At 39.7% G+C, this 141,711-nt stretch overlaps 13 protein-coding genes and 1 non-coding gene across 16 annotated transcripts in view; 4 read left to right on the forward strand and 10 right to left on the reverse strand.

The window, feature by feature from the left end:
• Positions 1-1,081, reverse strand: part of LOC115819199 (forkhead box protein O3-like) — a 25,282-nt gene extending 24,201 nt beyond the window's left edge. Inside the window, exon 1 of the mRNA XM_030782758.1 lies at positions 587-1,081. Coding sequence (XP_030638618.1) covers positions 587-1,081 — 495 coding nt within the window. The remainder of the gene's footprint in view (positions 1-586) is intronic.
• Positions 1,082-9,709: 8,628 nt separating this feature from the next.
• med18 (mediator of RNA polymerase II transcription, subunit 18 homolog (yeast)) lies at positions 9,710-10,474 on the reverse strand. Its single transcript, XM_030783218.1, has 2 exons — positions 10,402-10,474; positions 9,710-10,286 (listed from the first exon to the last, which is right to left on the reverse strand). The coding sequence occupies exons 1-2, from the start codon at positions 10,472-10,474 to the stop codon at positions 9,736-9,738; spliced, it is 624 nt and encodes a 207-aa protein (XP_030639078.1). The 3' UTR covers positions 9,710-9,735.
• Positions 10,475-29,369: 18,895 nt separating this feature from the next.
• Positions 29,370-35,156, forward strand: cyp4t8 (cytochrome P450, family 4, subfamily T, polypeptide 8). The gene is made up of 12 exons (XM_030781330.1): positions 29,370-29,607; positions 29,832-29,976; positions 30,118-30,162; positions 30,321-30,448; positions 30,582-30,706; positions 30,802-30,956; positions 31,923-32,029; positions 32,198-32,388; positions 32,745-32,878; positions 33,482-33,546; positions 33,853-33,935; positions 34,514-35,156. The coding sequence occupies exons 1-12, from the start codon at positions 29,407-29,409 to the stop codon at positions 34,692-34,694; spliced, it is 1,560 nt and encodes a 519-aa protein (XP_030637190.1). The 5' UTR covers positions 29,370-29,406; the 3' UTR covers positions 34,695-35,156.
• Positions 35,157-36,657: 1,501 nt separating this feature from the next.
• ppp1r8b (protein phosphatase 1, regulatory subunit 8b) lies at positions 36,658-40,921 on the reverse strand. Its single transcript, XM_030782201.1, has 7 exons — positions 40,871-40,921; positions 40,239-40,299; positions 39,053-39,206; positions 38,746-38,963; positions 38,468-38,612; positions 37,996-38,060; positions 36,658-37,509 (listed from the first exon to the last, which is right to left on the reverse strand). The coding sequence occupies exons 1-7, from the start codon at positions 40,918-40,920 to the stop codon at positions 37,156-37,158; spliced, it is 1,047 nt and encodes a 348-aa protein (XP_030638061.1). The 5' UTR covers position 40,921; the 3' UTR covers positions 36,658-37,155.
• LOC115819889 (small Cajal body-specific RNA 1) lies at positions 39,795-39,965 on the reverse strand. Its single transcript, XR_004025560.1, has one exon.
• Positions 40,922-44,262: 3,341 nt separating the features above from the next.
• Positions 44,263-50,403, forward strand: themis2 (thymocyte selection associated family member 2). Its single transcript, XM_030783354.1, has 6 exons — positions 44,263-44,371; positions 47,329-47,469; positions 47,961-48,386; positions 48,492-49,693; positions 49,972-50,086; positions 50,309-50,403. The coding sequence occupies exons 1-6, from the start codon at positions 44,266-44,268 to the stop codon at positions 50,401-50,403; spliced, it is 2,085 nt and encodes a 694-aa protein (XP_030639214.1). The 5' UTR covers positions 44,263-44,265.
• A 403-nt stretch (positions 50,404-50,806) lies between these two features.
• On the reverse strand, positions 50,807-56,093 carry rpa2 (replication protein A2). Its single transcript, XM_030782390.1, has 9 exons — positions 56,081-56,093; positions 55,391-55,485; positions 55,119-55,220; positions 54,240-54,353; positions 53,970-54,044; positions 53,701-53,817; positions 53,230-53,367; positions 52,694-52,788; positions 50,807-51,448 (listed from the first exon to the last, which is right to left on the reverse strand). Exons 1-9 carry the CDS (start codon positions 56,091-56,093, stop codon positions 51,361-51,363), a joined length of 837 nt encoding a protein of 278 aa, XP_030638250.1. The 3' UTR covers positions 50,807-51,360.
• Positions 56,094-57,452: 1,359 nt separating this feature from the next.
• On the forward strand, positions 57,453-59,786 carry smpdl3b (sphingomyelin phosphodiesterase acid like 3B). The gene is made up of 7 exons (XM_030782812.1): positions 57,453-57,520; positions 57,779-57,876; positions 57,983-58,126; positions 58,457-58,626; positions 58,732-58,912; positions 59,104-59,237; positions 59,424-59,786. The coding sequence occupies exons 1-7, from the start codon at positions 57,468-57,470 to the stop codon at positions 59,784-59,786; spliced, it is 1,143 nt and encodes a 380-aa protein (XP_030638672.1). The 5' UTR covers positions 57,453-57,467.
• Positions 59,787-65,172: 5,386 nt separating this feature from the next.
• Positions 65,173-67,951, reverse strand: mecr (mitochondrial trans-2-enoyl-CoA reductase). 2 transcript variants are annotated; one of them, XM_030781977.1, is made up of 10 exons: positions 67,606-67,951; positions 67,414-67,511; positions 67,106-67,237; positions 66,858-67,001; positions 66,583-66,685; positions 66,251-66,353; positions 65,961-66,034; positions 65,700-65,760; positions 65,504-65,570; positions 65,173-65,372 (listed from the first exon to the last, which is right to left on the reverse strand). In XM_030781977.1, the coding sequence occupies exons 1-10, from the start codon at positions 67,848-67,850 to the stop codon at positions 65,209-65,211; spliced, it is 1,191 nt and encodes a 396-aa protein (XP_030637837.1). In that variant the 5' UTR covers positions 67,851-67,951; the 3' UTR covers positions 65,173-65,208. The 2 variants fall into 2 exon arrangements, with proteins under 2 accessions (XP_030637837.1, XP_030637836.1); XM_030781976.1 differs by having other exon boundaries at positions 65,498-65,570.
• Positions 67,952-71,978: 4,027 nt separating this feature from the next.
• lin28aa (lin-28 homolog Aa) lies at positions 71,979-80,092 on the reverse strand. The gene is made up of 4 exons (XM_030782730.1): positions 80,083-80,092; positions 78,919-79,094; positions 74,925-75,109; positions 71,979-72,198 (listed from the first exon to the last, which is right to left on the reverse strand). The coding sequence occupies exons 1-4, from the start codon at positions 80,090-80,092 to the stop codon at positions 71,979-71,981; spliced, it is 591 nt and encodes a 196-aa protein (XP_030638590.1).
• A 9,705-nt stretch (positions 80,093-89,797) lies between these two features.
• On the forward strand, positions 89,798-96,870 carry LOC115819215 (glycoprotein endo-alpha-1,2-mannosidase-like protein). The gene is made up of 4 exons (XM_030782773.1): positions 89,798-90,305; positions 91,396-91,505; positions 95,906-95,982; positions 96,234-96,870. Exons 1-4 carry the CDS (start codon positions 89,798-89,800, stop codon positions 96,868-96,870), a joined length of 1,332 nt encoding a protein of 443 aa, XP_030638633.1.
• Positions 96,871-99,090: 2,220 nt separating this feature from the next.
• yrdc (yrdC N(6)-threonylcarbamoyltransferase domain containing) lies at positions 99,091-101,122 on the reverse strand. Its single transcript, XM_030782614.1, has 6 exons — positions 100,937-101,122; positions 100,259-100,454; positions 100,038-100,152; positions 99,792-99,911; positions 99,555-99,685; positions 99,091-99,188 (listed from the first exon to the last, which is right to left on the reverse strand). Exons 1-6 carry the CDS (start codon positions 101,106-101,108, stop codon positions 99,119-99,121), a joined length of 804 nt encoding a protein of 267 aa, XP_030638474.1. The 5' UTR covers positions 101,109-101,122; the 3' UTR covers positions 99,091-99,118.
• Positions 101,123-106,336: 5,214 nt separating this feature from the next.
• On the reverse strand, positions 106,337-116,291 carry mtf1 (metal-regulatory transcription factor 1). The gene is made up of 11 exons (XM_030781814.1): positions 116,170-116,291; positions 114,016-114,535; positions 111,185-111,423; positions 110,011-110,142; positions 109,709-109,782; positions 108,992-109,125; positions 108,633-108,710; positions 108,414-108,516; positions 107,693-108,309; positions 107,312-107,369; positions 106,337-107,199 (listed from the first exon to the last, which is right to left on the reverse strand). The coding sequence occupies exons 2-11, from the start codon at positions 114,481-114,483 to the stop codon at positions 106,712-106,714; spliced, it is 2,391 nt and encodes a 796-aa protein (XP_030637674.1). The 5' UTR covers positions 114,484-114,535; positions 116,170-116,291; the 3' UTR covers positions 106,337-106,711.
• Positions 116,292-116,843: 552 nt separating this feature from the next.
• On the reverse strand, positions 116,844-137,067 carry inpp5b (inositol polyphosphate-5-phosphatase B). 2 transcript variants are annotated; one of them, XM_030781934.1, is made up of 23 exons: positions 136,696-137,067; positions 135,967-136,058; positions 135,562-135,659; positions 135,099-135,128; positions 134,750-134,860; positions 132,627-132,770; positions 127,801-127,897; positions 127,045-127,215; positions 125,959-126,060; positions 125,643-125,757; positions 124,620-124,736; positions 123,100-123,287; positions 122,774-122,885; positions 122,481-122,590; positions 121,965-122,100; positions 121,761-121,871; positions 121,446-121,611; positions 120,680-120,915; positions 119,603-119,710; positions 118,934-119,018; positions 118,696-118,823; positions 118,332-118,443; positions 116,844-117,330 (listed from the first exon to the last, which is right to left on the reverse strand). In XM_030781934.1, the coding sequence occupies exons 1-23, from the start codon at positions 136,750-136,752 to the stop codon at positions 117,221-117,223; spliced, it is 2,736 nt and encodes a 911-aa protein (XP_030637794.1). In that variant the 5' UTR covers positions 136,753-137,067; the 3' UTR covers positions 116,844-117,220. The 2 variants fall into 2 exon arrangements, with proteins under 2 accessions (XP_030637794.1, XP_030637795.1); XM_030781935.1 differs by lacking the exons at positions 132,627-132,770; positions 134,750-134,860; positions 135,099-135,128; ... (1 more) ...; positions 135,967-136,058; positions 136,696-137,067 and adding an exon at positions 131,160-131,224.
• Positions 137,068-141,711: the final 4,644 nt, after the last annotated feature.

The raw sequence follows: 141,711 nt of genomic DNA on the forward strand, positions 1-141,711 counted from the left end.
GATAGTATTCTTTTAAAAGAGATCATATTGACTGAGATGAAAATGAGATTTTGGCAATCATCCAAAAGGGGTTAAACTAGGCAAGTAAGAGGTGGGTGCTGGAGTGTGGTTTAGGGAAGAACATCCTACCCAGATATTGATACAGAGGACCGGGATCTACTGATCCTTTTTCTGATATATTTCTAGGTAAAGAGGGATACAGCAAGAAGAACGGAATTCCACAAAAAAGTCTGCACACATTAAATTCCAGTGATTACAACTCACTTGCTCTTCCCCTCTTTCTTAAGACTCTCTCTCTCTCTCTCTCCCTCCCTCACACACACACGCGCACACACATACAATAATTCATTCATCACCACTGTTAGCAAGGTGAAAAAAATGGGAGAATATCTACAGATTTATCAAGTATTATTGGTAATATTTATGATTGCTCCTTTAACTAATTTAAATTTGAAATTCATCCTCAGGGCCTCACATGAACCTTTTGTAATGACAGGACAAAGGACATAGGTGATAATTTAATAATCTCAGTGATTACGATATGAAATATTTCCTCGAGTGGCTTGGAAATCTACATGTGCATTACCTTCCATCCAGCCGAGCTGTTACTGTCTCCTTTATCCTTGAAATAAGGAACATAGCGCACCATCCAGTCGTATATCTGTGACAACGTGAGTCTTTTTTCAGGGGTGCTCTCGATTGCACGAGTAATGAGGTCTGCGTATGACTGGTTTCCCCATGCGTTCCGCCGGGAAGACTTGGCTTTGCGTAGCTGACCGGCGACGTCGAGCGCAGCCCCAGCCAAACAAGGGAGCGTCGGTGCAGTAGGAGCCGGTGCTCCCGCTGGATGCTTAAGCTCTGTAGGTGCGACCCCCCTTCTACCCGCTCTACAAGACGGGACATTATCCGGTTCCACCTTTATGCTGGACAGCGGCAGACCTCCATTCATCTCCGGCCCCACCGGAAAATCTTCTGGACACGGTAGTGGCCAGGTACAAGAGCGAGGCCGGCTTTGTGGCTCGAAATCCGGGTCGATTTCAACCTGATGCGTCTCCAGTTCGTCGTCCTCCATCATCATCATTATCCTCAAAAACTGAGTGATTAGACCGAGAAAAAAAATCCCCCTGGTGTATTTTCAAAAAAATACCTGATTTTTTTAAAGTCTATTTTTAAAAGGAAGGAATGATATCGTCTGGAAGTCGGTGAGCGTGGAAACAGGTCATTTTGAACGCGAAGCGTACAGTTTCAGAATCCAATGAGTAAAAATAATCGCAGCATCAATAGTAACAACAATCTGTCTTCCATTTCCTCTGAAATTAACAATCCTGAAAATTACACAAATCTCACAAGTAGCCTGTTATTCCACAGTCACTCTGCATTAAAGACAGTGACAGTGATTGGAGGGGCTTTTCAACGTGGAGCCGATATCGCTTTTAATTAAGCCGGCTGCAGCAACAGATGATATCTCAGACATCCAAGAAGCAGTGGATTGAGCACTCAGAAAAGTCTCCTGTAATAGGCTATTAAAAACGTCAGCGGAGATAAATCAAGAAAACCTCAACAAAGAGCTTCTTATTCGGGGAATAACGTGATTTCTCTGAGTGAGAAATTGTTCAGTCCTCGGCAGTAGACATGCGCAATTTCTCATCCGTTCACTCAAAGGTTTTTAACTGATTATATCCAGCGTTTATGATTGGACCTCAACATCTTGTAGCCTGAATCAGTTCTAAAGACAGTGGATCCCCAAACAGGCTTATGTATCGGTATAGTCTTTAGTGCAACATCCAACCATCCACACTCCTGTAGTCACAGATCACCTACGGTATGCCTCTATTACGATTATCCGTTCATTTTGGTCGTTGTAATCCTTTTCATTCGTTGGCTCCCACAGTCTTCGTATCGTAGTCGTGAGAGGATGACGCGCCCGGCGTTGTACAGTTTAATAAATTATTATCACAGACCGGTCAAAGCATGGGAATCGCTCTCCTCGCAGGTTGACCAGGGGCACGAGGATGATGCGCTGGCCAAGTCAGTTAAAGCGTACGTTTGTTGATCTAGGTAGTTCTGTCCGAACCCAAACGACGTCCGATTTCTGATGTTCATCCCTTCAAACAAATCACAGCCTTGTCACAATCACGGGGTGACGACCAAAAGTTTCCGTAAAACTGGTCTTGACAGAAATTTTACTAGATTGCCCCGTCTTTGACGAAACCGACTTCAGTTTCTGTAATAAAAAATAGTTATTTATTCATTTAAAGCCTGCTCGGAATAAATGCGTGCCTTTAAGCAAAATTTCTGTTGGCGTATTAAAACAAGCTTCTCGAAGCTTTCAGAACTGTTCCGTCCGTACACAGCGTGTGGCTGGAAATACCGAAACATTCGGGATGCCTCCAATTCTTGAGTCAAACCCAGGACCATCCCACACATTGACATCTGTAGTCCTCACATTAGTGCGCGCAAACCCCGGCTTGTCGCTTCACCTCTGTTTTTAACACTCTGGAAATGCAGTTTTCAACCACGATTACATAGATTTAGTTGAGATTACCAGAGATTAGATATCCGAATAATCTAATCCGATAGAGGGGATTTTAAAGACGTGAAATATGGTGAATTATTCCAGGCCATGATAGGTGAGAGATCCAGCACATTTTACCTCTAAAATGGACTTTGATCCTCAAAACGTTCTCCAAGTTTAAGACAAACGCTCCAGATACAGAGAATACTGTACAGAATATAAACTCACAATGACAATTCGCATGTGACCCATGTGTAATTCCCCCGAGTCTGTATGTTGACTGAGGGGGATTCCGCCCACGCCATGAACCATGGCGCCGCCTCCTGATTAACTAAAACGTGACAGCGAAATAACGCCTTCCATCGACCTTCAGACGACTGTCCGGCTTTAACTCTCATTCTTGTGTGATTATCAGTCTTAAGTACGGTTCGTTTTCCATGTGTTTTACAGTGAAACGTCGCTTTGTTAATCTAAGGTTTAGCTTTGACTTCAGGTTGCTTTGACCGCTCATCTGAGCGATTTCCCCTGTAGGATTCATCTGTGTCTTGGTGTTTTGATATTTAAGAACAGCAGTAGACTCTGAAAAGGAGGTTTGAACGAGACTAACTTTGGAATAATGCAAAACACATGGGTCGGTGGTTTCTGAGGGGGGAAATGGCACTTAAAAACAATTGAAGGGAGGAGATGCATCCCAAGGAATGAAAACAGAGTTGCTAGTTTGTTTGTTTTTTAATAGGGTGAATATTCTACTCATCTCTTTATGCCGAGATTACAAACTAGTGACCCTCCAACACTGGGTATGACTGTTTGCGGATAACATGTTAGCTACCCACAGACATTTCTTGCATGGCACTAAATTTGCTAAAAGTTAGCCAAGCAGATGCTAGGTGGGTGAACCAGCAATTAGTGGTCTAGCGTGGTGTATTTTTAAGCAACTTGTTCAAGTAAGCCAGAAATAGGCGGTCATGTACATCTACACCTGTGTAGGTCATGTGACACGTTTAACTTTTATCAGTTTTTCGAAGTATTCATCTCAAGTCATCAAGCTTTTAATATTAGCACTTAATCTTTTTTATCTAAATAAAAATTCAGTATCTTCTATCCTGCATTAAACACTTTACTGTTTAGATTTAAAGTCAGACGTTCTTGAATTCACTGATATGGAGAAAGGTTTTTTGTTCCTCAAAATAAGCAGTAAAATTCATGTATGATTATGCATATACAGTACATTTATTGTTGTTTATTCATACCAGTCAGTAAAATATGAGAACCACACTTCTATGTATTGATATGTATGACATTGTTTGCTTAACGTATCATTCAATGCTACTAATCATTGAAAACTGTCTTCCAAGCAAGCAGAACTTTGCCCCAGAGCCATGCATCCAACATTAGAAGTATAACATTCTTTTCACCATAGATATTTTCAAAATATTGTGTTGAGTGTCTTTTCTACGAATGTATTATCAGCAATACTATCCGAACTAAGTGTACAGTAATAAAGTGCTGACACTGTCAAACCTCTAAGTAATGTGCTTTAAATACTGATTAAATGTGCAGTAATACGGCAAAAGCATATAAAAATCGTATTACAAAAATCATTTGAGGCAACATGTGCAAGGCTTACTGTTAAAATTAGGAACTGAAAAAAGAGGAAAGACATAAACGTCAGCTCTGTTACCTATCAACAATATTGTTAGTAATTTCACCCAGCGACACAAACGGAACTGAGAATAACTTCATTGACCGTGATCACTGCTTATTTTCATAGTTCACATTAGTGTTAAGTCCTTTGCCTTTTCCATTTCATCCAGGATTATTACCGATTATGACTTCATAATAAATGCATTAGAACATTCTTGTTCGCACAGTACTTTTAATGGTGAAAAGCTCATACTGATCAAAGCTTTTATCATTGGTTTGTATCTAGTTCAAGTTCAAGTTCAAGTTTATTTGTACAGTGCTTTTTACAATCAAAACTGTCTCAAAGCAGCTTTACAGCGATCAGTAGCTAAACCCCCAGTGAGCAAGCCCAAGGTGACAGTGGCAAGGAGAAACTCTCTAAAAGAATGAATAGGAGGAAGAAACCTTGGGAGGAACCAAGACTCAACAGGGGGAGCCCATCCTCCTCTGGCCGGCACATAAAATAGACATTCACAATGTATAATGAGTCCATAGTAAACACACCTGTCTCTTGCCTGTGTTTGTCTAATTGTAATAAAATGATTATTACATAATACTTAATGGGAGGTTCCCCTGTATTTCAACATAATGTTTAATTCGGTCAATTCAAGATAGGAGAAAAGCAGCTTTTTCAAGTTGCCTGTGTACCATACGATAGCTAAATAATCTTTTTAGGAGGTGGACTGTTGGTATATTCAAAAGGCCTCTTTTGTAGATTCCTTATTGAAAAAAACAGGTATCACATGTATCAAACTCGTACGCTGATAGCATGACATACTATTATAAAGAAGAATTCGCTTGTATGTAGACGGACAAGTTTATCTGAGAGGCAGCGCAGGAACAGGACTGAGTGCAATGCGGATCCTTCTAGAATGGAGGCATATTTACAGAGACAGCAAGAGACATTGCAGGAGAGAAAAGTGAGTGAGAAAAAAACAGGAGGAGAGGCCAGTGCCAGAGAAGAGAAGTACAGCGAGTGGTAGAAACCCTGGTTAATCTACCGCAGAATCCTTAGGCCGACCCACAGCAAAAGATATTAAAGATTTACAACTGAATAAGATGCAAGAAATTGGTTTAGCAATAGGTTTTGACGTACACTGGGAGGAAAAGCAATTAATGGCTTTCATCAACATTATTCTGTTCAGTGAGAAAAAAAAAGAAATCAAGAGCGTGATATCAACAAAGCCAATTTTTACATGGGATTTTGTGTGTGTGTGTGTGTGTGTGTGTGTGCTAGAATGAGGAAAATCAAGAGACAGGACCCCAAGCACAGAGAGAATGAATATCTAAAAGACCTGCTCAACTGGCTGAAGGGAAGATACAGACAGATTCTCTTAGTGTTTGAATAAAAAAAGTTCTTATCTTGTAAAGACTCTGCTATTCTTTTCAGTTTTGTCAGTTCATCTGTCAAATCTGTGACATTTCACTTTTCACATAACAGACAACTTCAATGTTGCCTATATTGCCATAAAAGTACGCTACTATGTTATTAATGTTCACCTATGTGAAAGTTATTATGAAGGATATTAGGAGAGAAAACTAATTGTTCTAGCTAAAAAAAAAAAAAAAATACTCTTTCCCCCATTTTGGTTGGTGGGACACACACCCCTCAATCATAAAATGACCTGTTTGCCTTTTATCTTTGTGTTTACTAGCTAAGCATTTTCGTCCTAGAAAATGAAATTCGTGTGTTGCTTATCAAACAAAGATCGGTGTATAATGTGCTATATTATCCTGAGCAAATTCTTTAGCTTATCTTGTGAAAACTTTAAGATGCAAACAGTCATAACTAAAGTTAGTTCTGTCACCAGTTGTCACTTTCTGACTCTTTGCAAAAAAACAAACAAAAAAAAACCCTTCTATTGTCCAGTGAAAGTGACTTGTGTTGTCTCCAGTATGGGATAAGACCAGTGTTAGGTACAATGCACTGAGACATTCCAAGAGTGACATAAGTTACCACAGTCCAAATCCACAAAACACATCCACATACAGGCAAGAATTCTTTCCCCTGTCTCCACCCAGTACGCCCACTATATGGGCACTCTTAAATGTTACACAATACACCCACAGTTTCTATGACATGTGCCATGTTAAGTCATACACTTCCGAAAATACACATAGTAAACATAAAACATTTACGAGGTATAAAGATGAGTCATGTGTAAGTGTAACCTGACTTTTGACATAGTCCCAAAACAGGTTTCTCCAAAGTCCTGCAAATACTATTTTACAAACAAAACAAAAAATGTGTGTCCCGTTAACTCTGTAAGGTTTTCTTCTGTAACAGTGTACAAGTAACCACAAGAGGCTTACTTCATACCACAGGCTTTACTGAGCCATACATGCAAGGCAACAGCTGGATCATGACTTGGCTCCAAAGACTCTAAATTAGTCATTAAATTAGTCAGGTTCGGTTAGTCAAGTGTGGCTGGACGGACCTCCTTTCCTAGTCTTCTGTGTAAAATACTATGCATTGAAGCTATTCTAAAGTCTGAGGCTGAACAAATAATTAGGATTCCCATCATATGAGCAGAAGCCTTTCTGCCAAAATCTCGAGACAGGGACGGAAAGGAAGTGAATGAGAACAGAGGGAGGTGTCTAGGATGCTCTGGCAGGAGATGCAATGATGGGGGTGTTTAGAGTAAGAGTCCCTAAAGGCAAGGAGCTTCTCTTGCTCCCCATTCCAGACATTCCAGAGGTAGGAGGGCTGGTTTGGGGCTTTCTGCGGCTGATCTCAGAACAGGGCTCAGTACGTATGCCACTTGAGAAACCATCTGACCCACACGGGCTGTGTCTCAAACTTGCTGGTTTGTACAAAAACATACAGAAGAGAGAAGAAGGTAGGGAGAGGAATTATGTTCATGACCGATGAGGAATCTGTCCTCTCTCTCTTCTGTCTACTGCCACAGAAATGAGACCTCCCCCTTCAAAACATGACTGTTCCCCGAGTCATTTGGGAAACTGCTGTGAGCACTTTGCATGAGTAACGAGGCTATCCAGACGTCATTAAGAATCACACAGAGGCCTTGAAGGGTTTCTGCTTTATTGTATGTTGTGGTCGTGTACAAGCGTTCCAAAAAGTTTCTCGTAACGATGAAAGAGAAGTCATCTTTCCAAGTATCGAGAACGAGCAGGTGAGACCGGATTTCACCCCTGCGTGGCAACGGTCCAGATGGGGCTGTCTTAATACTTCCTGCCCCTGGCTAGAGTCAGCTTATCATGCCAGAGATCTTGGCACCAAACTCTACCTAGTATGCACAAAATGTTCCGATACGAGATGTCAGATGCTGCCCAGAGGGCTCGATGGAGTCAGTGAAGTACGCCCGAGACTGGCGAAGGTGTACAGGTAACAGTCTTCTCCAACACACTGACAGAGTCACTGACAGAGAGTTTTAACTAATGTGATCTGACACACCTATTTAATCCTATTTACCAACGACACACTAGCATAACAAGAAAACCCGTTAGCAGGAAGAATTTGGCCTGACACCAGCTTCCATTTGCCCAGTGGTGCGGACCATGAAAACTGTTTTGTCTTGGAGTTCTGTCTTCACTTCTACAGACCAGAAACACAAAGCAGAGATGTGATTATGACTCACAGCACCCTCATATGTAGTCTGAAGGATGAGAGAGAAAGTTGAATAAGTACAGCCAGGTAACCTGTGACACCCCCCACCACACCAAGGCAATCAAACAACCTACACAGCACATGTAGGATAACAGTACATTTCATTCAGGTGGGATAAGACAAGGTAGAGAAGAAAGGAGAAGGTATGGACTCCACATTTGTCTATAGAAATGCATCTTTTGATCAGGGCAAGGTAAGAGAATCCGAGAACTCATAAAGGGAGAGAAAGCAAAAAAAAAAAAAAAGAAAAGAAAAAGCAAAAAAAAAAAGCCGCAGCATGGTCTCTTTCAACCTTTCAACCAAAGAACCTTTCTTGTCCCACTTCAAGGCCACCTTTGGGCAAACAGCTTTTTTTTTCTTCCCTCTAAGAACATAATTCACTTTCAATAAATATTCTGGAGAACTGTCTGTCAGGGTATCATCTACGGGGTTCAGTACTTACCGGCAAGTAATTGTGCTTTGACAAGTGAATTGAATAGTACCTTTAAAAATGAATGCACAACAAAAACAGAATGTACTTTGGGGTTCCACAGGGTTGAAGGACTAGAGCATCATAAAAAAAAACTGACAGTTCATCAATGGACGCTAGCGCAACGCTGATCTACACGTTTGATATGTTTCGGTTACGAGAGCAAACTTAAGAGAGGCAGGAAAAAAACAGTGCTTCTACATCTGTCAAATCATACATGATCCTGTAGAACAATTCTGACACGCAGGCAGAGGCACGGTGAGCGATAGCAAATCTCCTCCCGTCCTGAGACCCAGTCACGAGCACAGACAGACATACATACACATGCTATACCGCCGACATGCAAATTAATCAGATTGCCTGTCTCACTCCATCCCTGCTGCAGCGGATGGCACGACTAAGACCTAAAAATTCTCAGAGAGAGAGAGAGAAAGAGTGAGAGAGCGAGAGGGGCTACTGCAAATTAATGATTTCCATCTCTATTCAAATGAGTGGCTGTGTCTCTCAGAGACCTGGGTGGGAAAATCGTCTTATACATTATGAATAGCTGGATCTCCGTCAGAGCACCTGAGGAGTAATAGCCTCATCTCCAGTCGCCGTCTCTATCGTCAGCACAAATGGGTTAACAGTGAAAATGAAAAGGGATGGGAGAGGAGGGGGAGGGGGTAAAAAAAAATATATATCAGTGCTTTTGTGAGAGAGAAGAAAGGAAAGCTTTCACAGGTCTACGTATCATTAAGCAATTGAGAAAGCTAATTAGGGATGGGGGGGGTATAGATCTCCTGCCTAATTATTGCCATGGTAACCACAGCTCACACATGTGGAGATGACATGAGAAACCACACTGCTCAACAGCAAAGACTGAAAATGGAGTATGGTTGACCCCTAGTGAACATTAGTGGAAACGCAGTTTGCTTAACTACGATGATAATACTGCATACTATCAAGACTTCAGAAGCTCCACAAAGTCCACACTCTCTATGCAACTCCAGATATACAATTAAAAACACAGACAGAAGAATAAGAGAATCTAAGCACTATTCTGAAAGAAAGTGTAGTTGAGAGAGGCCACATAACAGGGGAAGTGATTGCTGAAATGCACTTAAGTGAAAATGGGAACATATTAACTTTCATAAAAAAATATTAATTACAGAATGCTGAAAAATATAACAAATATTTATTCAAATATTAGCAGACTTCAATGTTGGCAATGTTTTATCAATTACGTCAATACAGCTGTTACCAGTCAAAAATACAACCCCCCAATAAGAAACAAGGACAGTAGTGTAACAAGATTACAACCTTCAATAACAGTGCCTCCATAACAGTGGAGTAAAACATCATTTGACAAGAGTCTTATTAAAAAAAAGGAGTCAGCTCAAGTGAGTGTAAGTCCTGAGCACTGACAGGGGCTTAGAAACAGCGCTGATCTTCCACCTCTCACACTCTCTTGGGGTCTATTTTCTCCAGGTGTACAAGGGGCTTTAGCTGTTCTGCAAAGCTACGCATGTCCTCAGAAACCGTGTCCTGTCCAGCTGGCGCCAGTACGCTGAGCTCCACCAGGTAAGACAGAGACAGAGGCTCGATGTTGTCCGTGTTTCCCGGGACCAGCACCCGAGACACTTTGCTCACGACGACCTTAAGCGCCCCCTTCCGGAAAACGTGACCCTTGGCGACAAATTCGTGGTCCATGCGGAAACCCATCTCGTTGAGAAAGTCGGGCAGGCTGTGCGAAGCGGCGACGTCCACGCAGTTGCGCACCAGAGCATGGCGACTCTTGTCGCCCACCTCGGGTTGGCCGAGGTAACGGAGGTGCCAGGGGGCGGTGGGGTGAGCCAGAGAGCGTCGGGCCCGGAGCATGAAGGGGTTTCCCTGTTGACCTTTCAGCAGATAGACCAGCTCGTGGTCAGCAAAACTCTCTGGTTCCATGTTATCGCATAAGCCTCGCAGTCGATGCAGGAGACTGTCAAGAGCCTGGTCCAAAACACTGCCTTTAAAAAAAAACAGCCAAATATAAGAAACTCACTTAGGGTCATATTCATAACACATGGTCTTAAACGAATAAAACCTAGTACTCTGGATTTTGCCAATAAAATGTGTATTTACCTTGCAGTAAATATTCCATCATATTAATTGTCCCCCCCGTGACAGGCATGACTGTGACCGGCGGTGCTTCCATCTTTATTCAAAAAAGCTAGAAAACAGTCGGAGCCGTAATCTGAAATTAAAACAAGCTGTTGCAATTTGTTGCAAAATGATCCGAAAAGACTTCGTAAATCTGACAAAATTACTGCGTATGAATATCGAGTACAGTTTGTTAAGGGGGTTACAACTTACAGGTGACGTCGATGAATGAATGGATAAAGCTCTCTGCAAATGGAGACAAATGGATGCTGCAGAGAAGCCGATTCTCTCAGCTACCGCCTGCGTTGCGTCTCTCGCGGGTCTGTACTCAAACACAGGCCGGGGATAAGGAGGGCCAGTGCCCTTTTAAATTGCAGCGGACTGGATACACGTTAGGATATTCCTATGCATTTACTTCTGACCTATATGAGATGCGAGTATGAAAAGAACAATATATATCAGAATGGCGAAACTAAAGAGAAAGTTTTAAAGCATAACTTGGGCGCTAACAATCTTTGGCGGCATTTGTTGTCTCGGAAGTTCAACCAGCAAGCGGTGTGACCGATAATTCACTGCGCATGCTCATTAAAGATGCATTCACGAACTTAAAACGTTTAGAAGCTTGTTTGAGGGTGCGTTCAATACAAAAGGAAGACTTAAAGTATTCCTTAAACGAGCAATTAAAGTTCATTATTTCTTATGCTGGGGTATTTTGAAGAAATTTGTTATTCAGCAATCTAATAATTTTATTAAATTTATACATTCCCCAAAATAAAAAGCCCATGTAAATCATTTTATCAAATATTTCTATTGACATGGTTTCATACAACACAGTGCCACTGATAAGGTTCTTAAGTTGGTGTCAACTGTTAGAGACAGTATCACTGAAGAAGATTCAAAAGTGAGTTTCGAGTCATCGGAGACACTGGAAAAATAATCACATTACACCCTTTAATAAAGTTCAAATTGTGAAGTTAGACATGCAAGAAAAACATGTTCAGCCCGAGTCTCATAGTTTACAAAATTTAACCAAAGCAAAGACATTGTGAACCACAGAAGAGACAAAGACTTCCAAAACTTACAGCTTTATTCTCAGCAAAAGAAACAAGACTACATGCAAACAGTACAATATGTGTTTTCTCTGCTCTCTTAAGCATTTAACAACAACTGGTCAAACAGATTGGAAATAACTACTGTATAATTATAATTTACGGTGACTACACCGTTGAATATTATCCTTTTAAATTTAAATTCTAACTTGGCTGTACACACATACAGTTTCAGGAATGTCTGCTACATTATTTCTCTGTTGATCTCTTCTGATGTCCAGAGTAGAATAAATAACTTCAGGCTGATTTACATCCTAAAAGGATCAAGGAAAAAACATGAATAAATGCATAGGCCTTTGATAATAAGAATTGTATGAAGGAGAAGTATTTGTTGTTGCTTAGATTCAGAGCCACAACAAGGTCAGACACAATTATGGAAATGTCACATGAGAAGGAATGCAAAGTTTATGTGACTTAATCACAGCTACAAAGGCAGCTATAAGGCCAGTCATACTAGAGGGAATATTGACTACGAGCATATGTCATCTAGAAATAAGGAGTGTTAATCAGCACTTCATTCAGTGAGTTTTCTTTAGTCTAACTATTGAATCTTTATGGAATTTCTGGACCTATGTCTGTACGGTAGCATTCTATTCCTCTATTCTTTAGAAGAACTTGAGAATCTCCCTCTTAAGGATTAGACCAACATCTCACACACACTGTTTAGACTTTGTATGACAGACATCCAAGAAAATACTGAGGCTGCCCTTAAGGCAAAGGTGGACTCAAACTACTGGATACATTTGTTGGTTCTATTATTTTGTTTGTTCTGTTTGAAGACTGATCATAGCAGTCTATGAACAAGCTGTGGACTCATTGCAGACAAAAGCAATGCTGAAATTAAGGAGTCAGTGTTACATTGCATGATTACCTCTGACCTGCCACCCACTCTCACATACACACAGCCTTGCTGAGAATCATTTCCTGAATGAAAAAAAAAAAGTTATTACAGTGATGCATCAAGCAACTTTCTATTATTAAGAAAGCGATGCTTAAATTAAATGGCCAGAGAATTTTTTTTTTCTTACCAGCACCCTGCTTGCACCGTAAAACGATCCCAAGCAGAACAATGATCAGTGTGCAAACACAAAGCGCAGATGTACTCAGTGCAACTATCAGTGCTGTTTGAGTCTCTCCATTGTATGCAGGGTCATCTGAAAAACACACAATGAAAAACTGTCAGAAATGAGATAGACTAAACTAATCACAGTTGAATGTTTTTCACGCTGATGACGACTTATTGTAACGAAAGAGCATTATCTAAATTAATGTTAAAATTTGGTGTGGTCTACCTTTCACTGCAGCTAAATTCCACAATATGTACAACAAGCAGTAAAGAGTACACTGAGATACTAGTACAGTGTTAGTATTAGACTAAGGTAATCAGCACAGGTCCTATATAAATAGATGATAGGTTTAGTGTGATTTACTTTCCTCTTATATCTATTGACAAATACTACATCACCTGAGTCCACTGATTGTGTAACGTTATGTTTTCTGATGAGTCTCTCTGTCTCATTCCTAACATTCACTCTGCACATCACAGACCCTTTTGGTTCTTTTAAACCAGTCACTGAGATATTCCATCTCTCTGTTGACAAAATGAGTGGATTTGTATCTTCTGCACTGATATCCATATCACACAACAGTGAGCAGTTCAGTCGAGAATCATTATCAGCAGCAGCAGCATTGACTGTAAGACACAGCAAGACACTGTTATTTAGTTATTTAGGATGAGGACATACATACAAAATGATAAACTATATTACTGTTACTACTATTCCTACTACTGCTTCTCATGAAAATATGAATGTTACAACCAGTTATGGCAATGACATTAAAAATCATAACAGCAAAAATAAAACAAAGTAAGTAAAAGTAAGGCAAATACTTTTCAAATACTTTTTTGTTCAGCAACTGATGTGACCATCAGTACTACTCAATTTTTAAGTAGTTATCATTTAACAACAAGAATGAGAATAAGAATAAGAATATATATTCTAAAAACGTTATGAATGTTTTAATAGTATTTTTTTTACTAGTTGTTCTTTGATTTTTGATTACATGAGTCAAATTGAAAGACACTCACCAATAACAACACACAGACTGAGAGAGAGACGTCTGTGACACCCAGTCTGTGTCTGTATCCAACAACTGTAGTTCCCTGCATTAGCTCCATGGATATCCCGCAGGAAAATTGACTCGTGTGCTGACAGGGAATTATGAACTGACTTTCCAAATTCCTTAAACGTCCAAGACACTTTCCACCTTCCATTAGTGGGACAACTGTAGTTAAGAACACCACCTCCAACTATAAATTGTCTTCTCATTAAAGGAGAAAAGGATTCTGGGAATGAAAGGTTTGTTTTTAGTCTTGTGTTAAAGAATCTAAAGAAGTCTGTAGTTTCTATCAGTCTGGTTGAAGTCACAGATCTTAGCACATGTCTGCAAATTTTTCATCAAAAACACAATTTAAAACACAAAACTTAAGAAGAATGCACAGTCTTTTCTGTATCATGGAATAAAATACACTTGTACAAATACTGAAAAAATTATATGTTATGATCCCTGAGTAAAATAAATTTGTATAAGTCATAGAATTATGACATTGATATTACACTGGGGAAACTGAAATTGTAGATACCGGATTGAATCAGCAGAGATGTAGGTTCTCCAGAGATGGTCTTCTCTTTTTCATCCACTTCACAGTGGTACGAACCTTGGTCCATGTCAGTAAAAGGGTCAATAATAAGAGAAAAGTTTGCAGTGTTTTTCCTCATCTTCAACTCAGAACTGTATGAACGAATCCCTTGTGCAGACATAGTGACAAGTTTCTTACATTTGCCATCATTCTTAGAGCAGTAAATCCACTTGGCAGGTTTGTTGGTGTCAAAGACAGGACAGGGGATTTCCACTCTGCTTCCAAATGGTCTGTACTGGTCACCTGTTAAACAACCCCCCAAAAAAGCTTTGGTTTGTTTTTCATTTTGTTTCATTTTCTTTAACACAATGTAAAATGTGTTCAAAGAATATAAAGATTAACAATAAACAAAACAGACTTGCTGAAACAAAAGAGAAGCAAAAGTTCAATCATCTCACTGAGTTCATTGTCATAAATAAAATCTGATTTCACTTCAATATACAACATATAGTCATTCTCATATATACATGCTCTATGCTTTACAAAAAACAACAATAAACATGATAAATATTGATATTTAAGCAGGAGAATCAGTGTGTTTCAATAGTCTCCAAACACATGGATAAAAACGGAATACAGCAAAATTCAATTTTATCAGATCAGGATTCTCTCAGAGGAAATGTGTACAACTGTATGGATCTCACAGTGGTTTCAGATAATTTCAGAGTGTGTTAAATCTGGGCATAGTGTGCACAAATTTAAGACTCTCTTAATCTATAGGCACATTCTGTGAAAATTATGAAGAATGACATTCATTTAGTCTTTACTCTGTGAACTATTTGTATAGAGAACCTTGTGGTTAGAGTTACATACCATTGTACATTATTAATGAGAAATGTGTTTAAAATTGAGTTAAGTGTTCTCAGATGAGTTGAAGTTTTTTTGGGGTTTTTTTAAAATTATTTTTGCTTTGTTGTCTCTGAAACCTTGGCACCACATAACATCTCTTGCAGAGGTGTCAATATAGCTGAATAAACTGTTATAACCACACAGTTTGCAAGAGAGAAATGTGAACTGCAGTGAGCAAGCAGACGCTTGCTCAACCATTTTTAGTCTCACTTTTTAAAACACTTTCCACTCCAATTTCCATAAAACACGTCGTGGTACCATACTGTACATAGAGCATATCGTGATTCAGACAAACCAGAATAACAGCACTATTATGATTATGATTGACTTCACTTTTGGAATAAAAAATGTGATGCAGATGACCTGTCCCCATGGCACAATCATACATACATGTTTGACTGAAAATGCCACCGTCAGAGCAAATGTTCATTATCAATAAAAAAGGGAACAATTATGTTAAAAAATAAATGGCAAGTAAAACTTAAAAAAAAGAAGAAAATGGGGCCAATACTGAAGAAATCAAGTAATTTATCTATAAGTTTTAAAAAAAAATGATCACATCTGATTTTAGAATCTTCGATATGGAAATCTTATTCCTCTGAAATATGGGTGATACAATTTACTTTTTTAAGGGCCCTCACAGTTTTTAGAAAATACTGATGTTTAGACTAGTTTTTTGTTTACTTCTGTTTGTTTACTTTTTTATTAAACAGTTTTGTGGCACTCTGTAATATTACTCATTTATTTTACTGAGCAATAAAATCAAATATTAAGAGTTAAGAGTTATCTCATTCCGAATCCATCCAATTTGTCCTATCATCATCTTTTTAAAATGTCATAGGTTTTTGTTCAATACTGATATCATGTTCTGTCAATGCAAAAGTGTCACACATAGCACTTACCGTTTCTCGAGTGAGATAAACAGGCTTGAAGTACAGATGGAAGAATAATTATGCTGAATAACCGTCTCATGGCAAATCACTCTGTGTCATTTGGCCGTTTTAAGAATGTCCATCACCTTTGAAATGATGAACAATAACTTGTCTGTCAAAAGTTTAACACAGTATGACATTTACATTGTTGTCTGGTGTTGTTTTGTTGCTTTGCGGTTCTGCTCACTTCACGCTGTGATGTGGTGTGGCTTTGAATTTCCTCTTCAGTCCATCATTTCATATGTATGGCAGCCTTTGTGAAGTTACTCATATAAGGCCAAGCAAAGCACCACACAGCTGAAAAGAGTCAAAACTTTCAGCTCTATCCAAAAAAAAAAAACCTTTGTGTGACACTTGTAGTGTTGACTTGACACTGGATTTTGGTGTAAGACTTTAAAAGTGAGACTATTTTAACAAGGTTATTCACAACTACAAAATCTGATAATTACGGTCTGAGTCAGCTCTTACACCGTAATAAGATATGAAATACTTTGGATCAGTGTATTTGGTCTTTAGCATTAGGGGGGCATTTAGCCAATGTAAAAAAAAAAAAAAAAAAGCACGCCTTTGTGACATGCTTGTTGTCTTGTTTCCGTTTGTGGCCCATGTTGAAAACAGATAAGACGGCACCACATGTGTCAACAGGAACCAAGACACACAGCATTAGCTTTCCCTCTAAGAAGAAGAAAACTTTGATTCTGTTGAATCAGACAGCTTCATGCATGAAATGAAACTGTAAGCAAAAGTGCATTACTTACAATATAATTGCAAAATATGATTAAAATTTGTGTATTAGAAAATATGGTATGATATGAATAGATAACAAAACAAATAGAAAGAGAGAGCGAACTTGAAGGTTACTGTTAGCTCTGCAATGGAAATATTTAGACACTGTCAAAGGCAACAGTTCTTCATGCTGTTAAAATATAAATGCATAACATATCAGAATGGAAACATGAAAGAATAGAAATGGAGGACATGAACAGTGTTACTTTTACTTACATTACAACATCAGAGCAGTTACATGCATTATGAGTTGACTGGCTGACTTTGGTTTGAGCATTAGATGAATGGAAAAGATGATGACAGATTGAAGCAGCAAATTGAGGGTAGGGTTGGCGGGGGTGGGTAGCACATCAGACACAATGTTTTCCGGAATTAGACGAGCCCCATGTTCTGTGTGGGCCAGTGAGGGACATCATCTACTCATGTAACAAAAGTGAATTTCTGTTCTTCAGCAAATTTCAGCTAATTCGTTTTTTAGGATTCTCCTATAGTTTATGACATCCATTTCCTCAGTCCACCTTATGAAGACTCTAGATACCACCCAATGAAAGGTCTTCAATTAGCATTACATTACTGTGAACAATCACTCTCTGCATTCATATGACTGAGTGCAAGGTAATGTGTTGACTGTACATCTTTTTAATGATTCAAAAAGGGAAGAATTTAGCAGAGGACTTCAGTAATTTCAGTCATTTCCATTTTTTTTTGTTCTTTTTGCGCTGCCATTTACTCTAGTTTGTACACTGCTATAAAAGACAGTAAAACTGTAGCTTTTTATAAGTAACCTTGAGTCCAGATAGCTAAGAACTGTGGTTCTGAAACCTTTTACCAAGAAACCCAGGAAGTTGTTATTTAAAACACAACTAACATTCATAAACAGAAAATGAGTAACCCCCCCCAGAGGCGTAACACTGCGTGCTACCTAGTTTTAACTCAGTGACACTTTTGATAAGGGGATTTTGAATGATGATGCAGTTTTGCATTTGTGAGTTATTGATGCGTGGTTGTATTAGGGGTCCAAGGGGTTTAACTACCGTTGGCCCATTTTCACACCTCGAGCATGCACAAGTGAAAATCTGACAGAACAATACGGTGAGCATCAGATACTGGCAATGGCTTAATCAAGACTCCCGTGAAAAATAGTGGAACTACAACAGCAGTGCTGAAAATATTTTGTAGTAACAATATAGATGGAGAGTACATTATGATTCGAGAAGAGATACTTGTAAAAATGAAGAGATGAGCACAGAGGCCACATTCTGACATGGACAGAATTGGGGACTGCTGTGATGAACCAGTTGTGGAAATGGGAATATATTAATGTGCCTAAACAAATCCACCCAGTTCCAAATCATTCAATGTCTGACAATGAAGAGTTTGAGAGTTTGAAGACAGTTCAGTCCTGTCAATATTAAATCAGTTTGTCAGTAAAACATTTGTAAAAATATAAAAGCTTATACGATACTGCGATGGAAAGAAAACACTGCATCACCCACCAACCAAGTGTCTCCATGTGTGTGAAGCTTAATGATATACAGTAGTGTAAGTCTCACTAGAAATGAAAGGTCTCCCTAAGCTGAGTTTAGATTTAGATTTAGATTTAGAAGTTATGGGGATTGTTAGAGGAGCTAAACCAGCATCTCCCCCCTCCTCTCACACCCTTTTGGGGTCCACCTTTTCCAGTTGCATGAGGGGTTCAAGCCACTCCACAAAGAAGTGCATGTTCCCAAGCACAATTTGCCAGTAAAATGAACTCCAACAGTTAGGATGGAGAAAAAGGATCGTGGCATTCTTCATGCTGCTCAGTACCAGCACTCACTTCACTTTATCTGCCCCCCCCCCCCAACACACCACACCCCCACCTTCCTCAAATCAAACACATGCACATATGTCAATGCAAATCAAGCCTTGTCAGCTCTCATCCTCCACTCCAGGTTGGACAAAGCAACTGATGGTCAATAAAAGTGTCTTAATTGAATTGCATTGAATCAAATTGAATTGAATTGAATTGAATTGAACTGAACTGAAGTGAACTGCATTGATTTGAACTGAATTGAACTGAACCAAACTGAACTGATTTGAACAGTAGAGTATACACATGAGAGTATGTACATAAAATCATTTTTTGGCTGTGCTTTCAGGTAAGGCCTTCCTCATGTTGATCATGTCTCTGATGACGTGTACAAAATGAGACTCCACTGTTTCGTCAACAAACTGACAACCCAAGTTCAGCTACACAGCTTTGATACATTATTGTTAACATATATCTGACACATTTCTCTGAAGGCATGACAAACATATTTGAAATCATGCAGTTTCACCAATTCAGAAGTGTCTCATCTTACTCACTAAACATCTGTTCATGCAATGATTAGCCTACATTTTAGCAACTAGCATTTTTCAAAACCAACAGCTGTGATTATTTATTCATGCTTAACCTCAGATGTGAACAGGAACACTCTGTGCACTCCTTCATGCATGTTCACCAGGGACACACGCAAGACGACTGACATTTCAAACCATTATTTCAATGGTGCATTTGTGATCATATTAACATTGTGACACTTCTGTAATGATGATCATCCAAAATCATGGAGTGATGAGTACAACATGTTTATTAAAGGTGATATACCGCTCATGAGTGGCACTGAAAAACTGACGTGTCGCACATTTCACTGATGTGTGAATTGTGCAGAGAGACATGCAATCAACATCTGGTGCTTAGCCTTACACGTTGTATGTTACGTTTAACCACAGCAAACACATTATCACCCGGAGAGGTGGCAGAGACTAAAAGATCTCACTTTATTCTCAACAACAACAGTGGTGACAAAAGCAACAACAGAAACAACAACAACAATAACAACGACCAAATAGTAGTAACATAAATGGTTTATGTATTATACAACATCTATGAGCATTCACCCATTTATTAGACACATACGGAATTGGATTGTCTACTACAGTTAGAATTTTACATTTTAAATTGCTTGTAAGAACACTCGCTTTCAAACATGACGTTTTTTCTCTGTTCATCTCTCACAACCTCGAATCTGATATAAACCACTTCAGACCAGCCTTCGTGCTAAAATGAAAGAAAAAACATGTGAATTGTTGTGTTGCAATGAGAAATAGGAAAGTAAGAAGAACAGTCATTATGGCTGTGGTAGAGAGTGTATTTGCTCTTATCAGATCAGTCAGTCATGATGTTATCTGATTATAAATATTAAAATTTCCCTTACCTCTGATTCTGCTTTTGCTCTCAGCCATAAAGAGCGTCTGTCAGTCATTTTCTGAATTAAAAAACAAAATATTGAAATGACACACCCAGTTAAGTCACTTTAAATTCACAGCAAATCGAATTAAAACAAGTCTAAAAGGGATTTGGTTTAGTTTTCTTACCAGTATCAGCTCTCCAGTGTAGAGAAATCCAAAATACTGCAGTAACTATAATGCAAACACAAACTGCAGATGCAATAATTACCACTGGCACCACAGAATGAGAGTCTCTGCTGTCTATAATTACAATGTGGGAAAAAAGATCAGTGAAAAAAGAGTAAGAATCAAGTCAACAATCAAGTGAACAGAGATAAAGGTTTCTTCGCTGGTAGATTTAGTTGTACTAGATCCAAAATGCTATGAACCATTCATCCAACAATTCAAAATTTGAAATTTAATATACTGGAAAAATTACATTGGAAAAAAAAATATTTACCTTCGACTAGATTTAGACTAAACAATTTAGCCTATTTAATATAGAATATTCAATGATTTCAGCAAACAACCAAATGAAATTTGAACTTGGAAGCCTATTTACATATTATCATACATAGTGCAGACACAATACTTAACCTGAGTCCACTGATTGTGTGACATTATGTTGCCTGTCTCTGTCTCATTCCTAACACTCACTCTGCACATCACAGACCCTTTTGGTTCTTTTAAACCAGTCACTGAGATATTCCATCTCTCTGTTGACAAAATGAGTGGATTTGTATCTTCTGCACTGATATCCATATCACACAGCAGTGAGCAGTTCAGTAGAGAATCATTATCAGCAGCAGCATTGACTGTAAGACACAGCAAGACACTGTTATTTAATGTATGAGGACATACATATAAAATAATAAACTATATTACTGTTACTACTATTCCTACTACTGCTATTAATGAAAATATGTTATGGCAATAACATTAAAAATCATAATAGCAAAAGTAAAACCGAAAAACAAATATTTTTCAAATACTTTTTTGTTCAGCAATTGATGTGACCATCAATACTACTACAATTTTATCATTATACAATAAGAATAAGAACAAGAATATATGTTCTAAAAATGTTATGAATGTTTTAATATGTTTTTTTTATAGTTGTTCTTTGATTACATGAGTCAACTTCAGAGACACTCACCAATAACAACACACAGACTGAGAGAGAGACGTCTGTGACACCCAGTCTGTGTCTGTATCCAACAACTGTAGTTCCCTGCATAAGCTCCACGGATATCCCGCAGGAAAAGAAACTCATGTGCTGACAAGGAATTATGAACCGACTTTCCAAATTCCTTAAACGTCCAAGTCACTCTCCACCTTCCATTAGTGGGACAACTGTAGTTAAGAACACCACCTCCAACTACAAATTGTCTTCTCATTAAAGGAGAAAAGGATTCTGGGAATAAAAGGTTTGTTTTTAGTCTTGTATTATAGAATCTAAAGAAGTCTGTAGTTTCTATCAGTCTGGTTGAAATCACAGATCTTACCACATGTCTGCAAACTTTTCAGCAAAAACACAATTTAAAACACACAACTTAAAAAGAATATACAGTTTTTTTCTTTATCCAGGTGTAAAATACACTTGTACAAATACTGAAAAAAGTATATGTTTTCTGTTGATCCCTGAGTGACATAAACTTGTATAAGTCAAAGAATTTTGACACTGATATTACACTGGGGAAACTGAAATTGTAGATACCAGATTGAATCAGCAGAGATGTAGGTTTTCCAGAGATGGTCTTCTCTTTTACAACCACTTCACAGTGGTACGTACCTTGGTCCATGTCAGTAAAAGGCTCAATAATAAGAGAAAAATTCTCAAGAGTTTTTTTCCTCATTCTCAACTCAGAACTGTATGAACGAATCCCTTGTGCAGACACAGTGACAAGTTTCTTACATTTGCCATCATTCCTAGAGCAGTAAATCCACTTGGCAGGTTTGTTTGTGTCAAAGACAGGACAGGGGATTTCCACTCTGCTTCCAAACGGTCTGTACTGGTCACCTGTTAAACAACCATAAAATAAATTTTTAAAAAAGTTTATAGTCTGCTTTGGTTTGTTTTTTTCTTGTTTCATTTGCTTTGACACAATGTAGAATATGCTCCAAGTCTAGAAAGCTTAACTGACACGCTGAAACAAGCAAAGAAAAGCAAAGAGTTTCATTCTCATGTATACATGACCTAAACTTTACAAACAACAACAACAATGATTATTGTTAATAAATATTGATACTTCAGCATTTCAATGGTCTCCAAACACACGGATAAATATGGAAATCAATCCAGCAGAATTAAATCGTTATCAGACTCGGATTCTCACGGAGGAAATGTGTATAATTGTACGGATCTCACACTGGTTTCACATCGTTTGTGTTAGGATTTGAGCATAAAATTCTCTGTGTTAAGCCTTACAACTCTACAGGCTCATTCTGTGAAAGTCATATAGAATGACATTCATTTAGTCTTTACTCTGTCAACTATTTGAATAGAGAAGCATGTGGTTATAGTTAGGTGCTATTGTACACTGATAATGAGAATGCGTTTAAAACTGAAAAAGTGGTCTAGGATGAGTTGGAGTTAAAATGAAAAAAAAAATGTAGTTTTGTTGTCTCTGAAACTGTGAAACTACATAGTATCTTTTGCAGAGGCGTCAGTATAGCTGAGTAAACCATTACAACCACACAGCCTGCACGTGAAGACTTGCAAGAGAGAAATGTGAACTGCAGTGAGCAAGCAGACGCCTACTCAATGATTTTTAGTCTCAGCTTTTAAAACACTTTCCACACCACTTTCCATAAAACATGTTGTGGTACCATAATGTACACAGAGCATATTATAACTCAGATAAACCAGAATAACAGCACTATTATGACTGTAATTTAATTCACTTTTGGAATAAAAAAAAAGGATGATAGAGATGACCTGTCCCTGTAGCACAACTATACATACATGTTTGACTGAAAATGCCACTGTCAGAACAAATGTTCATTGCCAAGAAAAGAAAAAGATTATACTAAAAAAATAAAAGCAGGTGAATTAAAAATCTGAAAAAGAAAAAAAATTGAAATAATATTAAAAAAAACATAAATGTATATTTGACATGGTAAAAATGATACTACATCTGAATGTTCTTGGTGGAAAATTGTACTTTTCTGAAAAATGACGAATGTATTTTGTCTTAGCAATGAGGTCAAAGTTTTGAAACAATAAATCAGTGATGTCAGTGATATGGTTCAGCTATCATACTGATTTTTGGTTTGTTTATTTGTTTGCTTGCTTTTTTTATTAAACAGTGTGGTATTTAATATTATTAATATTATATTTAATATTACTGCTCATTTATTTACTGCTCATTTATTTAAAGAGTCAAAACAAGTGTTAAAGCAAGAAGTGCAATGTATACCAGATGGGCAGAAGTTTTACCTACAATTTAAAAAAAAAAAATCAGAAAATGATTTCTTCTAAGTTATACCACCCTGGTAGACTTTCAGTCAAGTTTCAATAAACATTAATCGGTTATATCACTCAAACACTGTACCTAACTCAATTAATTTATTTTTAGCAGCGAATGTAATTCCAAATCATTCGAATTCCTGTCATCATCTTTTTAACATTTCGCAGATTTTCTTTTCATACTGATATCAAGCTCTATCGACGCAAAACCACCATATGTAGCTACCCTGCGCTTACCGTTTCTTGAGTGGGATAAACAGGCTTGAAGTACAGATGGAAGAATAATTATGCTGAGTAACAGTCTCATGACAACTCAGTCTGTTTTCAATTAAAAGACAAAGCATATAGAGCAAATTAATATCTGATACATGAGACACTTGGCAGTTTTAAGAACGTCCATTACCTCTGAATTGATGAACAATACCTTGTTTGTCAAAGTTTAACACAGTATGACATTTAAGTTGTTTTCTGGTGTTGTTTTGTTGCTTTGCGGTTCTGCTCACTTCACGCTGTGATGTGGTGTGGCTTTGAATTTCCTCTTTGGTCCATCACCTTATATGTACACAACCTTTGTGAAGGTTGTCATATAAGGCCAAGTAAAGCACCACACAGAACAAAACGTGCAAAACTTTCAGCTCTTTGACACTCTTTAAGTATTAAAGAAAAATAGTGCCAAAAACATAACTTTGTGTGACACAGTTTCAAAAATTTTCTTCCAGTGTTGAGATTAAACTGGCTTTGGCTGTAAGGGGGTAAGGGGGTAAAGCAACAGGCCATCACAGCAACAGGCCATCACATTATAATATGATAATTGCAATTTGAGTCATATCTTACACTCTGATCAGATATAATATTAAGATATAAAAATATTTGCTGAAGGTATTTTGGATCAGTATATGGGCTTTGTCTTTACTGTTGGGGGGCATTTAGCTCTAAAATATAAAAAGTAGGCTCTGGTGACATGAAAGTTGTTTTGTTTCTGTTTGTGGACTATATCAAAGTAGACACGATGGAATAACAAATTTCAATTTTTATTCTGTTGAATCGAAAGGCTTCTTTCATGAGCTGAATGCGTAAGTGGATGTGCATTATTTACAAAATAATTACAAAATATGATTGAAATATGTGTGTATTATAGGACGTGGTATGCTATACGAATACGTAACGAAACAAATGGAGAGACAGAACTTAAAGTTTATTGTTAGTAGAACAATGGAAATTGCAATCAGGGGCACCGTGACGAATTGAGCGATGGGCCTTGTGGTTTGAGCAATAGATGAATGGAAAAGATGATGACAGATTGAAGCAACATACTGATGGTGGGGGTTTGCGGGGGTGGGTGGCACATCAGACACGGTGTTTTCCAGAATTAGAATCCCCCATGTTCAGTCTGGGCCAGTCATCTACTCACTTAAGAAAAAAAAAAATCTTCTTCATTGTCAGATCTTTAGCAAGCTTCAGCTAATTCATCTTTTAAGATTTTTGCATGAGAACATTCACTTTCTGCGCAGCTTTGCCTGAGCGAGGGGTAACGTGTAGACTCTACATCTCGTAAATTATTCTCCATTTCAAAAAAGTCAAATATTTACTGTGGGACTCAAAGTGTAAGCTGTCTCCATTTTTAGCCTACTTTTTGCTTTAGTTTTTACTCTGCTGTAAAAGTGAGTAATTGTAGCTTTTTAGAAGCAACCACAAGTTGTTCCTCAGACAGTTAAGAACCGCGGTTCTGAAACTTTTTTATTAAGACCACAGTTACTATTTAAAACATGACTAACATTCATCAACAAAAAAATGACTAATTTGCTTCTTGTCCAGAGGGGGAGCACTGCATATTAACCATTTTAACTCAGTGTCACTTCTGATGAGGATGTGTTGACTCAGGACTATTCAACATTAGCAAGCAAGTGGGCCAATACTTGAGTCGAATATTTTGTCAGCTAAAGGCCGCAAAAGGTAATATACAGCATAACAGATCTGTTATTACATGTAGAAAACAGCATCTTTACCCCTTTCCATTTATCATCTTAAAAACAATTCTAAATAGTTGCCAATCCATGAACAAAACACAGAGCATGACAAATATTTACTAAACCAACCAAACACAGTGCTTTCAAAACAGGTCCATATCCATAAATGTGTGCTGGAGAGAAAATAACAAAATAACAAAATGGCCATCAGACTGTCAGCAAATAGGTCTGTTTATCATCAGAAACAGAGGGAAGCAGATTGGGGGTACTTTAGAGAAGAAGGACCATACCCAGAATTGTGTGGGCAAATACAAGATGAATATCAAAATTTTAGCGTTGTAAAGATGCTAACAGTCTGAATAACTGCCGGAAAAGCGAGTCATGCTGTGATTTGTAGTGCCTTGCAGTAGTAAGACTGTACTAAGACAGGTCCTGAGGAGCCAACTGAACGGTGAGAACAAGATCAAAGGTATCAAGACATATGCCCTGCCAGTCATCAGATACCCGGCGGGATGGAATGGAATGGAAGCTGCCTACATCTATGCTGACTACTTTGTGAGCACTCTACCGAAAATCTAACATCCAAAGGCTGGACACCAGTCCAAAGGAAGGGTCTACTATCCTGAATGAGACATGACCGCCTTTACTGACACAGACATGAAACATCCACAAGCACATCCAAGCAACGACCCCCAAGGATAAGCTGTTAAGAGAATGCCTGAAACAGACAGGGGATGTGGATAACGTGGAAGCAGAACAGGTGTCTTGGCAAGATACGCCCCTCCACAGAATGTACTACCGACTTATCACTTACAGCACAGCTGGCAAACATGGTGAAATCCTACAACTAGCTGGGAGAGGACTGAGGGATAGGACAGAGACTCTCATCATAGCAGCACAAGGACAAGCATTCAGCACCAGATCAATGGAAACAAGGGTGTAACACATCAGGCAAGACCCAAGGCGCAGACTGTCCAGAGAGGTTCCTGAGACAATCCAGCCCATAAGACTGGGCTGCAAGATACAGGCAGGACAGAATACACTGAAAGCCACGACCAAGTGGCAGGGATCGCACACAGGAACATCTGCCAGGAATATGGGTAGGACACACTCCAAAGTCCAGTTGGGAAGAACCAGAGAGAGTGGTAGAAAACAACAGAGCTAAGGTTTAGCGGAACTTCCACAGACCGATAAAAAAAGTAATGTCTAACCAACCAGATAAAGTGATCGTAGATAAGGAGCTGAAAACAGAAGTGGTGATATATGCGGCAATCCCATGGAATTTATATATAATTATTACATATTATTATGTTATATATTATATATAACTATATATAAATATGTGTGTGTGTGTGTGTGTGTATGTGTGTGTTTATAGAAATTATAATTACATATGTATTATATATGAGACTTTATATGTGATTATATGGATTTATCAAAATGCACAGCTGTCATTACAGCTGACAAGGTTTCGTCAAAATTTTGGTTTCATATCTTCACAATATTCAGCCACCACTGATATATTGTTTAAACAGATAAAACAAAACACAGTCCTCATGTTTCAGAAAAAAATATTTACTCAGTGGAGATGTGCAGCTTCCAACATCAATGTAAAACTACTTTTCATCATTGCTCATCATTGCTACTGTGAGTTGAGTGAAATGAACCAGTTTGAAGTATAGACGGAAGGATAATTATACTGATTATGATTATCCTCTGCTTTCAATAAAAGACGAAGAGCATACAGAGAGTGAGTATCTGACCAATGGGACACTTGGAAGGAATGATTTTGAACAACACTCAGTACCTCTGATTTGACTGATGACAACTTGTCTGTAAAACATTAACATGCTATTCAGGCTGATTTGTCAGGTTATTCTCGTTTTCTTTTTCTCTACTCACAGCTTGTGAAATGTGGTATGGCTTTGAATTTTCTTCCTCAGTACATCACCTCATATATAGAGCAGGCTTTGTGAAGGTGAGGCCAGGCCCAATGCTATAGTAACAGGTAACGTTGTCTGACACAGTTTCAAAGCTTACCATTCAGCCTTGACATGAAACTAGCTTTTGTTGTAGGACTGACACAATGTTTTTCATTAGGAACATTTAAATTTAACCTAAAAAACAGATAGTTCCGGTCCCTGGTGCTAATTTGGTCAATACAGTGTTCTAGCGATGTTAAAATACATGATTATAGAAGCAGCTATGATGCGATACACGTCTGTTCACCTTAATTGTGTATCTGTAGTATGACTATCCGCTGTCACTAAGGAGAGATTGGGTCCTTGACAGTAGCTCGCGTTAAATGGGACAAGACTGACAACTGGTTAGTTAGCTAGCTAGCAAGGTCTGCTACATTTGAAAAAACCTGAAAATCCATCCATTTCAAAATAGAGCAGACAGGGCCACATATGTCAACAAGAACCAAGATACTTAAAATACTTTGCCCTGTTAGGTAAACTATGTTGTAGCTAAAAAAATAAATAAATAAATTGTGGTGTCATGCAAACACTGAAAGAGTAAAAGTCTGCATACTACCAATTCTTAATAGTAATTTTAAATTGTTTTTCAGTAAATTTGAATTTTGGGCCTGAATTTTTCTATACTATATATGTAATTATATAAATAATACAGCTAACAGAGACAAGAGATGAAATCTTAGTGCTACAACGGAATTTTACAGAAAGGGCTACTAAAGGACATCAGCTGCTCACTGCAAAATGAATTTCAGTTTCAGTTTCAAGTCATCAGCAAACTGGAGCCAATTATTTTTTTAGGATTTGCCTGTGCTTTACGACACCCATTCATCCCTCCATCTTAACCCCGACTGTAGATGGTGCTGACCAATACACAGTGGTTAATCTAATAACAATCACAGTCTTTTGTTGCATTAAAGAGATTACAAAAAAAAAAAATCGTCTAACATTAGCTTCAGTCATGCGGTGTCTCTTTCTTTTGATGGTTCGGGGAGCTGTTCTCAAATGTTTAAGCAACAGGACCAAAGTTTTTGTATATAATAAGTCTCTAAGGGCACATTCATAAACACAGATTAATCAGTTGCTTGCACATCCAAAGAGGCTGCACCGTGTTAACAGTGTGCTCCGCTGTGAACCTTCTGATGAGCAAGATTAGGAGTGTGGTGAATCAACATTCAGTCATTACACAATCACTATCATGAGTTTATAGGTGTATAAGGCTTTATCACGTCTCATATCAGCTGTGAATAAACTGCCAGCTAGGCCACAGTTTAAGAGGAGCTGGTTTGAAGGAATCTACTGAAGTTAACATTGACTTGGACTACTGAGAATTTTGTTCTCTTACTAAATCTCAAAAAGTTCTACATTGGTAGTAGCTGAATACATCTGCAAGCAGTTGACTAACTGTGTGACACAAGCACTTAGTTCAGCCGATGTAAGTCTTCTTTAACCATAATAGTATTTTACACTGCTGCTTCTTTTTTTTCACTCCTCTAATGTTAACTGGATCATTTGGACAAATTCTTGGCTGGAGAGAAAAACAGATAAGTCTGAAGAAAGCACGGCCGCGACAGACAATTCCATAGAGCTGAATTAACACAGAGAGCTCGTATGCGTGGTCAGTTTGCTACATTCCACTCTGTGTGTGGAAGGTTAAATGAGGAAGAACTCGTCCGTCTTCGAACTACTAACCTGAATTTCATTATTTTGCTGCAACAGGTTTTTTCAAGTGAAGTTGAGTAATTTAAACCGTCGATAAGTGTTCTAGCTGACTGATTTGGATCTGCGCAGTGTGATAACCTATGAACCCAACTATCTCTTAAGAAAGACAAATACATGGATTTAAGCCCTTCCCCTTTGTATATCAATGACGTCGCAATCCACCCACTTTTCCTTGTCTCATTTCATCTAGGTCAAACAAACCACTTAGCAACTTGTGGGAAATGGATTTTAATACTGCGTTGGAAAATACCGCCAATTTTTTCTTTAATCCTTATCGTATACACTATGTTGTTGCAGTTATATGTGTCGTTTATTTACTTGTGAAAGTAAGTGGACTGATATCTGAAAAACGTAAATGGACTCATGCTCTTGAACATTTTCCAGGACCACCGACACACTGGCTTTTCGGGCATGTTCATGAGGTGAGAATGATGAATGCTATATTTAATGCATTATGTCTAGTATAAACTATGCACGAATTATGCAAGATGCGTGATTTTCATTGTTTTACTGTACGATACATTTGTTTGTTTGAATTGTTTCTGTGCAAAAGTTGCAGTCAAAGGCGTTTACAACTGAGTAACTCTTCCACAAAAACCATTCAGTAAAACCCAAAATCCAATATGCGTTTCCATCCTTTTTATAGTTTCGTCAAGACGGAACCGACTTGTTCAGAGTTCTCAAATTCGGTGAACAGTATCCCTATGCGTTCCCTATGTGGTTCGGTCCTATCGCTGCGTTTTTGAATATCCACCACCCAGCATACGTGAAGACCATTCTCTCTTCAACAGGTTTCATGTTTACTTCGTTACTTACCAGTTTTCGTCATTTACTGACAACGAATTCCTGATTGCGTAATGTTAAATAATCACAACAGCTGTTGCCGCTACAGCTAACATAATCTTGAATCGTTTTGCTCTCTTACATCCCAGAGCCCAAGGATGATATCGCATATAGATTTCTGGTACCATGGATAGGTAAGATCACACATTCAGTATATAACATATGTGTTGGGCTATCACGTACTTAGCGGTTACGCTCCGCGTAATTTAGCACACGTGTAAAACCCTCGGTGGAAGATGCTCTTCTGACTTTCGCATCACGTTAAATGTATGCATCAACTTTATTTTTGTAGGGGAAGGACTGCTCGTAACAGATGGACAGAAATGGTTTCGTCACAGAAGACTTCTGACTCCGGGTTTCCATTACGATGTTTTAAAGCCCTATGTGAATCTAATTGCAGATTCAGTCAAAACAATGCTGGTATGTTTCTAAACAGAATCAGATGTCACTTTTCCTAGAATTTATCACATTTACCTGAAGTAAATAATTGTTTGTTATAAGTTGTGTTGTCATCGCACGCTGTGAAGGGCATATCTCTTGCTTTCTCTTGCAGAGCAAATGGGAAACTTACGCAAAAACAGAGCAATCTTTTGAACTGTTTGAGCATGTAAGCCTAATGACCTTGGACAGCATCATGAAATGTGCTTTCAGCTGCAACACTAACTGTCAGACAGAAGGGTCAGTTGATAGCAGTAGCATACTGAGTTGTGATGTTTAATACATAGTTGTGCTTTGTTTACGACAATTTAAATGTATTGCATTTTTCATTTCAGTGGAACCAACTCATACATAAAGGCAGTGTATGAACTCTGCAACCTGGTAAACTTAAGATTCCGGGTCTTTCCGTATCATAGCAACATTATTTTTCATCTCAGTCCTCATGGGTACAGATACAGGAAGGCCTGCAGGATCGCACACAGTCATACAGGTATCCTGCTTTTTCCCCAACTCTGTAATCAAAACATACACCAGTTTGTGTCAGGGTTCTCACCCTACTTTCAAAACTATTCTGGATCATGCAGATCTTGAGGGTTGCACTTAGTCAAACCAGTTTCACAAAGCAAGTTGAGTACTCTCATCAGCAGCACTTCTGCAGGTAGACTCCTGTAAACATGCAATTTTCCCATGATATAAACTGTCGAGCGGCTATTGAAATACATGGGCTAATAAAAGTTTACTTGTTTTTATACTAGAAATTGTATAGGCTCTCCCCCCTACCCCCCTTTTTCTCGCCCTTTTTCGACACCTTCTCTTGCTATCATTCCTCCTCTCTGTCCCCATCCCTCTTTCTGTTGATCATGGCGATTTAACAAATATTACCATGATTAAAATAACCTGGAGCCGAGTAATGAGCAGCTCATTTTCAGGCCGTCAGTGAAACTATGGTAGAGAAACAGTATTTGATCTCGTTCGGAGGCATAAAATGGATAGGAGTAGGTTACTGTTATTACTATTACTATTCCTTAAAAGGAAAAAGTTATGTAAAAATATTTAAATTGAGCTCTGATTAACGCTTTTTATATTCCAAGGAGTGTCTCCTCTCTCTAGGGAGAGGTATCTCCAGAAGGATAGCTGCACCCCCTGTTTCCAAATCAGATAAAATGCCAGATGCCCTGCTTTCCTACAGTTCAGCTCACCTTAGCCATCCCACAGTTCAGTTTAGCTTCAGTTGAGCTCCGATTGTGTCAGCCATCACGCGCTCCGGCCTATGCCGCCCTGCTCGCCTCTTTGGCGGATGCACTAAAAGACTCTGCCGGCACCATGTTACATTTTTTGTTTGTTCTTGTGTAGTTATCCTGTAACTGATTGAAACAACAGTCATTGTGTATGGACATTCATGCTCTGTCAACTGGGCTTCTGAAGCATTGCCCTCAAATTCTTCTTTTCGTTATAGAGGAAGTTATACGTAAAAGAAAAGAGGCCTTACAGAATGAGAAGGAACTGGATACGGTCCAGAAGAAGAGAAATCTGGATTTTCTGGACATCCTTCTTTTTGCTAGAGTATGCACTCATTCATCACTGAGAACATGTTTATAAAAGTATTGCTGTGTATTGGCTTATGTTGCATAGAGACCTAAATGTAGTTAACTAGCTCAGGATGGTTCTTGATTGCATGAAGTTATAATAAATCATTCAAGTGGAGGACTATGTCGTAACGTTTCATTTCAGGATGAACAGAAACAGGGGCTGTCGGATGAGGCCGTCAGGGCAGAGGTGGACACGTTTATGTTTGAGGGTCATGACACTACAGCCAGTGGCATCTCCTGGATTCTCTACAGTCTAGCCTGTAACCCAGAACACCAGCAAAAATGCAGAGAGGAGGTGTCGGAAGTTCTGGGAGGGAAAGACACTATGGAATGGTACTGTGAGAAATCACCATCTCTCTGCTCCATAGATCTGAGTAGAGTCGTGTTTTGTTGCTTCTCATGGAATGTTCAGTTTGATATGGCACTGTTTCAGTTTGACGTAGCACGCACAGCCAGAAGGCTTTTTTAGATACAATATTTAACATGACAAAAACAATAGAGATCTAACTGAAATGAAATAGAAATCCCTGTAGTGAAAGAATGAATATTTGTGAGGAACCGTTGTTTTCTTTCTCTCGTTTTTTTGAAAAAAAAAAAAAAAAAATTCATGTCTTTAAAGTGTCCTGGAAATGAAGCTTCACTCTTCTTCTTCTTTTCTCTCTCTCACTCTCTCTCTTTTTTTTTTGAAGGGAAGACCTCAGTAAAATTCCATACACAACCATGTGTATTAAAGAATCCCTGCGCCTTTATCCGCCGGTTCCAGGAATGTCACGGAAGATAACCAAACCTATGACCTTCTTTGACGGGAGGACAGTGCCTGCAGGTAAGTCAGACAGGCTTGACAAAAGGAGGTGACACTAACCTTTGCCCCCAGTGACAAGCGTTCAAACATTAACTCATACGTGTGTTTGCTTTTCAACTTGCAAATTTTCTTTTAGTTATTTCATGCAGCTAAAGTGGACATTTGTGAGACTTTCATTGCTGTGCTGTTGGTTTTGATGTTTTTATGTATTTGACTTCGTATACACATTGTTTTGTTCTTGAGTGTATTCTTTTTTTGCATGACTTTGTACTGTTACCTTGAGTAAACTGAAGTACATTTCATAAAAACTGAAGTTGGCATGGCAGTAAAGTGTTGATTGGTTGCAATGACAGTACATCAGTTTTCAAAATAATTCAACAGATCAGTATTCTACTGAAAACTGGATAACTGTAGCAAACAAGTTGCCATAACTTACGAGTAATTTTATAGGGGCACAGATAGGCATGCAGTTCTGATTTTTGCATGTTATCTGTCTGACCTAGAGATAGCTCTGCAAGACTTGCTCTTACAAATCTACTGTAAATTAAAGCTATTTTTGATATCATTCATGTGCATAAATGTTTTTGTACACAGTTGCATTACTTTATTTGTGGTTTTCTTTAGGTTGTCTTGTTGGGATCAGTGTTTTTGGAATTCACAGGAACGCTACTGTTTGGGAGAACCCTCATGTAAGCCTGCAACAACAGAAAAGTATCAAACTCAGAATGTCTCTGCATGAGTTACTCGGTCAATACTGAAGCTCAGCTGACAAATTATGTAGCACATAAACGTTGTATTATAGCGGCATTTTTTTTTTAAATGCTTAAATCTCAATACACGTACATTGACACACATGCAATGTGTTCAGCAGACAGATATCAAAACTGGCTCAGCAGCTCCTCCTACTTCAAAGAACTGAAGTGTTTTTGATTAAACGTTACTGCGTGTACACGACTGATAAGTAGTTTTGCTTTCTTTTCTTTTTTTTTTGTTAGGTTTTTGATCCACTGCGTTTTCTGCCAGAAAATACAGCCAAGAGATCACCCCATGCTTTTGTGCCTTTCTCTGCAGGACCACGGTTAGTATATATACTGAGGTTGCATGCCTCCCATTACTGTTTTAAGAGAGGTGGGCCTTGGCTCTCAAATTACAGTCACAAGAAAGAAGCTATTTATTTACCTGAATGGAATTTGGAACCTTTGTACTTTAAACCTGGTTTCAACCTGACATTTAAAAATACAGAGAATTGCTCCTTATTTTATTTTATTTTATTTTATTATTTTGAAGCACTTATTATGTCTAGTCGAAAATATATAAATTTAACTCAGATGAGAAGTTTCACCATTTTTCATACTGTTTAATCAACTGAAATATTTAAAGTAAGGCAAACATAAAAATCGATATGTTGAATTCTGAAATATTTCTGCAAAGAATTATAGGTTTTTAGATTAACAGTCACTCTCGCTGAACTGACTCTGCCGTCTTACACAGAACTCTTCAGTACAAAATGATTTATTCACTGAAAACAAGCATTTGAACCACAGATTTGCAGATTGAGCTAATCTGATTACATTTTCCACATGGAAATGCAGAAATGCATATGGTTTTTCTACAGCTCTAAAAGTTATGTCATCACTATTTCTCTTCGGATCATAGAAACTGCATTGGACAAAACTTTGCCATGAATGAGATGAAAGTGGCGGTCGCACTGACTCTAAAGAAATATCGGCTTATCAAGGACCCCGATCATACTCCAAAGATGATTCCACGACTAGTGCTCAGATCTCTCAATGGGATTAACATGAAGATCAAATTTGTTGAAGAGGAACTCTGTTAGTTAAGATTTTTTTTTTGTACTGATGGGGGTGTGATGATTAACACATGTAGAAATGAAACTGATCAAATTTAATGGATTATGTGTAGTTTGTAATTTGTGTTAATATAGGTTGTAGATTCTATTTGATTGTGGCTCAGAAAAAAAGAGGGAATTGTGACGCATCCATTTCAAAGAAACATTTCGAAGTGACGTACTTCTGTGGTTGTCACAGCTGTATCCACACATTTCTTTTTTTTTGCTTATGCTGCTGCGAACGCGAAAAAAATTGCGTACGTGCTAATTTGCACTGAGGGTTAAAAATATATTTTCTTAGCAATTTTTTTGTAAATTCTGCTCAGATGTAGCAAGATCTGAATAGGCCCATCAGGGAAGAAGCATAAAGATATCGACATTAATTTCATTTACTGTCAGGACACTGCTTGGTTCAAATGCCACTGTTGAAAATAAATGGAGGAAATAGAATTGGACACAGACTGCTGTTTTTTTTTTTTTTTTCTGCAACTCTTATGAAATCCTGGACCGCATTCATTAGCAGGCCTAAAGACAAGTACAATGCAGGCTACTCGCCAAAGGATTCAGTATAAAAACTTTCATTTATTCATTCAAAGAAGGGTCAAATGTTTCTGGAAGTTGTCTATTAATGTGATTCTGGTTGGTGATGCCGTATGAAAACATTGGAGCTAACTGTCCAAACAGAATCCCATTTGTTGACACCCTGGTCTTTTTTTTTTTTTTTTTTTTTTTTTAAATGGATAGAACAACCAGTCCTGGACTCATTTGTATTCTGAATGCAACGTGCGGTCTCAATCCAGGACCAGACTTAATACCATCTGGAAAAGTAACCCATAGAGAAATTTGCAACTGCAAGGATGAAAATTAAAACAATTCAGTCAAGAAGATAAGCTAAATTTAATTTCACTTGAAAGAAAACAGCCTGATGCAGGCTAGGAAGCACAAAACCAGGTAAACAACTAGCCAAGAGAAGAGAAAATGGGCAAAACGGAGAAACCGGTATAAAGTTGGATGATAGGACGCAAGAAACCGGTATAAAGTTAGATGATAGGACGCAGAAGCGGAACATTGCTTGATGAAGTGAGCGACTCTAGATCCATATTAATATTTTCAGTCAACTTTAATGACTTGTTTTGTATTGATCTTTACTGTAGGATCATCACAAATCTGTTATATGTGCCTTCATCTCAGGTGGTCCTTTTGTTGACAATGTTCACAATTTTTCTTGTTTTTTTTTTTTTTTTAAGCCGACTTTGCCTTTAACAAATGTTCTAGCCGCCAGCAAGTTCAGCTGTTCTGGTCACTGGTGTCCAAAAAAACCCCCAAAAAACCTCACTTCTCTAAGCCCTCACTAGCCACAAGCGTAGATCATCCAGTATTACTTTGCTTAAACAAATAACAGAGATTCCATGCCTGCAAGTGATATTACCTTTACCATTGAGTCTTTTCCAGTGGCTCCCGCATGTGTTTGTGCACACTGCCATTCAGTGGCCGCGTTTATAGAGCAGCCCACAGACACCTGTCTCACCCCCTCTCATTTATTCTGACAGACATTAACCTCTCACTACCTGTCACATGAGGACAGAGTCTGCCTCTCTGAGTTCTGGTTCCTCTCAAGGTTGCTTTTAATCTTAAGTTTTTATTTCTTAATGTTGCCTTAGCCTTGCACACTCTCTGTCACAAGCCTTGCGTCCTGTAAAGCTGATTTGTAACATTCTCTATTGAAAACAGACGCTATACGAATTGAACTGAAGGCAAAATAATATGAAAACAACTAAAATAATAATAATAATAATAATAAAAAAAAACACCACTGATCAATTATATCACACAACCTTTATGAAACTAAACAAAAAATATACATGTCAGTGAGTAAAAAAACAAAAAACAAACAAAAAAAAAAAAACAACAGAAACTGGAGTATGACAGACTTAATAAAAAAACAGGAGGGAGAGGGAGGGGCAGGAAGAACGCATTGATGGATGTGTAATATCAAATTTACAGTGAGACCTGGTCAGGAATGATTGAGTTGAGTTGATCCCATGAGCATCCATAGATTTGCATCACGCTATTCCTGTAACTCCCCTATTAAACATACATGGAGCTTCCATGCAGCCAGTAGAAGACTGCTGCATCTGCATGACTAACTGGGTTGTTTTAGCAAATGGGGTTGAAATTTCACTCAAACTGCAGTATTTTTGATAAGCGGTGCATTTCTCCATAACTCGTTTTCAGAGAAAACGGGTTCCCTTATTATAAAAATGAAAGAAAACCACCGAGTCCTGACGGCCTCAACGACAGATTTAAAAGGCGTTCCTTACTCACGGAATGCATTATCTTTTCAACGACTCGTACTCAAAAAAACACAATACAAAGACAAAAGATGACATTAACAAAAGTTCTGTGCCCTTAAGTCTTATGTCCCGCCCTCTGCTCAGTTCTTACTGGGCTAAATCAGCAGAGAGGGCGTGGGCTTCCTGCCAGGCCACGCCTCCTTGGCATATTTTTTCTTGCGGGGCTCATTCAGGCCCTCCGAGACATAGGGCCCAGTGACAGGTACGGGGTTGAGGGTGACAGGGAGCTGCGGAGCCTCTGGGGCCAGGTCCACCTCCGGGGCTGGGTTAGGCAGAGGCAGAGGCAGTCCTCCCAGGATGGCGCTTCCGCTGGAAGTCCCCGTCGGATGGGCCTCGTGACTAGTGGGAGGCAAGTCCCCGTACAGACCGCCTCGCATGTGGAAACCGTGCATGTGTCTTCCGCTGCTGTCCTCTATACCCAACACGTTATGGCCCTCCATTTTCTTTTTCTGTCAGGGCAAAGCAGACAGAAACAAAAAAAAAAAAAAAGGAAAAAAAAAAAAAAGAAAGAAAGATACGTTCAAAGAACCAGAAACAATCAAATGACCATATTTTCATTCACACCAACCTCAGTAATGAATTGTGACAACAGTGACATCTAGGCACTCCATAGACTGTTTTAAAAATGACAGTGAGCAGACATATTGCCCTTTGATTATAATATGCGTGCTTTGGGTCGTACATCTAAGGTAACTGTGCCCATTTCAGACATAGATAAAATGATACAAAAAATTATGGATCCATTTTTAAATACTTGTATTTAAGTGTTATGAAAAATAAAACATTATTACACTCTATGGTTTCCATCAATGACAGATTTCCTTATGAGCTTTAGGTGAGATATATACATTACATTACCCATTTGAATGAAATTTTGTGTGTGTATGTTTATGTGTGTGTGTGTGTGTGTGTGTGTTGAAATCCATGCAGGCTACCTTCATTGGGACAACAGCAGTCTGCACCAAATTTCTGAAGCGTCCTACAGAGGGGTCAACATCCTCTAGACAATTTTTTTTTTAAAAAAAAGAGGAACATACAAAAGTTGACATATGGTTCACACAGAGACGTTGCAAGAAAGGCCAACCACAAACTGCACACTTATGCATTGCATAAGCTCCAAAATTCAAGTCAAGTTTTGTCTTTTAACTCACATCAAAATGCACCTTTGTCTGAACTGGAGAGAACATTAACAGGATGACAGTACAGACTTGTACAGCAAACTGTAATGTTTTTGTTAATAATTTAGTAAGATCAAAATAAACTACTAAAAGGTATGAGTCAAAGTTAAAGATTAACCTAAGTCAGTTACATGATCCTCAAAAGCAGAAGTACATCAGGAAACTCATCAAGCATCTGAAGTTAGTGTTTAGGACCATATGAGGAGGCCAAAACACAGTGACGTCTTACCTGGGTTGATGATCTCCTCCTCTTCACTGAAAGTAACCCTTGAGCTCCTCCTTTTCCTCTTGGGCCTCTGGATGTCCAGATTACCCTCCTCTATGGTCAGGGTGGAGATTCGCTTGTTGTGAGCGGTATTAAATTCGGTCAGGTTCTGTCACAAGCCAAGGAGAAAAGGGTAAACCGAGAACATGCAAAACTTAAGACACTGTGCATTACTCAAATTAGACGGCCGCCATATGGTAGAACGTGTGCTGGGGGATGCGTAATTAGGCTTAAATACAGACCTCCAGTTCTGTCTCCTCCTCGGGTAATCCTAGCAGTCCTTTCAGTTCCTCGTCCTCTCCGGTTTTGCTGTCCCCCGTGGCCACGCCAGGCTGGGTCTGAGGTTTCTCCCGGATCGTGTACACTCGAGTGGACGCCCCGAATGACACAGTGGAGTCGATGGGAACTTGTTGGGGCTTGTGAGGTTCTAAGCGGATATGTCCGAGAAACGTGCCATGTGCTGAAGGGGAGACAAATATCACACTCCTTTCCATTACCATCCTATTTCACTGCGCCTTAAGAGAATCCGTACATGGTTCCCACACTTACTGCTGTTGAGATCGATGAGAAAAAGCCTCTTGAGGTGCTTGTGGTAGACGAGGGCGGCGTGGACGCGAGAACATGACTGGTGGTCGATGGTAAAATCACAGATGTCGGGATTCCTCCCAAACAAGTAATACTTCTTCTCATCGATGATCAGTTTCTATGCAGAAATGTAGATTGATTTAACAAAAAGGCTGATGCTACTTGTGAGCTCTCCGTTGATTTTGACCATTCAAAGATTCAAACGTTTGTACACTGGGCTTGATAGAAAAAAAAAAAAAACTCTGCCAATAATGCAATCAATAAATATTGTGGACAATCAATAGTAAAAAGTCAACAAGTAAACAAGCTGAAGTAAAATATCCTGCATGTCACAGAGAGCAGCACCAAAACATTCACCCAAATTTCAGTTAAATGCTTGAATGATAACATAAGTCACCAAACACACACACACACACACACACACATATATATATATATGCATATATATGAGGTCAGCCAATGCAGTTCTTGATTATGTAAATAAATTAATACTCACACAGTCATATACATACATATATGCACACATATTAACTCTATAAATATGGTATATCTAAATTATGTAGACATATTTTAATCACATAATCAAGAACTGAATTGGCTGACCTCATACCACAAAAAAATAACAGTTCTACATATATACCTCCTACCATACACAAATACCAATCACACATACATCAGTTCAAGTGCTGTGTGATGTGAAATAGGTTGCTGTGACCTTGAGTAATAACACATGAGAGATAATCTGCACACTCAGAGCTTAAATCTCAAGGGCTTATATTTCTCTTGCACCTTTATTGACCCGACAGCCACTGGAGACACAGACACCAGTTCAGAAGAAGAACTGGGCTGAAGACAGTCTGGTTAGTATCTGGTGCACTAAATAACAGGTGCTGACTAGCCTGTGTTTTAATACCTGGGCTATAGACTGCATTGTGCTGTAACGAAAAGGCCGTACAGGCATCATCAGTTACCTCCATATCAATTATACTTGCATTCTCTTGAAATCCAATTTCATTAGTACATTTCTGAGTAAATATGCATGCCATTCCATAGAAGCTATGAAGTTAATCAAAATTTCTATGTTACACTAATCTGCATCAGTTCAGAATGGGTTGTTTTTGCCTCAGCTTTATTGACAATGTGAACGTACCTCCACCAGTTTGTCTCCTTTCACCACGTCCAAATGCAGTCCTGGAGGAGGCTTCCCTGCCCTACAATACACGACACTTCCATAAACGCCTTCATATATACGTTTTATGTATTTACACCAGATAATGCAGACATTCAGCTGCTTGGCTCAAATAAAAACTGTATAACAAATGATAATTGAGAATATTGAGTGGCAAACTCTATAGATGCAGCCTAAACTTAATCCCTAATAAATAACTCGCATAGGTTACACACGTAATACTAACCAATCACAGCTAGCTAACTTTTAGCTGCTATCTGCTATACATCTGTAGTTTGATCCTGTTATTTCGCCAACATGCAAAATTAAGTTGAGGCATGTAGCATGAAAGACAATTTTGAGTGGCAGAGTTTACTATCCTTTGATTTCTGACAGAAGGAGTTTTGTGGTGAATACCTAAGCCAATCAGCTTTAATGCTAGCTGACTTGGTTAGCAAAGGGCTTGTTTAGCTGCAAGCTAACAAACCTGGTAATGGCAATATAGAAAAGTAACGCGATATATTAAAGTAATGCACTGCTCGGTTTACTGTTAACGTCGTGCTATTTTGTATTCTATTCTCAAACATAATACTGCAGAGTGATCCAATACTTACCAAGTAGGACATTCAAAATTTGAAACAATTGCAGTTGTGTTTTTTGCCATCCTGCCACATTCTTCATTCATATAGCCTCACAGAACTCTGGGAAATATCGAGCCTCGTGGTTTTGTGGGTATTGTAGTGTCGCGAATTTAGCAACACGAAGCCGTTTATTCGGAAGACAAATCATCCGAAAGACTAATGTTACAAAAATGATACATTAAAACTGGAATATATGGAATGGGAGATTTTAACATATGTGAGAGTGTAATTTATCATTATTGAGAAGAATCCGGAAAAGTAGCGCACTCCACGTGTGTTTAGCCATTCTGAGAAAAAAGTATGTTATAGGCTACTTGTTTCAGATTCTTTCACTCCAGTTTAGCAATGTACACAAATAAGATGTTGCTTGTTTCTGTTTGCTTTGTTTTAATTAAGCAGCCGATACAGAGATGACTGTGTAGTTTGGAGACATTTTGTTCTTCCGTTTTTGTGGGGGAACCTTGATATAATTCTTCATATTTATGTAGGCTATTTCTCAGTGCGAGAAAGAAGGATTTCTCTAGAGGCTTATTCTCTGAAAAAAAAACCAAAAAAAAAAACGCTCTCCGCCCAGTAGCAAACTTTACAGAAGTAGCCTACGTTCATCTTAACAGGGAATGACTGATAAACAATCATTTATGCTTGCGAAACTCAAAAATTCTGTACACACAAATATAGTTACAAGAAATCATATTAAAATATCTTGGGATATGAGTGTGTGTATAGGCTATATGTATAAAATTTATAGTATAGGCCTACACTTGCGTATATTTCAGAACAGATCTGATTTGGTCCCTTTTTGACAATTTTATAATACAAATAGCTACATCAAATGTGCCCTCTGCTGTAATCATAAAAATAAACCACACTTTCAATACATTCACAAATCATTCTAATATTGTCACTGGAAAGTGGAATGGGGGTCAGTTATTAAAGAAAAGACTGAAGAGGCAAGAAAATAATCTATTTCACAACTTACTGACATATTTATTTTTCTCACTTTTATTTGCAGCAATTTAAAAACCGCTCAAAACCGCTGTTTACCGCTAAAATTTTAGATAGTAGGCTGTGATAAAAATTGAAGAGGTGTAAAGGTCTGGTGTCAGACTATAAAAGCATGAAAGCGAGGACACTTACACTACGCCCTTTGTTGAGTAAACGAAAAGTTTTGGTACAGATGTCAGCATTTATGTGCTCAGTCTAAAAAATTAATGCGAGCTGTTCTGTTGCAGAATCATTGAAATCATTGTTGTCGGGCCGAACATTGCTTGCTAAAGATCTGATTGTAAAACCACATGTCTGTCTAGATAGATAGATAGATAGATAGATAGATAGATAGGTAGTGTGTTAAAACTGCCTTATTAGTAGAACGGTGGAAGGGGTTTGTTATTTAAATGTTGAGGGTGTGTAACGCAAATCGCTCATTTGTCCTTGATTTAATATATTTAAATAAATAGCATCTAAACTAAACGGAACCTTCGAGGACAAGGAACTTCTTATATTAGAGAGACAGTTACACATGAGTGTCTCTTACTTAGTTCATCACGACAGAAAACAGAAACCAGTCTTCCTGCTAATACACAAATCATGAGAAAAGGGGAACTATCTCCTTCTGTGTTCGTATAAACGTGACAAATGAATTATTTCAGGGAAACCCGGCGTCTTTGGAGATTTCTCAGAGTATCTTGCAAGAATAATCATCCGGCTCAATGTCTTTTGAAGTATGTCAGATGACATATACACTGTACAAACCATCATCCCCATTCAAGACACCGTTAATAAGATGACGTAAATGCTCTGCTATGGATGTGAGGGAAGACTAAGACTGACACTTTGTCGCCAACTGTAATACAGTTATGCTTTTGTTGGACACATCTATTGATATTTTAACACACTGATTACCAGTATGGGCGATGTGGGCAGCTTGCCGGGGGCGCACAAAAAAAAATAGGAATGGTGACATTTGCACGATTGGTTTTCTATGGCTCATTTGCACGTCACGTCGATGATATCATATCACCGTGCGAGTCAGTTAACCTTGCCGGAGTGGGTGCCCTAATTCTGAGCTAGGCAGGCTACTGCCTAGGAAGGTCGCCCACTTAGAAGTACGACATCGGGAGGGATTGGGGCGGGGGTAGGTTGACCTTAGGCCTAACCACTGGAGGCCTGAGGTAGGGGAAGCGGGGGAATCTATAGCGCACCTCTAACTTTGTACAGTACTAATGCAATTAGTAAAATCACTCACACTACGAAATGCTACTAAATAAATTCATAATACTGTGAATATATAGTTTCACACACATATATTGTTGCGCGAAAAGGGTTGTGCGAAATCGTTCAGAATAATATAAAACCAGTCTGCACACCATCAAGGTGAATTGGTTTAGTCTTGACTCTTGGTTTACAGCGTTGGGGCATGGGTAATGTATTGATGCTCGAATGCCAAATCAACACAAATGAGAAAAGGTCTAAGTCATCAGGTGCCCTGTTTAGGAAAAGAGGAAAGAAGAAGAGGAGAAACGCGCAAAGGACAAAGGTATGCAGCTTTGCCATCTCTCTATGAGTAGGCTATCATAATATGCATGTAATGAATAGGCTAGTGTAACAGTTGTGTTTGTTAGACTATGTTGCTTACTATACTATTAGGCATAGGGTGACAATATTTCGTTTTCTGTCCAACTAGCCTACGTGACATTCGGTATAATTTCACACATTGAGGTCCTGAGCTCAGTGAGGGGAATTCCCAGTGCTGTAGGCTAACTTAGAAGACGTCTATATTATTTTGATATTTTGTATCTTTTGTGGTATACTGAGTCTTCTGTTGTATCCTGTGCCTTGAATTAGCAAGGGTGGTTGTATGGTTCATTTGGTTTCTATTCTGAGAGTTCGATAAATTGCGCATAATGACACGTAGGCCAACATTCAATTGTGCAATAAATGTATTTAGGGTCCACCTTGTCACAGGGACGCCTTAGTGGCCTTGCTGTCATCAGTATTAACTACATGGTTAATTGCTGGGCAGATTTCTTATGATGATGTGATTGATGACTTTGCATCAAGGCAAGAAAGGTCAGGATTTAGATGGTACTTGTGGCATTTAGTTTGTGTGTTTCTTGTTTGAAGTGCAATAGTGTAATAATCAGGTTCTCTTCTTTATGAGTGTGTTGAAGGATGAGATAGCCAAGGGTTGCCATACAAGCTAGAACTGCCACTACTGATGACCACGTCTGCATTTTATGCGCTTACTGAAGCGAGGGAGAAATGTTACTTCCTCTTAAGGAACGTCACCACACGACCCACACAGCTCCCGCAGTGGGAGCTCTATCCGCAGCAGAGATACGACCAGTTCATTTAAAAGAGTTTTAGGGATGGCCGACACGGATATTGCGTTGTCCATGCGGGACTACATCAGATCTTTGGATCACAATTCTCTACCACGGATCCTACAGGTCTGCTCGGGTGTTTATTTTCAAGGTATGAGAGAGCTGATATCTTATGTTTCCATCTATATAAGAGAAAGTAGTCTGCCAGGAATCACTAATTGTGATTAAACCAGCAACGTTGATTCCTAAAAAACATTGTAAGGTTTTCTTTATCTTAATTCAATGGGTCGGTGATTTAGCGACACATAAAGAATACTACGATTACTGCCATAAACACATCTATCTGCGCCCGGCAGCAAAATGAAACAAACAATAATTAGAACCAAAAGCGTAAACGTGTAGACTATAGTGTGTATAGTCACAGTTATTCTCATAACTTAACAGTGAGAAGAAACAATTGTGAATAAAACATCGAATTAAATGTAGATTGTAGGCTGTATGTCGTTACCTTCCTTTGGGTAAAATATACATTCTCGCGTTACATTTCCATTCTCTTTTTAGCTTTTCTCTGAATCACGTTTCCTGTGCTTACGAGCGTGAATGACTATTTCAAAAGCAAATAAAGAAGTTGTTCAGAATGTTTAACTGTCTGAAACTGAACTGAAATTTGGCCAACTGCAAAGAGGAAAAGTTTCGTTTTTTCCCCAGGTCATTCTGTTTTGTTCTCGTTTAGATGAGTAGAAAGGATGTTTTTCTATCTTCTGGAACTCAAAAATAAGGATATATCGACTGGTAAAGCAAAGCAGAATTTCGTAAAAAGCCCAATATTTTTTTTTTTTTTTTAAATGTCACGCTTCAGAAAACTGTGATAGAAATAGATAGTTATTACTTTATACTGATGAATACCGAAATATTCTACCACAGTAGAATGCATACAGAGAGATCTTAAACTGCTGATTTGCGAGAACACAGAATTTCGGTGTCATGACAGTCCGTTGTGTTCCAAATGTTTATCACGGACCCCATCGCTAAACGTGATCCTTCTGTTCCACTCTTCGGAACCAGGTGGTTTTGACTCTTTTAAAATGGGAGAGCGATCCATTAGCTATATCATGGGCCTACCACACCCTGTAACCTATAGCATGTCTCGGACAAAACAGGGGGGGAAACAATATGAACAGTTCTGTTGGTAACAACATGTTAACCAATTTGCTACATTTGTAGCTCATTTGGATATGCATAGTACTTTCTATAGTGTTTACAATTCTCTAACTGCTGCTCCAGTGAGACTATGCAGTTCCATAGCCCGCTATTCCTCTTCTAAGGTGTGCCAGCCTATCACCGGCCATGCTCTTCTCACCGTTAGGATCTCTCTCTCTGTCTCTCCCTCTCTCTCTCTCTCTCTCTCTCTCTCTCTCTCTCTCCCCTTGTCTGTCTGTCTGTCTGTCTCTCTGTCTCTCTCTCTCTCTCTCTCAGTATTCATTATACGCTACATTGCCATATTTCCGAGGTATTAAAAAGCACTTCATTATTCACTTCACTGATTTGTATGCCTCGTTTAATTTTTGAAGAAGCAGATCGAAACTAAAATGGCCTGTTCAGATTCAAATAAAATACTCTGGATCTCAAGCAGGCTGTGAAATTGCCCACCTCAGACCCAAATAATCACAGTTCAACCGGTACTAAAAGTCAGGGATAAACGCATATAACGTATATACCGAAGTTTGTTTCCAAACTGTCCACAGCCATGCCCCAACATGAAAGCGGCAACTGTAGAGTCGTCAGACCAACGCTTCCTTTTGCTTCAGCTTGTCCCTCCTAAACAAACAACCGTAAATAGCCTACATAGTCTTGCTTTACATATCACGGTTGCTATTCATGTCCTGTTTCTATTAGGTATGATACAACTGTATCCAGCTTCGCGAGATTAACAAGCACTCAAGGTTAAAAGAAAGAAAAAAAATCCTATAATATCAGATTTTAGCAACGGACTAGGCGTTGTTGGCATTGTTGTCATAACTGTCATTACATGTCTTACTGTTGTTTTGTCTTGGCTTGCTGGTTTTTGTAAGAGCGATGTCACATATTTCAGACACTGTAGGGTCCAGACCTGAATTAAGAAATAATAGAAGTAAACAAAGTAAACTAATGTCAAAATTAACAGAAGTCATTTCAACTCAAAAATACCATAAGCCTACAAAGGAAAGACTGTTAAAAATGAATGCTGAATAATGGTTACATTTCCTTTTATTGTCCTTGTGAAAAAAATTTCACAGCGCTGCTGGGGAAGAACGGGGCAGATTGTAATTTTACTCTAGCGTATCTCTCGGCATCAGCGCAGTTTACAAAACTCATCACATTGTGACATTCGCAGGACGACTGGATGACCCAAGTGTTTTGGTTTTAATGTGTTTAAACAAAAATGGGGACATTTTCTTGGGTGTTCAGCATTTTTTCTTTGGGCTGGTGATACCGAAGTTGTTTTAAATGCGTAACATCGGATAAATCTGTGTGGTTTAAAATATTTAAACATAATTTCCATGAGGAAAAGCTGCACCATGTACCACAACATAAAAACTTTATCTTTGACACCTAGACCACAGGTCAGTGAGAGAATCCCAGGTGACCACCTGCATTAAGTGACTAATCTACTGACAGGAATGTAACCTTGAAATAAAGCTGTTCTTTGCCTATTTTCTATAAAACCGCATACGTTATGTAGAGGTTCAACATAAAGAGGAAAAAATGCAAACATGCAAAATCATCCTGGAAACAGAAATGTTCCATTTCTCTCAAAGATTGTGTTACTTCCCATTAACTGACAATATAAATATGCTCAAGTTTACAGACTTTGTCATTTTCACATCATTACACAGTTGCCAATAGTTTGGCTGCAATCAGGCAGTGTGCCAGCAGTCCCCAGTCTCCCCTTAATACATTCGATACTACAGGTATTTTCTAACCTATGGCTAATGGAAAATAGGACATATATAAACAATTCTGTCTCATGTAGAACAAGTTAATAATGTCTGTGCCTGTGTGTGATGTATATTCTTCACAATGCTTGTGCACTTTTACATGCTAACATGTGGTACATTATGGTTACAGGGTCTATTTATGAGATTTCGGGATGTGAGGTGTGCCTTTCAACAGGGGACTTCGTGAAGATAATTGGTTTAGAGCTCCTGTCTGTCAGCTGTGAGGACATCAGCACTAATACCACATTTGAATTGCCTCTTAACCATTCAGGTGAACCTTGCTATTTTTGCAGTTAACTGAATGTCTAAAATGGTACTCGTTATCATAATACTTCTGATCAACTTCATTTTTAAAGAAAATCTCATTCAAACTGACAACTGATACATATTCATAACTAAACCTTAGGTTCACACAAGTATTGATGTATTTACAGTGTATCTAATCTAGAGCTGTCTGGTCTCAGTAGTTTTCACTCTGACTTCCGGGGGTTATCCTTCTCTGAAGGTGAACTGGTTGTGTTGAAGAGCAAGTTAGCAAAACAAATTTGACTTTAGATGTTTACAGACTGTCTTCACGATTACTTTAATAAGGCTGACTATGGCTCAAGTTTGCCATGCAAATAAATTTGTGTAAATATATCTCTCCCCAATACAGTATCACTGAATGCACATGTTCCGCATTAATCTGCATCTTTAATTGAGATTAATTACATGTTAATCAGTGAACTAAACAGCATATGTTTTACAACATTTGCCTTCCAGGTTTATTCAAGCTAATTCCAGATGATGTACCCTATAATACAATTGAAGAAATTGTGGGTTTAACACCTGTTGGAGTGGACTCATTCGGCTCCTTCAGTTTCACCAGTATAAACGATCTGACTTTCGATAACTTAACTTGGGCAGCTGGGAGGCCTATTACACTTTTATCAGTAGAGGAAACTGAAACAGGAGAAAGACAAGCTCGTTGCCAACTGACGGGCCAACATGGTGCTCCTGCTGAAGTTCGCATCCCTCTGTTGCACCACGGAGAGTTCTATGAGTGTGAGAGTGAATACGGCTACACTCTACAGGAAATCCTCTCTTCACCAAGGCTCAGCGCGCGACGCTTCCGCAAAAAGTTGTCTACAAAATGTGGTGGACCACTGGTCTTCGCCCCAGTGTATCAAATCCAGGCCATCATGCATAGTGAGTATTCACTCTGAACTGCACCCATTCTGAAGCACCTCAGAATTAATCTGTACAGAGAGAGGCTCTCATCTTTTTCAATCCTTTCCTTTCTCCTGTTCCTAGTGAGGAAGAACATAGTTAAGTTCCCCTCCAGTTTGGAAGTAGATGTGACTGATGTGACAGAGGAATCCCAACACCTGACGTTTGTCACTCCGCTGACGTTGGCCGAGGTGGTGGCTCAGCCAGCAGATGCCTTTCCCACGATGGCAGAGATTCTGGAGGGTCCTGAGGCCAAGTGTTTCTTCAGTTGCAGCTGGTTTTCACAATTGCAAAAGGGCTGTCGTTTAGTGTTGCATAAGGCAGGGGAGTCGACCTTTGTGCTTGTCACCACCTTGAAAGGGAGGAAAGCCCAGCAGTATTTCCTCGTATCCAAAAATTACGGCGGGCGCTTGCGGAGGAGGCCGAGGGAGTTTAGCTCAGCGTATGAACTTTACTTGGCATTCATGCGTCATCCAGGCCTGCGGGTGAACGTGACACAGCATTGTGAAGCGATTGATGAAGAAGGCATACCGGCACTCAGTGTTGGTGAGCAGCTTGAAGTGATGCATCTCAAGAAAATGGAGTTATCTGGTGACAGCAAAAAGGAGGGACAAACGGTGGAAGTCCTCGTCTGCAAGCGCGTTACTGAAGACGACGATGATGACGACGATGACGATGACAATGACGATGTAGAAGAGGCACAGGAGGAAGAGAGTGAAGAGGTCTGCTTACCTTTGTTTATGGGGGCCCATTTTGTAGAGAAGCTTTCCGACAAAAAGAAATATCGTATGACAGACTTAATCCAGAGCCACTCCTTACCCTTGGATGTTAAAGTGGTGACAAGAGATGGAGATATTGAAAAAGATGCCCTGGTGGCACTCCCGGCCCTTAAGTTAGAGGAGACAGTAGCAGAGCCCATGGTACTGGCCAGTTTGCCTGATAAACCAGGGCAGTGCTTTGAGATGCCAGTCAAGTGGCTGCAAATGTCCGTCTCGTTAACGTCGGATCCTTTACCCTGGCAAGGAAGCAAGCCGCCAAAGCTTCAACTGCAGGCCGTCACCGAAGTAACAGATCATTTCTACTTTGAATTTCACAAGCTCTCATGCACAAACGATGCTCCTCCACCCCGGCCACCCAAGAGGAGCACGTCTGTGCAAAAACCACAGAAACAGTCCAAAGCAGAAAGCCTTTCAGTCTCCACAAATCAGCTGAAAGGCCTGACACTAGATGAGAAGCCCAAGAGGCCCAAGAAAAACCCTGCACCACCTCCATTACCACCATATAATGTAAACATTTTTTTATATTTTTTATGATCCTTAAAGCTCTTTAAAATTACCCTTTAAACATATCTCTCATTTAGCTACACTCAATACTGTAGAGAAGGTACTTTTTTTTTTTTACGCTTCAACGGTTAAAACATTATGATATCAGTTTCTGTAGTTACTAGACCACTTATGTGTACAACACCCGTACTGAAATGTGCCTCTCCTCTTTTCTTTCCCCAAAAGTGTTAAAAAAAAAAAATAACAATATTCATAACACATTTTGCCGTTTTCATTACTAGGATTTCACCGAGAAGCCACCTCCTCTGCTTCCTAGAAAGCACCACTCAGCATCAGACAGTACTGCAAAGAGCAACACCTACGTGCAGACCCCACGAAGGCAAGAGAAAAAAGGTTTGTAACCCCTCTTGGACATGGCACGACTAAAACACCACAAAACACAAAACATTAAGTTTTATTACGCCCACAACTCATTTTGTCAACCTTTTTTTAGCTACCAAGGAGCCAAAAACGCGGCACGTAAACCAAATGACTATGGGAAACAGGATTCGTATTGCTACCATGTGCAGGATTATTACCAGTTCCCTTTGTAACTAATTCAAATTTGTTTTGTTGTTCCTCATACAGAAATACAAAGCTCAGATAGTGAGCATGATTACGAGTCTTTGGATGAATCGGTGAAAAATGCTCATGAGAACATCATGTTCTACTGAGGACAGAAGCCGTAACACCTTCATGAAGACACGGACAATTTCTTCCTTTCACACAAGCAGTTTTATATTGTGCAATAAAGACAATAGGTCTGATAGTCAATGATAATTTAAACGCTTATTTTATTCCTCCAAGTATTGCTCAGGGATCATTTAGAAGTCACACACCAAGAACAGAGCGGATGAAATTTCACCAAGAGCTTAACCTGACTTTATTTTTATTATTACAATGGTCACTGAGAGAAACAAGAACAAACAATTAAATGCTTATTGCAGCCATACAGAGCTGGACAGTGACATGACCTTTGATAAAAGAAGAATTGTTTTTCTTGTAAATGACATGCTATGTTCGCAAAGTGTTTTTATACAGAGAAACTATTTTAATAAGAAGAATACAAATACATTGACGGACAAAAAAAACAGCAAGATCATATCGAATGTTTGTGGTATAAAAATGCCCCATCATCAATATTTGCTGTTCCTCACATACTTTTGTAATCAACACAGTGACGTGTTTAAACAACGGGTACTTTTAAACGATGAGTATAACGCATCTGGTCTAGCAGAATCAATATGAAAAGTAACATGGGAAGTGTGACGTTTGGCTGGACAAAATAAACCTGGGCTTTGCTTAACATGATACGTCAGAGCACTAGCAAATTCTCTTGGGCTGACTTCTCTGTAACTTCTCATGGGGTTCTTACAGTTCAGTGGCAGACTCTTAGGATAACAGACAGGTGCCCTGTAAGGATGCGACAGAATACGGAGGCTTTAGCCCCCAAACACAACGAAAACACATCTGATTCAATTAAGCACGGTTCTGAAGAGCATCTGACTGGTACCATCGTACATGAGATATAAGGCCTGGTGCAAAACCCTGGAGCAGCGTGACCTTCTCCCGAACAAAGGGCAATAAGAGTTCTGTCAGAATGCTACGTGCCCCTTGGACTACATGTCATCCTAGATGTCATTGTCTGTTGATCTGAAGTGGTCTTCATCGATGGTGGAGAATATGTGTCCTTCGTTACTCAGGAAATCCACAACTTGCCTAAGAGACAAAGGGGAGTGAGACTGTGCTACTAATGAAGAACCGTATCCAAACAGGTTAAATATCAATGCAAATAGGCTGAATGCTCTGCACTATTTGACCTTCTAAAAAACATAGGGAGGTCTGACTGTTCTTTAACAAGCCAAGGCAGCTTTGCAAAATAACAACAAGATTTATGGTTATAACTTCGCTGAAGCGGCTTCAAGCAAGACCACGCGCAGCGGAAATGCAAAAAACCAAACTTGTTAAAATAAGTTTGCATACACGCGCACAGTTCAAGTGGTCTGATGGGAATGCACGTGGTAGTTTCAGATAAGTGGTTTCTACATGTTAATTTCATATCTATATGTACCCCACATTAGTGTGATAGCATAGAGGACAAAAGAACTTTCACAAAGGAACAAAAGAACTTTACAATTCAAAATGTCTTCCCAGCTGGTCTAAGACCTAAAACAAGAAAACCAGTAGTTGTCTTCTGTCCACCACATTTCTCACTAAAGTTTTCTCAGAACTAACCCCATGTTTAATCAACATGCCTCTAGTATGGTTCCTCAAAGAAAAGAGGAACTCTTGTAAATGGATTTATTTGGTTATGCCTAGCTGTCAGTATATGCTTAGCAACACTGGACCCACCCAGTGAGATTATACTGAAAGTGTAAACAGGCAGGTTGTCTTAGTAATTTAAAAAAAAAAGCATGAAGCTATGTTAATGAAAGAGTTATACCTCTTTTTCTGTAAATGAGTTGATGGTTTGTCGAGCTAAATACAGTCAATATTTACCAGTTCTGGGCTAGGGGTCACACCTCTCTGAAAGGCTCAAGTTTCCAGTCTGGCACAATGTCCCGCCCCCAGCATTTTCATTACAATGCACTTTCATTAAACATTTTTACTCAAAGGATAACCCCAAACATCCGTTGTAGGTCTCCTTGGTTATTAATTATTGGGCCTGAAATAAAACCACATCTTATATATAACTATAAACCACAGTATGCTGCAGTTAGTAGCAATAGTTACCATAAAATGAGTTTTGGTTATGATAATGTGTGTAAATTTGACAGAAAAAAAAAATTCACTAATCAGTCTGAAAACTCCAGAACTTCCAATTATGTTGGTATCAAATGAGGGAGAAAATGCCGTCTTTTTTTTTTATAAACAGTAAAAAGATGAAGAACTTCACCCTTCATCTGCAAAGGTCACGGAGAAGAGAGCACAAGTGAAAAGTTGGGGCAATGAAAGTAACGGTACCTGATGACACTGATGCTCATCCCACTCAGTTTCTGCTTGAGCTCCTGTATGCTGATGCCTTGAGGCTCTGGACAGCTCTTAATCAAGCACAAGACCTTCACAAAGGAGGAGCACACAAAATCCATTACATTACTCCAGCCTTGACAGAGATAGGCAAACGGTAATCGATACCTGTTTCTAATGTTTCTAATGAAAACATTAGAAGGAAATTCAATTAATAACGAATGAGACTGACCATTGTACAATGAGGGAATATTTTCCTTACAAAAGAAAACAAAACTGATATGACAAATGACTAATTAAGGGCTAAACAAAGTCAGACAGGGAGGGTGATGAGCATTGGATGTTTTATTTAACTGATTAAAACAGGTCATCCTCTCAGGTTAGTTTCAATCAGGGTTTTATGGGGGAAAAAAAGCGTGTAACATATAATAAAATAATGCAAAGACAATCTGTATTTAGCATAAACTGCAATCTACCGGTTTCTGGTAGATTTCCATTCACAAACAGCTTCTCCAGTCTGTTGTTTCTCTTACCTGGTTCTGGTTAGCACTCAGGCCATTAGCAGCCATAGAACTTGCACCCGAGTATCCACCTCCCATGCTGCCCATGCTGCCCATCCCTGGGTGTGACATAGAGCCCATGGTGCTGATCACTCCTCCTCCTCCACCCATCTGAAGACAGCATGGACAGTAATATAGAGAATGAAAGAGGGAGAAGAAAAAAACACAAAGGCCACATCAATAAACCCACAAAACTTAAGATTCAAAAATAAGAGCGTGTGCACTAAGCAGTTTCATTTTCACAACCTTCAAGTCGGAATTACGGGGGAACTCCTCGTGTTTCTGAGAGAGTTCAGGCTGGCTGACTGGCCAAAAAAAGGCACTGTTAGACAACCATAGAAAAGAACCAATGCACAACCTTTTTTTTTTTTTTCTTTTGGCTGTTGCTTACATCTGAGAGGAGGAAACAAATAGGGTGGTCGTGTTTGTGAAAGGCTGTCTCACCCTGTCCTGTGGTTTACTGAGCAGCATATGCGCCTGTACCACTTCTAGCATGTGAGAGGTGATCTCGTTCATGTCCTCCACGGGCCTCACACGAAATGCCACAACAGATCTGTTATTCTGAGATGAGAAGAAAGACCACCGCAAAGACATTAGTAACCTTTACACTGCAAATGAAAGGTGACAGATCACACTGGAGACACTATAAGGTCTCCCATGGCCTTGACATGGAACATTAAGACCCAGCAAACAGAAGAAAGTAAGAGGCGAACCTGAAAGGAACGCAGATTGCCAGACACTTTGACATAGGTTCCCGGAGGGATGACAGAGCTATCCACACTAGGGTCCTGAGGAGACAAAAGCGTTTACAGAGGCAGAGAAGTGAGGTTGGGCAATCAAATTTAATTCACTGAAACTTGATAAACTATAACATGATTACAGGCTAATAATAACTAAACACAATGCAGCCTTTCAATTTTGTATACTGATGTAAGGCTCATTTCAAACAATGACAAGCTGGACAAACATATTTTTCAATTCACCTCTGTATCCACCCACTGCTTCACATCCATGGGGGCTGCTGTCATATCATCCACTTTGTACTGGATATTGGTCATGGATTTATCTGTGCTTCTGATGACTCCCACAATGGTGATCTAAGCCAGAGACAGAAAGTACACACAAGAGTTAATGTTACTGTCCTGTGACCAAGATCTTTGGTGACTGAATATTCCAAGATGATTCATACTGAATCCCACTGCTGTCATGTAAGTATGTAGTGCCCTGGAATAAAGAAGTAGGTGCTGTCCCTTTAAGAACTGGTGCGAGTGTGAGATCTCTCACTCGTGTTTTTTTTTTACTGAGTTCCTACAAGAGGGTAGTTATATAACAGTTATATTTTCACATTTTTCTGTACACTTAGATGGTGTGCATTTTGTTCAATGGGTGAGAAAAGCATTCACAGTGGCAGAGAAGTGAGGTGCCAGACCTCAGACAGAGAAGCAAAGTCGTTTTTTTTTTTTATGCAGGTCATTGAAGATATCAGATAAAAATGAGAATATATGGAAGCTGTATAAAGACACTTTATAATATATATGTATACACTGATAGTAACTGCACTGTTACACTGATAAAGCGTTTGCTGACCATTTCTGTTTTCGTTTGTATGGGGGGGTGTGGTTTCAAACGGTTAAGCTTATCGTCTTATTTTTTAAGTCTATCATTCTTTACTATCTAGCATTATATTTTATTTACTGAAGAGAATCTCCATTCAGTCACAGTCCACTCTGAGACAGTCAGAATAAAGACCCCCCCCAAAAAATCTTGGTGTTAAGTTGGTTCGTCAGTTGGGCCACAAGTATAAACTGTAAATCGAAGCATCATGCCTTCTCAAACGGAACATCAACAACGCTGCCATTTACCTGGGCAATCTCCACTTCTCCCACTTTGAAAATATCCTCTGCCTGTACTGCAGACACTAGCTGTGAAACTGTGCACGGAACTATTTGCTGTGCTCGTGTTCTCTGGAAAATATCAACATAAACATTTTAAATATCTCTGTGTGTAATGCAGCAGATAAAAGGCATATTAGTTTATTTTTTCAGAACTTGTTTATATCGTATATATTATTTATGAAAGCATGACAACAACAAGCAATTGTTAATGGTTAAATGTTCAAAATAAAGCAACCAACCCCTTTTTTGTCTCCACCCTGGGAAGCAGCAGGTGAGCCAAAGCCTCCTGGAGACTGTGAATATCCACCACCCATGCTTGATTCTCCATATCCACCTTGGACAGAGACAATAATGTACTTATAATGCCCAGATGTATGATTTAGGATAAACAAAATCGGATTCTACACACTAGGCTAGTCGCATTTTTTGTTTTGTTTTTTATTAAGTGTATATTTAGGAATATGTCCCACTGTACAGTCTTGACTTTCACATTAATTTTATCCACCTGAACGAGTAATCCTGTTTCATAGTAACATTACGTCAGCACCCAGATCGAGAAAGTCATTTAGTGGGTATTCAGTGTTGATTTGGCGTATTCCAAAAATGCATTAATGTTGCGTTATCAATCAAAATCCAGCACGCATACTGTTTACCAACTGGCTAACTCACTCCGGAAAGTTATCCTTACCAACTACACTTTGAGCTGTCACTAATTGCACAGTTGAATAAGTGAGTAATACAGGGCAACATTATACCACGACTCCAGCTAGGGTTTACTTCAATTGTGCAATTTAACGCCATGAAAGAACGTTGGCGTTGGCAGGAAGGCTAACATAGCTTATAAGATCTTTAGCCGGTTAGCCTGTACCAAAATGGACAGTAGATGGGATTACTGATATCAACAAACTCAACATGCCCTCAGAACTCACCTTGGTTCCACATTGTGCTGACAGGTTTACAATGGGTATTATTTTAGAATATATGAAACGATATGGTGATATCAGTAAAGCTGGTAGAACTCGAGGCTAAGCTGAAGTAAGACTTTTCCCCGCTGTGATTCCGCGCGCTACAAAGTTGAAAGATACATACGCATGCGTGCGATACTACTGCCGCGAAATCTCTCTGCCCAATAAAAATAAAGATTCTTCACTGTCTTGTAATTTAATTGGTTTGTTGATTTGTCATTCATGTCCGCTCAGCCATAAGCCTCCAATTTATAAATTTCTGCGCCACAAACAATTTCCCCGCACCATATGCTGTGTTGTGTTCTGACGTCAGTGCAAAGAGAATCCTGCTTTAAACCATATCTGACATCATGCCAGAGTGAAGGTTTCTAGTCACTCCCTAAAATGTTTTTGTTCGTTTCCAAAACACCAAAACGTTAATATAAAATACACGCGAACTGACTGAAAAGTTTTGTAACTCCTGCGAGCAGCTTAAGTTTCATCTGTCATGCGATACGACTTGGTTTTGGTTTAACTAACTTTTCGTCAGAAGTAAACTGACATTAATTTTTTTTAACTTTCCATGACGAAAGCATGCTTCTCTTTAGCGAGACTAACTTAAAATTGACCTATGATGAAAACAACAACAAAAAACCACGAATTGGGTAACTAGGGATGGGACACACGCCCTGTGGTTTATTCGAGGAAAGTCACGTTCCAGTTAGAAACTGGGTCCAAGAATAGCTATCGCAGTATTTGACCGCAGTTCCGCTGCATTGTCTTATCTATTTTATGGGCACATGGGCATGACTTAGACAGGTAACTTATAGTTCCTGTCCACACAGTAAGACGCATTCTGAAACTGTCCATAACTGACCGTCCTTCACCATGGCTTTGGTCAAGATATTACTTTTACTTTGTCTAGTGGTTTTCGGGGGAGGCCAAGAGTTGACGGGTACGTGCGGTACAATATAATTACAAAGCGAAATTAATGCACGACAGATTTATCTATCTACATTTGATGCCAATATTATAAGTTATGTTTGCTAAAATAAGACAAAAATTTCGTGTGTACGTTACTAAACGGTGTATAAATTGCGAACGCAACACGGTTCTAACATACGTGAATTTAAATAAATTTTAATCTGACTCTGAGCGATCATTGATATGTTGCTGGTAGAGTTACTGGTCTGGTCTGTTACTATTTTCAGGAAAATTCTGGCATATCACAGACCTTCACTGGGATCCAACTTACAAACTAAGTACTCAGTCCAATTCAGTTTGCTCCTCGAGCGGTAATCAACCAACGCCAGATGCAGGGAAATTTGGAGACTACCACTGTGATTCGCCATGGGACCTCATCAACTCGTCAATGTATGCCATGAAAAATATTCTGCCGGACCCTGATTTCATCGTTTGGACGGGGTTGGTATTGAGCGTGTTATAAACTGAGTAGCCTACCTAAAAATCCTCTCTGGTGGAAAAGTATCCGATGCTGTGTATACCAATTGTTTTCCTCAATGCTTTGTCCATTTCTTTCTTACTGTATCTCAGTACGAAAGAACCCAGTGTATTGTTTGTAACACAATATCTCATATTTCAGGAATTCAACTTTTATTTCTGGTCCTCAGGCTGTACCTTTGAATTTACTATTGTCTTTTTCTTTCATTTTGCTTTCCATAGAGACGATACTCCACATGTACCTAACGAGGATCTTGGAGAAGAGGCTGTTCTTAGCATAATTGGCAACCTCACCACCATCATAAAAGAATTGTTTCCTAGTATGTGTATCCACTAATCTCAGTTCTGCTTGCTCTGCCACTTGGTTTACTTTAATATCTCAAATCTACTACTTTAATGATTATATATGTCCATTTTCTCCCCCAGAAACCAAAGTGTACGCTGCTTTGGGAAATCATGACTACCACCCAAAGAGCCAGCTTCCACCAACACAGAGCAACATTTATGAACAGGTTGGAAAGCTATGGCAGGACTGGTTGGAGCCCGGATCCCAGAACACTTTTAAAGCAGGTAAATTCCAGCAGAAAGAAGGTTGTTGGAGCTAATAATGATCTTTACACGTCAAGGTGGTGTGATTCTATATCATTTGAAAGACTATCACGAAGACAATAAACTAACAAAAGCACAATGATGATAAGCTTAATGTTATCATAAGCAGGTGGCAGCAAGTGGCGTTTTTTCATCTGCTTAACTTTGAACCTTTTTCTACTGCAACTGCCTTAAGTCCAGTTTAGATCACAGACTACTTTTGTGCAGGACATCACTTTTGACCATTGAAAAGATCACGGGTTACGCTGCCGTTGTCACAACCCTTTTTCACTTCCACCGTGTTATTTTCAGGCGGATACTACACTGAGAAGCTTCTCAATCGAAATGGTTTCAGAGTTTTGGTCCTCAACACTAACCTTTACTACGATCAGAATAAAGTCACAGCAAACCTCCCAGACCCAGCGGACCAATTTAGCTGGACAGATCAAATGCTCACGGAAGCAGCGAAAAACAACGAGAAGGTTAAGATATTCTCAGGAAATTTGTATGATTGCAAAATCCTGTTTTATCAAGTTGGCAATGACAATAAATGCCCTTTTCTCCCTGATTTTTTTTTTTTTTTTTAGGTGTATATTGTTGGTCACGTTCCTCCCGGTTTCTTTGAGAAAAAGCGTAGCAAGCCTTGGTTCCAGCCTCAGTTTAACAAGCGTTACCTTGAGCTGATCCAGAAGCACCATGCAGTTATACTTGGCCAGTTCTTTGGACATCATCACACTGACAGTTTTCGCATGTTCTACAGTCCAGACGGTGTGTCCCTGTGCATCATTTGGGTCTTTGTTTGAAGTTGATTTGCACCCAAATTACATTCAAATACAGAGTCAACTACAATATTTGAAAATTAAGTGTTTGTATATTAATCAGTCATGTGGTACACTAACCAAACAAAACTTGATTTCTAACTCTTTCTGATTTTTTCTACCTATGCCTATAACCCTCAGGAGTTCCAATCAGTGTCATGTTCCTCACTCCTGGTGTGACTCCCTGGAAAACAACGTTGCCAGGAGTTGTTAATGGGGCAAATAATCCTGGAATTCGAGTCTTTGAGTATGACCCCAACACACTTGTTGTCAAAGTAAGAGAAAGGCACAGCGGTCAAAATATATCCTAACAGAAACTTGTTTTTTGCTTTGCAAAAATATGCTGAATTGCATTAACCTCAGGACAAAGAAAACACAACATATATACAAAGAAAAGATTACAAATTAAGATTGCACGGTTAACGGGTTTCACACTCACACACTGTTTTGTCATCTTCCAGGACATGGTCACCTACTACCTGAACCTGACCTATGCAAACCTGGCACAGGCAAGGTGGGAGAAGGAGTATCGTCTGACGGAGGCCTTCCAGGTGTCAGATGCCTCCACAGCCTCCATGCATGGTGTCCTGGGGAGAATAGCAGAGGACAGATGCTATCTACAGAAATACTATGAGTACAACTCTGTCAGCTATGACCTTTCGGAATGTGATGCAAACTGTCGTATTGACCATGTGTGTGCAATAAGAGAGGTGGACTTTGAGAGATTTGAACAGTGTGTGGTAAAAGAAGGGGTGTCTTCTCTGTGTCCCACAGTGCTGTCTGTTCTTGTCTCAATGGTGCTTGGTCTGTGGGTCAGTTATTAGTTCCTTGACATGACTAAGAAGACAATGGACCAGTCCTAATTCTCTGAAATAGGTGTCTTTCATTGAAATAGGTGTCTTTAGTTAGTTTCAATTTGCTATATACTATGTGAGGAGGCTGCTAAAATTCACAAGACGTATTCTAATCAGTGTTCAAATATCTGAAAGCGGACTTTTGAAACTTTGTGTTATATTTATATATACTTGCATGTAATTTATTTAGTTTTGCATTTCACTTTCACATGCATGGAACAAACCAGATTTCAGGTGCCTGCGTGTTCTCTCTGTAGCACATTTCGAATTGTTTGACATGCCAATAAAAATTGAGTTCAGATAAATTTTTAACTTGAGCTTTATGTTGGCTGTGACTCACATGCATTTTTTTTTCCAATGAATGTACCATGACCTTTGGTTTTCAACTCTGTGTTGATGTTCATGCCCCTGGGAATCAGTATTGACCAAAGTGACTGAACATTGCTGACTTTTTCCCTTTGCTTGGTCTCAGATCACACAACCTGAGCAGAAACACTCATAAAGTAAATATAAAGTAAATATCATGGTACCGCCACCTCAGAGTGGAGGTAAAAATATTCAGATATTATGCTTGATTTAAAGTAAAGATACAAACATAAAAGAATGACTCTAGAGAAAATATACTGAAGTTTTCAAAAGTACAGGACAAAAACAAAAACAAAAAAACATAGGCCTATCGTTATTAACAAAACACAGCCGGTCGCATGTTTGTATCTAACAATTTGACATTATTTCTACAGCCATAGCAATGCTTAAAATAGCCCGCAAGTAGCAGTATTCCCCCACGCATTCAGACGGTTACCAAACAAAAATAATAACAAAAAAATAATTATGATTGATTGTGCCAAATGGAACGTGTAATGACAGTCATCAACAGAAATGCATGGCAGTAAAAAGTGTATAATTTCTTTATAGATGTAGCCAAGGGAACAGAAAGTGAATGTCATTGATATTGTTGATGTTCAGAGTACAAATCCACCAACATACTACTTAAATAGCCTACGGTAATGAAGTACTTTTACTTTGTTACTTACTGCCTCTACCACCTTATTTGCTCATTTCTGTAATTTGTACAGTAATTATTGGCTTCAGTATTATGTGGCTGTGTTGACGTAACCTTTGCCTCTCAATAAAATTAGGAGTGATAATTTGCAAGGGTCAGCTCAATGTTGATTCTTTTTGAACAGATCACTAAACTGATTTTGAGATAACACACACTGGACTTTGTTTGCCTGTTTAAGACACACATTTATTGCCCACATACTTCACGATTACACTATAAAGCAACTTTGTAATGAGCAATTGCGTGATTAAAATGTGTAATATGTGATGTCAATACATTATAACTTCATTGGACTCTCCGTGCGATCACACTGCTAGGACCTGTTTGGTGGCAATGTAAGGCTGGATAGCTCCCTCCAGAGCTTTGTAGAAACTCAGTGCTGGCTGGGGTTGATGGCTTTCCTGTCTAAACAAAGGAACACAATTTAATTAATTTATCTGCCCCCTTAAAGTGGGAAGAAATTCTCCCAAGAATCAGGCAGTATCAGCTCTGGATGACAGCTCTCTATCTAAAGAACACAGTCTTTGCAATGGTGACCGGGAATTTATCAACAGACTTAGTATAACATGGTTTCCAAGATGACAAAAGGGTGATAACCAGCAATCCGATGATAATGCGTAATTGTGAGTATAACAATACACCTACGCTATGTGTGTTACGATGATTATTTTGATACCAATTCTTATTATCTAATCTGGCAAATAGATATGTTTTGTGTATGAGAACTGGTCTTACAAACCAGCTTTAAAGAGGTTTCACATTTCGGGACATCTCAGCACCTATCTGAGTAACACCTATTATCTTTAGCCTGTTTGAAAGCTGCTAGAGGTGTGGTCTGGGAAAAGATAACTTCTTATTCTGTGCATGCACACTGACTAAGCCTGGCACTCTAATCTGAACTAACAAAATTGACTTCATCAGCATGGATTGGATAAAGGATCTTCTGTCAGAGAAGACTGTAGAGGACGTCTTTTTCATGTATTAGTGATTAAGTTTGATTGCTTAAATATGTCTGTCTTAGATCACACTGCTATCTATTAGTTCGAATATCTAGGAGCAGCTTAGATAGCTTGGCAGATATTGTGTACAGTGGCATGGAACTGTAGTAAAACTGCAAAACATCGAATTTCCAAACAATTTGAAAAAAATTTTCAAGCTGTTGATGTAATAAAAAAAGAACTGATTGTGTAATAACTTATTAACTAATCTTTTGGTGATTACATCATTTGACAAGTAATAAAAACTCATTTTGCACATTTCTGACACTATAGCGGTGCATATTAGAACTAATGCAGTATTTATGCATATTTAGTTTAAAATGGAGATGAGACACATTCCTTTCCTTAATGGAGACCACACTTAACAGATGAATGTATATTTGTTCATTTGTTGCATTTTCCGTTTCCTGTATCATCTGGCCATTCTCACTCAGAGAATAGAATCATGCATTTCTCCGAAACTCCATGACTCCATTTCCAGAATAATGTTATACAAAATGCCTCTCGTCAGTTTTTAACTGAAGAAATAAAATCCCGGCAATCTAGGATACTGGATATCATGTCTTGTTGATGTGTCATATAATCACCTTAAATGAGAATGGTTTATTTTTTGCCAAATTCACTGCTATATCTTCCTTTTTTAGGGGGGGTGGATTTTATAACTGGGTTTATCTTCATATATTCATATAATCAGTTGTATGTTATACCTCACTTAGTAAGATAACTATGTGCAAAATGTCAAGACTGACCCTCTTAATTATTTATTAGTCTGTCTAATGGCTATTACTGTTATTATTGTTTTCTGGGTTGTATATAGTGTGAGTGTGTGTGTGTGTGTGTGTGTGTACTGATGCCACATTTATAATTCTGCTTTTTAGTGGTAAATGGATCCATGTGGTTAACCCTTTCAGAGAATTTGATTACTGCGTATGAAAAAGGTATCAGCTGAGGTTAATGATATCTTGAGTGACATGTGAATATTTGATTTGAACATTTGATACTACTTTCAGATGGAGCTTGTCTGGTGTATCACAAGCCATGCATTAGAATCTCTTTATCGTTACACAAGCCATGGCATGGCATGTTTCCAGCAAAACTCCTCATAAATAAACCTTGTGCCAACTACTGACCTCCATGGATTGTTTTCAGTTTGTTGCAGAAAAAAGTAGTTCCTTAAATTGTGGCTCAAGCAGGGAACAGGAAGCAGGTGCATTAATGGGTTAAATCATAATGTTGATGTGAGAATTCTGAGTCATATGAGGCCACCAGATTCTTCTTCTCGCTCATCATTCTTACTACAGGTTCTTATCTATTTTATGACCATATGGGCATGACTTCGAGACAGATAACAAAGTCCCTTTCATCTAGGTGAATTTCATTTTGATATCATCCAAAACCAGACAATTGTTAGCTTGTCTATGGCCAGGATACTTGTTTTCCTTGTTCAGACAGACTTTTTGTTGCAGGCCCGGTTGTGGTAGGAAGGTCTGATGTAAAGCATGAACTTGCGACTTTATCCTTTACAAAAGTAACATGGACACATCAGTTATGCAAGGTAAGTTTTGAATATATAAGTTATCATTTTTAATGTGCAAGTAATTAAAAATGTAAATCTGAGGGTTAGCAAGGTCCAAATTAATGTTGACTGAAATGAATTTGAATGTGACAGTAAGGACTAGATTCAGAATCTCGAGTCAGTGAAGTTATACTTTCAGTAAGTTACTACTTCCAGGAATCTTATGAATTAAGAGTAAGTAATGATCATGTGATGTCATTTTTTTAACTATCATGAAGAAAATAGACAGATAAACCCACAAATTTTAAACTACCTTTACTTCATATCAGTATGAGAGACTCTCACTGATTTTTTTTTAGCACATGCTTTTCCTTGAACATGTTTTCTGTTGTCCCAGACTTAAATTCGGTTTTTTTGTTTATTACAGGTTTTGTTCAGTTCACTGACCTTATCCAGAACATCTGACAATTATTTCTGTCTACGTCACTGGTCACACACTTCTAAAACAGCCTTTGTCTTTTGTACCAAGGCAAATGAACAGTAAGTTGTTACACTTGGACATTAAACATGCAAGTCTCACTTCCCTTAGGCAAGTTCCCTTGCCAAAACACCACTATTACCCAACTGCATGTTTGGTGGAACTTTTAGAACATTTCAAATTAATAAAAATTTTAGTTTGTACTGTTGGTATCAAAGATCTAAATAACTTCCGTATGCTGTGTGTTTCCATATGACCATGTTATTTTCAGGTGGATATGAACTGGTTTCAGAGTTCTTGTCTTCCCCAAACCAAATATACTCACTGAAAAGTCACACACCATGGAGATTAGTTCAGCTGAAAAAGAACTAATTCTTACTGAAACAAAAAAAATGAGAAGGTTAACACAATTTTTCAGGTCTTAGAAACCTGCTTGTTCTAGATGTAGCACATTTTATATTGTTTTACATGACAATAAAAAGCAGGCTGAAGATAAATCCTTAACTCGTTTTATGTTAGCTGTTAGCCACACGTCATGCTTGTTAAATCAGATATTAACAAGAAAAGGTGACGTTTTGAAGGGAATGCACTGTGACCTTTTGTATTGAACACTCTTTATTGGTCCTTTTAAGTGATAGAATATGGAACATTGCTTTTTCAGCGTGTTCAGCTTCAGCATTTCAAGTTCTTTTCAACTCCTCTGGAGGTCTGTAAGGGGGAGAAAAAAAAAAAAAAAGTTTTCTTTGCAAACCGACTGCAAACCCTTTTAAGTGGTAAACTCATAGGGCATAATGTTTGTCAATGTTGCAACATTTGCTTTGTGGCAGCAACACTGCCGAGCTTTTTTTAAATATATATACATACATATACATACATACATATACATACATATATATACATACATATACATACATACATACATACATATATATATATATATATATACACACACACACACACACACACACACACACACACATATATATATATATATATTTTTTTTTTAAACCTGTACATGCATGTATGTCCAAAGGGCCTATGACATAGAACACTCCCAGGTTATGCATGTCTGTGTTAAGAAAGTCTGCGTTGCGCAGCTAATTAGAGTGATAAGGATAAGTGATAATATTGTAATACTGGGGGCACACGGCTCATTCCTGTAAAGACCACTAAACTAATATCACAAATACTGAACTTTGACCAACAAGGCAAGATACACATTTATTGCACACATGCTTCAGGACAACATTATAAAGCCATCATACGGTTTTGGATCTGGTTTATGATACACAAAACAAGAAGACAATATAAAATCATTTTATTGGACTGTAACGCAATCACATTACAAAGACTTGTTTGGTGGAAATGTATGGCTGCATAGCACTGTCCAGCGCTTTCTGGAAGTCTGAAAGGCCAACTTGGGTGCAGGCTGGTGCTGACAGCTTTCCTGCCTGAATTAAGCCGCACAGCTCATCCAGCATACCCCGAAATAGAGCCTCATCTGTGGGCAAAGATGTGGACCTTCAGTCAAGAGTACAGTGTATTGGCTCTGGAGAGCACCCTGTTACTTCAATGATAGATGTGACACGGAGGACAAAAAAATATATCTAATCTACGCAGACTTACTGTGACTGTGGGTTTTTTTCCACTGAGTAACCCAAAAACCTTGCACCTTAACATCCTTAAAAATGAGAGCACTCTTTAAAAAAAAAAAAAAAGAAGTAGTAAGGTAAGATAGACCGTTGATATACAATAGCAGTCAGCAAGAACACAATTGAGTGATTATATTTGATCACAAGAAAATCGAAGTTGTCAAGTTAAGACTCACCACTGGCACAGTGACGGGCTGCTTGGCCATTCCTCCATAGGTCACCATGGTCCCCCCTTTCCTGTAAACAAACACAGAAAAGTCGACTTGGCACACCATTAACGAAGAAACCTTAAATTTTTTTTAAACTTAGCATGTGTTCTCTATAGACCTCTTATACATAAATAAATGGTAAAAAAACACTGCCATTGGATGTATGTATATTAAATGATCAAACTACATTCCCTCTAAATGCGATGCAGTGGCTCGGATGCAACTCACTGTAAATGACGTAGCAGCTCTGTAGCACTTTTCCCTCCAACCCCGTTTAATGCCAGTTTAGGTCGAGCACATGTCTGAAACAGGTAAAGACTGGTCTAGTAAAGTGACATGGTATTACAGCCGCAGTTTTCTTCCATTTGATGAAGTGACAACCCTGTTAGTGTTTCCAGGTTTCTTTAGGCCTCCTCTTTATTAACAGTCACCTTTCATAATTATTCAAAAACAGAACATAACATTTTGAAATGAATGTTTCTTTTTTTTTTGTATGAGTTCTGGCTGTTCAAACCAACTTTAAAGAGTTCCTTCATCTCGGGACGTCTCAGCATCTCCTCTTTGATGACGTGAGTGGCCCCCATTGCCTTCAGCCTGTCTGACAGTTGCTGGAAGTCAGGTCTGGAAAGAGATAATACATTTCAGCCTGTATACACAATCATAGTTACCCTAGAAACTGACTGACAGTTACCACGAATCTGCACACAAACTATCTGACACATCGTAAAAGACAGGCTGAGAGATAACTGCTATTAAAAAGAGTATCGTATATTACTTACAGAGTCTTCACTCGTTATTATCAATATCATGTGACTGATCACGTGCTTATGATTGGTTCTCTTAAATGTACCTGTCTCTGACCACGTTAATGGAATGAATTCCCTTGGCGGCTGTTATCTGGATGACAGCCTGCCCAACACCACTGTTGGCTGCGTTCTGTATCACCGAGTCTCCTAAGAGAGAAAGAGAGAGAGAGGCAAAAATAAAGTGAAACACAATTTGAACACATGGTTTAATAAGGCCAACTGTGTCATAACTGTATCAAGTTCAAATGTTCATTTAGTGCGAGAAAGATGTTGTGCTGCGTTTTTTTTTTTTTTTTGACAGGGTGAAAAGTTGCAGTACCTGACTTTAAGTCTTCAAAGTCAGAGAGCATTCTAAATGCGGTGCAGGGGTTGACTCCTAGAGTGGCTGCTGCCAGTAAGGGAATATCACTGGGAACTGCAATCAAATCTTCTGCGTTTATCACTGCTGCTGTCCGCCAAGTGCCTATTTATGCGATTGCATGAGAAAAATACAGGGTTAAAATGATATTCCACCTCTTTAAAACTGCGAGCAATGAGTAGAGCTAAACATTTGCAGCACAGACTCACCTAAACCAGCATCTTTAGGTATCACCCAGTCTCCTACTTTCAACCTTCTCACCTCACTGCCAACTTCTACAACTTTGCCAACACCCTCATTGCCACCGACAGCAGGAAGGTCAGGTAGAATGGCATATGTTCCTGTTTAAGTGGGCAGAAATATCTATTGAAACTGTCACATACACCGTGTCACTAACACTCAGTTCACAGCTGAGGGCTGCAACACTTCAGATAACACTACACTGAATTGTGGTTATCTTTTGGTCTTTCAGAGAGAAAAATGTCTCATGCATTCTAGCACTGGTAAATGGCCTTACCTTGAACCATGTTAATATCAGAAGGGTTTATAGGTGCGGCCAACATTTTCACCAGTACACTCTGCGGGCCAACGGAGGGCAGTGGCGTAGTCTCCAACCTGGCAACCACACAATACATTGAAGGGCAATGACATCTCTATGTGTTTTCGTAGCCACATTCTCACAGACCTTAACGGTTCCCGTAGCACTTACTGAACGACTTGGGAGGGGTCTCCATGATTTCTATACATAAGTGCAGTGCAGTTTTTGATCTGTGGTTCCGATGAATATCTGCAATGAGTTATCCCGACCAATTTGAGCCGGGAGAGATACCGCTCGTGTATGTTTTGATGCACGACCTGTTTACACGACAATACTGTGGCAAAGGTTCGGCATATTTTTTGTTGTCGGACCGTAATCCTTCTCGTCATTAGCCACGCGGCACGCAAAACCTCCATCTTGATATGCCTCAATGCCCACTAGTAATTGTCATCCCTGATTTCTAGTTTGTAACTTAAGAAACAGTGGAGAGCAAACACTAGCTCACCGTGTAGGCAGCCATATTGGTAAAACCGTAATGTTTAGTGTAGTGGTCCAAAGTCCCTTGCTTCCTGTCCTTAATGTACGCGCACTATGAAATCGACTACGACTGTTAGAAACTTCGTTGGAGATGGATTCTGTTCGCACCAGGAGTACTGTGATTTACATCTAAATTGTGCGATGCCGGTATAAAAACACAAAACAAGGGAGCATAAGATTGTCATGAACAACTTATTTAATATGAGATATTTTACTGACATTGCTTATTTAACGTCAGATATCATTTTATTGACATTGCTTAGTTACAAAGCTATTTATTTTCTTTGACCAAATATGTGAATTGTTATTTAACTTTGTGTGTATAATTGCACTTGAGAGAGAAAAATCTCAGGACACATTGTTGACTTCAAACATTAAGTTTATTTGTCGAAATGTTCTTTATCATGCATGCTTCACGTAATCATTTATCAAAATAAGGAATCAGAACAGATTGGTGCTCTTGAGTAAACATGACATCAGTGTTTATGGCAGTAGGTATGTCGAATTGGTTTACATTAAACTAATTACATTTCACTATCAGATGCCCTAAAATTCATCAAATGCTACAATACTGTGGTGAAAAGACCAAAATAGCCTACACACACACATAAAGCACACCGATGCACACAAGAAGTGTGTAAGAATTCTGTGCCCACCGCAAATACCCTGAGTGGACTGCACGTCACATTCTTTCTCACCAGTCATTTAAAAGGTTGCGCAATCTGACACCCACCGATTAAAACATTTCGCAATTACATTATTTTGGTCAGTTGGAATGTAAATACTAAATAGAGTCACAGGTTCTTCCATCATTTCTACTTTCTGCTAAATTTACTGGATGACCAAAGACCACAACAAACATGGCATTTTACATTCAAACTTTCTCGAACTGATTTTCGCAGGTATTGTCACGTTCCCTGGGCATGTCCGTTGCTGACAAAGTACACAACAACCTTCCATGCCAACAAACAAAAACAAAACTAACTAAAAAATATAACATCCAAAGTGATATGTAGGCCACTATAGGGTTTTATTTGAAATTTTAACTAGTCTTGCAGTGATCCTAAACGTATGCTTTTGAATTGTTTATGAACATAGCTTGCCTCCAGAGCAGCGTCAGTTACAAGAGATATGAAAGTCACAGCACTTCATAATCCTAAACGCAGGCAGGCACGTGAGTCTTTAGCTTTGCATTATGTATTAGGAGTTATCTAGAGAAATATGTAAACATAACCTTTGAACAATAATTCTGTTGGTACCTCTCAGTCATCAATAGTAAACCAGAAAATATAAAAGTGAAAACACAATCACTCGTTGTAGGGATAGAGTGTGCTAATTTGTGCAACAACTTACAAACATTTGTACTTGAGGTAGAGATGTCTAGCTCACAAAACAAATTGTGTTCATGTCTTGTTTGCAGCAGAAAAAACAAAAAACAAAATAAATTCAATAGTACCAAGACTGTCAAGATGTGAGTAGAGCAAAATGATTATTAAGTTCAGGCCTTTCAAAAGGATAAAGTTGTCGTGATGCCAAGTGTTAGTGACATTTTGTACTCTGTTACAAACAAAATGAGAGAAAGTCATGATTGGTGACGTTCATTTCTAAATTAATAATCGTGTTGCATTATTAATACTTCCACTATGTGACCTTTCTAAGACAAGGTCCTGTGATATTAGCAGATCGTGATATTATAATGATGTTCAATGACTCCAAGAAACACAATATTTTAAAAACATGTGACCTGTCTAAGATCTGATACATCTCCAACAACTTCTATATTCACATGAATAGCATGACTAAAGCTGACACCCCCAGCTAGAGAAGGCTTAGGAGATATGGAATGACGTCAGAAACGGATGGCCATAAAAGGGTTTCTATAGAAAAGATACAGACAGCATAATCAAACTCAGTAATAGTGGCTTGAGATGTTATTAAACTAAAATCCTGTCACAAAACCTATTGCATCATTAATTATTAAATGCTTATACCAGTGGTTCTCAACTCCAGTCCTGGGAGCCCACTGTCCTGCACGTCTTTGTTTTAACTCTTCATTATCACAGTTAATTGAACTAATCAACGGCTTGATGATTAATTGATCAGTGGAATCAGGTGTGTCAGTCCTGAGCTCAGGAGAGTTAAAACAATAGTGGGCCCCAAGGACTGGAGTTGAGAACTACTGGCTTATACAACAATATCACAATCATTTTCTGTCTCTTAATGGTCCTCAGGAGGTGAAGCCCTCAGTTACAGTGTTTCTGTCCTTCTTGTCTAAGCTTACTAATCAACACATAACATAATCAACACAAACATTTGCACTGCCCCCCTCACTGAAAAGTTCTCTTAGTTGTGAAGGAAAATCACAGTTATAAACCCTGAGTTATATATTCCTGATTCCTTAGAACGAAGCCTCAGTGGAGGTAAATGATATACAGCAGTCATAGAAAAACATTAGCATCTCCCAAAAGTCAAAAAACATAACAGATTACAACCAAACAGATTACGACCAAACAAACAAAAACAAAAAGTAATCTCTCCCATGATTAGTGCAGAGTAACATTGCATTGGCTTTGGCAAATAGCTATAGGCAGGTTTCACAATGTTGCTCTGTCTTCAGAGAACAAGCTGTGCATAGTGAGGAAATCATACAGTTCAAATGAATAACAGAGTAAAACATAAAAATTTATAATAAGAAGAAGAAGAAAAAAGGAGATAGAACTGTGTTGGAGGATATCAATGCTTCCTTGGGGAAATCGGAGATGGACACGTCAGTAAAGTGTGGGTTTAATTTACATTTTGAAGAAGCTGCAGTACACATGGCTACAAATAAATACTAAAAATGAGTTTAAAAGGCTTCATTATATGTGTAAATATATATATATTAAATGTGTATATAGGTCTGCTAGCCTCTCCTGTAAAATGGGAGTAAAAGGCTGTCAAATGACCTAGGTCTGAATGCACCTCCATTCCCCACAGAACAGAGCAAAAAGGGCAGAGGAGACAGCATCTTCATTCCAAAACGGACTACCACTACATCGAAAGATCAAACTCTCTCTCAGACAAACCAACTGCTCAGACAACAGATCACCTCAGCCAAGGCATCTAATGTACGGAAGTAGTCAAAATGAAACTAGTGATCTTAATTAAACCTTTGAAACTTCTTTTCGTCACGATGGTTGATTAGACAGACAAATATCTGACTATATCTGAGCACATGCAGATTCAGCGTTGACCGAGATAGACTAAGAACCTATAATAGAGATCACACAGACATGACAGGAACCTTTGGCTGGCAGAACCATACCTCTGGTTTTAACACATTCATTTGGCCCCAGGAGATCTGGAAAGTCGATTGCAATATTGGCCGCTGCCATAAAATCCCCACCCCCGCTGTCCTTTATATACCATTTAACCCCAAATTTCATGAAGAACACACAGTAACATTCATAGCAGATACACAGGCCCGTGTCCTCCGCCTTTGTCGGAACAGCCAGATGTAACAACCAGGAATCTGCAGCTCAGTCATCAGTAATATTAATCAATAACATAACAGACTAGGTGTTTACATAGGATTGCTTTCTCACTGGACAGAGTCCTAGGCAAAGCTATTTGACCTGCACTGCTCCAAAGTACCTACAAAAAGTACCAAACATGAGGTATTCTATAGATAGCTTGATTTAAAAAAGCGACAACAACAAAAAACAAACAAACAAAAACCCACTATTGCAATATAATGAGATTATTGAGGTAATCATAGAACGAAGTCACACTGAGCCATTTCCATAGAGAATATGATAAATTCCTGAGTGCAAAGCAATTCAATTCCTGAGTGTTACATCACCAAAAGATAAAAGTAACATTCATCTCTTTTAGTTTTCTCTTTTTTATAAACCTGAGGTAGTTCCCAAAGCAGCATTCGCAGGAACAAACATTCGTCTTTTCGGTATATTGGTTTCTGATTGGCTTTTGTGCTTCCTCCCGCGCTCCTTCGTGTGCACGTTTCCATCTCAGTTGGAGCTCTCTGCAGGTGGAGGAGAGTGGTTCTGTTCCTCTTCCTCCCCCCTCGGAGAACAAGGCTTTCCCTGAGCAGTAGCCGACGACTGCTGGGCTTTGACTGGGCAGTTGGCCACCATGTGAGAAATGCTTTGGCAGAAATGGCACTTCTTAGGTTGTGGGGGGAGCTTACACTCTTTAGCATGATGATCCAGACCTCCACAATTGTAGCACCTGAAATACGTGAAGAATAAACATTGACTTGTCGCCAAAACGTACAAGTGATATTATGCAGAACAAATTGACCAGATGACAAACAGTAAATAAATCAATAGATCTGTAGAAAGATATCCTGAAATAATAATTCAAAGCATTATCAGGCAGCAAGGCTCTATGTGACTTTGATGGAGGAGGATTTCTCCGTCTCTGCTTAGAACCAAACTGCTCTGCTACCTTATGGTTTCACAATAGCAAACCACAAGGTGGCAGTATCCATCCAAACGCATCATCCTTCTGACCAGGGCCGGTTTGACTGAGCTAAGTGGTCATGATGCTCCCCACTAAACAAAGTACGTGTCATATATAAACATATTTCACAACTTTCTGGGGAAAGCACTCTCTTTTCAGTTGATAGATGCATAAACGTAAGCTGTGAGGTAATTACGTTAATGTGATACCCAGGTCCAAGCAGTGCTATGTTTGTTAAGACCACGAGAAGAACAGTCTTAAAGAAACTCATCTTGCAGGTCTTCTGTCCCTTTTCACATTTGCGAGATTAGAATTCAACATCTCTCAGTGAAAGACCAGCGGAGAGCTGTTGAACTCCTGAACGGCCATGTGCATCCTACACAACCACTTTCTGCCCATTTACTATACAGAATTAAATGATTACTTTTACAGACTCATATTTACTTCAGAAATAAACAATTTTCTCAAATGGACCACGTTGGTAGGCTAACAGGACTCTTTGAGGCAATAACAATTGCATGATACAAGCGTGGACATTGTCAGCCATGGCCATAGTTCCTTAGCTGGAGCTACGACCATGGCTCATCAGAGGTTGCCTTTGAAGGGTGTCCCTGTGAAAGGGCACGTGTGTGGGGCTGAATGACAGATGGTTGGCCTGGGTGTGGGCCTGTCATTGAGGTGACTCCTCCATTCAAATTCATACAGATGAGATCCTGAGGGGACACTTGGGGGGCTTGGCTGCTGGTGGTGTTGGTTTGGAAACACTGGGCTGGGGCAGCGGCCCCATTCGTCAGTTATCTCGGCGGTCCAGGGGCGTGGATCGATCAGAGGGAGAGCGCGTAGGAAGGGGATGGGGTCCTTTGTCCGAAAAAAGCTGCAGCGGCGACCTCCGTACCCTGACCCACTGCTCCTATAACCCCAAAGCTCCCACCCAACCCCTAAACGCATGCGGTTGCCACAGCAACCCTGACCCCTGACCTCCGTCAGGCACCTACATCTGTTATCAATTAAATGAGCCAGAGTGTTTTTCCCTTTCGTGCATCCTGCAGCCAAAACATGAACGCGTGACATTCGGTAAGCGACAAAAACCCGGCGAAAAGGGCCCAACAAAGGTTCTCCCACTAAGCTGCAGAGTATCTTAGAATGTCTGAATACATGAAATAAAACACGTTGAGTTCCCTCCATGAACTTCCACGTCTACGCATCATGAAATGCAAACTAATCATGCTAGTCCCTGCATCTGTCGAGTTCGCATCTTTACCTCTCAGAGGAAAATCAGGTATATTTGTGATGTTTTTCCAGAGTATCATAGCATTATCGCATATAGCATTGCTCTATCAAGATCGTTTTTGTCCAGCGAAAACAAAAGAGTAGAATTTAGCATACCCCATTGAGGGGAATGAGTAATCGTGTTAGACAGATGTGGCTCCTCTTAAAGGGCCAGTGTACTCTTGGGAGAAGTATTGAGCGCTAGCCTCACAGGACTCTTCTGAGGCAGTAACGATTCCTGTTCCAACACTGCCAACAGTCTGTCCTTCACACTAATCAGAATGGACTTGGAGGCCTACTCATATACCTCTACCCTTTCTAAGTATTGACAACTGAAGCCATTCCACTTTAGCCCTCTTTGAATTTAGCACGTGAGAAATACCAAGAAATGGGGTAACTGACAAAAAGATGTACAGTTCACATCATTAAGATGCAAAAGGTAACAAAAAGAAATCAGACAGAGCTTAAGGCCTCTTCTGGTTTTGCATCCATATGACGAGATCATCAATAATGAATTTAGGAATATTCTGTTTCATTGTGGTCACTGTGAAACAGGACGGCCCGGTTTTGCCTAAGACTAACCTCTGATGAATATATGAATCAAAGGCCTTCTTTTACCCGAGGTCTCTGCTCACCAAAACAGTTCCAGAGTGGGGGAGGAATACTGAGGGATATCTGATGGGTATAAATGCACCAGTGGCCAGCAATTTTAAACAGCTATTGATCCAGGTCACACGTCAAGCCTGGCCATGTGACCCCAACTAGGGCCAGAGGTGATTTGGGGGTGGGGGAGGAATTGAGGAAGTGGAGGAGGTGACAAGACCGCATTGCATATAAGATCAAATGCAAAGGTTAGGTGTCTTTTTTTAACGGATTAGCAAAACACACCAAAACAAGCAAGAGACGTGCTTGAAAAAGATCTGTGGTATTCATTTAGGTGTGTCCTGTTCAATTTCTAAGTCAAAGTTTTAAATATTACAATTTACGAAGAATATTGCCTTTTTTTCCAGTTAGGCAAACCACAGAAGACACAAATAACATGGAGTCATTCACATCTAATACCCGGTAAAAACTATCAATACAATCGAAAACTCCAACCTTGATAGCACTTTCATTTTTGCCTTAGATATAATAACAAAAGTGTGAGACAGGCAACCTTGCAATCTAAGTGTATAATTTATAGTGGTATATACACAGTGTGCATGGACCATGCGTGTCCTTACCTGTCCCCTTTGGAACGCCGTTTCTGAACACTCTTGCCTTTGGGTCTCCTTTCACTGCCGATACAGTGGACTCCTCCTGGACCAGTCACCCACAGAGACTCCAGGCCCTTAGAGGACTTCTTAAAAGTGAACTCCACTGCTTCGCCCTCCTTCAGACTACGGAAACCTTCCATGTGAAGTTTACTCTGTAAGGAGGCGAACAGATTCTGTAAGAACGCAGACGGCAGCTGCTCACGACAACGTCCAAACTCACAACCTCTACATAACGTAAAGACAAACTCATCCAGTCATCCTTTGATGCCAGTCTTGAATATCACTTTTGTAAGAAGCAAGCCAATTGATTTGACTATAAAACTTTTGTTTAGCTGCTTGTTCAATAGCACAAAGTAGGCTATATCTCATGTTTCAGTACATACGCTCACAGCAGTAGCTGCAAAATGATGATTTGCATGGAAAAAAACAAAAAACAAAATCAAAACATGAGGTACACACCAAAATCAAATGGAACTAACCAGATTTATAAAATTACAGGTCATCTCTTTAAAAACAAAACAAATATTATAGAGTATAATATTTATATTGTCGGTGAGCTGGACATCTCTTACCACAAGCACATACTGGAAATCTAACGGACAACTGAGTAACAGAACTGAGTCCAAAGCGAAATCATTGACATAAGCAGATACTCAAACTGTGTGATAATAAAAGAGATAGACTTGTGTCCTCTGTGAGGATGCATTCTGCTTCACATCACTGTCCCTGCGTCGTTTGGGTGATAAAACACAGGGCAGTGTTTAAACTGTCCCATAGTACAGCTGACAGATTGGAAGATAACCACACCCAGAAGATTATCACAAAGAAAGAATGACAGAACAGAATGATTGAATTCTAGGTTTGCTGTGACAGCAGAACACCGAAACACAAGATGAAATGACTGCTCTAAGTCATGTCTACAACATACCTCCTTGCTCCACGAAGGGATATGAGGTGCATAAATGCACACCAGAATTCAGAAAACCAGAGCCAGAGAGAGGGCGAGATTAAGAGTGTGTCTCTTTGATGGAATAACTTTCTCCCATCCCCCGACCCAAGGTACAGCATTCCACACAAGAGGCACACCTCCCCTCCCCCTATGCTACTACACACAGTTCCCTTGACCCCTCTCCCTGGCACACTGACCGCATATGAGGATGCTGGCTCTGGGGTGGGGGTTCAGGGACATTCCTTGAATGATTGCTCAGCATAGGAGTACATGGTCTGCCTGAAAGACTGGCATCCAATCAGTCAATATTGTCAACTTTTTCCAATAATGTCTTCACCGAAATGTTCGCGGTTTTCACAAAAATGTATCTTATTCAATTAAAATGATCACTACCAATGTTTTGGCATGGAAATAGAATTCTTTTTAACAGATTCTAGGCAGATTCGATCTACTAGCATGTGGGGGGAAAGCAATCAAACGATCTATTTTCTGTGAGAGAGGGACTAGCGGTAGATTAAAGGTAACTATACTCCAGAGTCAAATGTTTGCTGGCAGCCATCAATTCCAATCACATCTAAAACAGTGGTGGAGGGGACTGCAGTTCTGAATGAGGGGGGAAAAAAAAGTCCAAATGGAGCCTGTGTTTGTTTTATGGCTTGATCCCCCCCCTTCAGAAAGTTTTCAGACTCAGTACAAAGACCATTCTTTTCTCTTTAGTCAGTTGGACGTTGAGTCAGTTTGATCAGGTCATTGCTAGGACGGTGACAACGGCTTTGTCACTCCTGTGGGGGTTAGGGACCCAGCGGGTTGTTTTATAGTCCCCACGTGCCGTAGGCCAAGTCAACACTTGAGTGGAGAAGAAAGGCTCCTCTTTTCAGGGCAAAAACCAAACAGCACAATCTCATTAGAATCTCCAGCTTACACAGGCAACCTCCATTCATGCACTGTTTTATCCTCTTGTATTATTTTGAACTGGAATAATCAACTATCCACAGTCACCGACATTACAATACATGGTATCTGTTCTGGGAAGAAGACACTATCCATCAGTTCTACGTCTGTCGGTTCATATCCCAATGTGTTCTGACACACTGGGGCCTTTGTATTCTTTATGCATCCAACTTAATCAAAACACCGGTAACATGAAAATCCCTTCCCGCAACTGGGTTCAGCCATATGTTTTAAAATATCTAACACTGTTACACCACAGCTAACAAACTCTAGCAGAACAAGCGAGATCCATAACCGAGAGATACAGTGATAAAGATGAGAATCTAAAAACGGTGGTCTGTGGAGATGGAGCAGTGCTGCAGCCTATCCGGAACTGCATTCGGACAGATGCGGTGCCCTCCTTTCGAGCGTCCATTGTGCGGCATGCGCGATGACCGTTAACCCATTTCCCCTCACACGTGTGACACCCCAGTGCCCAACCCCCCATCCTACAGCCCCCCCCCCCAAACCTTAACATCCCTCTGCTAAGCCGTAGGAGGACACCCTCAACAAAAAAAACTGACTCTCAATCCAGAGTGCCTACATAAGTGACTATACTGAACGCCTACTGAACAGTTGCGGTGAGGAGAGCCAAATGGAGAAGAGGAAGACATCAGAAGCAGAGAGGCTTAAAGGACAATGGAGGGAACGGCTCCTCACATAAAGAGGAGGTTGGTCACAGCTGAAGGGACTGCTTTATTGGGATGAGTCTTCCTTTGTCCACTTTCACAAAGGCCAGCAGAATCTTAGGAGTTCATGTTCCCTGACGTGTATGCCCCCCCCAATTTATATTAGAGGTCCATTGCCCATAGCCCCTGAGTGCCCACCACTTTTGTGGTGAAGGTCAGGAAAACGGGTGACTGACAGAGCCAGCATCCAAGCCGGAGGCTTTAATTAAGTAGTACAGCAGGACACCACTATGAGTTTTTCAGTATCATTCACTGTAACCCCAACAGGAACCTGAGGTAAATCTTACTTCAGAGAAGTAAGTCAATGTTCCAACAAAATATTAACTGAAACAGAGTTTTTTTGTAGGTCCTGTTTTTGCCCCCTCCCCCGACAATCAGATCAGTGGTTCTTTGACTACCTATGTGAAATTCTAATCTCAAAAGTAAAATCCAATTCCAAAAGTCTCAAAGAACTGAAACGTTCCATTTAGGTGAATGGTTTCAAACGACTGGTCTAATGACTTGTCTTGATGGTTGCAAAGGCACTCGTGGGAACAAATGGTTCAACAGCTGGAGGTCTAAAAGAGATTGGAGAAAAGTAAGAGGGAACAGATAAAACCAAACGCTCGCTTGCTCGCTCTCTCTCTCTCGTCCATTAACATGCATTTACCTATGGCTTTGGGGGCAGGGACACAGGGCACAGAATGACTTTATAACAGGAACCTGGGGATGAATGGGCCAGATGGAGGGGGGTCTACTTTCAATGAGACACCAGGCCTTAATCTTATCTTCAGAGCAAAGACACAGTGGAGTCTCACACTTGCTTAGGAAATGGGAGGGAAAAGGTACCTACGCCCCCCCCCCCCCCCCAAGCCCCTGTTACAGTGGGTGGGTCAGCCCTGGACATGAAGACCTCCCAGCATTTTTAAAGGAGACTGGGACCCTTGATTTTCTTAAGTTTGATCTTAACTTTGTCTGGCATACTAGGCAGCTTGTGGTCGTGTCCCGCTTTGTATGAATTCTGTGATTTTAACAACTTCAGTTTGAAGCAATTAGCATAGCTCTGCAATTAAAAAAGTAAACATAACCCACCTTAGTGCTTCTCAAGGTCTGTGATAATGTCAAAAGTTGAGACAATTATAATGCTTTCAATTTAATACCACAGGTAGTCCTTCTTATAAACAGTGCGAATAAGTATAATCGATTCAAACTCTGTAAAGATGGAGAAAGACCTGGTAGGGAAGGAATATATAGACTCGCGCGTATTCATACCCGAGTAAACATTTAAAATACATAAAATAATTCTTATGTAGGTATCAGTGAGACACATAGCGGCATTTGGTTGAATACTCACCTGGTGCACAAACACATCGACGGGTGTTTCTAAAGGCGTACCCTCTCTGCTCGTCATGGAGAGGAACCCGAATCCCATCCGAACATTAAACCATTTGCACACACCGATTCCATGGTAGGACTGTAAGTCTTCCTCAGTACTCGTCCCTTCCTCCTCCTCAGTCTTCGCACAACCCCCTGAAATACACATAGTATGATTTATGAGGGTTCTCAATCATGGAACACGACAGATTAATTTTAATAAACGATTTCCGACCCGAACAGCGCCATGAGGATTTAACCAGTTATCCTGTGCATTTTTTTTAAATGTTGCTCTTCGAAAATTCATAATATTCAATAAATCATGTCAAATCAACACATAATTTCCAAAACACATACGAGAGATTTTGGTATTAAAACCACTGCCCCATCCATACAATTAAAAAAAATCTGGACAAGAAAAAAACACTGGAATGTTTTAGAAAGACACTGACAAAAGGCACGCAACTCAAACGTGATTTAAATATCTCCCATTCTATTAAGCTATTAACAATAACAACTTATTTTGATGGTCTGTGTCTAAAATAAACTGAAGAGTAGAACTCTCACCGTAGGAAATAACCATTTAGCACATTAATCACACGAAGGGAAAAAAAGCAATTCCGCCTTCAATTAAGGTATACTGTTCGATAGCTATACAGCACCAAAGCGCGTTCTTGTCCACACATGACCCTCCACAAACTTTCATTAGAAGAAACAAACTGTCACTTTAACATGTGTCACTACAAAATGTGAAACTTAAATTATTTGTTACTTAACCTGAAAAGTCCGGGTGTGAAACTGAGCCCATCCTGCGTACAAAGTAAACCACTAAGACACTGTATCCTTGCGTCCTCCTGACCAACGTGGCCCTTCAACCACTCGCCACACTCATGTAAAATACTCAGAGAACTAAATCACCAACGAGAGGGAAAAACGAAAAGAGGGTGAAGCAAACAAAGAGGGGCTCGAAGATTTGCTCGCCCCCAACAGTAAAGAGTGGGAGGGTCGCAGCGGAAGATTTGTTAAAGAAACCTCCTAAACCTGAAAGACAATGCCAGGAGACCCAACCCCCAATACGCTGATGTCCCTTGAAAGAACACCTTAGTATCGGCGCCAGATAACATTAGATAAATCAGCGACATACCTTCGGCCATCGCTTTTCAACAGTATCCTCGAAACTGTATCTCCTCTTTGAGGTTCTTCGTTTGATTAAGTTGTGGCAAATGTATACATTAATTGCGTCACCAGGTGATTCCAATTTGAGGTGTCTTTGGGCAGTATATTCCTCTATGCATCTCCTTTCTGTGCGACCCCCCACCCCTGTTTCGGTCAAGTCCACATGATTCTCAATTACACTCTCCTCCTGATAAACAACACATTCCTTAGTTGATGGGGCCCGGATTCTGGGAGTGACCAATCAAAAGCGGGGACCACCGTGAAACAGAGCTGGGCTCAGTGATTGGTCGGCTCCTCAACCAACGCGTTCCTCTTGAACTCCTAAACGAAGATTTTGGTCTTAAATTATATCAAAGTAATTATCTTAACCTGGAAAACCAAGTCCGTTCTGCATTCTGTTCACCTCTGACTTAGTGCAATTTTAAATCCGATCAAGTCTAAGCGTAACCACTCTAAAATGTATATGCACTGCACAGAAAAAGACAAATAAACTAAAATTATTTCAAAATCTAGTTCATAGTCAACCATGTGCTCATTTTAATGCAAGGAAAATATTGACAATACAGCCCCTTGATTTTGCATTAAAATTGGAGAATCAGCTTTTTGGACAACTTCAGTCTTTTCATGCAATGATTCGGTAATTTATTACTTTCTCAGTAACCCCTCAACTGGTTTGATTGACAAGAGGAGAAATGATTGATGAATCATCACAGAAACGCTCGATGCATTCCTGTGCTTGTGTCAGCGGGAAAGTTCAGCTTAAGATTTTATTTACTATTGTTCAAAGTAATTGTCCGTGCTTTAACGCTTGAAAGGGAAGATCTCATCCGCTGCAGATAACAACTATAATAAGACATTGTTGACAACATTTTATGTTCTTTGCGTTGTTTATTTGTTTGTTTAGGTTCAGATCAGATTTTTTTTTTTTTCTAATTTCTTGAATTCTTATGCACCCTACGCACACAAAGCTGATTCAGATTGTGTTTATGCTGAGATCCCCATGTATACTCTAGATATAAACTGCACTAAAAGTTCATTAAACCGTCTCTTGATAATACGAGACTACAAAGGGAAGTTATCATTTTAAGACACCCAGTGAAAGAAGTTACCTTCTGAAGGTCTACGAATGTGGAATAACCGTTGCATTTTTTTCCTCAGGCAAATTATAAGCTTATTCATTACTTATTTGTTTACTGACCTTGAAAGTTTTGTCTGTAATGTTCCAAAGGTAGGCTAAAATGACTGGTTCTCTGAAGGACAGCGGCATGAACTGAAACTCACGTTGTTCTCTAGAGGACCGCATAGGACCTGCCCCCTTGCGGGGGTCTTACTGTTCACCTGCACCCTCTAAACGTAAGACATCACTTCTGCGTTTTCAATATATTTTGAATTTTGACCAGATGAATAATTTCATCTTGCGAGTAGTTGTATTTAAATGTATTTGCGAGGTTAGAAACATACCCAGTGCGACAGATTTTGATCTTAATGTGCTGTTTTTGCAGGATCCCTTCTCATTAGTGGAAAACAAAGAAGCGACTTAAGGAAAACGTATAAAAATGTACGCTGATGATTCCTATGATAGAATTCACTTGAAACAGCATGCAAGAAATATAACAAGTTTCCGACGCGAAGTTTGAACTTCACTGCTGCCTGCTCCAAGGGGAGGGATTTTCCGCTCTCTTTCAGTTGTCATTGTCCAGGTTATCCAGTGTAACCCAGGTCTAGTACTGGACAGCGCTGGACAACAGAAAGAATCACTACAGAAGACCATGGTGTCAAAAGACGTTGCACTGTTAAACCACATTCATCTTAGCGACAAAATATTAAAAATAAGTTTGAAAAAAGTCCACATTTGCATCACAGCTACCATTATTTAAGACGATATGTGACATATGATATCAAATAATGCAAAACAACTGGTTCAGAAAGTTTTGTGAGACATTCACCAAATTTGTTCATTTTTTTGTGATTTGTTTTTATTTAGACGAGATTGCCCAAGCCAAAAGGAAAAATGACATGGATAAATAATAAATAGGCTAATGAAAATAAACGAATACAACACGTTTAAGACGTCACTGTAAATGCTACATATTTGCAGAAATTGTATAAACAATTAGGCCACACTTATGTAAGCAGATCGAAAAGCGTTGTCGGGAGATCTACAGATCAATCTGAGAATCAATATAACCTAGTTGTGATTTTATTCACCTCTGCATAAAAATTGACATTCCTAAATTTGCATTTCACTTCGTTAATTAATTCTTGAGAAAACCGTCCGCATGAAAATTGCAATAACGACTGACAAAAAACCACTCTATTATTCAACACAGGTGGACTGAGTGAAATCTGCGAAACTGAGAGAAAAATGTTCAGTTCTCTAAAATATTTCATTTCCACACGTAGCGTCAACATTAGTCCATTACAAAGTATGTTTTACATTATATTGTTTTACATCGAGTTTGGATTTAAATAAGCCCAAATATGTCAAATACACAGGTTCTAAATTTAAAAAAGACTCGGCACACTGTAGGAAACCAAGCTGTTATAACACTACGCATATAACAAGCTGTTAAAGTCAACGAATGCATTAAGTCCTTTTTCCACTTAAACGAAATATGCTATGAACAGATGCCAACGAACAATTTTCTCAGTGTAGGCTATAGCGCAGTGCATTGCTTTTCGTTTTGGCAGTTTTTGGCAATTCTGTGTTAATAATTTGTAGGACGGTGTTTTGCACTAGTTAACACGCCATCTGCCGACATAATGCACAGGCATCTGATAATTATGAAGCAGTTGCTGGGGAGCATACTGACAATAAGCAATTATCCGTGAAACAAAGGGCATTGCCATCAGCTGAGAGATGCAAACATCACCTGCCGTAGTTTAAGTGCTGGACTTTAGTAAGCAAGCTACACACAGTAATCGTGAGGTGATATCATTTAATCGTATTTTCAAAAGAACTGTCGACGAAAATAATAAGATATTACTACTTTTGAAGGGATATACGTATATGGATGTAGCATAATCGATTTTTCTCTTAATGTCCATCAATTGTATGCAAACGTGTACAGTACTGAGACATTCACACTAAACGTTTCACAACATTTTGGATATTAATTGGCTCTATGTCATCGCTGACTTCAAAATATGTCGCACATATTCGTGGCTCTGTAACATACAGTATGTTTCCCTTATAGAAGCTATTTTATAAGTTACTTACAACGAACTACATAACTATGTTGTTGTAAGAACAACCGTTAGGCCTATATGATTTACGCTAATCAGGTGAGCTATGTGTCGCGTCTAGATTACATTTGAACATTTTCCTCAGCGCTTATCACCAATGAATACCAAGACGAGTACACAAGCGAGCAGGCACAGGGGTTAGTATTTTTTATGAGTAGTCTGCTAATTTTTATTCAACGAGGCTCACTATATCGGCCTGTTTACAAAGGCTGTTGTTATGACCTGCAGATAGCTTTAATTTTGTTATTTTCTGTAAAGAGACACCAGAATGCCGTCCTGATAATGATGCTATTCCCGTTGCCTTCACGGTTCTGAACACACTCAGACTATAACGACACCGGAATGTTTCGTCATACCATAAGACCTTGAAGCCCAGGTAAGAGAGGACAGTGAACTCTTCCCATCCCCCGTCTCACAGCTCTACTGAATAATCAATAACCAAATCTGCTCGCTAATCCACCGTCTAAACTGAGATCATTCATCAGTCCGGTGATGTACTGCGGAATTGCACCTGTTTTCTCCGTGTGAAACGAACCTCAGAGTTATGGTTATCCATATATGCTGAGCAATTACGATAGAAATTAGATGGAGACTTGAAAGTGTGGGACGAGCTGGTGCTGGGCATGAAAACACAGACTGAACAGAACGCAGAGGAAAGTGGGACATCCCTTCTTCCACTCAGTTGTTTATTTCTTCTTTTCTTTATGTTTACTGTCTCTCAGTAGGGAATATGAATTTGACCACCCGTGATGAGGTCTTTCTTATAGTTAGCTTCCGTTAAAAACATCTCAAAGTACAGTTGCATACGAGATTTGTTGGTTTAAACTGAATTAGACAAGTGCATTTAGTTTATTTAGTTTAGTTTAGTTAGAAGTTGTGTGTGTGTGTGTGTGTGTGTGTGTGTGTGTGTGTGTGTGTGTCTCACACGAATTTATGAATTCCGCAATCTCTTATCTGAGACGCAAGCAAAGACAAGATATTCCAGCCTTCCCTTAGTTTAACCCGATATTTTAGTTTGCACTGCACTCTGGTGGATGTATTGGGGATTACACTGAAAAGTCAACGATTCATGCCCTCCTTTGACTATACGTGGCTAGGATGGGGCCAGTTCACTGACTGAACACCATATTTGAAATCACAAATGCCCAAGGCACCATATAATTTTGCGTCATATAATGGAGCGTGATGAGGGGAGGATGTGGGTTTGGCATTACTTCTACATATCATTAACATGCTAAATAATTGTACCTATGTCCTGTCATCAGCTTGATTTAAGTAAGCCCTATAAACATGCATTACTGTACACCTTATAGCATAGTAGAGGACACTACAGTACCCACAATTCTGTGGAAAAATACCAGATATTCCAAACCAGTATAATCTCATTCTTTGCAGTGTGTCTTTGGTGATTTTTGATCTTGCAATGGTAATGGCTCTCCTGTAACGACTAATGTGATCCTGTCCCAAAACATTACATTATTCATCTTTTCACAAATGAAATCTCATTAGGCTCCACAAAAAAAAAAACAATGATTTATCACTCAGCTATCACTGAACTAATATATCTTATTGAAGGCCACATGGACTTTCTGGAATTTAAACATTCCAAAATATCTAGGTTGAAAACAGGTCAGTCTAGTATTCCGCTAAACACAGATGCAGCTGTAAGTCATTAAAAATCAGCTAAAAAGTTTTTTTTTTCCCAAATGATAAAGTCACTTTTATGAAATAGGCTTTGCATAATTTGAGCTATTGTTCAACATACAAAGGGTTTGCAGATAAAGAATTCAGATCAATGCACACAGCTTAGCATGCGGTCCTCTGAACAGATCCGATATAAAGCCAGGCACCGTATACATGGAAAGAATTAATTATGCACTAAAACAAACAAACAAACAAACAAACAAAAGCTGATTTGCGCATGTGACACTGGAGTGTACCATATCTTCTCTCGGGAGGAAATCCCATCACTATATGACATTCATTACAGAATGAACACACAGTGTGAAAGTAGGGCTTTTCGCCTCAGCTGGTGCATTCATGGGCAACAAAGCAATGGGGGCTCTAAAAGTTTATGTGACTGAAAGTCAATTTGTCAAGTTTATTTTGGGTTTGAGGGCTGCAAAAATGTTACTGAAACTTAACAACTGTTGAGATTATGTAATTTTATACTTACATCACAACAGTCACTGTAATTAAGACATTAACAAAATCCTGAAGTGTATTGAAATAATGGCTTGCATCAACAATAGCATCATTAACTGACTTAAAAGAACTCTTCGTCGGTTTCTTATGGATCCTGATCTACAATCTAATAGCATCATGCGCACAAAAGTCCAAATATAATCAACAGATAAACATTGTGGTCCAACTCTCATGTCAAATATTTTGTTTTATACATTTTTCTATGAAGCTGTCTCTCTCTCTCTCTCTCACAGCCTGCTTGTGTATGGATTTTTCCCCCTTATGTGTCTTCACAGTCCACACATCTGTCATAAGGTCTCAAAACATATACTCTGAATGAGAAATATGACATGTTTATGCATTAAGCTTGTTACTGTCTCATTCTTCCTGCAAATCTCTCATGGCTTCACTAATGGCATGTATCTTTGCTGGCTTCCTTTCACTGTTGCCATGAACTGACTTACTGAAATATGAATGCAAAATATCACTGGAACATAACATATCACTTAACTTTCTTACCCCTGGTAGCAAAAGCTCTAGTTGCCAGGTGACAATGATGTTTTAGAGAAATAGCTCTAATTAGTGTAACCTTTTGGTTCTTGAGGGCTCATCTGACCTGTGAAATGCGATTTTGGAACCAGTTTCCCATACTTTTTTGTTTTGAGGCAGAGACTGGCAGTTTCGAATTACACAGTTTCTCTGCTAACAAGTGCCAACAATGCTCATGCAGCGGTTTAAGCTTCATATGTTTTTGTGTCTCACTATTACTGCCATGTCTGTCGTTTAAAGAGGAACCCATTTGCACTCATCATTTCACCCATCTTCAAACAGCAGCATTGTGCTCTGCCCCGTCCCACTTCCCAAATCATCCTGGCAAAACAGAGAACATTTCTCAGTGGCTCCCACCTTGTTAAATCAAGACAAATGTCTTGGTCTCAGGAGAGTCTCTGAAAACACAGCGAAATTGTGACTTTGACCAGGCACTCAACTTTGCTTTATCTGAAAGCCATGTATCTGACAAAACTGGTATAAACCACCATTAGCAGAATGGGAGGATATAGACACCATAGCCACAGCTGCTGGACAGAGAGACATGCTCTCTAAAGAAGAAAATGACAAGACAGGAGAGACTCCAAAGAAATGTATATATTGTAATTTATATATTGTAATAATTTACATATTGTTATTTACTAAAGAAACTGAATACGTTTTACATTAAATATACGTAGACTGGGTCTAAAATACATGTGTTGCAGTGAAACTGTAAAACCACGCTCACAGTGTTTACATTATTAGAGTCAATGGTGAGAAATGTAAATATCTTAAATGCTGAGCTTTTCATTCTGTAAGAGATGGAATATCTCAAAGAACAAATGACAGGTGTATAATTGTGAGTTTATTCAGTGTTGGTTTACCAGCAAACCAAGGTATAGAGTATTTTTAATTGGTCTGTTATTCACACACAAATTCAGATTTCTGTCACTGATCAGTTATAGACAGTAGGTGATTTGGTTTTTTTTAACAGTGGGGATGGCCCAACGGGCACTGGCACTACTCTATAGAGTATATAGGGGGATAACAAGGGGAATATATTTTGGTCATTTTGCTAACAAGGGGGATAGCATCCCCCCTCATCCCCCTGCAAACTGCCTACTGCTTATATATGTCTAGCACTATTCACTTGTTTGTTTGTTGATTTAATGATTTTTTTTGTTTGTTAAACTCTAAAAAAAAAAAGGATTACAGAGTTGCATTGTTGACTCCATCCACCATTTACAATGACAAATGCTGACAAATAAAACCCTCTAAAATGTTTCCCTCTGAATGAGACATGGCAGTATGAAGACAACATGATTCATCTTCCTTACGGTAAGTAACTTTAAAACAACAAAACAAAACAAAACATGGACACTCGTCAATCAAGCTGTCAGCTTTAAATGACCTTGTCATATTTACCCAACAAAGGAAAGACATTGCTTTCTGACTTTGTCTGGCAGTAAACTAGACTGGGGAAAGTGCACTGCTGCGGATGAAAGCCCGCTCTTGGTTTTTTTTTTTTTTTTTTTGATGATGAAATTGAGTCCTTTTGTGTGTAACATATATCAGCACTGTAAATATGCTATGCATCCTATGGCACTGATCCTTACAGAGTCACATCCCATTTAGCTTGATGAAAATCTCCCCTGTGTGTATTCCACTGGGATTCTGCTCACTTTAAAACAACTGATGCATGAAGTGAATGAAAGGAAAATGTCTTTGAACATAATGGACTCTCAAAGCACACAAGTGGGAGCAACAAATTTTGATGTGGTAATATACTGGTGTTTTTGCTTTGCCAAGGTTTAAATTTATGGGAGGTCTTGCAACTATTACGGCGGCTCCTTGCTTTCCGGTGCTCTGCGTTGCATGGAAACAAATTCATCCGTATACCACTGGCCTCTTTCACCAAGGCCATCTATTCACAGGCAGCTATCATTTGCTTGAGAGATGAACAGTACAGGAATTCTAAAAGTTCTCTGCCAGTGACATCAGCTGAGACAGCACATTTTTTAACGAGACTGCTAAGAGGTCAACCTCATCGATACACATCACTGGAATCCGGTGGAAGAAACAGCATCTTTGGAATCACAAAATATTTTTCATACTGATGTACATTTTAATGTACAACAACTGCTATGCACTCAACGCTATGCAAAACCCTATATGGAACCTATCTTACCCTGTCAGGCGGCACATTTCAGACGTTGTATTAATTCATGTTTCGTGTCCTGGTATGACACTTTACGCTGTAATGATCTCGGCTGAGCAGCTGATAACGCGTGCACATTTTTAACCGTTGATGAGGACGCTGAAAAGAAATGACAGGCCTTCCAGGCCTTCTCCTTATCTGGAGCCCAGACGGAGAGACGTTAGGTTGAGAGGTTGGAGACAACTTTCTGCGCAAAGGGTACATGCGTGGGTAGAGCGAGACAAGAGAAGACTGCTGGACCGTAACGGCAGATTGCTTTTGCTGACTGCAATAAGACCACAGAGACAACATGAAAATCCGCCTGTGACATGCTGGCATTTTCCCTCCCTTTCATATGTGGTTGTTTCATTCTTGCATGTGATCCTGTGAAAACAGCTATGGGTTTGAAACATTAGACTGCATGTAACAGGCGTGTTACTTAAAATAATTTTGAACTTAGTTTACGTAATATTCATGCAGAATAAGCAATATCAGTGACAAGATTAGACAAGATTGTGCAAATGAAATACAGCACATATCATCAATAAAAAGAAACTGTTTGATCATTCAGAAATTAGCCTGTTTCATTGTAGCAGCACAACGGTGTCCCTCTCCCCTCTGCGCCAAACAATTAACCGGCAAACTGGAAAAGACTCCGCCTCCGTGTCGCGAACATGGACTATCACAGCCATTACACATTGCCTACATAACGGGGACTGCAAACACAGAGTGCATTCCGAGGATGGTGCGATCCTGAAATACCGGATGGGTTGACGTTCCCCTTCGCTGTAGGAGCTGCATGCACAGCTGATGGAAGGATGTTAGAGCGAGCGGTGACGATTCAGTCGAAAACTTAAGCAAACAGACAAGATTCGGAATGACAGTATTGGCGACACTGCTTAACCACCCGACAAGCAAACGCCTAACCCAGGCCACCATCTGATTGTGGGTTTTATAAACAGCTCTTGGAATATAGAGCACGACCTGGAATGTACTGTGTACACAGTCCTTGGCATTTCGATAAAAGCTGCGAGAGTCAGCCATACAGCAAATCCTTCAGTGTTTTTTATCGCTGTCAGCCAGTACGTATTGCATTTTCATAGCAAGACTCTAACGTGAGTTACTTTCAGTTAATGGGTTGATGCTGCTTTCCCGTTTAACATTTCCTTTTATATTTTGGATTTACAAAGAATATCCTCTGTAACCTATCTATTACCATATGCATATTATCTACCTGAAACCATTAGCCTATACCGCAATCATGTAGCATGTGTTTTTAAAAGTTACATGCCCCCAAAACACCATCTTATATAATGCCACCAGTGCAATAGTTGCTCTAACTTTTCCTGTTTGTTTAGATGTGTCTTGACAAAGGTCCTTAAAGTAGTTGTTTTTCTATCATTTAAACGAGGTGTTGTTTGCTGGAGTTTAAAAAAAAAGTAGAAGCTTAAATTGGATACGCTCGTACTACGCAAGACCACACTCTTGAGTAATCCTTTCTTTTCAGCATTGACTTTAAACAATAATGGCTCGCCTGCGTAGAAAAGCTTGCGTCGCTCTTTTTCTTTTCATGATTTTTGTTTTCGGAACTATGATGGGTTTGAGAACTCTGAAGCCAACCGATGGCTTCTCCAACTTGGCCCCAGGATTAGATATGATGCCAGCGGGTGAGAAGGTGGACCGTCGCTCTGTATCTAATGATGTAGCAGCCTCGCTGGGACAAGCTCGAGTCCCAGGCAGTAACACCAAAGCAGTATTTTCAAACTCCGGATCGGACAAAACTCTTTTCTACGACGTACACATATTTTATTACGTGTGGTATGGGAACCCACAGATAGACGGCAGATACATACATTGGGACCATGGCTTGGTGCCACACTGGGACCCCAAAATCGCCGCCAGTTACCCGAAAGGAAGGCATACACCGCCAGAAGACATCGGTTCCAGTTTCTATCCCGAGTTGGGTCCGTACAGCTCCAGAGATCCAGAAGTGCTAGAGCTACACATGGAACAGATTGGAACAGCGGCGGCAGGTGGAGTGCAGTGATTATTCACTATCCATTTAAATGAACTACTTGCAGTTTTTCACCATCCTGCACGCCTTAGCAAGATATTAGTTCAGTGTCAAAACAGTATCAAATCTCCAAAATTGGCTGACATATGTAAGGTCAATGCTAAACCCATATATCAGTTTCTCCTTTGCCAAACGCAGAGTTACGACAGTTTGTTGGTATAATTTTGAAGATTTTTGGATGCTTTCCTTATTAATTTCTGTGACAAATTATGAAATTATAGCTTACTAAATCTACTTTTCACGCAAAGTGGAATCAAACGGGTGCTCTTAAAGTAGGCTGATCCCTGAAACATATTCAGCACTAGATAGACGGACAGCTCCATGCGTTCACTACACACAGTTAAGTTGGGTCGGCTGTTATCTAGCCTGAGGTCCCAGTTGAAACAGCAGGAATGTTGACACAGAGAGGTTAGAACCACAACAAACGTACTTTTTAAAAAGTGAGACGTTCACACAACCATAAAAGTGTACCACCACAAACTGCAGATTTAAGCAGTCATACCAGTCATATGTAATGTTGTAGCTGAGTGGTTTAGATGGCTATAAGGAGAACATGAAAGGGATGGAATGGAATTCATAAATGGGGTCTGTTTTTTAGGGAAATAAACGGAAAATTAACCGCACCATATGACAAAATAAAGGATTATAAAATAAAGGGAACAGACCGACGCAACTTCTAAAAACAGTTATATTGAAGTCAGAGACAACTTGACAAATGGAGCAGGTAGTATGGCAGTGCCTGATACTGTGGTGGTTACTGAAACCGAATTTAAAAAATGCACGACAGATGGAGAGCCAAGCGGACAAGCAAAATCAATCTAATTAGAGTTGCTGACTCTAGAGTGTGTTTCAAAAAGAAGCTCATTAACAGAGTTAAAAATGTATCTGTCTTAACTGAACTCAACTAAAAATATTTTTATTGACACTCCATTCCAACCTCCACATGGCTATTTCAAAAATAGTATTATTTCAATGAAACCATCAGATCCATGATGAAATGTACACTGAATGGCCTTTAATTGACGTTGAGCTCTTTTATGTGTCATAAGGTGTTGTGGTTCTGTCCTGGTATCCACCGGGTCTGGCAGATGACAATGGGGAACCTACTGAGGACCTGGTGCCTGCTATCCTGGATGCCGCATACAGACACAGCCTGAAGGTAATCGGTAGTTTCGTGCCGTTTCATATTGTCAATTTTCGTTTCTCTCATTTAGAACGTGTGATGTCAAAGGTGAGAAAGAACGTGTTTCTCACGATGACAGAAATGAAAGAAAGACATGCACATGATTGAAAACCAGCCAGGTTGGAAAATAACAACTGAAACTAACCAGCTATGCATGTTTTCACTTCTCTCCTGCCACCACACAAAGGTTGTCATGAAACATTTACAAGCCCGCTTCTTCGTAATCCAACACGTGTAATGTTAGATACGTTCACCTCATTAAAATACAGATGGGATGAAGGAAAACATAGCGCTGAAAGAGCAGATGTCACATAGAATTCATGAGTCGTGAGCACTGGATCTAACCCACTAAGGATAACTCTCAGTTAGAGCTGCTTTTTGGCACCTTGGTAAGCAGTTGGCATATATGTATTTTTGTGTTTTTGCTAACAGCTCTCAAGATGTTGCTAAGCCTCAGGGTTACTGTCTGCGTGTTTAAACAGCTGTAGCGCCTTGCGTATGATAGTGTGTGAATGAGTGGCCGTTGGATCGTGAAAGTCATGCGTCTGAATGAATGAACGTTGAGGCCCGTGTGATGAGAGAGTTGCTTGTAAGATGCTTGCTCTCTCCAGCTGAGCACCATCAATAATGCACAATCCGTGTTTGCTCAGTGCACTTTGCATTTCAACATGGACAATCAGCCCATTAGGAAATGAGCCAGTCATACGGAAAAAAATTTGAGAAACTTGCAGTACAAAGGTTTACAGCTTTAATCTATGCTTCTCCTCCTTTGTCAAAGGTTACTGAAGCTCTTTTTTCCTCTCAGGAGGACAAAAAAACTAAGTGTTCAGAAATTGCTAGCCCTGGAGAGAAATGAGAGATTCTTCAGTCTGCATACGAATTTACATGTTTAAGCTTTGTTTTGTTTTTTTCCTCAAAAAACATGGTTAACCTTTTTTAAATATGCAGAGCTCTTCACTGTGGGTAGAGACATGCTAAATCTATGCTGGAGTGTTAGAAGACAAGATGCAACTGAACAAGACACAACTGAACATGCTAGGAGTCTTTGTTGTTTCAGAAGTATGCAGTATGAGAATCCTATTAGGGACTAAATCTGTGTATTTTAAAAAAAATATGTTTTGGAGAAAAAAAGGAAATCAAACTGAAATAAACAAAAATTCAAATCAGTCTAACTTCTAAGCTTCTGAAGTCATTAAAAAGTCAAATGTTTTTCTTTAAATGGAGTCCCTGGATATTTTGAAGGATGATTCTCTCTCCCTGTAAAATGGGGAATTTCAAAGCCAGCTTAGTCATTCTGTCTTTTTCCTTTAGTAGGCCTATGACTTTAGTATGACTACAGTTCTCATGAATGCCCTCTGTCAACTCTCCTTTGCTTGCCCTAGCAAAATACACAAGACAAGAGCTACCCTCTTTGGGTAATAGGCTCAACATTTATCTGAGCAGTTTGTTGTAGCCGCCTTTGATGTGGCCCACATTATATCTGACATATTTTCACACGTGTGTGTGTGTTAAAACATTTGACAAACTTTCTCTCTTTTCTGCAGAAACAAACATGACAAAAGCAAAAACCAGTTTATGTGGAGTAGAATTAAAGGATTTATGAGTGGTGTCAACACTCAGTATTTTTAGGGTGCGCCTTGCTTGATAGTTGTTTGGTTAGAAAGTGTGTTTGGCCCTGAGGGGGAACCAATAAAGGGCCAGAGTGTGTATGAGTTGGTCCCATGACTCATTGTGCTTCCCCGAACATTTTCCACCCTGAGGGGTTTTAAATGTTCTAAGCGATAAGTAGGGCGTGTGGAGGGGGTGGGGGTGAGGGGGGTATGAATGGGTGAACGATTTCATTATGTCGACCTCACACTTTTGCTATCAACGAAACAACGTGGAGCGTATGATCCAAAGAGCGAGGCAACACTATTAGCGGTTTCAGCTGTCCTTTTTTTTGTTCTCGTCGCGAGTTAAGTTAAGATGAACGCGACGTATCTGTTCTTTCTTTAACGTTCTCCAGACTGTCTTTTACTGTACCGTGATGGTTTGTGAAATGTAAATAAAATGTCTTGTGACAGATTTAAGACCTTTTCAAATACTGGGATGGGAATTGCATACAGAACGGGCTGAAATCCATTTTTGTGGATGAAGGGCTTCTCCCTCCGGCTCACAGCTGCCGTGGAACCGTCTCGTTCCGAGATATTTAAACGTTCCTGCTGAGCTTCGTCTCATTTAGTCACAAATGACTGCAGAATAATGTTCTTATATGCCCACTGGAAAATGAGCCCGTCTTGCTCAATGGCCACATTCGTCTAAGGCAAGCAGAGACGATGACATCTTTTTTTTTCACACGCCGAATAAAAAGCACACACGCTTGACTAACCTACTGTCTAACATTTAATGAAAACCTGTTTCAGTAGGCAGAAGCTAATTAGTAATGGAAACATTATTGTGAGGTCTCTGAATGAATTGTAAAATTACTGTTGAGAAATGAACTGTGTTAATCTCCATGGTTACGGTTGCCCTTAAACATGTGAATGTATAACTAGTTTATGTTCTATCTGTTGTATATCTCCACAGTTTCAGATAGTGTTCAGCCGCCACTGAGCTTAGATTTGAATGTAACCACCTAAAAAAACCCCTAAATTGTTTGTGAGGGGGAAAAAGCTTGAGAGCATGCATTACATAGAACATTGTCTATCAGATTCCATTACAAAGCACTTATCTGTCATTGTCTCCACTATCACTAAAAACAAGGATGCCCTGCTTTCCAACCTATTTTTTGTTTATTCTGAGTATTGTTTTTTTTTTTTTTTAAACCTCTCTTCCCATCACAATCTTGGCCTGTACCACTCCAATCCGTTAATGCATTTATGCCTCAATGTCACTATGACACCAGGAGCTCTGCCTGTCACCAAGAGCCGCATTGCCACGGCAACTGCTAATGAGGCCTCACAGACCACTCTGCCATTTTTCTATGGTCCCATCTTAGCAGCTCCTGCACTGAATGAAAGCAAAGCTCACACTCTCTTTCTTTTCTCTCTCTCTCTCTCTCTCTCTCTCTCTCTCTCTCTGTGTATGGAACAAAAGCTGGTATGAAAAATAAAACTGAAATCTAATCTCATGTGTATTAACCCTAATGTAACAGCACAGCCATATTCAGATGAACAAATCTTCAAACAGCAATAACTGATGCCTAAGAAACTGAATAAGGTTGTCTGTAGGTGGAATAATGCTTTCACAGCAAAGGGACCGCACTGTGATTATTTAACTTGCTGTGAGCTGCTACGTCCAGCTAACTAACTAATGGCTGCATGTTATGCTTCACAGATCCATTTTGCCCCATGGTGTTCCCTCTGGGTCTCCTTTCAAATAGAAGTATTCTACTATGATCATAAATAATTCAAAGTCATGCCACGGGCCTCTCAAGTAATTTTGCTTAAAACACCAGCTTGTTCATTTTACCGTGAGAGATGTGTTTAACAACCTGTCTGTCAAATTAGATGATTTCTAACGTGAACGTAAAAGGGACCTCAAAGAGATGATTATATTTATCTGTAGGTGTGTCTGAGTAACATAATGCAAAGCCAAACTGTCTATAGGAGCGTATAGCATTTATATTACAGAGAATTATTTATAAGGATTTGAAAAGACATAACCGCTCTCAAACCGTTTGCGAAAAGACATAAATCAGTAGCTGGCATGTTCGAGAAATTCCAAGAAAACTTGATTATTTATTCATACTCATATTGTATATAGCCTTTTTTTTTTGTTGGTAAAAGCAAATTCAAAACAACACAATTCACTAACTCCATTGTGTTCTGCACTGCTGGTTGCCTTCCTTTAATCACAGGGAGCATTTGGTAGTGTGTTTATTTTATTGCCAGGAGGAAGTTACACTGCATCAGCAGAACAACAAAAGAGAGGCAAGAGAGGAGATTTAATGAGGGGCAGGTTGTAAATCTAATTGGATGTAATGATTTTAACTGAAATATAATACAGTGACTGTGTAAGCTGTCAAATGTCCAGTATTCCTTTTAGCCTCTGTTTGTACTACATTTGTCACAATGGGCCTTTTGTGCTACAGCTGTCGAGAGCTTTCAGTGTGGCCTGATTTGGGGATTAGAGTAAATCCAGTCATTTAAAAACGACAAACAACTATTACCGGCTGCAAGTAACAATACTTCAAGTCAGAGCCAAGAGTTAAGAAAACTATTAGAGCGTGCATAATATTTAAGGTGTAAAAGTGAATCTCAAAAGGAATAAGGAAATCAACTTGAGATGAGAGCAACTTTCAAGGTGTTTAAGGTGCGACTTTCAAGCAACTTTCGTGAGCTCTGGCATATGGCCACACCATGCAAAAATTTCACTGATCATTTTATCCATCCCAGGTTGCATTTCACATCCAGCCCTACAAAGGAAGGACTGACCACACTGTTCACGACAACATCAAATACATCATTGACCGGTGAGTGCTCATTCGCTGGCCATAGCTCCGCCCACAGCCCCGAAGGAAAATTTTGGCTTTTGCTGCAAGCCATTAATCTAAATCATTGAAGATATGGGAAAGATGTTTTTTTTTTTTTTTCTAGAATCAAGCCACAATGCCCAGTCACATAAATATTTATGCGTAGATATTTATGGATGTGTTCTATTCCGTTCCTCAGTTATGTTGGATGAATTCATTAAAATGTAATGTTTTCTTCTTTGTCTCTGAAGGTATGGGGACCACGGGGCTTTTTACCGCTTTACCTCCAGCACAGGAAAAGTCCTCCCAATGTTCTATATCTATGACTCCTATCTGACACCTCCCGAGGCTTGGGCCGACCTCCTGACTCCCACGGGTTCTCACAGCCTCCGAGGAACCCCGTACGATGCCATCTTCATCGCTCTGATCGTGGAAGAGAGACACAAGCACGATATCCTGGCGGGGGGCTTTGATGGCATGTATACTTACTTTGCCTCCAATGGTTTCTCCTTTGGCTCCTCACACCAGAATTGGAAAGCCATAAAGGACTTCTGTGACGGAAACAACCTGCTGTTTGTCCCTAGTGTCGGGCCCGGATACATCGACACCAGCATACGGCCATGGAACAACCACAACACTCGAAACCGAGTCAACGGACGTTACTACGAGACGGCTTTGCAGGCGGCGCTGAACGTACGACCGGAAATAGTAACCATCACCTCCTTTAATGAGTGGCACGAGGGTACGCAGATTGAGAGGGCCGTGCCAAGGAAGACCGTAACCCGTCTGTACCTGGACTACCAGCCCCATCAGCCAGACCTGTACCTGGAGCTTACCAGGAGGTGGGCACAACAGTTTAACAAAGAGAAAGAACAGTGGCTTATGTGAGAGATTAAGCAGTCATAAGAATGGAGCATGGGGTGTGTGACCTTAAACTCCAGTGGTGAACAGTTTTATGCACTTTTTATGTGTGTGAGAGTGTGTGTGTGTGTGTGTGTGTTTGTGAAGGATAGAGAGTGATAACTAAGAGGCATTTGTTCTATGAAAGAATTCTTGTGTGAGTCTGATCAAACTGCTTTTTTCAGAGACTTGACCTCATATTTTGAACCAAGCCACGTGACAACAGACTGTAATGCTTTAGACTTAACACCGGACAAAACTCTGGTCCTTCTCATCGTACGAGACACTCGCTGTCACTAGTAGCTACTGCACGGACACACAAACACTAATGTTCTTTTCCTGCTTGAAAAACCACTTCCACACGCGACCCAATGTTGCTTTTATCCTGCTGGAACTCGTTTTAATAATAGCTTGATTTCCCTTTACACGAACTGGCTTTTATGGTCATAAATGATTGACAGCAGTGTTTCTAAAGGTTATGTCTGATCATCTCTCTGTAATCCTACCAGTATTTTGCTTTCACTTGTGATACGTTCCACTAAAACTGAAGACAAAAAAAAAGCTTTAAATCCAAGGGGTATCGTCATTCTTAAGCCGAGGAACACCTCTATTTGTAGCTACAAACGAATCAATGTACACTGAAATATTTTGGACGGTGTTGAGGTTGATATGAAAGCTAATTTTACATTTTGACGCATATGGAACAACACTGGTCATTATTTGCCTGCATTACTGCTGGAGGCAAGGAGACGCTATAGATGAGACATCTTGTTAACCAAACAAAAGGAATTGTTTGACACTTTGTAATTCGTCAGATCTCAAAAAAATCTGCAATACCAATTTAAAGATAGAAAATGATCCGAATTCTAAAAATGTAACGTGAGACTGATGTGAATGGTAAATGTGGATGTGATGGTTAATGAATGGTATGTGTCCAGTTTATATACAAGCCCTCTTACACTGAATTGACAAATATTTTAATAAAAGGATATGTCCTGATTAAAATGTATATATTAATGTTTGAAGAGACTTCACAGCATAACAAAAGTGTTGCGTCATGAAGTACCAATATGCAGTGTAACGTATGGATACTGTACCATGAAGAACACAAGAAACTGCTTTTTTTCCATCGTCATCAAATGTGAAAATCAAAGAAAGCCAACAAAATACACCAAAAAATATGAAAAATGGAGACAGGCTATATTAAAGATTAACAGAGTATTAAAATACATTCTGTTTAATTTACTTGACATGTACAAGAAATTCAACACATTACAGCCCAAATGACAGCTAATGCAAATGTAGCAGTTCACATTCAGAGGAAAATATCTAGGTCTTGCACACATTGCAAAACCAAGACTTTCAAATGAATGAGTAACATTTGGTCCACAATGCAATCCCATTTAACAGCCAGGAACCGTTCAGCCAAAGTCATCAAGAGTATTAAAACTTCAGAAGACATAAACTCCTCCAGAAAGTGGCTCACTGCTGGGTCTGTGACAGAGTTAAATTGACCATTTTAAAACTGAGATCAAATAAACTTGCCCCCCCCCCAACAAAATATTTAGAATTCCAGATAAAAAAAAAAAGTTTTAAATTCAAATACAGAACTAAAACCCACATCACAGATATAAAGTAGGTAATAAATTAAGTGTGCAGACACATTTTCCAAAGGCATCTGCTTCCCAAAAAATACGTATAATAATTTAAACTCCAAAAAAACTCTGTGTGTAATTCATAATTGACACCATATGTTCATAAATGACAGCTTGTGTAACCGGCAGGAGAAAAAGAATCAGTGCTGTGTTGGTACCAAAACTACATGGTTTCTGCCCTTCTATTGTTAACCTGAGTCCTTGCTTTAAGACGGTGATAATGAGATATTTATTTTAGGATAATAACAAGAACATCCTATTGACATGCATCAATGGGGCATCAGACCATTCTCGTTTGGCAAATGTGGTCAAAAGTACCTCTTTCCCAATTAACCTGAAGACTTGAACAGGATGATTAAGCAATGGATGAATATACACAATCACCAGGTGCCACGTTACGGAAGGGGTGAAAGATGAATCGCCATTTCCAAAAATGTGGCATGATAATATATCCTGAATTTTAGTCAGTTCTTCTTGGATTTGTAGTCCAGGCAGAGTGAATCCTCTTTTCCTCGGCATATTAACAAGCAGGAGCTGGTTGTGCGTTTTGACAGTCCATTAATGGAGACGCTGAAAGCGTCTTACTGATTTGCAGAGTCTTCCAACAATCCATATTTACGCTCAAGGATATCGATGGTGGAAGCGAAGGCACTATGGGATGGAAAAAAGGGCGGGGAAAACACTGCGTTGATAAGAGATTTCCTATTTACAATACGCTCTACTGAAGTGACACTTCCTCTGTGAATAATGTTCCACTGAGACCATTAAAGCCATCAAATTAACATGTGTTACTGAGACAAAGAAAAGAGTTACAGAATTATGTTACAGAATTGAGCATCACTGCACACTGGACATATCCTAATATCACCAATGCACCCTTCTACATGTGTTGTCTACATAATGTATCTTGGTATATTTGGTTCCCTGAAGTGTCCACCCACTAAGAAGTGTAGGGTTAATGTAAGTTTACACTCATTTATCTCAGAAAAACAGCTGAAATTCATTGGCTTTACTCACCATCCCGGCCTTATGACGCGGTATCTACCGGGCACAGAGAGATCGACCACCGTCGAGCCCAGACGACTCTGGTCCCCAATGGGTCCCCCGTCTACCACAACTGCCAACCTTGGCCATAGGTCCTGAAACTCCTATGGACAAAATTCCAGTAAAGTCTCATATGCCTTGACACCATTACTATGGCTAAATTGGTTTAAAACAAAGCATTGTAGCTCCCGCAAGATGATCGATGCTTACGTGAACTGCTACGGTGCTGGTTTGTGTGCTGACGTTGGCACTTGTTAGGGCGAGCGGTTCTTCACACTTCTGACAGAGGCTTCTCATGAAGACGTGATCAGGGATACGGACTCCAACGAGCTGGAAGTCAAACCGTCACGCACCATGTTAAGGGAAGAAACAACACATACATGATGCTGACAAGGGTTGCACTGTGTGTAGTTTTTGGGTAAAAAAAAAAAAGTGTCACACAAGTATAAGTCGTACCCGTGTGAATGGATTAAGGTCAGGGTTCAGTGTTTTGGTTCTTTCCAGAACCAGGGTAACAGGTCCAGGAAGTAGATCCTGTAGAAGCTCATTCTTCACACACACCTTACAGTACCTGCCAACCAAGGAACAATTATTGTGAATCTGAAACAAACTTTACGGATTAAGGAAATACTGAACCTCAGAAGTCTGATATGAAATGACTAACACTTAATACTCACTTGTAAATATCTTCAATTTCCCCAACACAAATTGCCAAAGGTTTATCTCCATTTCTGCCTTTAATATCATACACAGTCTTGATAGCGTCTGAGTTTTGAGCTAGGCAAGCCAAGCCATAAATTGTATCAGTAGGTACAGCCACCACTTGTCCGTCTTTCAGGGCCTTGACTGTGGAGTTTAGGATGTGATTCCCATCTGTGGTTGTAAAACACACGTGTAAGTAAAGTAACCTTCCAAATGACTATGCTCAACGATAAAGTCAGCACTGCTGTTTCAAAGGAACAAAATGAAGTTATAGCTCCCCTTGTGTCGTGTTGACAGGGTAACTAGCAATGCTAGCCGGTCAACAGTGCCAGCACCAAAATGAGACATATACTGTCAGGTTCGAGGAGCAATTTAATATTTTTGTCACCACGCATCACATACAAGGCACACAAGCTGTTCCATTCAAAATGACATTCATTTCCAGTTTAACAATTTTAAAGATAAACTCTATCAAGCTCAAAGAACACGTGAGCTAAATTGACCATCTAAAAGAAAGCGTGCGTTTGTAAACTGTCGAACACAGCAGCATGTTGCCACGATGTGAAATGGAAACACTTAAAATGATAATGAAATTGTAAATGGTTCGGCATTTAGTTATTATGTGAGACAGGTGAGACGCTAGCGAACTTTACCTTGCTGTTTGTCCCCTGATTGGGCCAACGCTGCATGGCAGTTTTGCGGCAGCAAGTGTAGTACTCGAGTCTTCAACTCTTTACACATAGTTCCGGCTGTAAATGATTTCGTTAATGTGTAATTATATAGGTTTAATAGTGTCGGTGTGCGAATGAATTTCTGTAACGGCATCAAAAGAAACTCAATGCGTTTACAGCATGGTGTTTCATCAGCGTGCGAAGCAGGAAACAACAATGAGAGAGACGAAATTTCAAAGTAAGAGTCGTAGTCGTCTGAAAAAAATTAGCTCAAAAGTAACACAGGCTAATAATTTTCTGAACAGATAATCGAAATGATTTAGGGAAGTGCTGTTAAATCGAGGACTATATTTTATCGTTATTCAAGAAGCAATTTTTCTTATTTATTTGTAAATAGATTTAATAAAAAAATTTAAATTATATTTATTTATAAATAAATTCTCATTTATTTATAAAATTAAAAGTGTCAGTCCTGTGTATATTATGAATTCAAGAACTGGTTTCAGGGGACCCAAGCAAAACTCTGAACCAATTTATGAGGGGAAATGAAACGACCGCAAATTCAGACTAGCAAGTCACACGCAGATTTATGAATGGTTTAAATAAAAAAGGTGACGTGCACATTTCTTAATAAATACTTTTTTTATTGCAACAATACTTTCCCACAATTCTGATTGGTACACTTTTTAGTACGGGCAACAGACATGAATACCATATAAATATCCTATGTGTAAAATATGCTTGAAGTCAAAAATTAAAATGTATATTAAAATACTATTGAAGACAGAGCCCAAAACATGATGTAATTTCCATAACAGCCACCGAGATACACCTTCAGTATTACAGAAGTCACACATACAACCAAAAACAACCCACGTTACCGAAGGCAAAATATGAGAAGCTCTTGGTTATACCACTCACAACCTTTCACTCTTATTCTTGTTATTGTTCAAATTTAAGCGAAACTCTAATGTGACGCCGTAGATGCAATTCTGCGTTGGCGCTGGTTTAATAATGAGTGCACGCGCACGCCTTTCATTATCATGTGAACCCATTTAACAGCTCTACCTTGTTAATTAAGCGTACGGCTACACTCACGTCTCCCAGTGAGATGGCGTCGGGTGCAGGTAAGAAGCTGAGTCAAGGTGCTTTTGAGCACACTGAATGCACATTTAGCACATATTCACCTTTTGTTACTGTTACTTCCCTCAGATAACCAAGGAGACACCTTGGACAAAGAGACAGAGTCTCTAGAGACACAGGTACGCTTTCCTTTCCATAACGAGATCATCAGGGAGTCTTTTCCTCGACCCTTCTCTTTACCTCATTCATTTGCTACAGAAGCATATCGAGGATCTTGATGCAAGGATGGCTAACAGAAGAGAGCAAATCGAGCTGTGTAACAGTGTCCTGAAAGATTTACTGCATATTCAGAATATTATATCGGTACGTGAAAAACGTGTAAGAGCTTATTGTTTTCTGTTCTCTGACACTGGTAAATGTATGCACGTATCCATTTACTTGCAGGACAAAGGCCTGGGTGACGCATCATTGTCCGACCTGAAGTGATGAGGGTTTCTTTTTTTTTCTTTTAAATTTGAATGTTAACTTCGGTACAGTAATAAATCTATTAATTTAAACTTCACAGAATGAAACAATTTAACAGACAATTCAGATCAGGTTTAATTAGTATTATATTGCTTTCAATTCAAAAAGTTATTACTTTATCATAATACAATATTACTTTGTACAAAACAAGCATATAAGCAAACAATTTTCACATTATACATTCTTTAAAAATACAGAACCTTTACATCTGTCCTCACTCTTTGGGTGTTGAAGGCAGTCACATGGAAGCATTTTTGTTTCCCCATCTCGTATCCCTAGAAGACTATACTGATGAGTTGTGCCTGCTTCTATTTCCATAACATGCTTTCTCTGCACTTTCTCTCCATGTTCTATCATATACAGCGAGCTGTTTTGTTTCTTCATCAGGCAGGGTGACACCAAAGCTAATGAATAAGTGTTTCTGTTAGTGTAATTCAGATAAAACTCAACTGACAAACTAATCTAATACGTCGTCAGAGGAGGGACAAACCATTTTCAAATTGCAATGCAATAACCCCATAAGGATCAAATCAGCTTTTTGATTTGCAAACAAAATTATTGGCATTCACATGAATGGTGTGGGTTCAGAAAAGAAAAAAAAAAAAAGGTACAGTAAATCTGGACTTGAGATGATTTTCTGAGAGATATTGAAAAATACATATTGCATACTTAAAAGCTAATCTGACAATAGAAATAAATTCTCTAAAAGTGAGACGAGACAAATAATTCTTACAACAGAATTATATTGACTCTTAAGCAAGTTCACCGAGTTACCTGCTAGGTAACTCACAGTGAAGGAAATCTAGGGGGGCAGTATAAATTAAAAAAAAACAGAGCGACTACTGATGAACTGAAGGGGGAGCAAACAAACACTGAAATATTAAAATGCCCAGACATAGAACAATATGCACTGTTTCAGTAAATCACATTAAACTTAAAAAAAAACAAACCAGTGAACAATAGTTTGGGTAAACATGCACATAATCAAAAGAATATCCATACCGTTGTCATCACAGAGAATGAGTGCGCTGAGCTTTGCAAATAAGCATCTCTTTTGAAATGTACACTGAAGATGGCTCACACCTCCACTCACACGAGCTTGTTTTCAGCTAGTGGCATCTTGCATATGGTGACATCTGAGGGCTACAAGGGAATAAGGACTTGTCCGATTGTGTTTATACTGAATGATGCAGATGGGTCAACAGTTCTGGTGCCTTACACTAAGGGAAAGTCTGTAGGCATTTTGCATAGTTCATCGCTAACAATGATGAGGTTTAAAAGATGATGGTGAGGGAGTAAACCAGAGGGCAAAATCAACATTCATAATGCCAAAATAATGCCAACCCGTCCATTTTTCACTGCCAAAAAAATGTTATGGTGAAATAAATGTGAATGTCAAAATTAAACACAACACGGCTGATGGGGAAACTATTCATCGTACAAATTCTGTGCACCAATGGGTCTCGATTTAAAAATCAATGCCCGCCCACCCTGTACTGTAGGAAATAAATGAATGTATGAACAGCAAAACTGCACACTGCAAACTATTCTAAATAACCTAAAACAAAAACAAAAGGCCAGTCTTTTCCTCTCAAAAACCAAATAACCAAACAAAAGGTTTATCAAGGTAAAGCGGGCCCTGGTATAATTTAAACTATGCAGTTGTGAGAGGCCTTATGTGACATAAGAATGGGTGTGAGAGTGGTCATGATGTCACCCACCCCTCTTAAATGTGGAAAAACCCAAAGACAGCCATTTCTTGGCATTGGCTAAAGAGAAAAAAAAGGAACGATTTATCAGTTTTGTTTCTCTCACTTGACGGATGTTCTGTGAGGGTTATCCACCACGTAATGGAGCTTAAATGCCCCTGATTAATCAGAGAGTTGTAAGGCAAAGCTGTCCAACATATAAAACATGGTGTACGGTAAGAACTTTGCTGTAGTACACAAACGCTGTATTTGTGTACGCATTTGAAAATGATGCACTAATGCAGACCAGAACACACTCTAAACTACACAAAGATCAATATGTTAGCGACCGCTCTAAAATCAGTGATCCTCAGAAAGGTGGCATACTGCAAAGAAAAAGGGCAGTGCAGACTCATGTCATTTGACTCAAGTCCCAAACCCGGATTCTATATATTCATACTTCTATACAAAAATACAAGTTCAAATACAATCTAAAGGCATAAACGTAATATATTATCAAATATTCTATATTTACACTATAATCAGCTCCTAAGAGGCTCTCCGTACAGCAGTGGTATACAAATAAGGACCCCAGTAATGGAGATAACTAGTTGTTTGCTTGGTTACCTTCACTTCTGATAGGTAGTGAATTAGAAACAGGAGCGAGAAACCAACTGAGAGCAAATGTGAACATGGTCTGAGGGTGTTTCGGCAGTTGATTGCTCTAACACCTAATCAGGGATTCTCACTTCAGAGAATTATCAACTTCCTATGCTAGTTGATGTCTGCTTGATTTTCACTATCCCTGAGTGGGCCATCTGGATGAATAAACTTTATCTTTTTTTTTTTTTTAGTGTGCTGAGACTACAGATTTGTTCATTGTCAGAAGAAGCATTACATGAGACCTAACCATATCATTTCCTTAAGTCAGTGCTCGATGCCAGGGTCCTGAAGGGTTACAGAAGTTTTTTTTATTTTTAGTTTTTTTGCGAATCGAAGAGATATTCGGCACATTTCGTTACTGCACTGTGAGCGTATGAAATGCTCTAAATTCCCCCGATTGGAAAGTCCTAAGATAGAGGCCTATGGCCTGTCACTGCTCGAAAGGCCGAGAGGAAAGCATTGGGAGAGAGGCCCAAGTGTGACGCCGAAAAAAACAAAACAACAACAAAAAAACACCCCCCCTTGAAATCAGTTACGTCATGGAAAGGGAAAAAAAACAGAGACCCATCCTGTGTGCGTGTTCCACCTGCATCCAAAAGGCAATAGGGGCAGGGAGAGAAAGAAAACAGGTTGGACGAGAGATGAGGATGACAGGACTTGGTCCGCCAAGCTTGGGCACATGAGAGTCAGTGAGGGGGGGGGGGGTGGTCACATGGAGATTAAGCCATTCAATAAATTAACAAATAAAAAAAATTAAATACTACTTGTAGGCAGCAGTTTTCAACAAATTTTTAAATTACATTTAAAAGGCAAACGATTTTGATCTTTTTTTTTTTTTTTACTTGGATAATAATACGAACTGTTCAAACAAAATTACCTAAAACTGTAATCTCATTTCTCGGACTGCTCTAAACTTCCTAATGAATGACAAAGAAATGTCATATTCATGGCTGATGTGTGCTGGACTGTGGTGGAAAAGGAATGGCTGCATGAAATACCCAGTCATAAGTTGTTTCTTTGTTTGTTTGTTTTTACAGTGCATTCAATTTACTGAATATACCAGTTCGCTTTACATGCAGTACATTCTGGTAAATCACATGTGAAATGTGTCAGTTTTCAGCTGCAGACTGAAGTACAGTATGTTGATGTATGAAACATTTTGCTCCATTCTATTAATATCCATATACCTACAGTTTTTTTTTGTTCTATATCAGTCAGTGCTATGAGTTTTATGCAAAGTCCTTCAAAGCCTTATTAAATCATTTGTTTTAATAAGGCTACACCTCTTGGCTTATCTAATTACCTTTTCTAATTATCTATTCATTGATAGAAACATATGTATATATGTGTATTTTTTTGCCAAAGCTCAATAAATATTTTGATCACTAGTTTGCATGCTTAATAATTCGATTTTTTTTGTTAGTCATACAGAGTTCAAATCTCACAGTATGATAAACTGAATCACATGAGAGGATATGAGGCATTTATGAAGAAATAGCCCAAAATGACCTTGCCCTAAAATGTCACCTCGTTCAAAGTTCATGAAGACACAAAATGAGACATATCAGAATGCACTGCGAGTAAAATACCATCTTCATGGGGTTAAGCTCTGGCATGATGAATGTAAAACATAACAAAACAAAACAAAAACAAACACAAAAAACCAAAACTAACTAGCATAAACCCTTCCTCACATGAGATCGGAGTGTGGATGATTTGATGCTTATGAAGGGAACCCGGGTTCCTCGTCTCCATAAGGTGCAGCAGATCACTGGTGGAGGCTTGCCTTCAGCCACCACTAGGAGGCGCTGTTGCCGCCTCCCTCGCTCATGGGGAAATCGTCGTCAGCAACAAGCAGCAGAGCCTCGATGTTGGCTGTGGTCTCGGGGCTCTGCAGAGAGAGGAAGTCGGCCACATCCACGCTGGCCAGGTTGTCAGTGGGAGGATTGGTGGCCGTGGACTCAGGGGGGAATGTCGCAGCAGTAGGAGAAGGGTCGTCAGGCCGGGCCTGGGTATGAGTGTGACTCACAGTTTGGTTCACCTTACAGGGAGACTGCTGAGCGCAGCACTGGGGAGTAGCTTGTTGGGCTGTGGGGAGTGGAGGTGCTGTGGGGAGTGGAGGTGCTGTGGGAGGAGGTTCTGTAAGTTGCTGATCTGAGGAGGGGCTGCTCTTTGCGGAGCTCCTCTCTTTTGCCGAGTCCCTGCACGAACACTGACACTGGCATGACTCCTCTTGCTTAATGATGATGACTGGTAGGCTCAGGCCAATCTGCTGCACGGCGTTTCCTAAAACACAGACAGGTTCTTGTGTTTTTGACTGATCATAAGTATCACTGTCAAAGGGCACTAATTACATGCACTGCCGATTACCCTGACTCAGAATAAGCCTTGGGCATACCTGGGTGTCCTCCGACTGGTATGGCTGTGGTGAAGAAGACTTTTTCCACTTTTGGGCCCTGAATGTGAAAGACATTTCAGTAAGCAACTGATAAAGAAAAGGAGTCATGCAAAAATAAAAAAAGGGGTGAAAAATTAAAGATTTGAATAGCGATAATGTCATGCGTTGTACAACTGGATTGTGCATTTGCATGAATGCTAATTCAGTACAGCACTAGCAGACCATTAAAAATAAACAAATGATATCAAATGATCTGCATTTCAACTAAGAAATAACATCTTGTTTTACATGAGAGTATGTTGCGTATCAGAGAAGCTCTTTTCAGGTGTGACAGAGGAATGCCTTCGACAGAACACGGGTCAGAGAGGAGAGGGCTCTGACCTGTTGCTCGGGGTTTTGCTGTGGGTTGGCAGCATTGCTGAGGATCCACTGCAGGTTCTGGTCAGACATGACGATGCTGGGCTGCAGCAGACCCTGCGTGGGGGCGATGGTGATGGTGGGGGCGGGAGCCAGGCCGGGAGCGCCAGCCAAAGGCACGGCATGCGTCGCGCTGGAGACGGTCTCCGCGGAAACAGCGGCCGCCGCCGCCGGAGCGGCGCCGGTGACGACGGGGGCAGAGACCGCGAGGGCACCGGGCTGTACTTGGCTCTCCTGCTGAAGGAACTTGGGTGGCAGCGCCACATAGTGTTGTGAGGCTGGAGGTACGGCGGGAGCGGGCACTTCTGGTGTGTTAAGCGGGGTGGGGGTGGGGGCGGCGGCGGGGGCAAAGGAGGAGACTTGTTGGGTGGTGATGGAGGAGCTGTTGGGCGCTGGAGCTGCAGGCTGAGGTGCCTGAGAGGGGAGGGGGACAGGCTGAGGAGGGGAATCAATAATAGGTGCGGTGAGAGTACAGGAGGAAGAAGAGGAAGACAGGGGCTGGGTGAAGGAGAGCAGGGGCTTGGATTCGGCTGCAGCTGTCTGAGGCGGGGTCTCCAGGCCAAAGGCTTCCACTAGGTTCTCTGAAAGGGGATAGAGGAACTGAGCTTAAAAACGTCGTCAGAAATAAAAAGCGTGACGCCAGTCTAACATACGGTTTGAGTTAGAAACCGTGAGGGGTACTTACCGGAGGGTTGAGTGTCATCCTGATTAACGCTGTTTTCAGGACTCTGGAACATTAGCTCAAATATCCTCACTGGAGTAACATTGTTAAGATCCAAGCTTTGAGACTGCAACACAAAACAAGGAGATATAAACTACACAGAAATGCTTCTACTCCCTTTTAACAAAGGTTTGTCTAGGGGAAAGAAGTGAGCGTTGAAGGAATGAGACAGCATTAACTCACATTGTGAAGGTTTTCTCGAAATTCAGAGTCTGTGGAAATGAGGCTCAAATCACTGAGACACAGCGAATGATTCGCATCCTGCCGTGTCATGATAAACAAACAAAACACAAAGAAGCAATTAGACTTTGCTGTTTATCAGCCAGAAATGACAACATAACACGCAATAAAACGTAGCTGCCGAGAGACCAGAGACACGAATTGCCGAATGTGGCTGCGTTGATTCATTTAATTACCAGAAGGACAAGCAAGATATCACCAGTGTGAGCTCTGTGGGCAGCATTAGGAGAAAAAAACAAACAAAAAAAACAAAAACTAGAGGCGAGGCCAGGCGAGTGCTGTGTGTCTTTATGCTAACTCACTTCAGACAGTGGATTACTGAGGTTGGAGCTGAACGGCGCACCCTTGTCATGACCCTTTATATGACTCTTCAGGCTGTACTGAGAGCTGAATGTCTTCTCACAGCCGTCACTGGGACAGAAGAACGGTCTCTCTCCTGAATGATACAGACAAGAATGAGGGACGGAGGGCTTTGCGTTTATATCGGGGGGGGGGGGGGGAGTCTTGGCACAGAACGTTGGAGTAAACACACAGATTTTGTGTGCGATATCTCGTAGAGAGCAGTTCAAGAGCACGACAATTCCAAACTTCAGAAACCACAGCATGCCAAATAGCAACTGTACAAACAACTCTGTGATATGTGATTGGCTGATGAGGCCATGACTCATTTCCATCTCTCCCTTGTGGTTCCAGCTACACTTTCTTTTTTTTTCCCCCCTCATTCATTTTCCATCTGCTGAGTAACTGTGTACCATTTTTTGAACAAGGCTTTGTTTAACAGGCTATATTCATTTCTGAGATAGATTCATTACTGGGATGGGTAAAGTACATCGCTGTGGGAAACACTGCCAAGGTAAAGCACTTTTTCCACTTGGCGATAATATGAGATGACAGATTTCTTACAGTCACGCGGCAAGGTAGAACAAGGTGGATAAAAGACTGTATCAGGCTCTGGTGACAACATCATTTATAATGACTAGGTGGCCTTGCTTGACACTGCTGTCTATATGGAGGCCTACCTGTGTGTGTCCGGACATGTGTCTTTAGGTGGTGACTAGCAGCAAAAGCCTTGCCACAACCATCATGGTCACACCTGGAGAAAAATGACAGAAATTATGAAGATCATGGAACCCATGACTGACCACATGCTATTCTAATTTCAGGGTAAGCAATCCATTGTTTGAGTTACCATGCGTATGTTGAACAGGAGTATAAACTGGGTGTTAGAGTGTTACAGATGTTGGAACGCCGAACATGTGTGCCCCTGCCCAGACGCTTAAAGGGTTAAATATTCCCCAACCGTATTCTTCTCGGTACTCACCGGAATGGCTTCTCCCCTGTGTGGGTGCGAATGTGCTTCCTCAGATCACTGAGTGTGGTAAAGTACTTGGTGCATCCTTCTGATTCACAGTTAAACGTCTTCCCCGTGTGCAGTCTCTGGTGTGCTTTAAGTCTGAGATGAAAACAGACGGATTACTCAACCTAAAAGCCACTTCAAAGCAACCAACTCAAAGGCTCCTGTGACAGAGTCTGAATAGACCTGCACTAATTGTAGAGCCCAACTCTATTGAGATGTAAATCTGCGAACGCTGTGAAATAAAACGTTCCCGAAGAGGAAGAAGAAGAAGAAGAAGAAGATAGGTACTGCTAATGCAGTTCAATGATACAGCTGGAGTGATTAGTCTAATTTATGTAAGGTGGGTTGAAAGGTACAGAGAAATCTAGGTAATGGTAGCTGTAAAATGATAATGTTAAGACAGACGTGTAAGAGGCCATGACAATCTTTTCAAATTTTCATAATTTGTTACAGACTAATCTCTTTCTCTGCTCCACAGAGATAAAATGTAACCACAGTTATCAGCACCACACTCGTACACATGGGCTGTAGGTCCCTTAACAAGAGAGGACTAGGTAATACGTTTTGAAGAGCAGGAAATTAATGAGTTTATTGGAAAACAGTAGACTGTGACACTGGTTTGCCTGCACTGGGAACGCGGGGCCTGACAGAGAGTCGATGGTGGCACGTGTTCACTAGCCTTGGGGCTAAGCCACATGAGGCCATCGGTGAGGTCTTTAAGGACCAATCAAAACACAGTACAGTCAGTGGTGACATGAAACTGCTCCGTCACGGTTATACATCTTAACGTGAAAATGTTCCTAGGATTTTCAGTACGACACTGCTCTAAACAATAATACCTGGATTCAATCTAACTTCATGGCACTGGGTTAAATTTAATGGTTTTACAGGACATCTTCATTCTATAAGGCAAAGTGTGGGCCTTCTGTCAATTACTCAAAGTCCATTGCCTAGAGAGACCCTCAGAAGAAGGCCTGTCAACAGCAAATCAATCAACTACATTATGTGTCTAACTTCTGAGAGCCGTACCAATTGTACTTTTGAAAAGTTGTTTTTGAGAAATGAGATGTTTCAGTACACGACTGAATGCCATTCTTAATTTGACATCTTAGTCTACTTTTAGACGCTTCTGCCGTACCTGTACAGTGTGTTGAAGGCTTTCTCACACCCTTGGACATCACACTCAAAGGGCTTTTCTTTCGTATGTACGCGGACGTGGATCTTCAGGCTGTAGGAGGTGAGGAAGGCCTTGCCGCAGCCTTGCTGGTTGCAAACAAAAGTGTACTCTCCACGGTGTGTTTTCTGGTGTGTGCGGAGGTTTCCTGCCGTGCTGTAAGTGCGTGTGCAGCCCTCAAACATGCACTGGTACCTTTTCACCTTGGGAAGAAGAGAAGGACATACAGATGGGCGAAAAGTGAAGGTGGAGAAGCCATTCTCATGTTGCCAACTCAGAGCCTCACCCTGACTTAATCAGTAAGGGACAGATAACTGACTCTATAGGCAGTTTACCACTCAAGAGACATGAAACAAACTGGATTCTTCTCCTGTGTTTGAGAAAGAATGTCAAGTCACGTCATCTTATAGAAACGGAATGTCCAAATAAAAAACTTTTTTTTTTACATTTCAGTTCATTTTCTGACACAGGCACCAAAAAAAATTTTAAATTTCATTTATATAAATGAAGCAATTTCACTGGCATATCAAAATGACAGTCGAGGTTTCAGGGTGACCCGTTTTAAAACACGATGATAACAGGATGTATCCCTGTTTCCAAATGAAAAAGTAAAGGTTGTTCCTGACTGACACTGGCCTTTGTTTGACGTACTGGGTGAACCAGGCCAGCTCAGGTTTTTGTAAGCATAGCGTAACGGAAACACGTCTGACTGATTCCTCTGTTCTCTTCAGCAGGCCTCTACACAATAGCGACAGGACTGCTCTCTGCTCTCGCAAACAAAAGCCTCCAGGGGCTGGCAGATAGATAAAGCTGTCTCCTTGTACTCTCTAACATGTAACACTGTGTTATTACACACATGGAGATGAAGGGCGCTCATTTATCTACTGGGACAAAAGACAGGTGTACTACGGTAGGCCCTTACCTTTAAGCTGTCATCTTTGTGTTGTCTGAGGCAAAGAAAATAAATAAATAAATAAATAAATAAATAAAAACTGCTTCACAGAGACCCAAGGATGCTAAGTGCCACATTGTCTAAATGTGCAGAGCAGGCGCTTTACACGACCCGAGAATAACCGTTCCGCTGTACACGCTCACAGATGACACAAAATGGAGGGACGTCCAGAGCGCCGGAGCTTCGTTATTTTTAGATCGTACACCAACCACCCCTCACGATCCAAACGCTGCTCTGATGCATTTTACATTCCATAAAATGCTCCTGATAAATTCTGACTTATCTCGCCGTCTTAAGAAGATCTCTCGAGCAGATTACAGTGAATTACATGACATAAAGTTCAATGCGAAGTTGATAAGAAATGAAAGAGGTCACTAATGCCCTTAACAGCTGGCCTTCAGGACAATGACTGTTCCTGTCAGCCTATCTCTGCCTTTACTCAAGCCACGAGTATAAAAGGGTTTATGTAGGCAGAGAGAGGAGTCTGACAATCCTGAATGAAGCAACAGGTTTGACCTTTTACCCACACATGCATGAACAAATGTGCAGTCTCTCAGGGTTATGAACAGCAGGCATGCCACCGGCCGACACGAAAAAATGCTCAACCGCAGAGAAACCACTGGCCACCGTGAGCTAAGTCCTCTGATGTACATTGCTATAGCAAAAAGGCCGAGAAAAAGTTGTTTGAAAGGAGGAGAATAAAGCGAAAAGATAATTACATCAAAAGATTTAGAGCAGACAGGTGTATGAGATGCTGAGAGATGCCAGTTTCACAGACTACTTGCTCAGTCAAATGAACCACCCTGTTTAGCATGTGAGTGTTAATGAGAATCGACAACATGGATGCTTCTGAATACATCTCATATAGTTTTGATTTGAGGTCTCTTACACCATAAAAGGATAGAGATAAATGTCAGTCTGAATTCATTTTAAAAGGCAAACCAGTTTTTTTTTAGAGGCCACTACTACTTCACAGAATTCTCTTTCTAAACATTAAGGAGCCCACTTTGGACAGCAAAAGTAGTGGCATGGGACTTCAGATGAACTGTTACTTTTCTTCCACTTTTAATAGCAATATATTTACTTCTTACAGCTGACCACACAGTCAGACTAAGAAGCCTCGTTAAGGGCCAGTTTTTCTGAAGGTGACTGAGGAAAGATTGGTGAAAAATACAGAGTGGTATCACAGATGCAGGGCTGATTTCAAACAGGCATGATCAAACGAAGCACTTTCCGAAAATGACGCCGGTTCCCAGTGACAACAGCCATAACCTGTGATAACAGAACACTGTCAACTCCAGGGGTCTATTGCTATTTAGTCACAACCTTTCGTAAATCACAATTAAACGCCACTGTAGCAAAGAGCTTGAGCATTTAATGTGGGACGAGTAAGAAACAAGGTAATTTGGACAGACATCATCACGGCTTTATTACAGCAGTAGCTGAGTGTGCGGGGAGAGCCAGGATAAAGATCTATCATATGAAACCATGTGGAAACAGAGGCCCTGTGGGGATGGAGCTCTTTAAGCAAACAAATGCCTTTCATTCAAAGCCTTCCCCTGCTACATCCAATCTGATAGGACGCCCTTTCATTTTTCACTGAAAGCACGTTTGACTGCCCAACAAGTTGGAGCACCACGAAGACGAACAGACTCAGGCAGCTTCCAAAATGACGTAGCTGAAAGCTGCGAATTTGGCAGCAGACATTTCGGAATGAGTTGACCCAGTCACAGAGCGCTTTGGTTAAGACAAACGTCCGATGCCCATAAATTGCGGAACCCCCCCCCCCCCCCAAAAAAAAACAGTTGAAACCTCTAAAATGGAGCTAAATTTGGACCCTTACCTCTCTCTGCTTGGTCTCTGGACACTCAGAGTGTAGGGTCAGAGTGGCTCCTTCAATGTTCCGTGGCATAGGGGTGGAACCGGGGTTGATGATGAACTGAATCTGGTCTGGTGAGATGGTGTGGTGAACGTAGCCCTGAGACATGCCATCCGGATCCGTCATGAAGGCCAGCGAGTGCTCCTCTTCGTCTCCGTCCCCGTCTCCCTCGGCCAAAAAGGCCATGCCGTCGTCCTCTCCCCCGCAATGCCCGTCCTCCTCGCCTTCCTCGTCCAGACGGATAGGGTCCTGTTCGATGAGCACCGTGGTGCGATCGTAGACCCGTCCCGAGGAGGACGAGGGCGCGGGTATCAGGCCATCCTCTTTGTCGAACTCCACCATTTTGTCGTCCTCATCCTCGTCTCGCCCCAGCTTGTCCACTTCCTCCTCAAAGAACATGGCTGTCTCTGTGAGAGGGCCATTATCGCCCATGTTCCTGACAGCTTCGCTCAGTCCCGGACAGTTGTCAAAGTGTTTGCTTTCACTAGGCGCGCACAAAATAGGAAAAAATTTTAAAAAAAAAGTAATTACAACAGTCGCCACAGGAAATTGAATTTGAACTTTGTAAATAAACTTTATGTTGAGTTTCTAAATAAATGCTGAGTTTCTAAAACTTGCTCTTTATTAACATCCTGAGATGTTAACTCTACCAACTAACTGTGCACATAACAATACAACATAGAGCATGCTTTCAAGACTAGAAATATCAGCATACTGTGAGCACTTTCAGTGTTATTAAAATAATAATATAGTGCCTTATCCATAAACACGTTTTGATCAAAGGAGGTCGGCAGCTCTGTCAGTTTATGGTTTATTTGATAAGACAACATGAAAAATCAGGTGACGTGTGTGTAACACTGTTACAGGTAACTGGGACAATGCAGAGGACCTATTTTAAGCCAGTGTCCAACAAACAGGGCCGGAGTGTTCGTATAATTTGATCCCAACATTCGGCTAACAAGTAACTAAAGCAACCAATAAAACAGTTGTTCCTCTTTACGGTAGTGATGCATCGAAAAGTGCGGAAAAAACAAACAAACAGTGAACCGGTGTCGAGTAGTCTTTCCTTTTCTAATACATCTGAAATTCTTTTATGTAATACCTAACCTGCTGTCTCACGGAGCAACACTAATGAAGACCTATTCTATTACTACTAGTCTATTTCATTCATCGTGAGGGGGTCGGAGTAACTCGCTGACTTCGAGAACTTTCGAGGTTTTCCTTGACATTGACGATTTCAAGAGAACTCAATCTCTGTTAATTTGTGTATGATTAATGACATACCTGACCATACCGTGGACCCAGTTGGCCATTTGAATTTTGTTTTATCTGTTTCCTAGTTACAGCAGTGTCAGCCCATCAGACGTTCAAGGAATAGGACTTGTGTTAGCAATTTAGCTATTCTGTCAGCACATCACTCTCCCGCTACATAAGCTAGCTAACGAAATTGTTAACGTTAGTTGACAAAGATAATTTCAATTGACAGGCTTCTCTGGCCACTTTAAATGGCACGAAGTGTCAATGAAATACAAAATGACATTGAAGACAAAACAACTGCCCTATTTATTTTGCTTACAAACAAACTACCCCAAGAACAGTATTTTATTTTTTTCCTTAGAAAAAAATGCTTGCGAGCTTGCTAACCATTCACGAATAAGACGATAGCTTGCTAGGATAGCTAGCGTTAACTGGTTGGTAACTCAGCTAGCTCAATTAGCCGAAGCTAATCGGCAATTTTGACAGTACGATGGGGAGGCAGTTAATGCTAACATCTAAGTTACCAAACTCGGTAGCTTGATACTATACAATTTCAGTCTGACTGACAGATGTACCTCACATCAGCGTGCTTAGCAAATGTCTTGACAAATGCCCCCTCAAGAAAATACTTTAAATACATGTGTTACAAGGTGGTGTAAATAGTGAAAACATCGAACTGAGGCGGCATCTTCTCTGTGTCGACCCTGCTGACTGGCTAAGCTAAACTATAACGAACACAGAACTACCAAGCTGACTACTTTACATAGATAAGACAACAACATAAATGGCTTAGTTACAACAATATTTTGTCATGTGTCCGCATTCACACACTAGAACGGAATAAAAATGACCAATAGCTACCGAAAAGAGGCCAAACGCGTCTATATTCCAGGTTGCTGGTACTTTCTTCCCTTCCCCTCCCCAGCGGTACCATGATTGAACAACAACGTAAAATTGCAGCTTCCTCTTTCTGAAGCATCCTGGGTAGTATCATACTGTCCACAGAGAATACTGCCTGTATAGTTATTGCAAGAACTCCGCCTTTATGAATCACTTGTCATTCCCAAAGAAAATCATCATGCCAAAAATTCATATACTTTTGGTTGTTGAGATATTTAATGGTGTTCTACGAACATTAAAGTACCGACTTAAGAGTTGCCTGGTAGAAGAATTTAAGGTTTAGTGTGTCCATAGGCCACAGAATTAATAAGGATTTTACAAGTTTTCATTATTCAAGTCGTCAGCATCGATACGTGGCCTGAAATTCTAGGCTACCAACCACAATGTCATAGTATCCACAGAATCCAAGGTACCGCAATTTACACCCACACCAATGTCGATAACTTAATTATACCACGACAACTTTACCAACTATTAGGAGGCTTCTAGCAGGGCTGTGGGCAAATTGTTCAATGCATGTGAATAGTGCGATGTCTTTAATTTTATCACCTCCCCCAACAGTGAATGTTTACTCAAAAACAATGGCTTTCACAATTATTGTTAGACAGACATTTTCTTTTTACTTATTAATCATTGTTTCAAAAAAACGGTGCATAACAGTTTCCTCTTAACATTTCTACATGATATAAAATGAAGAACAAGAGTTGCAGTGGAAATTACTACAGTTTTATATGCAATTTAAATATAAAAGTACATGAACGTGTCCTGTATTTACAAACACTTAAAATAAAAAATATACTTTTAAACAGCCAATTAGGATGTCAGTGTTCCAGCTGCTCTTTAACAAAATAAAAGCTGACTTAAATCCTCTGAAGTAAAATTACAGATGGGTCAATGAATACAAATAGGCCTATTCAATTATTTATACAACCATATAAGAACACATGTACTTATTTTTAAAAAAAAAATACTGTAAATAAATCAAGCCAGTACAACTAATGTAGGGTTGTAATCAAGAATGCTCTTGGACAAGAAAATGCTGGAGGAACTCCTGCGTCTTTCGTTTCTCAGCTATGTCCTGATTGGCTGGAGACCTCAGCAACAAGGGGGCAAAAATTGTAGCTGTGAATAAGACAAAAAGATACAGTGTTAGAAATATACGCATTTCAATTAGCATTAAACAGTGTTGGAAAGAACTAATGTATGACATGGGACAGACAGAGTAGAGAAACATCTAATCCCTCCCCATGGAAAGGGGTTCACTCAACCTGTTCAGACTACATGTCTATGTCATATCCTCAAACTAAAAGAAAAAATGAGAGATTTAAAGATTATTGAGCTACCCATAACATTAACATAAACTGTTTTTCGTACCTCAAACACCTTCAGCAACTTTCCTGTGCCTTCCAGTGACAGACATGTTAATAATTTGGTACACTAACTCTCATCTCCTGGTAATAGTAGCTGATTTTTGCACCCAAGATAATTTTTCACCAGAGCCATGTTCCTTACCCAATCTGTAAGGCAAATTACTCTACAGAAGCACATTTTTTTTCTTCAAATTTCACTACCCCAAACATCCACATGTTGTCAGCAACAAAAAGTCCCTCAACAACTAAAAATAATGTGTTTTTTTTTCCTCAGTCAAAATTTAATAAGCTTAGAACAATGGATGATGCAGTCACGGAGAAGGATGTATTTTTTTTTATTAAATTTAGCGTAATTTACATATTTCACTCCAACTGATCCTTTATTCGCTGGTGTAACTAAACTGCGAGCTGCTTTGCTTTTACTCCAAACAGTTTTCAGCTATTTGCTCTGCAGATTCTGGCCCGGGATAGGGAGCAGTCTTACTACGTGTGAGATCTAGAGAGTGACACAAGCTGTTATACGGTTTGAGTAGCTAGAGGTTCACAAGAAACATCACGGTATTCACTTTACAATGTTTATCTAGATAATAGAGATTTCCAGAGAAAAAGCATCACATGTTGATTGAAGACACAAGATTGCACAAGTTCTGCTTTACTTATGTAAATGCTGAGGTCTGCACGATGCCTAAGAATACATACGAAACAAAGAAGTGAAAAAAAATCTGATCCCTATGCATCCCGTGTTCCTCTTACCTAAAATATTGAGATCTAGTCGATTGTGTTCAGAATTCTTCAGCAACTCTCGAAGAAATGCCGTTAAATAGTTAAAAACGTTTTTATGGCATGGAGGTAGCGTGGAAACGAGCTGCGGGAGAAATTTTAAAAATCCATCAATACCATTTCAATACAGATCAAGCAACAAAACAACAACAACAACAACAACAACAACAACGGTTTCCATTCGTTCCTTCTCTATTCATTCTAACGGGCAATTTCTGAATATATTCAATGCACTTAAATACTGTGTCAACCATAAAGAAAACATTCACTCTCGTAGAGACTTGAGGCAATGTGGAATACTATCTAGCAATAAAACAACCAACGGAGTGGGGCAAACCTTTTTACACTGGATGGAGCTGGAGCAGCAGTCAAGGCACTGCTGGTATAGAGAGAAGGGGATCACTGGTTCAGGGAGGGCGTCGAGGAACAGGAGCAAGGCCTCCGCCACGGAATGGTTACTTCCAGCTGAAATGACGCTTAATCAAGGATCTATACACGTGACATTGTCTGCAACAGCATTTATGCAAATATGTTTTTTGGGTTTTTTTTTGCAAACCAAAGTCTGGAAAGGATACGGAGAGAGTCTAACATGCCCGTGTCTAGGCAATCCCTGATCTCTTCAAATTCACTCCTCAGTCCTGGCTGTTGAAAGAGGTCCTCCTGAGATGACATTAAAAAAAACAAAAAACATTATCGCCATCAATTAAAACAGCTGATATGATGCCTAAAAGCATTATAACAGCAAACAGGACAAAAAAAATCTTTATTACTGGGTGAAATGAAGGACAGAGAAGGCCCTTTTCAGCAGCGATCAAGCAGAGGTTTATTCACTGTAATCACAGATCTTGTTTTATCTGGCCCTGTCTGGCCAGAGTAGAGAGCTTTAGAGCAGATAAAATGGCCTTCGACTGTGGGCCTTGTTTGGAGTCATTGAAGGATTTTTATAGCTGCCAAAAGTGAAACAATGCCTTTCTAAGATTCCTCCTTTCTGCTTGCCGTTGCTGTGGAAAAGGAGAGCACTGGGTCTGTCCACAAAAGAAGGGCAAACAGCCAAGAGTGACAGAGAATCATACAAATCACAGTGTGACAGTTTTAAGGCTGTGAGACTGCTCGAGAGTGAGCTGAAAGCCTCAGAGTGAAAATAAGCTGTGCATGTTGAAACTCTCTCCAGAGAGAGGGAGAGAGAGAGAAATAGAGAGAGAGAAAGAGAGAGAAAGACAGACAGATAGAGATGAGGTTTCTACCTGCTTGCTGGCATTGCGGTACAAATGGTCCACCATCATCCACATCTCCTTTGGGATGTCCATGGGTTTTTCACCATCTGCGTTAATCTCATCGGTGGACTTCATGCTCTTTCATTAAGACATGCAAATAAAAGATTTTTAGTTTCCACCTTCCCCTTACTCAGCATCAGTTCAAACCAGATGAACCCATTTTCACTTCACATTCAACCCAAGACAACATCTTGCTAAGTGAGACGTGAAATTAGTGATGCATGAAACGCGTCTCTCTAATATCATACTCTGACATCGTGCAATTCGGAAGCCCGCGACTCACAGATAATGCGGGACGTCACGTATTCGTGATAAACTGGTGAGAACTGCGGCTCAGCACTTAGTGTGGCCCACTGTTTTTGCAATGCTAATAAGCCCCTGTGCTTTGTGCCCAAAGTACAATGTGATCTAGGCCAACAAGAGATTTCCCTAATGGCAGAGCTCAAAGGGCCCCTGTCTCCTTTTTGGAATCTACATCCAGGGCCAATGCGTGCTTATCCATGCAGTTTCACCTAGCAACCCGGCAGTGCTCCTTTATCGCTCTCTTTCCACCGCCCACAGGCCTTGTTAAACGGGCTGCAGCGCTACATTTAAATAGAAAACGAGGAGGCGGGCGGTGAAACTGGGATGTTTATGAAACACGCTCTAGATATTACGCATAGAACTTGAGACGTCATTGAAAGTGCCCCAGAGTGCACCTGTACCGCGAAAAAGCATTTCTCACCAGTTCCCAAACTGTCTCAAGAGTGCACCTGTACCATGAAAAATCATTTCTCATGAGTTCCCAAACCATCTCCAGAGTACACCTGTACCATGAAAAATCATTTCTCACCAGTCCCAAACCATCTCCAGAGTACACCTGTACCATGAAAAATCATTTCTCACCAGTTCCCAAACCATCTCCAGAGTACACCTGTACCATGAAAAATCATTTCTCACCAGTTCCCAAACCATCTCCAGAGTACACCTGTACCATGAAAAATCATTTCTCACCAGTTCCCAAACCGTCTCCAGAGTACACCCGTACCATGAAAAATCATTTCTCACCAGTTCCCAAACTGACTCCAGGGGCATTTCCTGAATGGGTTCCTTCATGTGGCACAGGGTCTGGACGGAAGAGCCGAAGCAGCTGGGGAGGTAGTTTCCGGCGATGGATATGAAATAGTCCTTGCCCCTGTCCAGGTGGAGAACTAGGATGTCCTCTATCTGCTGCTGGCCTGAGTTGAGCTCTGAGGCTGTGGAACGGTTCACAAACAACTCCAGCTCGATATCCATGTCAGCACCTAAACAGAAGTGAGTGTAGACAGCTGTCGCTCTAACTGTACCTTCTGTAATTGCCACCCACCATGTCAGTGAGTTTGATCATTTATAATGCTTAATTCATGCAGAGACTTGAGACAGCTCAAGAAGAGGAATGGAGTTTTGTTTTGTTTTTTTTGTTGTTGTTTTTTTTCCCCCGGGGTCGATCCAGACACTCTCAATCACTTGCTTGGCGTGTCAGCAAATTTCGTTTTCTCAAAGATTTATAGAACCTTGGGACTAGACAGAACTTTAATTGCATGTCTGCTTTTTAGGAGACAAATGATTGCATCAAATGTTGGCATCAGCAAAATTCTTTTTCATCCATCTCGCAGTGAAAAACTATAGCGCTCGCTGCATATACGGGTAATGGATAAAAGTAAAATGCGCACTGAAACTTTTCAGGGTTTGCTTGACCGTTGATAAATCTGGCCTGATTAGCAGGAGCGTCTGTAAAATGCGGCCGAGCTAAGCGTGGGTAATATGCGAGATGGCCTGGAGGACCATCACTCACCCTGAGCGAGGAAGCCTTTGTTTGGGTTGGCTGTCAGCCAAGGCTTGCAGTAGGCTGGCTCTTCCAGCTTCTGTATGAACTCAAAGTGACATGGAACCTGCCCATCATTGTGTATTTTCAGGGTTTTCGACTGATGCTGCATATATTTGACGTCAGTGAAGTGGAACTGCAACATACACACACACACACGTACACAGAGTGAGTGAGTGATAAGTTAATAATCCAGAGGAAGTGGACAGAGAGGGTCCATACTGTACTCTGTTTTACGTTTAATGTTTGACTGGAAATGAAATAAATAAATGGGTGCTTGTTTACCTCCCGCTGGGACAAAGACACAGATGGAATGCACTCATTCTCCATCTTGTCCAGCGTCCTGACAATATCCTCAAACGTTTTCTTGTAGGACTCCTCATCCACCACCTTGATCTGGAAAAGCAGAGGCAGAGGATGGAAAGTGTGTCGCAACCAGACAGGTTTCAGAGACGAGAGCTCACGGCAGAGAAAGCTAGCGTCACTCACGCCTATCTGCAGAAGTGAGCTGACAGGTTTGTGGTCGCTGGTCCTCAGAGCCATGTGACTGCGGTAGTGCAGCTGTTCGATGCCTTTCCCTCTCCACAGGATACGGTCGCACCAGGCAGGCACGCGACACTTCTCACTGCGCACATGAACAACACACGCGTCTCTCAGAGAACATGCCCCTTCGGGGGATTACAGCACCCGCTATTACTGAGTCGTACGACACCGACAGTAATTACAGGAAACGGGTTCTTCGAATAGAAAAAGACAGTCATTGAACCAGTTATCCTGTCTTTAATTGACTAACAGGTAAAAAAAAAAAAAAAAAAAAAGTACACAGGAAAACAGGAACAGGACCAAAAAAAAAAAAAAAACCTCAAGAGAAAACTGACAGTGTTTGTCAAGAACTTTACGCTTTCTGATCATTCAGGAGGCATTCATAAGCGACTGCTCACGATAAAACTGCTTTCTAAATAAAACCATCTGTTCCTTTTGTGTCTCAGGTTGATGTGCTCTTACCTGGAGTCCCAGTCATCTGAGCCCGTGTCATATTTGTACGTGGGCTGGAAATCAACCTCTCCTTCCATGAATCCCACAAACACAGCCTCCAAATCCATTTGTCTCCTCAGCTGCACAGAACAAGACCCACAACCATCACTACCGTTTGGTTTTAGATCATACATGCTTTTCCCCCCTCACTGTCTAAGCGAGGAGGTTAGACTGTCATCATTAATCCTAATTGCTCTTATGCCTCAGGTGGAAATCAACAACGGGTAAAGATGACCGTCAAGGCGAGAGCAGCGTGTCCGTACCTGGTCGTGATTCTGCAGCGTTTCAAAGTCTTTTTTAATTATTAAACCTTTGACTTCTTCCACATCAAGCTCACTTATCCTGTAGTTCAGGTCTCCAAGCCACAGGACAATACTGAGGACGTGAAAGGAAAAAAAAAAAGCATGGTAATAATATCAGTATTTTACTGGCAGGAAAGAGACAGAGAGAGAGAAAGAAAGAGAGAGAGAGAGAGAAAGAAAGAGACAGAGAGAGAGAGAGAGAGAGAGAGAAAGAGAGAGAGAGAGAGAGAGAGAGAGAGAAATGACAGATTGATAATAGAAAAAGACAGCGCCGTAAAAACTCTTACTTGTGTTTCATGATGGTGAGTGGTGGTAGTGTGGGGTCTGACTGTCTAAAAAGCATCCGTGCACAAATGTCCCTGAAGTCCTGGTTGCGTCTCTCGTACTCCTCTGTGTGCGCTGCCAGGTGGGAATTCACCACACAGATATCCGAGTTGTGAAAACGGAGACGGATGGCCACGGCGCCTTTATTACCCTGTGAGAGAGGACAAAGAGACTGTCATATTCAGGACAGTATGTCTATTATAAAACAACAAGCCTACATATCAGAGCATTCTGAAAGCACAGGACAGAGAGACTGTCATATTCAGAGCAATGTATCCAGTATTAAACTATAAGCCAGTTTATCATATCATTCTTAACTATGATGTACAACCTGAGCCATTTAAGGGCAGGAGAAGCATTCAGATATTACACTTGAGTTAAAAGAAAAATACAGGCATAAATGAATAACTCTAGTAAAAGTGCACTTCACAAGTTAAAAACATCTTCAATCAAAATTTTAAAGTGTCAAGCTTTTAATGTACTCAAGCCTCCAAAAGAACAAGTAGGGGTTTTCAAAAGTACAAGATGAGAACAACTTAGGCCTACCGCAATTAATAAAACACCACCATCTGCATGTTTGGACTTAACAACTTAACATAACCATTAAAACCAACCAAACGGCTGTTTATCTTACTGCTTGCTAATTTAATGGTGAGTGAAGGCAAAACAAGAGGGAAAAATGACCAGTGAGTGTACAGTGCGTTAAAGGGCAACCAAAAACATCTAGTTCTCTGAGTGTACTGTGGACATTCACAGCTCATCTTTTGAAAATCTCCATATGTTCAAATATTCAAATTCAAATACGTTCCCACTGGACTCGTTGGCTGCAAGCTAGCGTTAGCTTTGAGATTCATGAACCAGTGCTGTCAGACTGGGGATCGTGAGTGTATTCCAGTGTAATTACTGCACCTAGGCTTATGAGCCAGGCACATGAATATACATGATCCTGAAACTGGCTGTGTACATCCACATCACTTTGGTCCTACTGCGGCGATGCTTAAAATACCGTGCAAGTAATGGCATTCCCACACGCGCTCAGTCTGTGAACACCTCATGACCAAAGGAAAAAACCCCCAAAAACAACGGCTTTTGGCTGACCGGGCCAAATGAATCAGGTAAAAACAGTTGTCAACAGAATGTACTGGAGTAAAAAGTATATCATTTCTTTATAGATGTAGTCAGTTAGAAAGAGAAAATTCGTCATATTGTTAATAATAGAAATCTGCAAATACACTACTTAAGTATAGCAGAACCCCTACTTAATTGCAACCTAAGACCAGTCGATGGCGAGCTCAGATAAAAATTGTGGGCAGGTTTTATTTCAGCGAAACCGGAAAATGACATCAGAAATGCTTGATGTTGCTGTAACTAATTAACTCCAGAATTATCTCTGCTGATTTCACACGATATTGTGTATGATATTTTCTGTGTTGTTTTTTTGTTCATAAACAAAGCGTTCGTGTTAAAGTCAATGCGCTCTCACCATTCTTCCCATGATGCCTGTACCCACGGTCTCTGCCTCCAGCTCGGCGATGTGCTTTGCATGCTGCTCCTTCACGTACATGAGTAACATGATCCCGACCAGCCGCACCAGCTTCACCTACGACACAGCACAAAGCTCCAAGGTCAAAACTAAAGTCAAACACAAACCAACGTCAGCATCGGAGAGAAGAGAATGCAAACAGAGAGGACTGGGTCAAAGGAAATACACATACACATATAGGAAGAGGGACAAAAACACAGATATCTCTGCTTTTAACAGGCTCAATCGCTCTTTTCATCGCAGCAAATTTGACTAGACAAGAGAGATGAGCGACGGGTACGTCATATTCTCATTGTATTCTACCATTTGAGTATGTGTACAAGATTAAAGAAACAACAACAAATTGCTAGTTGCTTTTTTCTTTTTTTTCAGCAAAACTGAGCTTTAAAATGACAGTTGGGAAGCATCCAGGTGTGCAAAATGCACTGGCTCACAAGTCCAGAGAAAAGAAATCACCATAATGGACTTAGAAGCTATCAACAGACAGAGAATGGAAATGAGGACAGAATGCCTTGAAAGAAGAAAAGCAGAAAGCTGACAGTTTCAGAAGCAGCGTGGCATAACAGAGATACATTGCGCTCACTTATAAACATAACCAATGTTCTCTAATATTGAAGAATGTCACTCATCTTTCAACTAGTATTGAAAACCTATTAAGAGTGCAGTAGTTTGAAAATGACTACGGTGTTTCACGTTGGAATAATGTGCCGCCGAAAGTCTTACTCAGGGACTGCCTCTGGTCCAGGAATAAAGCACTCCAGACCTTATAATACAGTACTACTCCGTCAATGTACTACTGTCCTTTGCCTCCCTCCTTTGGGAGATCAAAGTGCGTTTGCCTGGATCAAAGAGATGCTACAACAACACAACAAAAACGAACCAAAAAAGGAGAGAGAGACGAACAGACAGACAAAGGGGAACAGGTTTAGCTGGAGACTGTGGGGTAGGAGTGGTAGTCCTTACTAAGGCATACTTGGCGTCTGGGTGGAGGGCCTCTGACACGGCCTTCAGCCACTCCGTCTCTTTCGGCGTGTCGTTGAAGAAGAACGCTTCCTTACTCAGATCCAGTTCCTGGAATCTACGCAGACAACGAGAGTTATTTCAGCTTTTCCCCCCCGTGCCTCTAAATCCCTTTCCTTTCTGGCCTTTTTCTGGCTGAACGTTTGAGGCGGTTTTACCACAAATTTCCATGCTAACCTTTCTCTAAGGTTTTCCTGTGGACAGTGTGACTAAAGCAACCGACGGTCGGATTATTTGAATAAAACTAGGAAGCGCTTACCCTACGCAGTAGATGTCTGGAGGATTGGGCGTGCTGCTTAGCCACGGACGTAAAGATTCCTTTGGAGTCTGTCCATTCACGTTGTACGTGCCCACAAAAAAGCTGAGAGACAGTAGAAGATAGAGTAAATGCCAACAGAGTGTTAACCTAACTGGAGTCAATCAAACTGCGTTGTTATCAAGTCGTTTCAGTTGAACAAAGCATCAGTCTCTAAAAAGCCTCTATTGAACTTTTCAGAGCTAACCCAGAGCTGAGGAAAAGAGAGGCCAGATTTAAAATGATGAGAAAGTGATTCAATCTTCAGTTGAATGACAGGCGGAGCTAGAGAGTTTATTGATGTGCTGGGGACACAGACAGATCCTGCTGTATGCCTAAAGGGCTCTTTATAGTCCTGCATTGACACACTAATGTCCAGCGGGGGGCAGTATGGACGCGTGGCTGCACAGTGTGATTCGCTCAAGGCAAGTTTTACAGTATTTACAGTTTAATCCTATCTTTAAACCAACATTGCATGGTATGATTATACACGACAGAAAATTTGACAGAACAAATGATCACAGTCCCTTACATAATCTATACAATAACTTTAATTGTAATGTGGTGGCGGTTATCTAATAGACTGTAGCATAAACTAATAAGGAGTGTTATCACTATGTCATAAAGTGGACAAGTTCCATGTCACTAAACACTTGTCAATACAGTCAAGTTGTTCTGACAATAACTCCACACTGTAGTGTTAAAATAAGAGCAATTTAAGAGGAATACTTGTCTCAGAAAGAGTGATGGTTGTCACTCCCCCCTCCTCACAGCTTGTGACATCCTCTTTGCTATGGCACGTTCACAACCTCCTATTCACATGCTCGTATTTTATTTTTCTGAGCACTTCTGCAGGGTGTCAACTATTAGATAACAGCGTATTAACACTGATGAGTTCTGACTGCCTGTCTGCGAAAGTTTTGACTTCCTGTTCAATACCTTCCCTCTGTCAAAGCTTCTTATCGAGCGAAAAGTGATGAAATATCAAAAGATGTTTTTAAATGCAAGACAACCAACATCGGACGAAAACTTCAAAATCCTTGGCATTACCTGAAGTTTTCCAGGTGTGTGTACAGGTCCTCATTCTTGAGAAGCTCACATTTGATGAGGTTGTCCCGCAAGCCAAACTGGGGCAAGGAGAGCATCTGGGCCTTGTTAGATACTGTATGACTGGAGGACCGCACCTGGTCGTTCCTCTCGTCGCGTTTGACTTTTCCCTGGCTGCAAGTGACAGCAAGACCCAGTCACAAGTCTGCATATTAAATAAGCTCTGTGGTTGCTTAGTTTGGTTTGGTATCTTTCTAGTTTACCCAAAGGTCTATCTGTAGAGATGTTATCAGTAAGATGGCATTTAAAAACAGCAATGCCTGCCCACTTTGCAAAGCAACATCATTACAATTTGCACTGCTGCAGATAACAGAGACATGTTTCCTGTATAGTTTGGAGAATTTGATACACTACTTGCTGAAACATACTTGATACAGAGAACTGTACCACATTCTTGTGGGAATTCTCACCACATCTTTGCTTACACTTCAGTAGTTGCACAGAATGAAAATGAAAGGTAAACATTAAAGATTAGCTGCTAGTAGAAATGTCATGTTAAAAATATTCATGTTTTGATCACATAAACTAAACAATGACACAGTGACGCTTTTAACGATTCGCCTCTTTATCTTTGATTTCTGTTCATTTCACAGTTAATAAATGAGAATCCAGAGAATGCCATGGTGAGAAAGTTAATTCAGTAGCGGCCCAACAATGAAACTCTACATGCCCATATATTCAATGCTCCTTCCACTGTACCTCTCAGAGATGCTCTCCGCTCTGCTCTTCTCTGCTGCACTGTTAGTCTTTTTCTCCTCTTTGGCCTGTCCTTTACTGTCTGCTTTCTGAGATTTCTCTGAAAGAACAAGAAGAAATCAGACACATCTGATTAGAGACCATGGCAGCAAGCTGCATTAGCGCTCTCTCTGGATCAATCAATTCTATGGTCACTCAAGCTTGTCAATTGCAGGAACACTGAAACTGCATTGAAGCTCAGGGCTGTAAAAAAAAAAAAAAAAAGGGAACTGCAGTTGCAACTGATTTCAAGCTCACAGCAGCAGAAGAGAACTCCAGAACTCTGTCACCGAGAAAAAGAGTCACTATTCCACAAAGCAAACCTTTCCTCAGAAATGAAACAGCGTCGAAAAGAGCAGCCGACAGGCGTTAGCTAAATGGATGGATGTCATAACACATTGCGGCTGTGCAGTATTTACTCTAGGGGCTGAGAATGGAATGCAATTCAGAACACACTAGGCCTTACATGTCTTTGACACAGAAGTGGTAACGGCAGGAAGTGGTATTGCAATGCGTGGGTATAAGAGGACAGTACAAATTCTTAAGCAACAGGAATGTGAACAAAAGCAACTCAACGGATAACATTCTGAAGTAGGCCTATAGGTTGGTCAAGGACCTGTCTCCATTTTCTGTCCTTTTCAACAAGATTGTGAAACTGTAAAAATATGGTTTACCAGCTAGGCGACTGCTAATGGAAAATTCTCACAACAATGTCATGTAGTCAAAGCCACAAACAGTCCAAAACTGCTGTTTGAGCAAAAATAATTATGACCAGCTATGCGTTTTATCTCATACGAGACCAATAAGCACTGAATGATTTCCTTTTTGTTTTGGTCTGTATGGTGGGATCCTTTTCCATATTGCTGCTGGCCTTTTTACTCTAATGGTGCATCACATTCTGTAATCCAATAAATCAGCTTAAAGTGTGAAACAAATGAAAATGAAACTGTTTATCAGACATCTGGTACTAAAAGCGGCTTTACCTCAGCAACACTTCTCTACCACGTGAACATGGACAATCAGGATTAGGCCCACAATGACTGATGCACAGGACGGGAGTAAAAACATACACTACGAGGTTTTATCAAAAACAATCAGGTAAAAAAAAAACCCAACTCAATTGACTGAATGAAATAAAATGACCGCTTGCCTTACAGTATATTCAGGGCTGTCGTGCTGCTGTTAATAAGCAAAATGGCATGCACAATAACAAAGTGGTCTCCTAACTGATATAAAGGGGACAGTTTTTTTTTTTTTTTTTGTGAAGGGGAGAGGGAAGTGCAGGAAATGGAAAACTTTGCAGTGCACAGGAACAGGAAAAGAGGCATATCTGTGAGGGGTCTGTCTGGAGGAAGCCGATTCGGAAAGATCTCTACAGTGATCCTGTAAAGATAATTCTACACAAATCGATTTAATCTTCAAACATTGAGAGACAAAAAAAAAAAAGGCACCGCAACTATACCAGCATACATTCCACAGGCTTATCACAGCAACTTAGATCTATAAGCAGCTGTTGACAAGTCTAATCCAAAAGACCATATAAGGGGTAAAAAGCATCATTAAAGAATGATCTTGTCTGGTTTTGCTAATTTCAAGACAGGTAATGCAAGTCAGCTAAAGGTTAAAAATAAGAAAAGCATCTTCACATGTAACGTGGACAAAAGGAAGCAAAAATGCTAAGGCACATGGTGGAACCTTTGTCTAATGACAAAGGTATGAGGGGAAAACCCAATCAGATGTATGGTACCACTAAAGAGGACAACTCACTGGTACAACCTGGCCAATATATAATGAAAGATAAGATAAAGAGAAATTCATTTGAAATTCAGTCCATTTCCAAGAACATATTTCTTCTGGAAATGTTCGATGACGGCACGTTTTGTTTTCCAGTTTGTTTGTTTTGTTTTGTTTTGATTAAAACTAGTGCTTCAAGTGGCAGAGAAAGCATTGTATATCAGAAGTGACAAACAGCAAGGCAAAAAGTAATCTTGTGTATCACATATGAGGTCCAGAGGAATACTCTAAACCCCAAAACAAACAGAATCTTAAGCCAAGTAGTCTGTACCAAGGCATTTTAGCCTAGGTAATCACACCATTTCAAACATTCCACATAATCCTACTACAAAGCCTGATACTCGTAAAGCAGGCTTAACTAACAATACTCATTAAGCATGAGACCGTATTGGCAATCTACACTGCATCAAACAGAACAGTTTTCACTGTGAAATAGAGTTCTTTTTACTTTTGATTATTTTATTATTTTTATTAATTATTTTTTGTTTTAATATCAGTTGAGACAGATAAAGCCAGTCATGCCAGCCTTTCAAACCAGCTGACTCATGATTGGGGCTGTTACAGCATAATGTAACCGATAGCCTACTACTGAATCATATGGATCAACAGTCTTTATTTAGGGACCCATAAGCCTATATGACTTGAATACCCGATAAAAACCACAAATTCCTCTTTCATTTAAAACTTCAGTATGTCCTTAAGAGAAGTCACAGGGTAATGTCAGAAATAAAGTCAAGGTTCTTCATTCTTTTAACGCTATACTGAGAAATCTTAAAGTGAATGAAAGCCGGTGGACTGTTTCTGATAACTATTCATTTTCAAATCTTCGTAAGTATAAGGAGATCATGTTAATCTCTGCACAGTGAGGCCATTCACGATAGGTATACCTGGAACAGCGCCGTGTTTATTTATTTATTTTCCAACCAGTGCAAATCCCTAACGACAAGAGCCACCGCACAAGTATAACAGAACCAGGCGAGCTGAAAACATAAATTATACAGAAGGCCATGCTCGTTTAATTGTGTTACATTATTTACATGGGTAACTAATATCTAATACTTCAAGTTATGCTATTTAGCTAGCCTGTTCAGAGATTACTAGGGCTAACTAGATTAGTTGCATTCGAGTATACAATTAGCTGACGTTACAATAACTAACTACAGTATAGCGATATAGCCTAAAACAGTATAAGTAGCTAACTAGTGAACAGCGATATATAAGTGTAAGTAGCTCCGTTTGTGGTTATGCTCTGATTCAAGACAACTTAAGACTGCAGTTAACATCTAAACTGTCTATTTCTGTTCACGAACAAGGCTAGTATGAACGATGGTGCTTATCGAATATAACTTGTTTAAATTACCCGAAATTAAACTTCTTCGAATTGAAGTAAGTTTCAATAACTTGTTAAGACAGATGAGTCGGTGTTTCACTGCAGCTGGCTTCCAAGAGGCATTCTAATTGATAGCTATAGCTTTTCAGCTTTTAAGACTGTGACACTGAAGCAGAAAATGGAAAGCAGTCCTCCTTACCAGAGTGTCTAGTCGCATCAGACATCTTTCTGATTTCTCATTCGCATTCTGGTCGGTACAATAACGACATACCCTATCCCTACTGGGCATGAGAAGGCTTCTTTGGTATACTTTGCATGTCGTTCGTGACAACATGAGCAAAGTGCAACCACAGACCTCAATAATCACCCAGCAGAACAATCGATCTCGGACACAACCCGAAGAACAGAGCTAACTCCCTACGTTCCTATTAGATGGTGAACGAGGTTGTTATTTCTTGCTCGTGCCCCTTGGTAAGACTATTCACAAACAAACAAACAAACAAACAAAAGGAACTCAGTTTTCGCTAGGGAATTTAAAAATACCGACATATTTTGAAGTGAACAGTTACATTCATTTCAAACTCTTATCTAATGATTACACTACTACACTTTATGGAGGCTAGCACTAAATGACATTGGTCAAAGTACAAAGAATTCATTAAAACCGACCATAAATCTGCCAAAGCCACCTTCAACACAGCCACATTGCACGCCGACTACAGTATAGTACTTCAATTTCAGTATCTACTTAATGTATTATTGAAAACTATCACAGAAACAAATCCTATGACCAAATGAACACTTCACAATTTATCAACTACATTTAAAGCTAATTAATGTTAAGTAGCTATCTTTCTTCCCGTATTCAGCTGAGAATTTAAAAATTAATAATATCACCGTACACAGTTCATACATATTATAACCTCTAAAATAAGACATTTTCACTTAAGTCTTCAATGTTCAAGTTATCAAATCATTGTAAGTGAAGGAAGACACAGGAGGCTGTTTTAGGTCTTTGACATTAACCCCCCCTCCCCCTCACACACACACACACACACACACACACACATGCACGCACACGCACACACTATTTTATATCACAGGAAAAACCGAGAGAAAGAGGCATGACGTGACACCACAGAGGAGGAAACCATTTCAATCAAGAGAAAAATAACCCTGACTGTTTGACAGAAGCATGCAGACATACAGGTTTTCACTCTTTAGCAAGGCTGGGCAGATAGCATTAGCAGTTGGTGAACCTAATTTCCATTGTGAAATACTCGAGAGGAAGGCTGAAGAACAGGCTACAGTGGTAGCACGAGGGACTATGCATGAAATGAGTCAGTTTCAATCATGTCACTGTCCCAAATTTTATATGTCCAATTAACAGCTGTAAGAGACATGTCATATATCTACTAGAAATGAATGAGCTGTATATCACCATTTTGAGAAGCTTTGAAGAGAAGGTCTCATATATGCTGAGTAAACAGAACTGGCTCGTTATACACACCTGTCACTTAAATGTGATGCAGTGTGTGAAGTGAAGTGCAGGAATGAAGTGAATGGAGAGAGGGTGGCATTGTTACACAGAATCAAAAGAGAGAGAGAGAGAGAGAGAGAGAAACAGACACAATGAGACAGAGAAAGAACAATGAAGAGCATTCACCTTTTCTTTTAAGCTGGCTCATCTTCGTAAATGTTGCTCCAGTGGAAGCTACAGACTGATTCACAAATCCAGGCTTTTTTGAGTCTTTCTTATACTTGGTAAGCCATTCAAACTTTGGAGTGTCATTTGGGTATTTGCAGACATCTAAAAGGAGAGACAAAAAAACACAAGGAAACATTGAGTGACTTTAAGGCACAATTAACTGTTGTAACTTATGATTATGATGACTTAAACTATCTGATTGGCTTATTGAACTTTGACCCCAGTAGTCAAAAGCATTTTTGATAGTGATGACAAAAACTAATGAGAAAGCATTTACATGCAAATATACTATTTACAGATGTGGCATTACTGATTAAATGATCATAATAATGCTCTCAGGGTTAAATGACAATTACGTGTTTTGACACTGAGCTAACAACTGAAATTCAAAGCACACAAGCAAGAGATGATTATTAATTGAAATTCATCTGTTGCAGTTTTTCAAGTAGACAGAAAAACTTAAACCTTTGTGTGATCACAGTAACAGCTTTACCACAGAAACCCTCTGCATTAACAGTGTAGTAGTAGAGTATGGTGCAGATGTACACTGACAAAGCCAACAATCTATAGTACGGGCAGTGGTGTCATTTGTCTTTGTGAAGTGTGGTTTTAACTGCCCCACAACGTCTGCACACATACAAGAGCACCTCTGTTACTAGCACTTCCACAGACTTCCTTCTATCTCGCAATGTAACCCTAGTTCCGATAGCGCCGTGCTAGTTTATGATTATGATGCTGCTTACCTTGAGAATTTCTCGTATTCTTAGTTCTAATGGCAGCATCCAGTGGATGAACGTAAGTCTTCATTGTTTTCCCATCACACGCAGAAGGCTGACTTTTTGGTCCCTCTCCACCTACCTCACAGTTCTGACTCATATCAGCACTTACCCCTAACAACTAGCCTTAACTTCAAAACAACTGTGTATTAACACCATAAAATTCACATTTCTAACACACTGTATCTCTCAGTCTATACGCCACGAAAACTGTTATTAAATAAATTAACTGTTCATCTATTAATCTAATTAATAATCTTGCCTACAACTTCACTCCGTATAAAGTCTTGACAACCAGCGCGACCAGTGGTGAGAAAAAAAAAAAAAAAAAAAAGGAGTAGCTCCCCATAGGCTGACAGAATACAAAACCCCACCCTCCAGTTCATCACTCTCTGTTTTGCATGCTCTCTTTTCCTGTCTTTTCATTGGTATGTCACATTCGACTGCTGCCTGTGAGATGATAACAGTGTCTCTACAGCTTTTGCTTTTTGTTTAATTTTACATGGGGCGCTAACAGCGCTCTGGAATGAAGAGAGGTTAGCTTGTCCATTACAGACGTGGTAACTCTCAATATTAACCAAAGTTAAATATTTAAAACCGCTTTGTACGTGATAAGGATCAAGAAGGCATCAGCATTAGTTTACAACCTGTATGTACACAAATCATGGCTGATAAGATATGTTCATCATGTGACTGAGACTTCAAAACTCTGGATTTATGTAACGAGTGAAAAACAATGCACGAACCATCAAGACTTGAGAAACAGGTTTACTACTCGGATATCAGCTAAAATACCTTGCATCTGTTAAAACATAGGCCCTTATCTAAAGATAGCTCAGAGTTCAGGATTTTTGTGATTGACCCAAATGTCACACAACACACAACATGTTATGCCTCATGTTATATGAACTGTTCCCTCAGATTATTATCATAATGTATTATCATACCACTATTATAGTGATTACGTCAGGCAAAAAAGGAGAGTAAAAGGTCTGTTTCTGGAATATTTCCTGAATCATCGAGGAAATCTGACAAGTTAAATCAAATTTCAAGAAAACCATGACACAGCTCAACTCTCTCAATCTCTTTCGTGACTTACATAAACTTTATACGAACATTTCGGAGTATGGAATCAAAGAGGAGTTATAGAAGTGTAGTGGGAAAAAAAGTATAAAAAAAAAGTAGAACTGGGTAATAATGCTGAATCTACTAGCGTTAAAGTCGTACATGGAAAATACATGTGAAAGCATCCCTTTGACAGAAAACGCCTACAGTAAACTAGTACAATGTCTGGAAGTGCCTTACCACTCCAGGCCCGAGTGACTTCACTGAGGAAGAGACGTGTGTGGGAACCAAAAGGTAACCGCAGTTCCAATTCTATGTCGAGGAAAATCACCTGCACTCGAGTATCTGCACCTGCACAGAGGTTGAACCACAATCACTGTTCAAAGAACTGAGAAATATCACATTTTTTTTTTTTGACTTTATGGTTAATTTATAAACTACAGCCAGATGATCAGCACGATACCAAATGAATTATTCTGGTTTAATTGATCTCAGTGGGTTTTAGGTTTTAAATGTGTGTTTTTTTTTTTTTTTGTATCTGACTCATTTTTCCCCACTGTTAAAATGAATTCCAATATTCCATACTCACCAACAACTGCAAGTTCATCTGGAGACGAAACTGAGGAAAAAGAACACAGGGAAGATTAAGCCTCTTTAATAAACTGAGTTCTCTCTAAGAATAAATGTCTAGTTATTTGTTGCCAAAAAAACAAAAGACAGGACCTCATACCTACCTATAATTCACACCAAATTAAACAGGCTACATGCTTCCCTGAACATCTCACTAGAGCCCAAAATCTCAGATTGATTTACTGTCCTATGTCTCTGACAGCAAACTCAACAATTGTAAATGTATGGAAATAATTCAAACTCAGTTTATGGAACTTCATAGTTTTGATGATTTTTTTTTTTATCTTTGCTTAATATTTTGAGACCACTAATGTTGTAAAAATCAGTGTTACGAGAACACCAAATGCTCCCGTGGTTGTATGAGAAGGTAACCAAGGAACATTTTACTTAAATATGCAACACAGCCCAACACTGTTGTTTACCTTCAAAAATCGCAAAGTCGTAGGAAATGGGAATTATCTGCTCCAGTGTGACATCATCACCTGTAATGGCCATTCTTCTATGAGTAAATACAAATAACCTGAAACAAAATCTTTAATTAGTGTATTTATATATCTCTTCATAAGAAATTTGATACAAATTGATTGGCTCTGCAAATTTTATAGGGGACCACGAAATTTCAGGCAATTCGGTTTTACTATATTCCTTACGAGACCGTAATTACTGATGATCTTTTAATACAATTTTAAGAAATCAACATTTGGATCAAACGTATAACATTGTATTGGCAGTGGCTTAAGGTCATATTTTAGGATAAATAGGGAAACATTTAACAGTTCAACTTAAGCAATATTGTTTGTATGTTTGTTACTGTAGGTCAAACTTACGCATATTCCTTGGTGTGTTCCACCAAACCCAGAAGTCTGCTCTCTGTGACATTGTTCAGAAGGGCAAGGCATTGCACAGCATGTAAAACAAGCTAGTTAAGGAGCTGTACTACACATGTGTGTTACTTCAAACACAATAAGAAGATACAGTTGTGTCAGAACTCAGTTACAATCATCAGCTTTATTGTTCCCCCTTTTTTGAATATTAGTGATTTTTTTCTCAGAAACATTTTGCAGCCGAAAGTTTCAGTTAGAACAAATTTCTGCGACAGGCTTGTCCGTTGCTTTTTCATTATGGCACATTACAGTAGTCTTCTTTTACACTAGAGCCACCCTGTGGAAAGTCACTGCAAACGACCTGAAAGCCCGTCACTGCACTGAGCATGCTCAAAACTGCTTAAAGGCTATCGAGTGTAAAAACCAAAAGGATTTTAAAACTTCTTACGACAAAGGCGATAGTGGGCAAATGAAAGAATATACTTCGTGAAATTCTTTCCACGTGTTTAGCTTGTCGCGCTGAGACAATTTTAGAAAACGTGCAAGGCTGCCACAAAGGCCTCGCCCCTGCCTGTACTGGCGAAGAGTGAACTTTTGATGAAGAACTATATAGGTGGAGTCAAACTATGAAAAGAAAGATTTAATCTCGGTGACATCTATTACGTGTTCCCAAATGCTTCTTTGCCAAGTCATTAAAACAGTAACGCAACATTAACAGCCACGGGAGGATACAATTATGCAATTTTCCCCTTCTGACAGAGTCTCTTGAATTGCCACGGACTGATCCATTTCGACCTGTCTAACTCTTGTCGGAACCGTTAGCTTGACAGCTAGCTAGATTTGACAAGCATTCCGACGAATAGGAGATGAGTAATTCATCTTTCTACGCATAAATGTAACAGCTTTATATAATCCACTTAAGTGACAGTCCTAACGGAAATCCTTAGGTATCTCCACGGTGAATAACCTCCTACTTTCCCAAGCGTGGAATTCCAACGTTGTCTCGCGACGAACCTCGGCTGCCACGAAGTGATTACAGAAGTTCAGCTGACGTCAGATTCTAGTCATTTATTTTTGTAGTTCAGGCAAAAGGAGAAATAATGGTCAGTGTGGCTAACGATTGGTATTAATCCGCAGCACGGCCAAGCTGAGTTAACGAGACAGGACGACGTATTTTGCTTGTTTTAAACTGGTTTAGGAGACTTAAACTTTTCATATCCACTCAAAAAGTAGTTGACTATATTGTTGAAGTGCGACACTGACTGGCAATGAAGAAGAGAGGCGTACCATTGAAGTCCTGAGAAACAAATTTAGAGCAAGACGCAACGGGCTGCCTCAGTCCCACTGTACTGAATCCTCAAGGGCAGTGCATGTTTACAGTTCAGTGAATGAGCGAACTTGTTTATGGAGAAATTAGACTGATTACTAGGCCGCTTACCAGTAATTTAGAAAATAATTAGCAGTTGCTAAGATTAAATGTTTATTTCCCTTGATTATATTGACAGCATGGTATGTATGATTTTGTACAAGGAAGAGAACTGTGAAGTCAAATGTGTCACATATGAGAGTAAAAAGAAGTTGCTCTTACAATCTACATTATTTTTTGTCATTATGTGTAAGATAATTGTAAGCAGCATTGTAATTTCAGAACTCTACGTCACATTAACAACGTTGCCATACCTCATCAATCATTAATACAGCCCCGACCATGACCCTAGAAATGTTATGACACAGGAGAATTTGACAGTGAGTAAAAACAGTGTAGTTAGCTTTCTATTTAGTCAGGACAAGTCAGCAATAAAGTAAAGTATAATAAAATCCTTCTTTTCAAGATTCACTGTCAATCGTACAATGTTCACCTTGGTTGTGCTCTCTTTTAAAAAAAACAACCCAAAAAAACACAGCTCTGAACTTCAAACAAACAAATAAAAAGTGTAGTAGCAAAAATACATATTTATTATATTCTGAATGTGTGCTAAGAATTTATCTCCCATTTTGCTTATATTATCATTTTCCTGAATTTATTGTAGTGCTTCTCTGAGTCAGTGTAAAGGCATAAAGTGCATTCCCATTTTACCATCTTTTTTCTTTCTTTTTTTCTTTTTTTACATCTACACAAATTATGACTTTCCCTTGGAATGAGCTGCTGTCTGAATAGCTGCTGTGTTATTGCTAATGTTTGAGGATTTAATCTTTGGATTTGCTTTTGAAAGCATATGGCTTTTGTTCAAAACAACAGCTACCAATCCTTATTTTCTGAACAATTACAGTTCCATCTGATAGGCTGCAGTGTGCCAAAACTTTTTGATGCTGAGCTATAGCAAATTTTAAGATGGAAAAACAAATAAAAGTTTCAGATTACTATGTGGGATGTGATGAAGACAATGTTGACAGTCATATTTTTTTATGAGAAGTGGAAAGCATACAAACTTTGAAAATCTCAAACCCATTCAAAGCATCTGCACGTTGGCTTTTGACGAAAATTCACACTATTAGAACTCTTGTACAGTTTTGATAATTTGGACTCTGTTTCAAATTTTTCAATATTCCTGTCCGTCTGAATATGTGTGGAAAAAGTTACGATGTTCAAGATTCTTGTTCAGTGAAATAGACAAGCATTTTACAGTTAACAGCATGTGTGCACACACTCACACACACCTTGCACAATGACGTAATCCCCAGAACAATGACAATTAAGACACCTTTTTTTTTAGTAAAATAGACATGGATACGTGTTGAATATGTGGATATAAAGCTGCTTTTTAGGCTCGTATTGAATACGTTAGTTTCAAACGATTACGCTCAGTAGCCAAAACAGGAAAAGAGGGGCCAGAAACACCAGAGGAGAGTAAGGAAGCCTTATGGCAGAGTTAGGCATGTTCACAGTGCCATCAAGTTTGAGGCAGGAGCTAGTGGTGGTAGCATTACAGCATTCCTGGAGGCAGTTTGCCGTTGATGATGTGCATTTGGTCTCTTTTGAGCAGTCAGTGCTACACCCTGCCATCCAGGTCACTTGACTGTTTTGATTGGTTGTCTTCTTCAACTACAAACGAAAGAGAAAGAAAAGATGACACCCGGTTTTCAGTCAAGGAAATGTTGTGACGTGTGGTTGATTATTGTGCACTTTGGGGTATAACTGAAGTTTTGTAAACTGAGGAATGAGAAATTTGCAAGAGATTAAGCTAGATTTTTTTTTCTTCATTGTCGACACACGTCCGTTAGGGAAAAGTGATGGTTTACCTGACAGTAGTGCTTGTCTGTTGGACACAGTACCACACTTCCTTTGTTCTCTTTGTAACAATCTGCTCCTTGACAGTTTAAGCTGTTGCATTTCTTTCCCTGTCAGCAGTCCAGCAGTAAAACAAACAAACAAACAAACAAACAAACAGAAGAATTTTAGAACAATACAAAACAGTTCGATTGAGACTGACGTCAAATAAAAATGAAGGCATATATTCATGCACTTTCACGGAGTCAGACACCTCCTCACCGGCAGAGTGAGGGAGTGATAAGCTTGTTCTTACATTGTTTGGAGCAGTGGTAGAAGTGGTCGTCCTTGATGTAGTAACAGTGGTGGTTGTTGTTGGAGCAGCTGGGTGAGAAATGAAAAATGAAAGTTATTGTAATAATAAATGCAGTCAGATAATACATGACACATTCTTCCTTGAAGAATGATGTACTGTAATAATTGTACTTATAGTCAGTTTTACCAACAGATGAAACTCATTATTGTGATTCTCTCAAGCACATTCAGAATGATGTATTAAGGTCTGAACTGTCTGGTGTGGCTTTGTCTATCTTACCATTAAAAGAAGTCTTTAATGTATTAAATTCTTACGTTTTGATAGATTTACATTTCTGTGACAGCTTATGCTTTATGAAAAGTCCTCTCAGCTGTCTATATTGGTCACTGTTCTTCAGGGGTGGAAAGAGTACTGAAAATCTGTGCTCAAGTAGAAATACCATTACATTACTTAACATTACTCAACTGCAGGTAAAACTATTGGTGTAAAAAATACTTAAGTAAAAGTTCCAAGTATTCTTCTCAAAAACTACTCAGAGTACTAGTTACCTTTTAACTGCTGATGTCTAATGCATTATCAACAGCAGGAATTCAATCAAAAGGGGAGATCCATGTATAAACCATCTACTTTCAGCAAAGCACATTTCTCTGACACACATTTCTTCTTTTAATGATAAAAGGTATGAATGAATCAAACTAAGGGAATTTGTTTTCTAAACAAATATACTTATAGAGCAGGAGTTTTTTTTGTTAAAAGCATACTTAAAATGTCTTTGAACCTGCATAGAACACATGTAATTAGTATAGACTTCTCCTGATATCATCGTGTGCGGCAAACTAAGTTTGCGTTGCATTTATTTGCACACTGTCTCCTTTTTCCCCCCGTACATGAAGAATTCTTCCAGGTGTGGCCATTGACACTCATCCTCTGTCTTTTCTTCATCATTTTCACTGTTTTCATCGTCGTCCTCTGTCTCAGTTTGGTTTCTGTTTCTCTACATCTTCAGTCCCTAAATTATTCCCAACCCCTCCGCTGTTCTAGTCAGTGGTCACCTTTCCAAACCCCTACCTGCTGAAGCCGTTTTTTCCCGTCCCTATTTCATGGTTTTCATTGGTCCGTTCGCAATTGGTTGATAGCCTTATTGGCTACAAAAATGCAGATATAATTCAAATTGTTGGTAACCTGAGAACCAGACGAATCTTCTAGCTCATGTTTTATTTACTTTGGCAGATGCGATTTGGTAATGATTTTAAAAGTAACAAAGTAGATTAGAGTAGTGTAATGCATACTTACGTAAAAGTAAAATTACAGACTTGAAAAAATACAGTAACGGGAGTAGTTGTAAGTCGTTACTTCCACACCTGCTGTTTTTATTGATTTCTATTTCCATCAATATTTGCCACTAGGAGGAGACATAAGTATTCATTTCTGCTTGTTGCCAGGCAAAGAGGAGGTTTTGAAAAGCACTGAACAGGCAAACAGGATTTTTTTTTTTTTTTTGGAAAGCACTGGTCTTGTACACAGATCACACTGTAATGCTAAATTAGTCATTTGCCCTGAGCTACTGGTACTTTTCTCTAACCAGTGTTAGTTAGAGAGAATTGACAATGACTCAAACTCAATCCCATTCCTACTCTAATGAGAAATTGTCACTTAATCCCCGTCTTTTGTGACGAATGTATTACTGCTATTAAGCTTCAAGCTGCTGTTACATGGTAGCTTCCTCGCTCAACTGGCTATACTGGGGGTTTATTGTTTGTGATTATGTTTCATAATGCCCCATTGACATGTTGTCTGTTTAAATGATTTCTCAAAGAAATTAGTCTTGACATACTGTAATGTATGATAACAACAGATGTGTTCCTGTCAGACAGGCTAGCGTTTCAAATTATTCTAATATCATGATCACATCGTCTGGGAAGAGTGAATGAAAACATAATCACACTTGAATGTGTTATCAGACAAATTATACCCTTTAATAAAAAAAAAAAAAGCACATGTTATTGCTTTTGAATAAAGAAGTGGAAGAAGAGAACCAACATGTCCATCTCCTATATCACTTTGTTTTTTGAAATCCTGTTTTAATAGGTGAAACTTTCTGCGAACAGGCCTCACTTCTGGGACCGGCCACAAACGCACCGCTTGAAAACGCACTTCTTGCGTCTTCTGCTGAAGATAATTAGCAAGAAAGAGAGGGAGGCAGAGAGAGAGAGAAAGAGAGATG

Source organism: Chanos chanos, chromosome 8, assembly GCF_902362185.1.
Source record: "Chanos chanos chromosome 8, fChaCha1.1, whole genome shotgun sequence".
Lineage (NCBI taxonomy): Eukaryota > Metazoa > Chordata > Actinopteri > Gonorynchiformes > Chanidae > Chanos > Chanos chanos.

What these genes read in the sequence shown, in the direction of transcription:
- mecr (XM_030781976.1), bottom strand. Translation starts at nt 67,850, where the DNA reads ATGGAGGTTTTGCGTGCCGCGTGGCTAATGACGAGAAGGATTACGGTC. An exon ending in TGATATTAACATGGTTCAAG is followed by an intron (nt 67,238 to 67,413) that starts GTAAGGCCATTT and finishes CCACTTAAACAG; the next exon opens with GAACATATGCCATTCTACCT. An exon ending in AGATGAAGGAACTCTTTAAA is followed by an intron (nt 66,035 to 66,250) that starts GTTGGTTTGAAC and finishes TACCTGTTTCAG; the next exon opens with ACATGTGCTCGACCTAAACT.
- rpa2 (XM_030782390.1), bottom strand. An exon ending in GCAATCTGCGTTCCTTTCAG is followed by an intron (nt 53,818 to 53,969) that starts GTTCGCCTCTTA and finishes TTCTCATCTCAG; the next exon opens with AATAACAGATCTGTTGTGGC. An exon ending in TGAGTGCTAACCAGAACCAG is followed by an intron (nt 52,789 to 53,229) that starts GTAAGAGAAACA and finishes TCCTTTGTGAAG; the next exon opens with GTCTTGTGCTTGATTAAGAG.
- ppp1r8b (XM_030782201.1), bottom strand. Translation starts at nt 40,920, where the DNA reads ATGGCAAAAAACACAACTGCAATTGTTTCAAATTTTGAATGTCCTACT. An exon ending in AATTTTGAATGTCCTACTTG is followed by an intron (nt 40,300 to 40,870) that starts GTAAGTATTGGA and finishes CGTGTATTGTAG; the next exon opens with GGCAGGGAAGCCTCCTCCAG. An exon ending in GGAGGAGATCATCAACCCAG is followed by an intron (nt 38,061 to 38,467) that starts GTAAGACGTCAC and finishes AAAATTGTCTAG; the next exon opens with AGGATGTTGACCCCTCTGTA.
- LOC115819215 (XM_030782773.1), top strand. Translation starts at nt 89,798, where the DNA reads ATGGCTCGCCTGCGTAGAAAAGCTTGCGTCGCTCTTTTTCTTTTCATG. An exon ending in GATTGGAACAGCGGCGGCAG is followed by an intron (nt 90,306 to 91,395) that starts GTGGAGTGCAGT and finishes ATGTGTCATAAG; the next exon opens with GTGTTGTGGTTCTGTCCTGG. An exon ending in CATACAGACACAGCCTGAAG is followed by an intron (nt 91,506 to 95,905) that starts GTAATCGGTAGT and finishes TATCCATCCCAG; the next exon opens with GTTGCATTTCACATCCAGCC.
- inpp5b (XM_030781934.1), bottom strand. Translation starts at nt 136,752, where the DNA reads ATGGATCAGTCCGTGGCAATTCAAGAGACTCTGTCAGAAGGGGAAAAT. An exon ending in AAGGGGAAAATTGCATAATT is followed by an intron (nt 136,059 to 136,695) that starts GTATCCTCCCGT and finishes CTCCTTAACTAG; the next exon opens with CTTGTTTTACATGCTGTGCA. An exon ending in TGGAGTCAGTTTGGGAACTG is followed by an intron (nt 119,711 to 120,679) that starts GTGAGAAATGAT and finishes TCTTAATGAAAG; the next exon opens with AGCATGAAGTCCACCGATGA.
- yrdc (XM_030782614.1), bottom strand. Translation starts at nt 101,108, where the DNA reads ATGCCGTTACAGAAATTCATTCGCACACCGACACTATTAAACCTATAT. An exon ending in ACCTTAATCCATTCACACGG is followed by an intron (nt 99,912 to 100,037) that starts GTACGACTTATA and finishes TTTGACTTCCAG; the next exon opens with CTCGTTGGAGTCCGTATCCC. An exon ending in CCAGCACCGTAGCAGTTCAC is followed by an intron (nt 99,686 to 99,791) that starts GTAAGCATCGAT and finishes TTTTGTCCATAG; the next exon opens with GAGTTTCAGGACCTATGGCC.
- smpdl3b (XM_030782812.1), top strand. Translation starts at nt 57,468, where the DNA reads ATGTATGCCATGAAAAATATTCTGCCGGACCCTGATTTCATCGTTTGG. An exon ending in CATAAAAGAATTGTTTCCTA is followed by an intron (nt 57,877 to 57,982) that starts GTATGTGTATCC and finishes TTTCTCCCCCAG; the next exon opens with AAACCAAAGTGTACGCTGCT. An exon ending in CCAGAACACTTTTAAAGCAG is followed by an intron (nt 58,127 to 58,456) that starts GTAAATTCCAGC and finishes TGTTATTTTCAG; the next exon opens with GCGGATACTACACTGAGAAG.
- mtf1 (XM_030781814.1), bottom strand. Translation starts at nt 114,483, where the DNA reads ATGGGCGATAATGGCCCTCTCACAGAGACAGCCATGTTCTTTGAGGAG. An exon ending in GCCTTCAACACACTGTACAG is followed by an intron (nt 110,143 to 111,184) that starts GTACGGCAGAAG and finishes TTTTCATCTCAG; the next exon opens with ACTTAAAGCACACCAGAGAC. An exon ending in ACCAGTCGGAGGACACCCAG is followed by an intron (nt 107,200 to 107,311) that starts GTATGCCCAAGG and finishes TCTGTGTTTTAG; the next exon opens with GAAACGCCGTGCAGCAGATT.
- lin28aa (XM_030782730.1), bottom strand. An exon ending in TCGATGTGTTTGTGCACCAG is followed by an intron (nt 75,110 to 78,918) that starts GTGAGTATTCAA and finishes GCCTCCTTACAG; the next exon opens with AGTAAACTTCACATGGAAGG. An exon ending in CGGCGTTCCAAAGGGGACAG is followed by an intron (nt 72,199 to 74,924) that starts GTAAGGACACGC and finishes CACGTATTTCAG; the next exon opens with GTGCTACAATTGTGGAGGTC.
- med18 (XM_030783218.1), bottom strand. Translation starts at nt 10,474, where the DNA reads ATGGAAGCACCGCCGGTCACAGTCATGCCTGTCACGGGGGGGACAATT. An exon ending in GATGGAATATTTACTGCAAG is followed by an intron (nt 10,287 to 10,401) that starts GTAAATACACAT and finishes TTTTTTTTAAAG; the next exon opens with GCAGTGTTTTGGACCAGGCT.
- themis2 (XM_030783354.1), top strand. Translation starts at nt 44,266, where the DNA reads ATGGCCGACACGGATATTGCGTTGTCCATGCGGGACTACATCAGATCT. An exon ending in CTCGGGTGTTTATTTTCAAG is followed by an intron (nt 44,372 to 47,328) that starts GTATGAGAGAGC and finishes TTATGGTTACAG; the next exon opens with GGTCTATTTATGAGATTTCG. An exon ending in AATCCAGGCCATCATGCATA is followed by an intron (nt 48,387 to 48,491) that starts GTGAGTATTCAC and finishes TCCTGTTCCTAG; the next exon opens with TGAGGAAGAACATAGTTAAG.
- cyp4t8 (XM_030781330.1), top strand. Translation starts at nt 29,407, where the DNA reads ATGGATTTTAATACTGCGTTGGAAAATACCGCCAATTTTTTCTTTAAT. An exon ending in TTTTCGGGCATGTTCATGAG is followed by an intron (nt 29,608 to 29,831) that starts GTGAGAATGATG and finishes TCCTTTTTATAG; the next exon opens with TTTCGTCAAGACGGAACCGA. An exon ending in CGGGAGGACAGTGCCTGCAG is followed by an intron (nt 32,879 to 33,481) that starts GTAAGTCAGACA and finishes GGTTTTCTTTAG; the next exon opens with GTTGTCTTGTTGGGATCAGT.